The 133,243-nt window shown below is 39.3% G+C and overlaps 10 protein-coding genes across 16 annotated transcripts in view; 2 read left to right on the top strand and 8 right to left on the bottom strand.

Annotated features, from left to right (window-relative positions):
• The first annotated feature begins 468 nt into the window (after window positions 1–468).
• Window positions 469–4,440, top strand: banf1 (BAF nuclear assembly factor 1). Its single transcript, XM_051400029.1, has 3 exons — window positions 469–614; window positions 1,526–1,690; window positions 2,231–4,440. The coding sequence occupies exons 2-3, from the start codon at window positions 1,565–1,567 to the stop codon at window positions 2,375–2,377; spliced, it is 273 nt and encodes a 90-aa protein (XP_051255989.1). The 5' UTR covers window positions 469–614; window positions 1,526–1,564; the 3' UTR covers window positions 2,378–4,440.
• Window positions 4,441–4,513: 73 nt separating this feature from the next.
• gng3 (guanine nucleotide binding protein (G protein), gamma 3) lies at window positions 4,514–11,408 on the bottom strand. Of its 2 annotated transcripts, none has more exons than XM_051400031.1 (3): window positions 11,185–11,408; window positions 8,029–8,128; window positions 4,514–6,351 (listed from the first exon to the last, which is right to left on the bottom strand). In XM_051400031.1, the coding sequence occupies exons 2-3, from the start codon at window positions 8,125–8,127 to the stop codon at window positions 6,223–6,225; spliced, it is 228 nt and encodes a 75-aa protein (XP_051255991.1). In that variant the 5' UTR covers window position 8,128; window positions 11,185–11,408; the 3' UTR covers window positions 4,514–6,222. The 2 variants fall into 2 exon arrangements, with proteins under 2 accessions (XP_051255991.1, XP_051255990.1); XM_051400030.1 differs by lacking the exon at window positions 11,185–11,408 and adding an exon at window positions 8,965–9,170.
• A 3,112-nt stretch (window positions 11,409–14,520) lies between these two features.
• si:dkey-175m17.7 (uncharacterized) lies at window positions 14,521–38,105 on the bottom strand. Of its 5 annotated transcripts, none has more exons than XM_051399992.1 (6): window positions 37,775–38,105; window positions 29,420–29,536; window positions 27,885–27,986; window positions 22,969–25,076; window positions 22,107–22,409; window positions 14,521–20,831 (listed from the first exon to the last, which is right to left on the bottom strand). In XM_051399992.1, the coding sequence occupies exons 4-6, from the start codon at window positions 25,058–25,060 to the stop codon at window positions 20,566–20,568; spliced, it is 2,661 nt and encodes an 886-aa protein (XP_051255952.1). In that variant the 5' UTR covers window positions 25,061–25,076; window positions 27,885–27,986; window positions 29,420–29,536; window positions 37,775–38,105; the 3' UTR covers window positions 14,521–20,565. The 5 variants fall into 5 exon arrangements, with proteins under 5 accessions (XP_051255952.1, XP_051255953.1, XP_051255954.1 ...); XM_051399993.1 differs by lacking the exon at window positions 37,775–38,105 and adding an exon at window positions 37,510–37,655; XM_051399994.1 differs by lacking the exon at window positions 27,885–27,986.
• Window positions 38,106–44,398: 6,293 nt separating this feature from the next.
• slc8a4a (solute carrier family 8 member 4a) lies at window positions 44,399–65,747 on the bottom strand. 2 transcript variants are annotated; one of them, XM_051399990.1, is made up of 9 exons: window positions 65,424–65,747; window positions 64,345–64,420; window positions 60,463–61,881; window positions 59,796–60,313; window positions 52,429–52,535; window positions 51,352–51,470; window positions 49,122–49,221; window positions 47,920–48,192; window positions 44,399–46,297 (listed from the first exon to the last, which is right to left on the bottom strand). In XM_051399990.1, exons 3-9 carry the CDS (start codon window positions 61,804–61,806, stop codon window positions 45,918–45,920), a joined length of 2,841 nt encoding a protein of 946 aa, XP_051255950.1. In that variant the 5' UTR covers window positions 61,807–61,881; window positions 64,345–64,420; window positions 65,424–65,747; the 3' UTR covers window positions 44,399–45,917. The 2 variants fall into 2 exon arrangements, with proteins under 2 accessions (XP_051255950.1, XP_051255949.1); XM_051399989.1 differs by lacking the exon at window positions 65,424–65,747 and adding an exon at window positions 64,738–65,414.
• A 9,774-nt stretch (window positions 65,748–75,521) lies between these two features.
• Window positions 75,522–87,378, top strand: cnih2 (cornichon family AMPA receptor auxiliary protein 2). The gene is made up of 6 exons (XM_051400027.1): window positions 75,522–77,206; window positions 80,009–80,077; window positions 83,205–83,252; window positions 85,096–85,208; window positions 85,287–85,430; window positions 85,595–87,378. The coding sequence occupies exons 1-6, from the start codon at window positions 77,126–77,128 to the stop codon at window positions 85,620–85,622; spliced, it is 483 nt and encodes a 160-aa protein (XP_051255987.1). The 5' UTR covers window positions 75,522–77,125; the 3' UTR covers window positions 85,623–87,378.
• Window positions 87,379–93,517: 6,139 nt separating this feature from the next.
• On the bottom strand, window positions 93,518–102,833 carry tm7sf2 (transmembrane 7 superfamily member 2). Its single transcript, XM_051400015.1, has 11 exons — window positions 102,743–102,833; window positions 101,584–101,666; window positions 99,965–100,161; window positions 99,403–99,457; window positions 98,809–99,003; window positions 97,891–97,994; window positions 96,731–96,850; window positions 96,381–96,549; window positions 96,207–96,287; window positions 95,830–95,952; window positions 93,518–94,228 (listed from the first exon to the last, which is right to left on the bottom strand). The coding sequence occupies exons 2-11, from the start codon at window positions 101,654–101,656 to the stop codon at window positions 94,068–94,070; spliced, it is 1,278 nt and encodes a 425-aa protein (XP_051255975.1). The 5' UTR covers window positions 101,657–101,666; window positions 102,743–102,833; the 3' UTR covers window positions 93,518–94,067.
• Window positions 102,834–103,128: 295 nt separating this feature from the next.
• On the bottom strand, window positions 103,129–109,504 carry vps51 (VPS51 subunit of GARP complex). The gene is made up of 11 exons (XM_051399997.1): window positions 108,997–109,504; window positions 108,216–108,345; window positions 107,978–108,124; window positions 107,657–107,876; window positions 106,451–107,366; window positions 106,033–106,248; window positions 105,748–105,831; window positions 105,483–105,617; window positions 105,252–105,373; window positions 104,322–104,409; window positions 103,129–104,234 (listed from the first exon to the last, which is right to left on the bottom strand). The coding sequence occupies exons 1-11, from the start codon at window positions 109,186–109,188 to the stop codon at window positions 103,974–103,976; spliced, it is 2,511 nt and encodes an 836-aa protein (XP_051255957.1). The 5' UTR covers window positions 109,189–109,504; the 3' UTR covers window positions 103,129–103,973.
• Window positions 109,505–110,166: 662 nt separating this feature from the next.
• frmd8 (FERM domain containing 8) lies at window positions 110,167–120,514 on the bottom strand. Its single transcript, XM_051400008.1, has 11 exons — window positions 120,233–120,514; window positions 118,970–119,067; window positions 118,626–118,793; window positions 118,136–118,237; window positions 116,629–116,687; window positions 116,332–116,498; window positions 114,485–114,700; window positions 114,240–114,363; window positions 113,941–114,090; window positions 113,082–113,310; window positions 110,167–112,957 (listed from the first exon to the last, which is right to left on the bottom strand). Exons 2-11 carry the CDS (start codon window positions 119,058–119,060, stop codon window positions 112,845–112,847), a joined length of 1,419 nt encoding a protein of 472 aa, XP_051255968.1. The 5' UTR covers window positions 119,061–119,067; window positions 120,233–120,514; the 3' UTR covers window positions 110,167–112,844.
• Window positions 120,515–122,423: 1,909 nt separating this feature from the next.
• On the bottom strand, window positions 122,424–127,482 carry rom1a (retinal outer segment membrane protein 1a). The gene is made up of 5 exons (XM_051400016.1): window positions 127,343–127,482; window positions 126,836–127,071; window positions 124,263–124,693; window positions 123,928–124,174; window positions 122,424–123,316 (listed from the first exon to the last, which is right to left on the bottom strand). The coding sequence occupies exons 2-5, from the start codon at window positions 126,983–126,985 to the stop codon at window positions 123,107–123,109; spliced, it is 1,038 nt and encodes a 345-aa protein (XP_051255976.1). The 5' UTR covers window positions 126,986–127,071; window positions 127,343–127,482; the 3' UTR covers window positions 122,424–123,106.
• A 5,355-nt stretch (window positions 127,483–132,837) lies between these two features.
• Window positions 132,838–133,243, bottom strand: part of LOC127363496 (uncharacterized) — a 2,556-nt gene continuing 2,150 nt past the window's right edge. The window contains exons 2-3 of the mRNA XM_051400002.1: window positions 133,141–133,169; window positions 132,838–132,959 (exon numbers count right to left, since the gene is read on the bottom strand). Coding sequence (XP_051255962.1) covers window positions 132,937–132,959; window positions 133,141–133,169 — 52 coding nt within the window. The 3' untranslated portion in view covers window positions 132,838–132,936. The remainder of the gene's footprint in view (window positions 132,960–133,140; window positions 133,170–133,243) is intronic.

Raw genomic sequence — 133,243 nt, 5'->3', positions numbered from 1 at the left:
AACATTGTTTAAATCCATCCTACACGTCCAAGCAAAATCATATTTTCTGAAGTACATTGCTTTAATTATTGATACAAACTATGTATCACACATGTTGACTCATTTAACTTTAGAAGGCTTTGCACCAGGTTTGTTGTCATTTTCAACATAATTTTGAAATGTAATAATTTACATAATTGTATATTATTTGAACGCCACTGATCTACAAGAACATTGAATGGATCTGTGGCTAGGAAAAGTAAGTATTGTCCTAAAAATCTTTTCATCCAAGTTATTTTTAACAACCTAATATAACTTACTTTATTGTAAGTTACTTGTAGTGCAAGAAGCCTGGCATAGTGATGGATCAATGCTAGTCTACTTGCAGTATCAGAAGAAATCACGAGTTGCTGTCATGCTGAAAAGTTTTGAGTGTACAGAGCAAATCAGTGTTGTTTATCCTGTGAGTCAATAATCAGGGAACAGAACAGCCGTCACCCCGTGACGTAGCACGCAAGAGTCGAGCGCAGTGCATTGTGGTCGCCGGTGCTTGACTAGAAACCAAATACTAATCTATGAGAGAAACAGAAACCACACTGCTCTCCTGCTAACTACGGTGATATCCAGCCTCCACGGTAAGGTTACTGCTCAGACATAATACAATGTGGCAGCCATTCGTTAATATAAGCAGCAGAGGAGGATAACAAGCAGTGAAGTTAACCGTCATTAGCCAGCTGCCGTTGAAGCTAACCTACGTTAGCGTTAAGTTAATGTGAAGGCGCCCAAAGTGTGAGCCAATGCTAATCTAGCTTCACAGCGCTTCATCGATTCTAATACGGGGAAGATTACTTAAGCATCACGTTGCTAATGTTTTTTAAGAAAACGAAGACCCCCTGCTAACAAGCAGTGGCGACTCAGGAAAATAGCTAATGAACGGTAGCTCGTTGTGCTAAAGCTGTTAGCATTGAATGGATTGCGCGCGCAATTCAACACTGGAAGTTTACCGTATTGTTGTAGTTTATCAAAGAGTAAACACAGGCATTGGTTAGCTTATTGTTTGGTGTTTCTAGGCGTGGAGCTGTTTAAATAGTATGCAAACGTGAACAGTATTCAAATAATGACCCAGTTGTATTGACTCCTTTTGCATTGCCCGCTCGGTTTGCTTCCTTGTCGGAGCGACGAGCTTTTGATACCAATGAAAGTCTCAAAGTTACCAGTGTTTACGTTAGCTGCTGGTGTTAGCCTAACGCTCACGTTGTTTTCACACATTTGTACAAACTCTTTATTTCTCTCTTTGTGTCACTCTTTAATATTGTGAGTTTATGAGCTGGTTGAACTGTCTATCAAGGATATAATTCATCATATTGTATCGAATATAAGCAGTACAGCCTCTTAATTCAGTTATAGTAAGTTGAGCAATATATTGTTGATATAGGTTGATAACTTTTAGCATCAAAAAGAAACATAACACTGTTTTCCCCCTTAATAGCCACAGTAGCCTGAATTCCACTGTATTTCAATGTCCACTGTGATCTCTGTGTTTCAGCTCAGTAGTTGGTGATCTGTGACCCCCTACAAAGCAGCCATGTCGTCGACATCTCAGAAACATAAAGATTTCGTGGCCGAGCCCATGGGTGAGAAGTCTGTGATGGCTCTTGCTGGCATCGGAGAGGTCCTTGGCAAAAGACTGGAGGAGAAAGGTTTTGACAAGGTGATTTGATTTCTTCACCTTTTTAATGCAATATAAGCATCTTTACTTTGTAGCACACATAAAGTTCACTGTCTACAGAGGGCGCTCGTCCTCGCTGTGTTAGTGGTATTCTCAGGTGATTTTATCAGTGTCTCGAAGTCAGTAAATGATGACTGAACAATCTGAGCATAGTAGCATCAAAAATTCAATCGCTTTAGTTGGGTAATTATTCTGCCTTCAGTGTGCCACAATAACTGTTAGAATAACCAGTTGTTCATCATTCTTCTTAACCCATTAAAGCAATGGCGCCATCTTAGAGCCAACACAGAGGATGATAAAGCTACCTGTATGGATGTCATTTAACGTTAGGCATTTCTGATATTTCTGTGGGTAAAATGTCTTTCATAAGATTCTCATTGTACTGTAAGGTGTGGACCATTTTTCTTCCTCATACCAATCATCTATTCATGCAATTTGGCTACGTGGCAACCTGGCCGTTGTGATACTGGAACTTCTGTTTTAAGTTGACTTTCAGTTTTGTTTTCATCCCTCCTGTCACAGGCGTATGTTGTCCTCGGACAGTTCCTAGTGCTAAAGAAAGACGAGGAGCTCTTCCGGGACTGGCTCAAGGATACTTGTGGGGCAAATGTCAAACAACAAGGTGACTGCTATGGCTGTCTTAAAGAATGGTGTGACTCCTTCCTATAAAGCGTTGAGTCATTGTTTTCTACTTCTGAAGTCCAAACTGTACATTACCTCTTCTGAAATATTGATTCACTTAAGCTACACCATATATATATTTGAACTGACACTGTACACACTATTGAGGTTTATTGAAATCAACTTGTTTTTAAATTATACTTAAAGCTGTTAGTGTATCTCAGAAGTCCCTTGACCCCCAAATCAAATTCAAACATGCCCTTCTCATGGCATCGCAAAGAGTTGGATACTATTAATCGATTTGTCTTTAAATTGTGTTGGTGGGTCATCACAAAATGTGATCTGATGTGAATCTGCCTGTAATGTTTACTCGCTGTCAGTAGCCATTTTACAGCAGACATTTTGACTTGTCATAGTAGTAATGGGTGTAGTAATAACATCAATGGTGGCTTCTTTCCATTAGGGTTTATCAGTAAGTCATGTTACTGAGCCAGCATGCACATAAGCAGGGCTGTCACACTGGGACACTAAAATCGAATGTAGCCTTTATTAACGTTCGTACACCCTTTGTGTGACACGTCAGAATGTCTGCTGTGAGGACAGTTTATAGATGAGCTTCAGACTGAATGTCCAGTTTTTGGGAAAAAGTTGCTCATGTTTATGATACTGCAAAGGCTTTCTGTTCAAGGTTACATTTTATATTCAGGTTCATTCATTGTCTGCCATGTACTGAGATTTTACCTATTTGTTAAGCTAAACATGGCTAGCTTGTTCTATGTTTTTAAACCTTTTACCTTCAGAAAAACACCTAGATTTTGATTCAGCACATGTGTAATGTGATGATTACCCAGTACGATCCAGACAAATATTTCTATTCACCATCAACTCTTGGGCTTCTTTTCCCATTAGCCTGTTTTTTTAAAGCCACTGAAAGGTTAATGTAAGCTGTGTTTTTTAAACGCTGCATTATATCACAGTTGACTATCATGCACTGTCCACAAACAATGTTTCAATGATTTCCTCATAGGGTGGATTGTCTGAAGTGTCTTGTAGAGGATGTGACTGTTTCATGTGACACAAACCTAAACCTCAAAACTGATGTGACACTGGTCTTAGCAAAGATTATTTTTCTTATTCCAAAAACTTTTAACTTTTGATCTTGCAAATGGAAACATGGCCAGGCCCCCACATCTAGTCTGCTCAAAGCTTGTTTGAACCAGAAGATGGAAATGTCTGTAAATAAAGATGCCGATGCAACAAACTCAAACACTGTCAAAAACGTGTCAGTCTATTGCCAATGAGCTGGCTGCAGCCTTAACAATAAAGAATTAACTTACAGGTATGTGTCTATTAGCTCAACCAGAATATACTTCTAATTTTGTTAGCAATAAACAGAACATAATGCACCTACTTAAAGTGCTGGGGGTCGAGGCTAATGAGTTGCAGATGAATGCAACTTGTTGGTGTGCCTAAATGACTACCATGATGTTTTGTTTAAACAGTGTCAGAATCACATGGCAGCCATCTATATTAACCAATAACCACAATACAGTAAATCAATCAGCACCCTGTTTGTTCATTAACAGTTAGAGGCTTAAGTCACTGATATGCTGTACTCATACAATAGAATGTATTTGAATCTTCAGTAGAAGTTGACCTTGTTTAAGGGCGAGTAAAAACCCTTTGGATGCTTTTATACTCGCTCTTAAACAATGACCAGTAAATGGGAAAAGGTAAATCACTGATCCAGTGGCTTTAAGTAGAAATGGTCTACCACCTATAGTGTGTATTTTGCAACACCAACAAGCCTGATTTTAGGTCAGGTCTTCATATCTGAGCTTGATGTTGACTGTCTTTCTAAACATGAGATGCCTTAATGCATGTGAGTTTAAACATTTTATCCAGTCAGATCTTGAACTGTAAGATCTGCAGTAGTGCATGTCCGCGCTGTGTCACGTTATCTTCCACACATCACCAGCTGTTTGAAGATGTAACCGTTGTGTAGCAGCTTTTTGTTAAAGCACTGGCTGATGTGTTTGCATTTGACTGTGAAATCTCTTCAGTTTTTATATTGCTGTTACTATAAAAAAAAATAAAAGGCAAGTATCAGATTTGACATGTGTTCTTTTTACATGGCATTAAAGATTTCATTATTATCAAATACATATCACAAATGAGAGAAACTCTTTGATAACAGATTTTATTTCAATGTCTGATATTCCATGGTTACTTTTTTGCCAAAGCTTCAAATTCGACATTTGCAACATATTGAAAATACGTTGATTTAATTTTTGAAACCATCCAGAGCAGGGGGGTTCCCAAAGGTTTTATCACGCTGAAGTTGCCACAGAGCTCATCCATGTGATGGGATCATGTCTGAGAGCGGGTTTCTTTTGTTGTGCCTGTGATTTAACAGAATGAAACCACCACCTGTACTGTAGATGTAGAAATAACCATAGAGAGAGTGAAACCTTTTAATTAAAACAGGAACTCACAAGTCGTTCACATCAGTGGGCTTCAGAATAAGTAGAGACGGTGGGGCTGTTCTTAAATTTTCTGGAAAACCGTTGAAAGCATCCCTCTGCTCTGGCGAACCTCTCAGACCTGATTGGTTAAAATGACGATGTACACCTGTCTTTGAAAGTACATTAGAACTGCTCTATTTATTTTTTGCCTCAAAGAAATAGAAAATTGTTCATGTGACAGACTCAAATAGCTGATTTTACTTTAATGGCTTACATCATATATTGAATATCCATAACCCCTGGAATGTTTTCTCTTTTTTTGGGCCTGTGTGCTATTCAACTATAAAATCTTGGATTTGACAGTGATCAAATGCTCAGAATTGTTGCTTAAGTTTCACAGTAGCACCTATGCACACACACGCACACTTCCACATCCACACTACAGCAACGTTATAGAAATGAGCAAAATGCTAAAATCTTAATAAAACCTTGAAATAAATGTCTGATTATAATCCACTCATAAACAGATGTTGTCCTTGGTAGATACAAGTAACTGCCAAAACAGAAAACACCTAAGTGAACGAGGAGTACAAAATATATTGGCGATAAACGCGATAAAACACTCATATCTAAATGTTGATGGAGAAAAAACACAGTCTGTATGAGGACCTCCACCTCTAAGTAAAGCATTACTTTAATTAAAGTGTTATTACACCATCTACACGCAGTCACCAGATGGAAAAGCTGTCAGTCATGGGAAATGTCATACTTAATTACCTAACATAGGCTTGTCTCGTTCTCAGTTGCCAGATCTCAAACGTATGGACAATTTCTGTGTGGGGAACTGACAGCCCTGACCTAATCAGAGCAGCATCTGAGACATGTAGCACCACCGTAATCCCAATTTAGCCTCCAAACTAGAGATGCTGCAGAATCCATATGAATCTGATCCTGTGACTGGTGGAGCCTTTTAAGACACTTAATGCTCACAGTTTCCTTTTTTGGCAGTTACCTGTAATATATATATATATATATATATATATATATATATATATATATATATATGAGCATGAAATGTTTGACTTTTCAACCAGATGATAGCTGTTCTTTTAAATTTCTTTCCTTTCGACTTCTAGTCTTGTTTTTGTAGTGATGACTCTGACTCTTTATTGATTGAATGTTTAGCTTTTGTGTCAAATTCCCATGTTATTTTGGTTCTTCTCCTCTAACACTGAGAGAGAAGTTAGCAGTTAAAGAATTTAGTTCAAGACGCTTTGTAGTTGATTATGTACTGTACATCGGCAGCTTTTATGCAAGGTTACTATAGTACATTGATGTCTTATTTAGATTGGAAGTACATGTACACACTGTACATACATGTACACACTGTACAGTTGTACTTTTAATCACAACAATCCCTGATAGGTCTCAAAGCAGAGCGCAGAAGAACTTCTTCTCCCTGAAAGGGTTCTCTGAGGTGGGCACGGGGGTGATCAGGGGGTCGTCACAGGAGTGTGCGTCGCAGTACGCCATCAGGTCGGCCGCTGCCTTTGATACCTGCAGACGAGGAGGATCAGATTTAGGGCGGCTCGTGAACATGATTACATTAGAGCATAATGTTTTCATCCATTAGTCCATTACACATACAATCATTCTTCTGTGGTGCATTTAGAGAGATCTCCACTGGAAAAGGTTTGTGACCACAGTTTCTCTATTAATGGGGATAATCAGAGAGGAGATTTTTATGTATTGGAAACACTCATCTTGACTGTTTCTGTGTTGTGAAGTAGAATAGCATTGGCTGTTACATATTTTGTTAAGACGATGTTGTACGATGTTTTTTTATTTGTCCTGTTTTTTTTCTATTTTCTCAGGTGTGGGATGTAATGTAGGTAAAGTTGTTTATTTAACTGGACAGACACACTCTGTACTCTGTAGTAATGAGTGTTCGTGTATTCTTCCAGCTTTGGTAATGATGAGCAATAATTTCCGCTTTTGGTGCTCTGCTCATCTTTTGACACCGAATGGCTCAAGCAAATATGTTCAAATCCTTTTAGTGTCTGAGGTCCATGCATGTGGTTGTATACAGTGTGTAGTAGTGTGTAATACTATTTCATAATAATGACGATCTCCATTTACAGAACCATCACCAGATCATTTTACACAGTGTACTATCTTTCAGTGATGTAGCTCAAATCTGGTTAATGAAGACTCAACTATATCCATCACTCATAACCTAAAATTGAATTGTATCGAATGTTTCTCTACCAAACAGGACAAAAACTGAGAATTGTGAATGTGTATGGACATATAAAATGCAAATAGGTATACTATTATAAATAAAATAAAATAATGATAAATAAACAGAATAAGCAGATGAAACATTGATGATTTGGATGTTTGCAGTTACAGAGGTATCATGATACAGCAGTAATAGAACATGAGCACAAAAATAGACAATCAAACAATACAGAATCAATATCAGTAGAAAACTCAATCTGAGCTGTAAGATTGGGAATCAGTAGATAAATATTTGCATTTACTACAGTCTTTTAATGTGGATTTCAGTATGAAATGTGTGTATTTACATAAAAATATCTAATATTTAAATTGAATGCTCATTTGGTTTAAAATGATCTAAAGGTTTGCATTAAATAGTTTTTATTTCACTGATAGACTCACATTTGAAAGGCTGGTACTATAACCAAAGCAGAGTTTAGGACTAAAGAGAAGGACTCATCCCCAGCTTAAACTTTTTCTCACCTAGTTTTTCCTCAGTCATGCTTCGTGACAGCATCTGACAATGGTCACTCCAACATGATATTAGCGTTATATATACGTCTGCCCCCTACTTAATTTGTCCACTGGTTTTTCCAAGGTGCCTCTGCAAGGTGTTTTTGAAGCCATTAGGAACATGACAGAAGCCAATACCATTTGGAAGCTCTCCAACAGGAAGCATTGACTTAAAGTGCATTTGAGAAGGTCACCGGTGCTTTTTCTTCATCTGCAAACCAACGTCCTTTCAACTTGTGTACAGATTTGTAGAGGTTTAGTTTGTGCAGCAGTATTAATCATTTAATAGCAATATGGTAGTATTATGATCTGTGTGTATTTGACTTACTGTGTTGTTTTTCCCTATGATTTGCTACCATTTCCCCCTTTGTATCATATGTGTTTGAGCTTAGTACTCTATCATGATTCATATCTGAATCGGAGGCGTCCAGCTTGTCTTACCTTTATCCTGCAGAAACTAGCCTCTATCTTCAGTTGTTCCACCAGCTTCCTGGCTTGGCCGACACTCATGGTGCTGTTCACTGGGGTGTCTCCTTTCATCCTAGCCACAAACGGCAACATTTAAGCTTCATGGATTTGAATTGGATGGGAAAACATTCTGTACATTTCTAAATTTTTCAGTTGAATGTAGTTTTTCTCTAATCCTGCTTCCCGAGCAATGATTGATCCAGAAATATAATACTTAACTTATAATAAATAAGCATATGAATAATGTTGCAGTTTGTTTTGATTGAGATGGTTATCTCATTCACACAGCTGGGTTCGTTGATCGCACAATGAGCTATTTAATACGTCATTCTAGGTGTACAAAGAGTTTTGAGACAAATACATTATATAGCATTATTATGTAATATATAGTATGAGCTATAATCAAGTCAATCACAGTATTTTATTGCTTATTTATAGATTTTGGCTGCAAAGCAAGCATGAGACCAGTCAGTCTCCAGTAATGAAGTATACATATCAGTCAATATTGTGTCATAGAATTGACACAGCTGCTACATTATGTCACCTTACATGACAACACAAGCATATATATTTTATCAAACGCAAACGACACATGTAAACTGGGCCAAATGGTCAGATTTATTCACCATGGCCCAGAGATTCTCCCACTACGAGCATGAATAACCAGAGACGTTTCAAATGTAGAATGAACTAAGCACTGGAGCCATACAGACATTGATGACATGATGAATAAACATGCATATGACTGAAAGAAATGTGTCACAGATGGAAAAGGAATCAAAAATGATGGGTTGTCAACAGGAAAAAAAAAAAAAGGCAGAGCAGCAAAGGAGCGAATCTATTTGAATCATTCTGGACCTTTCCCCATTGTCTTTTCCCTTCTCCCTCCATCCACCCCTTTCTCCTTACCCGTATTATATTCCTCTTCAGGTGCAATCTTCCCCCCTCTCTCTTTTTCTGCCTCTCTGTGTCCCTCTGTAAGCTTATGTTTGGTGGTATCAGTGTAGCCGGACCCCACCCCTCACAGACAGCAGCCTGGATGGTACCCTGCTCTGTACAGTCCAGTGCACTGCAATTCTGCCACAATGAGCGCTAGATTTGTGGTGGATGGATAGGATCTCCCCCTCGGCAGTGAGTGGTACCTGCCAGATGGAGGGAGGGGGGGGGGAGCCGCTGCTGAAGGTTTCCTTATGAGGGTGGACCGTACCATATCTGTGCCTGGGAAACTGGGGCCAACTGGAATCTCTCATGTTTGAATTTCTGACATAGAACGGGATGGTGTGTGTGGTTTTTGGTTTTTAGTGCTAAAAGATTACATGCAGCTTGGGATGGGAACTCCAGAGGCCTGACTCATTACGTGTCTCTGAGCCTTTTGTGATGCCCACCCTCTCCTCTGTTGCTATGGGGACTGCTGCAGTCTGGTGTAGTGGTTTACATCACAGTTTAAGTTGTGAAATTTCTGCTAGTGTTTAAATGTGGTTGTAAATGTGGCTGTAGGTGAAAGGATTGTCTGACAAAATTATTATATTCCATTATTATGGGAGGGGAAAGCAGAGTGGATGTATGTTTGTCAGTAGCCGGGCTCTAATGACGCCCTCAGACCAAAGACCCTGTGGAGGAAAGAGCTCCACTAGCACGACGCCCACCACGGCTCTGTCCCCCTGGTAACGCAGTTTGAGTCAATAGTAATATTTATTTTATATAGTAATAAATATGAATTATGAATAATTTTACAAAAATGCACTGCAGTAAATAGGATGCTTCTACATCACGGAGATTCAGAGGATACTCGAGCAGACAGCTGAAGTCTCGAAAACTGCCCGACGCCATCTTTGCTAGGCTAGAGTTTCCTCGGCTTTAATGGCGCTGTGATTATGTCCATTACTTCTCTTTTCCAGCAGTGACACATCTTGTAGTTCTACTGTCTCTGGTTGCGAGGAGGTAGTTTCGCGTTCTTGCTAGTGTGTCCGTCGTGCTTGCCGTTGTAAATGCCTCACTAGCTCACTGGGGCAAGACCTACATACAGTACTAGACCTAATGGAGGAGAATGTTTGCATAAAGCCAGCCGAGGCTTTGTGATTTATGGTGAATTATTTTAAGAAACTTTTTACATTTTTATACAATTAAAGTGAGATTTCTTGTTCTCTTTTTTTCTCTTTGTGAATTTGAATCATCTTAGAGTCAAATAATAATATAGAAATGTACTAAAATTATCACAAGGTGTTTGGTAAGTCCAATTTAAGCTATACATGTGTGTGTGTTTATATATCTGATCTCAGCACAGCTTACTGGTTCTTACTGCCTCGGGATAAATAAAGTATCTGTCTATCTATCTTGCTATACCGTACAATATTGTTTATTAAAGTTTGATTGTATCTCATGTGAATTTCCCTAAAAGATGTATGCAAAAAAACCAAACATGTAATTTATTTGTGCACGTTAGAAAGAAATGTCTTCTGGGAAATTGCAATGTATTCATGCCAGTGTATGATGGTGTAAACATCAGAGAGCAACGAGCTACACACACACTCTGTCCATACTCTTTATTTTTCTCAGCATTTTGTTTTTCATTGTGTTGAAATGATTTCAGTTTTTTAAAAAAGCCTGTCAGGGATTGCAGATTGACTTCATGAGGACAGAGTGAGCAGCAGTGTATCTGGCTTTGTAAACTGTGGCTGCAGTTTAAGGACTCCATCTGCTGGATGATGCTGGCACGTTTGACTGCATCACTGATCTGCAAAGACCACAGTAACATCGAGTCTGCTGCTGATCAACCAGCCACGCCCAGCTTCATTTGAGCTAAATAATAAAATCAGATGATCCAAATACTAATAGTAATTAGGTTTATAGAAACAGTGATAAATAACAGTAGAATTTACATAAGATTTCAGGAAGGTAATCAAATATACAGCAAAACTCATGAGAATCAAGTGGACCTCACCCTTTTTCTGGAGAAAAGCTCAGTTGGTCGTTACAGAGGAAATGTCTCATTACTTTTAAATCTGGTGAAATGTCAATATTTGCAGTGTGGCAGCTTTTATCTTAATGAATATATCTTGTTGGTTAGACGAGATCAGCCGATTAACAGGTCGCAAAAAAGGACACTTTAAAAGGTAAAAAGTCACTTACCTTAGGCTGAAGTATCTCCAGCTGTAAAATAATATAGATATCCCACTTTAAATGCAATTTAAAATGTCAGGTCCTGTTTATAAAATAAGTAAGCCAGTATACACCAATGTCTGAAATAATGCAAGTATAATGAATAACATTATTAATGGCCGTGTTTAGTTGTGTGACCAAGAACAATGTTATTCATCGCTTCTGTGCTTGTCATCCTTCTATGATATGTCAAATGTCTGCTGATACAGGAAGTGAATGAGGGGCAGAATTAGCAAAAACACACAGGAAACAGAAATACCATGGCTAAAAACAACTTTCGGTTTGACACAGCTTTTTCATATAATGACGTCTCTGCTTCAGCATGTGTTGTTCATTGAGTAGATCTGGAGACTGCCAGGCCAGCTGACCTGCAGTCCACAGTGGGACATTGTAGCACTACGACTTTATTGTTAAGATGAGCAAACATATTTTTGATCCAATGCCTTAATGTCTGTGCAATCACATAGTATTAGGTGATCATGTTTTGTTTATATGTACTAAAAAAACTTTATTTTCACATGGCTGAGAACAGTCAAATAAGATCAGAAAACTTATCAATTTATTGAGTAAAACTTTATCTTAACTCCTTATTTGTTTTTTATTAATGTAACTCTTCACTCACTCAACTCCAGTATGTAAACATTTGATGAATGCTTAATAACACAATGCAACATTATAATCATATATAATCATTAAAAGCTTTCAACCACATCTCGTGTTCCTCCTCATGTTGAAAGTTTTGGAAAAATCAAGTAACTGGATGTTAAAAAATGAACTCTTTAAATTGGTTATTGATACATGAATTAAATGAAATCATTACAAAGGACTGTTATAGTTGAGTAGTACATACATTTATATTTTTATTTACTTTTACTTCTTAAGTTATAGTTATATGGTTATAAACCATGTGTCAGTGGTATTATGGTATAAATACTGTAGCTATATTGAAAGCAGATCACTAAATGCATTCTGTGTACGTATAATACACAATATACTGTATACCCCTGTATCTCAGTTTCTAAATGAGATGACAGGAAAAAAAAAAATAATGATTTCTCCCAGAAAAGTAAAAACTTAGAGTGGCTGTTATTTTGAAAAGCAGCTATGAACTGGTTCCACTGTTTAAACACACAACTTAATTCAGCAGAGATTTGGCAACATCACTTGTAATTTGAGGACCACTTTAAATCCTTGTGAACCAATTTTTTTTCTTGGCACAAACTCTGAAAAACAGTGACAGCAGGTACAAACCAGTACATGACTGCAAGGGCCGTGTCTAAAACGCTCACCAGATGGTCCTCGAGAGCTCCTGTTTCATCTCTGCAGGTTGCACTCTGTTGTAATTAATGTGGGTGCGTGCCATCCATGATAGTAACGTCACAGTTAAAGTGTGTATGAGAAAGCAACACACAAGTGAGATATGGAAACTTATTCCTCATATAGATACAAGAAAAGTAAACTTTAAATGGCTTTCCAAAATAAGAGTGCAGAATGTTTAATACATGAATCCAGCAATGTTTTGAGCAAAGAACATAGTTTGAATTTCAATTATTAACTGGCTTGTATGTTTAATTATCTATTATGCTATAAGTATGACAATTAATTAGCTCAGAATACATTTCTTTTCGCTTAATTAATAATCCTTAATTAAGCTGAACTTAATTACTGTCGTGGCACACTGGAGCCTTCAAGTCTGGAGACCTCAAAGCTGTGAAACAGCCGGAGTTTTCTCACTTGATTTCTCACTCGATTCTCGACTATAAGCGTCATACATTTGGATAAATTTGAGTACATTTAGTAAAAAAAGACAGCCAGAATGAGACCTTAAAGCTGTCTTCTACCTGTGTCAGATTATCATCGCCCTCTCAAACAAACTGCTGTTTCGTATAAAGCTTGTGTGACCCGGTCAATGCGTTGTTGACATTTTGATTTGAATCCATGCGTGCAGGTCTCTGCCTCGAGGTTGATGTCAATACATTTTGAAACAATGTTAGTAAATGATTTTCATTTCAACCCATTTGGGCCATTGATTCTATGATTGAACAGACACTGAAATGCTGGAAGTGTTTCAAGCTCCACGGTAACTTTGGTGTTGATATTGAAGAACAAAACTCGTGCTGTATTATCTGTTTGACTCTGAGCGGTGATGTCCGATGACTAGAAGGGCTGCATTGAAATCTTCTACACAGTCAAACATGGCCTACGCAGCTAGAACCACAGTGAAGCATCCACTGTAATAACCACTGGGTGATATGCTGCTGGCAATCATGCAGCAGTGGCTGATGAGCTATTGTGTAAAATGCCTGAAATTTGATGATGATTTGATTGTCCATTGGACTGCTGATGACAGTTTGTATTTTTTTTTTCATGAATTAAATCTTCTAGTGAATAAATAACTTAAACAAGAGCACCATATGCTGTACAACAGATATATAAGCTGTTATCAGCTGTCCATTATCTAGTCCATATATATATATATATATATATATATATATATATATATATATACATACAAACGCATCTTCACCATTTTGGTTTAGTGTGTTAGCATGCTAACATTTGCTTAATAACACCAAACACAGCTGAGTCTGATGGGAATGTCATTAGTTTAGCAAGTATTTGGCTATAAAACAGCATTGGTATGATTTTAGAATATAGTATTGGACAAATACAAATTCTGACCTGATGATGGTGCTAGATGGAAAGTGTAGCGACCATCATAGTGGTTTTAATTCATTCTGAGGGGATCATGAATGTCTGTACCATATTTCAATCATTCCAATAGTTTTTACTCAAAACCACAAATGTAAACTTCATGAAGGTGTTATAAGTGAAAATATATTTTAACAGTAAAATCTGAGGTTGGCACTCAAATCTTCAGAATAGAGATTGAAGAGTCATTGTGAGATACAATTCTGGTCCTCACAGTTGAATACAGTCAGTACAGTACTCATGCTTTTTATTTGCGGTAGTTATTGCCAGGCAGACAGTCAGTTTGTTTTAACCTCTCTCGCTGATCGATCCGCCCCCGGGTGCTTGATCACACAGCCGTGTATCCCAAACCAGCTCTTATGTAATGATGAGCAAAGCAGATCTGGGTGGGGTCATCATCTGAATCATCAATTGCAATTGGCCGTTTGTATCGACGGTAATATAACTGCTCAATACTTTCCAAATAGACACCCCTGACTTCATTCAGAGAGTGCTGGTGATCAGCAGAGTGAGCCTCGGCCTATCACACTGCATGGTTTTCACTGGATGTTTGTGTTCATTGAAGTTTTCAGCGCACTCACAGAGAAGACAAAATTATTATTTCTCAGGTTTTTTTTTTATTAAAAGAGCCAGTTCCAGTGTGTTTACTAGAAATTAACATGGAGAACAACTTCACAATCCAGCCATCAGGTTTTTGTACTGCACAATTTAGGATGCTATTAAGGTAACATTATAATATTCAGCTATAACCAACAAAAGAAAAGACAAGACGGCAATTAAATCCCTTGATGGGAAATCTTCAGTCGTGTCACCAACACAGGAACCAGATTAATCAGCTGCTAATTAAACAATCGAGAAATGGAAGAGAAAGTACATGTGTGAGCTGAGTTTGTTGCTCACACAGCGCAGCAGCTGTCCAGAGAAAACCTCCAATAAAGACCTTTTTTTTTATGCAGCTGGTGTGCCTATGTATTGCACAACTGTTCTGCCTGGATGGGAGTTTGACTTCATGCCAAGTATAGCCACATCTAAACCAATGATCAATTCCCACACACATCCCTTTTCTTGTCATCTGCATCCTTGTGACTCTATGGGGTAGATCCTGCTGCTGTCAAAACCTTTTGTACTGGTTACTTTCTAAACCTCTAAACTTCATTCCTCTCGGGGAAGCCATGGGTGCATGGTAGGCCTGTGTATATTTGAGATAATAATCTTCACACTGGCTGACTTGCTATCTACAGGTTCTCTGAAGCATATTTCAGTAGAATTCCACTTGACTTTTTTGCATATTATTTTGTGCTACAAGATGATTTATAGATGCATGTTTTTTTTTTTACTTTTAAGTCTGAGAGATTCTCAAAGTTCATAAGCCTCAAAGCTTATGTACGCTAAGAATATGTTTTATATAAGGAGGCAAATTAAATCAGGTCCAAACATATTCTAATTACAGTTTCTCATAAACTTTAATTTCAGGCATATTAGCTCAGAAGCAAACAAATAAAATACAAAAGGCTAATCCATCTTTCTCTAGCCTATGGATGTGTGTTTAAAACTCTGTATTACTGACATCGTTCAGTATTAATTTTGTCTACCAATTCTAATTTAAAAGTACTTGACATCACTACATATCCTGTAGATGCTATGAACTTAAACTGAATATTTTTGCCAGTTATTTTTTCTCATAGAGCTAAAACCAACAGAAATCTTGCAACTGAAACCCGTGCAGGTTCTGAATATGTGTTATAATGTGCAGATTTGTATCACAATAATCTTAATGTGCACAGTAAAATTTACTTGACACATTTCTCTGTAATGTTCATTTCTGAATGCTAATGTCAGCATGCTAACATGCTCACAATAATTATGCTAGCATGTTGATGTTTAGCAGGCTATATGTTTAACATCTTACTTTAGCGTATTAGCAGGCTAACATTTTCAAATTAGCACTAAACACAAAGTGCAGCTGAGGCTCGTAGGAATGTTATTTTACAGTTATAAACCAAAGTATTGGATAAACTGAGTTCTAGACATGTAGATGGTGCTAGAGAGGATTCAAGCTTTTACAAATCATCATCAGAGAACCATGAATGGTGTAAAAGGTTTCATGGCAATCCATCCAACAGCTGTTGAGGTATTTCAGTCAGGAGCAGCGTGGTGGACCAAGCTACCGGCCAACACTGCCATCCCTAGAGCCATGTGACTAATGTGGCTAAAAAATAGTTTGAATATTTTGAAATCTGTGTTCAATTCTGTTGCGGATGTGTTTGATTTCACTTAAATTGTGAATTAAAAGTTAAAGCAAATCTAGCCGCACATGTCCACACTGCAGCATACACACATGCACTTTGAGTATACATAGCAAAATGTGATACAAATATGAACCTTGTCAAAGTTTCAGTTACAGGATTAATGTTTTAACTCGACAGTTTTTAAGTGATTGTAATACAGAGTCTAGATTGGTCTCAAATATTCCTGTTTTCTTCGCATACTATAACTAAATACAATCATAACAATATGACCCAACCTAGACAAAATTTCTGACAATTAACTCTGTTGCAGAAAAAGCAACATCACAGTTTTATTGAACCACAGTGAACAATGAGATGGGCTTTTAAAAATATTTTACTGCTACATTTTACAGTCTCTTTTCTTTCTATCATGCTTTAAAGGAAGACCAACAGGAACAGATCCTACGGTTGTGCACACAGTCACTCTGAGATTAATACACTGCACCGAGGCAGCACAATGAAGCCTGGATTTAATTGGAACGATGTAAGCAGGGCCTCCATATTTAAGCCCACTTTGTACTGGTCACCTTTAGCGATATTCACCACTTTGCATCAGCTAAATGTGACGTACAAAAGAAAAGTCTTTGTGATATAGCAGCATTGTATTAGTCACAGTGCATGAAGGTAAAAACATTGTCTAAATACAAGGACCAGTTACTACAATATGAAAATATTACATTTGCTTAAGAGAAACAATCCATTATGAAAAGGAAGTGGGCGACAGAGGAGCATCACAGGTTAGATAACATGAGTTTTTGGGTCTCTGGAGGAAGCAGGACCGCAGGGTGAAACAACAAAGCGTTACTATGATAGTCATACCTGAAGAGTTCTTACCCCCGTTAGGAAGGAAGGAGGTGATCTGCTTTTTTCTTGAATCGTCTCATCATCGTCACTGCTATGAATCAATGTCTTTAAATTCAGTATTTGGTACAGGAAGTAACACATTGGTTTAAAATGAGGATTCAGTTCCCACAAATAAGCAATGCACGGATATACAATGTCCTTAAAAAGGTATCATACATACAGTAACAACTTTCCTCTTCTCAACAGAAGATTTCTACACACACTGACACTCACAGAGACACTGGCCCTTCAGTTTATACGAATTAAAGAGAAAATGTTCAGTTTCCTTCGACGTGTCTCTCGAGTACAAACGACTGAGGTCAGCATTGACTCAACTGCACAGCAAGTCAATACAGCGTGGAATTAAAGACATTTCTTCGACAGCCATTTTGCATATAAAGTCTGTATAAAAATCAAGGAGCAATAGCAAGAGGCCCTCTTCAAAGGTTGATCGATACTACGCCTACTGTGAGCTGAGCTGGAGAGACCGGAGGAGTGAACAGCATGTTTGGTTGAAGTCTCTCCAGCTGAAATAAAGGCGAGAGGTAAAAACAGGAATACGGTATGTTGACCCACGTTTACTGAGGTCTGATAACAGTGAAACTGTAATACTGCAACGCAAAGCACAGCTGAATCTCCTTATTGTCACTGCAGAGTTGGAAGATGTCGTTCTGCCAAAACGGCCTTTCATAAAAAACAAAGAGTCATGTAAAAAAACCTGTAAATACACAGTTACAGTATATGTGCATACCCAACATGATTGACAGAAGATTGACTGTAGAAAAATATATAGCCTATATCAAAGTCACTTAACCAGAAAATAAATCCAACAAACAGATTTCAGGATCATTTTACAAATTCATATTAATAATGACAACACTGGAGGACCAAATTACACAAGGCTAAACTGAAGGCATTTTGGTTGTAGGAACTTGTAACAGGGTGTTTTCTTAATCACAAGTTCAAATCTGGGAAGGGGGGCCACTGGAAATATGATAAGAATTAAAAAGAAATACAAACTAAGCTTCTACGTTTATATTCAGTCTCATATACTTCTGTGATTTGTTTGAGTTTTTATGGACACACAAGCTACTACTGTACTTTCCCTTTTTAATCTGGGTTGTCAAATGATCTTTAATCAATAAGAGAAGCATATCCCTGCACCATTAGAGTGCCCAGGCGTTCCTGTCAGACGAAAAGAACAGAACACAAATAAATAAAATAATAAGAGCACACATACCCCTTATCCCATGTTCCTACAGTGTCTCTCTTAAAATTTTATATTTGACAGTTTAACAATTAATGCTAGCAAAAAAATATATTTACATTTTTTTGCAAATGCTCAAGTCACAAATTACTGAATATATATTAACAGCATATTATCAAAAATTTGAACAGTATCAGTTTAAAAAATGTGCAAAATAATTCCCATTGTTAGCTAACAGACTTCTTCTGTTAAAGTGAATTTGATATTATATGGAGTTTTAACAGAAAGCTATGATACACTGCAGTTTGAACCACATTGTTTTACACTGTTTATAGCCCCAACGTTAAGAGATTGCTGCACAACGCAGAGGGCCATCTGCACTAACTTTATACATTATAACTCATTTATGAGCCACTAGCTGTTTTGTTAAAGTTTCTAGCCATTTTCATACCTTCGTAAGTTCAGTAATGTTTTTTGCTAACCCTTTACCATAATAGCCATGGTGCAGATTGAACCTACAACTGTGATTTTATGTGTACTGAACAGAACTCAGGTCTTAGCCTTAACAATACAGAGGAAGAGTTCACAGTGAATCAAGTGACCTTCTCTTATCAAACCAAACTCTTCATAATAAAAATAATGCATAGTCATGTGGGACACAGTTAAGAAGTTCAGAAAGGACAATAAGGCAAAAGAACAGTTAGGGAGTAACAACTAATCAGCTCACCTTCACACTCCTTCACAAAGGTATTAAAGTAACTAAATATCAAGTAGATTTGGCTTTAAGTGTGTTCATCACTTAGGTAAGATAGTGTAAGTGTTTTTCAAATTGGTACTTGGTTGTCAGTCCCTTTTTTGCTACTGTGGGAAATAACACTTGTAACCTAAATTTGAAATCAAGATTTACAAAAAAAAAGCATATAGTTTCACACTTTTTTCACCTTCACACGGAATAAGTTTGGCTCTATGTTTCCAAGCAGACAGGTAAGGCATGTTACCTCTTTACTGTTTCTGTGTCATCGCCAACAAATCAAACTTCCATGTGCTCTTTAAAGTTTAAGAAATATCTGTCTGCGCACCGTAACAGGACGGTTTCATGCTAAACACTGATTAAGAAAAAAAATTTACATCATAAAAAAATAATAAAAATAATGCATTTCTCTTATGAATTTAAAACAAAATAAATAGTGCACAGTTGGAGAAGGTCTGCTGTTTTAAAGCACATTATCACAGCAGGACAATGCCTGCAAATCCACAACTCCAGTCAAATGTACTGTAAATCATAGTGTGCATGAAAATAAAAAAAATCTCTGAAAGTACTGTTGAGTTGTGGTTTCAGTTCTGCTGTAAATGTGTTCATAATGAGCTTATTTCAGTGTACTAACCTGCATATTGAAATTTATTTTTTATTTATTGACACACATTAACACTGTGTTAATGACAGCTGTACTTGTATTATATTGTTATTCCAGAACTGTGAATGCCTCATCAGAAGACAGCATTATTTCAGACTTGCAATACTTTTCTAATATACAGGCTGCACCACTGAAATAAAACCATACTTACACATTTCCATGAGCTGTTTGCCCCTTTAGTGATAAGTTCAGGATAATGCTACTCAGTGCTGCCTGCTAGGCCCATGCCGCTCTATTGCACAGTTTCAAAATAGGTTTAAACCCATAGACATGATAATATTAACCAAAAACAGTGACTGTGGTCCGTGTGACAAATTCTCATCCTTGTGACAATTCAGTTGGTGATAACGAAAAACAAATGCGTGGGAAGTAAAGTGCATTGTAAAAATCTGTGTGTTGCTACATGTGGTGGAAACAGTGGTTTTGTAAATGAAGTAAGACATTACCAGAGAACTTTTTCCATGTTTGCATTCCCAGTCTGCATGCATTTATGATTAATGGCAACAGAGTCAGTGTAATTCTGTGTGTGGCTGTGAGTGTAAACGTCTGGGAAAAAAAGGGAAGAGGCATCAGAAAAAAAAAAAGAAACAAGATATCTGAGAGTGATGTTAGATCTATACAAAATATTGGCACATTATCTTATAAACAGCATACTGGATGATGATCATGTTGTCTAAGGGTTACTACTTAAACAAATGAAGCATCCAGTCTTTTGTCTCACAGTATTAAAAGTGCACTAATTGCCCAACACACCAACATTTTCCAGCTGTAATATTCCTCATCATGTCTCTCTTCTAAAATGTGCTGCACTCTTTCTTTGACACTCATTAATGCCACTTTAATCTCTCTGGTTTCTCTCTTCTTCACATGCGGTAAGCTGACTTTTTCACACCTGCGTCTCCACACCATTAAGTTTAGGCATCAGGATACGAGGAGTCACCCCAGAGTTGAGGTCCCTCTCGAACTCCAAAAGCTGACCCATGAAGTTTAGATTCGGGGACACCACTGGACGACGGCTCCGCACGTATTTGTAGGCATCTGTCATTGTCATGAGGGTGTGCTTCATAAGGTAGGCGATAACGATGGTTGCGGAACGGGACACACCTGCCTGGCAGTGTACCAACACTCCCTGTCCACTCTGATATGCCTCCTCTGTGGATGAGAAAAAACAGCTTAATGCTCCATGCTTGTGAGCTGTGAGTATCTGTGACTATAGAAAGTATCATCACTGTCATTAGAACTTACAACATATAGCTAGGCCTACGACATCATTACATCCTAAATAAACAATTAAGCCCATTTACAACAAAAATGTAGGATGTTAATATGCATGTTCTTATTTTTATTCAAGGCTCCATAAAACATCACTGGCTGTATATTAAACTACAAATTACATTATATACATTCACCAATAATCCTTCTCAACATTTAATTCCACATACCTCCTTTCTTGATAAATATGCTTTGTATGCCACGGCTTTGAAATGTACAGTTGAACACAGACCACTGAATTCAGTATGTTGACTTCCTATTGTTATTGTTATTCCTCCTTCATTCCTCATTAGACAAAACTCTTGAGAAAGAAATTACATTATAAATTGCTCAACAGCAAAAGTAATAATAGTAATAATAAAGTAAGTTACATTACTCTAGTTACTCAGCCCAGCTCTGTCAAAGTTACCTTTAATCAACTTCAACTTCAGCCTCCATACGATTATATTCTGTACTTAAAGGTCCAGAGTGTAACATTTAGGAGGCTCTACTGGCAGAAAGGGAATATAATATCTTAACTAGGTTTGTTAAAAATAACAATTGAAGTAAGAATCGTTCTGTTGTTGTAACCAACGACTGAGCCTTTTATATCTAGAGACGCCGCGGGTCGCGTAACATAGAGCCCGCCATGTGTTCTATGGTAGCCCAGAAGGGACAAACCATTTTTGTGCATACAGTTTATACTGACCATCAACAGTTAGCTTAGCCAGGACTGCACACAGCACTCGAGTCCCAACTCTGAATAAAACCTAGGTCGTTCCTGAATATGGGCTTACCACCCAAATGTAGGCAAACTACTGGTGGCAGGCTAGCAGCTCAAAAGACACAACAACTTTTCAGTTATCGTGGGACGCATTCCTCCTCCCCCCTGCACCACGCTAACATGTCCTGGACTACTCTCTCCACTCAACATTGATATCAACCCCTCATCTAACTCCTGGTAAGACAGCAAATAAGCCGACCCCCAAAATGATGGAGCTTTATTGGTATTAATTAGTAACAGATTTTCAAAGCAGTCTCCTTAATGTTATCTGTTACAAAGCAATGCATTACTGTCCAACACTGCTAATTATTACTTCCTTTCGAAGTGCTGATCTACAATATACCATATACACGTTCACAAATACAACAACATATCAGAGGTGGGAATCTCACCAATGAACTCAAAAACCTCCTCAAAGTATTGTCGAAGGTTTTGCTTGCTGTTATCAGTGGCTGGCAGCCTTTTGTAGCGCAGTCCAGAGTTGACGTGGTAGAGGGGCAGGTGTGTGGTCACGTTGACCACGTAGCCGATGTTGAGGCGCAGCAGCAGGTCCAGGTCTTGGGCGTCTCTCTCGTTCCCCAGAAACAGGAAGGGCAGGATGGGGCTGACCACGGCATTCTCCGCATCAGGAGTCATTGCACTTTCATCGGACAGAGAAGCTGGCAATGAGGAGGAGAGCGGCAGAGAAAGGTGCACTGGAGGAAGACAAGACAGAGAGAAAGTATGTAGAGACATCGTTTGTGGTGTGTGAAGACAGACATTTGCTGCCACAGAGCAAGAAATGACAAGAATACTTCTTTAAAACTAACAAAACTTGAATTAACTGAATCACCAAGGAAATCACTGATTCAAAAGTGGGCCATTATAGCCTGAAAGCTAATTAGCTAATTAATAAATTAGTTCTAGCCATTAGCATTTTTGATTTTTTTATAAGTTAAATGAAACAACTTGCTGAGTTCCAAAGAAGCTAGATGTTCCCAAATGTGGGTGCATCTGTTAAAACCTCAACAAAATTATTTAACACGTCAAGGGGAACAGACTGAGAATCACGACAGCGTATGCCCAACACAGACAGGCTGAGCTCACAGAAAGGAACACTTTGAAACTAACCAACAGGGATCTGTTGATGGACAAACTGCTAAATTACATTCAACGCAATATGACCCAGCTTTATGTCAGTGATTGTAGTGGAAAATTAGTTAGCTATTATACATATTTTACCACTTGCACGGGTGAATTGTAAGCTGTTCTTACTTCTGCTGTTCTCCTCATCTTGCTCTCTGTTAAGGGAATTTAGAGCCAGGTGAAGTGACTGAGCCGACGGCAGTGAATGTCCTCCCTCCCTTTCTCTCTGCCAGGGTCTGGGTTTGATGAGTGTGCTCGGGGCAGACGGTGGAGGCGAAAAGGACACAGGTGACGGTGGGGAGGCAGAGCGGGGAGAGGGGGAACATGGATATGCTGCATCTCCGTCTTGATCAGGACCATCGCCCATTCCCATATCTTCGGCTTTATTCAAGAGCCTCTTCAGCGAGTTCCGGCCTTCATCATACCCAGAGCCAGACCTGCAGCCCATAAAATCAAGGGCAGCCATTTTTCCTTGCTGAAGCCGCCGTCGGCCAGCATGATCTGTTAGCTGAGACTGTGTGTATTCCTGGAGGTTTTGACAGTCCAAAAGGACAAGGCCTGTTCCGTTACTGCCATTTTGGGCCTGGCTTGCACAGGTCTTCCCGACTCCTACTCCCATCCCGGCACAGTGATTCTTTTGGGCTTTAGAATGGGTCATCTTCTTGGCCAGTTCTTCAGGCCAGATCGTGCGCACACTGTAGTCATCATCATCGGCTTGGAACATACCCATCGGGTGAGCTGCTCCTATGCCTCTTCCAGGGGGTTTGCCTCGGCGAGGGTTGAATGTCACCACTATGGGGTCGCTACTGCAGTAGCTGCAGGTGGAGCTGCCTGTCTGAGAGGCTTTGGGGTTGCAGCCTGTGACGCAGCTCTGTATTGCCCGGAGAGGGGCCGAGGACGACAGCGGGGCACAGGGCAGGCATCCTCCTACAAGTTTTTTACGAAGGATAGCAGGACTCTCGAAGTTTCTGGCCTCACCAGAGCAGGAAGCACAGCGGAGAGGTTTGAACAGGGTGGCTCGGCAGTCAGACACAGTGCTATTAGAAGAGGAGGTGTTGGAGGTGGAGGTGGTGGACAAACACCCACCCAGATTTCTCAGGCCCATTTCTTTGCCTCCTCTCTTCACTGCTCCGACATTGTGAACACAGGAAAACGAGGTGGAAGAGCTTCCTCCACCTCCTTGGAAGCCAGCAGAGTGTCCCTTACACCCTCTGCATCTTACCAACCTCCAGCAGCCGCAACTGAATGGGTGGGTGCAGTCAATAGTACAGGTATGGTCAGGGCTGGGGAACCCTCCGGCGTGGGAGGAGCAGGGGGAGAGGGGCAGACCATGAAGAATGTGAGGGCGGTGATCCCTATTGCGGGACGGGTGTGGCTGGCTGAGTTGCTGAAAGGAAATGGGGACATGGGTGGGTTGGGAGGGAGGGGGTGAGGGATAGTTGGAGTTTAGGATGGCAGCATGAGGCACAGGGACGGAGTTGTGGTGGTAGGGCAGACTGTTACTATTATGGCTCTGATGGACAGTTCCCAGTTTGGAATTGTTTTTATAAGTTAGAGAAGGAAATTCATGGTCACTTCTGTTAAGAAAACTAGTGTTTTCCTTTTCACTCCTGAACTTATGCTGCTGCGTCTGAGCGGGGACGAATTGTAAGACGCCTCCGGGGGAAGATGACAGCTGACTATGGCGACTTCGCTGTGACTTGTGTTCGCCTCCACCTGGCCTCCCTGCAGTTCCAGTTTTTCTCTCACATTGTCCTTGATCCGACTGTGAAGAAGCACATTTCCCTTTGCCACCTTTTACACTTCCGCTGCGCCCTAACGAGTTGCTGAATCCTCCTGCCCGTCCTCCTTTGTCCACTGTCACCCTGATATCAATAGTATGTGTGTGGGAGGGAAGTCGTGGGCCAAGAGTTACAGTGCCATTGCTATGGCAGTGGCTAGGGATGTGTCCGACACCCGCTGGGATGACAGGCTGGTCGCACTTGAATTTCTGCACACGGGAGGATCTGCGCTTGCATTCCAGAGTCAGAGATTTACAGGAGGGTGAGTAGAAATGGGACTGAGAAGGGTGGAGATGAGGAGGGTGGGCGATTTGTCCATTAGAGGAGGCTGATATTTGAGAGGAATGCTGCGGGATGGTTTGTGGGGAAGTCTCACACAAGGCTACGTTTTTAGGGCGCTGAATGACCACTATGCGCTCATCAAGAGGGAGGGGAGGCATCTGGGTTTATGCAAAGCTGTTCAGTAAAGAGGGAGAGAGAAACAGAAAGAGCATAGTCAGAAAATTACTGTAATTTCACAAACACTAGAAATGTGGGGCACACGTTACATTTCATCAGTTTAGCTGGCACATGCTGACACAAAATTATAAACATTGCCTTGCAGCTATAACATATTTATATAAAACAGTTTGCACATAATTGTGAGCATAGTTGTTTTTTTCTATTGATACAGTATGTTATTATTATAAAAATATTATGTAATTACATTTAAAATCAGTTACTTGTGAAATGTAAAGTAAAACCCCAAATCCAGCACAAGAATGACAACACGTTGACAACAACAACAGATTTTTATGTTTTGCATATTTTTTTAAGTCATCTCTGAGGTGTCTTTTGCATACCAAAACATAAACAAAGTACAAAAACAACAACCAACAATGTTACATCTCAATTCTGACATGTCACACACATTTCCTTTCACATTTGCTGCAAATGAAAGGAGAAATAATACAAAGAGAATACCCACTGAGGTGCACCGCAGTCTGTGACCTGCTTATACCAGGGTCACTGTCTGGACATTTAATACTCATTTATATTTATAGGAATTTAACATTTAAACTGGTAAACAAGATAATATTGTTACCATTATGGTAAAATTCAAAATCAGAAGGTATGAGACTGTGTACCTGTATGCTGTTAGCAGCAAATTATCCCAGCTAATCCTGATGGCAGTGAGGCTTCTTAAAGGCTCAGTGATAAAAGCTTCATCAAATGAGCTGCAACAGCCTTCATCCCTCTGATGAGTCCTCATTATTAACAAATCAAGTCATGGCTGATGGTAAAAAAAAAAAAAGCTAACTATACTATAAAACATAGCTGGACAGTGCATTTTTTTTTACTGCTCTTGATGTAGAAGCACACTATATAGTGATGCTAAGGCTTGAAAAAAATAATAAACTGGCAATGGATGCTCATCTTTTTGTAACTACAAGCCCATGTATGTAAATGCTTTATTCTTTTTTATGCACTACTTAAAACTGACAAAAACTTTGCACTGATTTGTTGCAGAAAAACAACACAGTGACTCTCAAAATTAGATAATGGCTCAGTGGGATTCTTCACTTTAAAGACTGTTTTATGCTAGACAGCCATGTGATTATCCAAAATGAAGCACTTCCTGCTCCTAGCCATCTTGCCCGTTCATTCTGCCTCTGGAATAAACTAAATTAACCAAATCCTTTGGGACAATTAGAAATGAGCATTTGTCCAGGCCATGGCATAAACAGAAGGTCACCACATACACAACAAATACAATTCAGCTGGAGAGAAAGCTTTCTCACCATGACACAGCAAAAAGAGATTAACTGACTGTAGCTCATAAATATGCACTTTGTAATAAAATATATATATATAGAAGATTTTGTTCATATCATTAAATTGCCTTTATGATGAATGTTATTAATAACAGGTTGATACCGTTACTACGGGACTTTGGACTTAAAAGTTTTACATTCGTTTGGTACATTCATTATAAGGCTTCATCAAACTTTAAGATGAAAAATTGATTGTTGTTGAAGTTAAAATCCGCCCTCTGATACACACACTGTTAAATACAATCAATCTGAGATGTTCAGTGCACCCAGGAGTTGTTTGGTTGATGAAGTACTTTAATTTACTTTTTGCCACAGTAGCAGCATGGCTGCAGGGGTGGGTCAGTTGGGAGGATGTTAGCATGCTAATGTTAGCATTAAGCTCAAAGCACAGCTGAAGTACTGTTTGAAGGAGATCAAGAGATTTCCCATGCACTGGTTTATGAACAAATACCTGCAAAACTGACATTCCCATCCGCCTCAGCCGTACTTTGTGTTTAGTGAATGTTAGCATGCTAAGATGTTGAACATGAAGAACACAATACGTGCTTTACATCATCATCATTTCATTAATTGTGAGCATGTTAGCATGCTGATTTTAGCACTTAGTTCAAAGCACTGCTGTGCCTAAGTACAGCCTAATGGAGTTCATATTACTTGTTCACATTACTGAAACATAACAACATTTATTTTTCATTCACTCCTAGTGATATCTTGCCATGCAAGTAATTAATTTTTACAGGATTTTGAGAGATCCATTATTTCTGCCGTCAGCCAAAATAGAGGTGAATGTAATTTTGTTTGTGGTGCTCACAGCAATGCAAAAACGTCCTACAGCAACATCTCCAAAGACCTCACAGAGAATAATTTGTACTGGAACAATTTTTTAGTGAAGAAATAGTCCCAATGGAAACGGCTGACATCATATTCTCCATTGTCGCCACCTACGTTGCATCGGCATGGAGGCAGAAATTTCACAGATAGATATCTCAAAACCTGGGCCAGTAAAACATAATATATTTGCATGGCTAGATGTCACTAGGGTAAGTGATAAAAATGTGTTTTAAATAAACTCCACACTAGATGAGGTGAAGATGCACACATGACATTGTTCGATTTTGCCACCTAACAACAAACTAGCCTGTAATTGCAATGTTCATCAGATATCGTTGTTTTTAAACAGTGTTTTTTCAGGTGGATTTTCATTTTAACCATAAGCCCTTAAAGCCACATTTATCAAGAATCTCACAGGGAGTGGAACACTATAAAGTTTAAAGGGGGACTGGCAGGAACAGATACTGAGGACAACATTGGTTGACAGAAAGTGGGTAGAGAGGAAATACAGGGGGACAGATTATAACGTGACACTGTAAAGCACAGACCACAGGGGAGGAAGGAACACGTCAAAATAATCTGGGGATGCCTTCAGTCCCAGCACAACACAGATACCGACCCATAGAGAAAGCAAACCACGCTCCAGTGTCCCCATGCTTATATCCACGCACAGAGTCTGGTGATGGTATCCTCATCTTTTTTTTTCCTTTTTCAGCCTTGCCTGTGGTGGAGGGGGTGGGGGTTACATTGACCCAGTTTTATCACGGTGGAAGTCACTATCACTCTGATCACTTTTCTCTCACACACTGTAAACTGTAGGCTGGCTAGTGGCCTTTTCACTCACTCACAGTCATAGCTTCAGCAGACAGTAAGGGCCACAGAGAGAAGTGGAAAATACTAAAATAAAGAGCAGCAGTGAGACCTCTTGAAATTTCACTGACGTTGACATGATATTTCACAGCAAGAGTAAAATATAATGCACACCTCAGACTATAGTGAAGCATTATTCTGGAAACAGCGCCATTAGATTGTCTAGTTCTGGTGACAATAAAAATGGTATTTGTGGGCACATTGTCGGCATTGGGATTTAAATGGGAAAAAGTCATTTTTTTTTATGAAAAACTATTTTAAGAAATTAAAACTAAGACAGAAACTGTGTGGTGTTCATCTGTACTTTACTGCAAAAAGCCGAACTGCAATAATAAAAAAATTATATTGGGGTTTAATTAACTACATTTACTCAGGTACCATACATAAGTAAACGTAAATGAGGTAAAATTTTTCTGCTAATTTTTTCCATTAAATATATTTATAATGCACTTAATAATAAAGCAGTTACGTTAATGATAAAACCAATGGTTTCCAGCCTTTCTGGCTTGTGCCCCCTTACAATAATAACAGTGTCTGGTTGGGTTCACATGTCAAAATATAAATGCAACTATATACAGTCCACATCGGTGCATCAGTATTAACCATCTAATAATCTAATATATAATCTATATATAGTATAGTATAACAGTGTCAGTATTTTTTTCAGGTGATTATACACAAATGAAAACATACAATGAACATTATATTCCATTTTTGCCAAAAGAGGAAGGATTTTTTTGCAGGAATTTTACTTGTAAGTTGTAATTTTACATTATTGTTTTGATACTTTTATTTAAGTAAAGGGTTTGAGTACTTCCTCCACCACTGATCGTGTCAGTGTGGACTGGTATTAAACTTATGACAGAACCAGACAGATGCTGTTCAGTAATCAAATATCCTGTCATTTCTGTGCACTTGTTCTCAGGACCGGACAGACTGCTGCCAAAGGGCAGTTAGTGATGGGATTCACCTAAAAAACAGTTATATTGTGTGAGCACTACTGATTAGGAGGTTAATTGAAACTGTGTTTAATTAATTGTGTTTATGTGAAATCACTCCACTTGGTTGGTCCTAATTCCTCTGTCTTTCTAACACACTAATGGAGTCTGATAAAAGGATGAAAGCTGCGTGCTCTGCCAACATACAGTACATGCTGAGTGCTGTTGTGTGTGTTAGTCTTTCAAAAATGAGTCGCCTCAATCTGCTTCACTTGGACAGTTCCGACAGACAGTACAAAATGTACAAAGTGTGTAGATTTGTTTGAATGAGGAAACTGTTGCTTACATAATCAAAGAAACAGACTTGTTCTTTTCAGTTTGTGACAGTTTTTCATTATTGCCCCCTTGTTAATTGCTTCAATTGCCAGATCCCAGATCTGAAGTGGCAGCCAATCTGACAGCTCTGAAAAAAACACAACACAGAGCAGAGAGACAAAAAGAACATTGTTGACTAAGAAATAGTTAAGAAAGGAACTCTGCACGATTTGGTGGCAAAAACTGATGTCTTACCACAGCCATCATAAAATTAGACTATGGCCAGCTACAAACAAGCACAATAATAAACTCCTAAACCTATTTGTGTTGATGCTTAAATAGTAGCTCATCCCTTTGTAAGAATCACAGCTAAGTCCCAAGAGCATATCTCATATCACTACGTGAGATTGCATAATATATCTACAAGGCATGACTTCAGCTGACAGTAAAGTGTGAATAAGTTATGAGCCACTTTCAGAAGAACTTGAGGCAGAACAGCCACTGATACATCCTGTATGAAATTTTTGACAGTGTTAGCTACTTATGCTAGGATGAATAAACAAACGTCGCAGGGTGGATCAAGGAGCGGAGAGGCAAATATGCGCATGATTAGGTATGTATTAACATTTAAGGAATGTATGCAATGCAATCACGTCAGCTCCTTCAGAATTCGAACACATGAAAGTGTAACGAGTTTAAAGAAGAACTCAAACAGATTAAAAGAAATATATATACAGTATAGATATATAAAAAAGTGTGTCACTCAGTTCCTGTTAGTGAAAGCTGCATGAGCCTATGGGGGAGATCATGACGCCCTCCCTCGGCTCACTGCTACCCCACCAGCAGAATAAAGATAACAGTTTTACAGTCACAGGCATGAGCCAGAGAGAGGACAGCAGTGCACATACTAATGTCTTTCCAGATGATTTAACTCTTTCCAAAACACCTGAGCAAAACCTGCAGTACAATAAACAGTTACAATTTGCTTGCTTCGCACATTTGAACTGAGTAATATTTCACAAATTCAATCAAAGTTGGAATCATTTTATGTGCTGAGTACAATCAAACACAGCTTTTACTGATGTGCATGAAAGGAGGGGGGCGCACATAGGACAGGAGGAGAGTGCATGACTTCTAGCAGAGACTATAGAAAATATCACAGTTAAGGTTTAGGCACAGTGCGTCTCCAGCTGCAGAGTTGATGCAGCTAGTGCCTTAGGGGGACAAGCTGTTGAGGGGGCTGGTGTTTTGGGGAACAGATGGCTGTCTGGCTGTGCAAGATTGATGGCAATCTTTCCGTCCCTTTCTCTCTGCCCCGGCTCTCTGCAGCTCCTTCATCAAAAGGTACCTGACAGCCAAACACCCACGCAGCACAGTGGACAACACCAGAGCAAAAAGCAGGCAATAATGTGAGGATGTGCTGCTAAATTACTGGCTTGTAAAATTGCTTGAGAATCTCATCCTCTGCTGCATGAAAAATATTTTTTTCTATCACAGTAAAAAAAAAGGCTTTTCGAGATAGTGTATGGCAGGGAAATTAGTCATCTGAGTCACTTGTTACCAGAGGCTGATGAGCAGGCCGTTTCTGTCAAAGGACAATCCACATCTCCACATTTTCGCTCGTGTTTAGCTCTGAGTTGGCCCAAAATGACAGGAGGCGGTCCACTTCTCTCTTTATATGGTCATCCTCACACATAACCAAACTGACAGATGGACAGCAAGAGCTATGGGCACTGGGCACAAAGGAGAAAGGCACTAGGATGTTCACAATAATATACCTAACAGCACTGAGGGTCAAACAGTTGGTGTCACGGATCCTGCAGGAGGTTCGGGGTGGAGCTGCTCGTGTGACTGAACATCGATGAGCAGATTTTTACATTACTAGATGGGCTAAATGTGGAAGTCTCCTCTGGTTTGCTGTCATACCAACGACAAGACTCCAGGAAGTCACTGCTACTGGGCAGGAAAAAGTCAAGCTCAAAACCCCCCTAAAAGTGCAGCTTGCTGTTCTGGTTCTTGCCTGGAAACACATTTTTAATGAATGAGTTTTTTTTTTTACCTTTGGACAGAGGCATGCTAGCTGTTTCCTCCTGCTTCCACATAGATATATATACTGACTAGATGTCGCCTTGACTACTGCTGTTCATTGGAACGAATGCATCAATAGAGACGCCATCTTGCAGCGGGGATCCACCCCCCTTTAATGCATTAGCGTCAATCTAGGCAAAGATCTAACGAAAATAAAATCACCATAAATCGTCAAAATCTCGAACGATTTTTTTGTTTTTTGGTTTGTTCCAGCTGACAGACATGTATTTATGATCAAGTCCAGAGAAAATTTAAGCTTTTGCTATTAATATAATCTACTTCAAAATGTAATGCCTAGTACTAGTAGGCGTAGGTTTATTATTTTTCCACTTAATAGTATGTGTATTTGCTTTTACACCTGTATTGTACTCATATCTAATGACAATCACAAAAAAATCCGACCTAAAGGCTCCATAGCTCAATATTTCATGCAGTACCTTTTTGACGGTCGTGCTTTTATTTTGAAAACGTCACCGAACCAACCATAGATATACATACTGAAACATGAGACTGAAACAATATAATTTCATCACCAGAAATATACTTTCGTAACATTCAATATCATAAAACACATTATCACCTGTGAAATGTTATCCCTTGCTGTTTGTTTTTTTCATTTCTTTTGTTCGAACATCCATAAGCAGCACAAAAGTCCGGCATCTTTAGAGCTGATCTGAATGCGGGAAAACTAATTTTGCGCTTCAGATCCCTGCTCCAAGGTGGCAGCAGGTTTTGACGTATGCTTAGAAGCCCAAGGCGACATCTAGTCAGTATATATATCTATGATGCTTCCAGTTTTCATGCTAAGCTAAGCTAAGTGGCTACTGGCTGTAGCTTCATGCTTATCTGACCGGCATAAAAGTGGTATCGATATTCTTATATAACTAGTGGCTAATAAACATACTGTCCCAAAAACTGAACTATTCCTTTAAAATTTAAATAAGATTAAAAAACATTGACGAATTTTAACACTTGTTGTGTTGTGGACATTAATGCCTGCTGACCAAACTCTCCCTTTCTCTTTTAGCAAAAAAAGAACAACAGTAATAAGCAACAATGCAATAGGTTGGTAAAAAGCCTTTTGGGTGAAGACAGAGGGAGTCTTTTGTCCATCACTGTGAGGCTGGAAGCTTGGGATCACTCTGTGCCTTATATAGTCTTACTGATCGATTAATTCCACTTTCAGACCTGAGTGCAGTTTTGCAATCCAATGCACAAATACAATTCTAGACGGTTTCTACTCTGTCTCTGTTTATTGTGTGAAAGTGCTGCCTGCCTGCAAATAGCAGGCAAGATGAAAAATAACCTGTGTGAGCTGTCTTGAGTCAATTTTCAACTAAACCCGACCACTTGATTGACAAAAGGGAACTAAAAGGAAAATGAATGCTCCCTTTGTGTTTTCATATCTTCAGGGATGTACAGGGATCGTCCACTATCAGACTTCCAGATTTAGTGCCAAGATATAAGACAGAATTGAACATATTATTGTACATTATGATGGGAGAAAAAGAGCCTTTAGCTATAAGCAAATGTTGTTCTCAGAATGAAAAGGAAGCCTTTCCTTTGCCTGCACAGATGTTGATATCAGGGAAGCAGATAGTTCACAAATCAGCAGGGAAGCAGACGATTATCAAGCTTATCGGGGTTTAAACACTCAAGCATGATTTGGCATCCGATTGTACCAAGCCAGATATCAGAAAACAGACTCTCTGATGTATTACTAAACACCGAAAATACATTTGCCTGTTCACCAAAGCTCTGTGGGTGGCATTCAGTTTAGAATCAAATTGAGGTTAAAGTCTGCCTCTAAGAAATACAAATGCTCTGCACGGTATGTCAGTGTGCGTTGACACTGGTGTTACAGCAGCATGTAGAGTCTCCCCTTTAACACCCACCAAGGTGGAAGTGTTAATTGTGACTGCAGCAGCCTGAATGGCTTTCGAATTGTAGCTGGGGAAAGCCGCAGAGAGTGATTCGTCTACTGCCTATTGCATATATGATATGAATGATAATGACTACTAAAGCATGCTGTACAGATGGCTGCTGGCCAAATTGGGCGAAAATCACTTTTTCCAACAGCAAGAGTATAGTAGGCAGCACACACATGTCAGTGTGAGTCATTGTGTGATTAGCGTTATTTATATACAGATTCAATAATGAATCAGTTGTATTTACACTGTAGCTCTCAAATGATTGTGGTCACACAATGGAAGACCATTTAAACCCTCAGGTTATTTAAAATAGTACAAAAGATGCTGTATTATTAAGATCAGAAGCATGTACTTTATGTTTAAATATGAGGGGTTTTATAATAACTTAAAGGAACGTCTAAAAATAGATTAGAAATTATTTGAAGGTGGCCTCTCCTACAAATAAAGTCAAATCAATGTTAAATTACCCTACCGAGTGAAGTAGGACAACAGGAAATGAAGGACTAAGAGGCTAAATCTGGGTTGTAACAGAGAATGTGGACTTTATGACTCACGCTCTAATCGGGCTTACGTTACACATCTAATGATGTAACATTAACTTGGGACAAAGGAAAATGACTTCCCACTGTCTGTGATGACTTGGTTGTGACTCAGTGGGTTTTGTCAACAAAGCCATGATAATAGTACAATAATGACACACAAGGATGAGCCTTGTGTTGATTAGTAAGCATTATTAAATTTAATAAAATACTGTTTGATTCCAAATCATAACCCTGCATTCATCCTAAATGACATGGAAAGACACATTTTCATGTTTACTGCTAATCTGTGTTTGCTGCATTTGTTTTTCTGTGTAATCTGCTTTGTTTCACTGTCTCATCAGAGCTCACACCACTACAGGCTACTGAGGGGAAGTCAAAATAATTACATCACCTAATCTCCACAGTCAGCGGACAGAAAGTGATGGAAGCAACTGCACAAACTGGCCAATCAGAGGGCAGCGTGATGGGGAACATTCAGCCATTTATTCTTTCCCTCCACTATTCAGTCAAACTGATCTAACACTGTGTCAGATATCTGAATTATCATAGTCCCACACATCCAAGGTAGTAGTTGTTATTTTATAGGAGAAACATGGGACTGGTGGCACTTTGGCTGCAGGGCAATATTTTTTCTGGGTGGCCCAGAATTCCTGGCTATGCCCCAATTTACACATATTGAAAAATCAAATATTTTAATCAACAAGCAAACCAATGCTAATCAGTTAAAGCCCTTCTATTAATGATCATAAAAAGAGCTATGCCAGCACAATGCAATGGCACACTGCAAGGTTAAAAAATAACCTCCAATTTAATAAGATATCAAATAATGACTCTCCTGAAATAGAAAACTAATTATAGAAACTGAGAAAAGGAGCTTGGAGAAAGGTGTTTGGTTGGGATTTGAGCCCTCCGTCACTTAAAGATAAGAAGAACAGTAATATGCTTTGAATATATTTTAAACTCTTTGAAGAATTATATCTTTAAAAAGCACACTTTCAGGGTTAGCGATTGAAATTGTAATCAGCTGACACTGGAAATCAGACTACCACCAAAAAGTAGTCTGATGCTCCAGTCTACATGAGCTAATGTGAGCTGTAACTTTCTGACATACTGAATCTCCCAAACAAACAGAATATAGACAGGCGTGAAAAACAATCATCCTGATTAATTGGAGGAGGCACCAACTGAACACACCTGGTCTAATATTACACACTGGAAGCCTCTATGTTGTATCTGGCAGTATTTGATCGATGTTTGTTATTTTGATCCGAAGCGGGGTAGAAGTTACTGCTTGCTAAGACCTCAGATACACAGGACTTCCAATGAGTCCCCAAACCATTTTGTCTCCTGCAGAAAAATAACACCCAACAGTCTGACACTATTTTATTCGACAGGGGGTTGCTCAACTTGAAAAAAAAAATCAACAGCAACATCTGTTAGCTGCAGCGTGGAAACAACAGTCTGTTTGTATTCCCCCTGTGGAATTTATGCCAGACTATCTCCTTATCCTTGAAGAAAACCTCAAACAAGAAAGTGAAAGAGTGTGCATGGAAACAACAACACAAGATCCCCCGCAGGCTGTAGGCCTGCAGCATCAACATTTAGAATTCAGGACGCTTAATGAAACTATCATTATTAATGGTGGAGTGTCCAGTCTTGTCTGGAGCCACCGACTGCCAGAGCTCTGCTATGAAAGAAACCCTAACGATACATTTTATTATCTAGTTTCATACTTTAACATTGAATTTCATCTTGGGAGGCCTGTACATTACTACTCACTTAACACAGTGTATTGGCCTGTGTTAACCCTGTTTTCCTTTAACTAACCTTTGTGTCACAGACAAAAGAGAATTGTGGACCAACTTAAAACAAAAGTACATTAATTTTACATTACAATTTACATTTTTATATGACAGGCAACATTTTATTTAAATTCTTTTAATGGGTAAAAGTATGAGATAAAATTATATTAAATTAGTTATAAAGTGTCCTATATTCATATTCACATTCACACTGCATTAAATCACGTACCCCGTTTCAACTAAACATAGAGTGCTAGTTCTGGTGCTGATTCAGTGTTGGTTCAGTGTTGGTTCAGTGTTGGTTCAACCAGTAGAGCCATCGAGTCACGTCATTACGTCACTGTACACATCAACAGTGTTAGCTATTGTTACCAAGGTTGTGCTAGCTCTTAAGTACCGCAGCACTTCACTTCTCTTGTGAAGTCCACAGATAATTCATTCTATGTGCATTCAGACTCATAAGAGACTATCCCAGCATGCACTGGGTTAAAGGCAGGAAAACAGGATATGTCATCGCACAGCTAACACATAAACAAACATCTGTATGCTGTTTAGAGTCTCGCCACCTGACCTTTGGCTGAGAAGAAAAAAGCATTTTCAGATTTTATTTCATAAATATTTAGTAAATATTTTTAAGGGTTCATGGTCTTCCTGAGCAATCCCCTTGTTGTGTTTTTTAAATGTTATCTTTGCAGTCATGGAGAAAGTAAGATCTGAGAATACACTGAATCTTCCCTTAGACATTCAAAGTCAATTTAATTATTGTTCCACTGAAACATTACACCATCACCGGTAATGGCTGCCCATGATTTTATTTTATGTAGGGGAAGAATTGATTAAAGCACTGAGTCTCTCTACAGTCTCTATAGTTCAGACCAGGAAACCAAAATATGAACTAAAAGCAGTCTCAGTTGGATAGCCACTAGAGAACCTGTCATGTTACAGAGCCTCATTAGCATTGGAAATATAGCTTAATGCAGATTTAGGTTTTAAATTGCTTTGTATGTGTCCTTTCTGCAAATGCACTGCAGGGATTCGTCTGTGTGTCTTGCTGGTGAAGTTAGTGCCTCTACATGAACAACCTACCCCACTACCACCGTTAATGTTTAATCAAATAAATGAGTAAGCTTTAACCTTAAATACACAGATTGTTTTTATTTCCAAATGAAGCTCACAAATAGCTCTGATGACCATTCAGTATGTGTGTGTCTGCTTCCCTGTCTGCTTTTACTTACACTTCCTTTTGTTTCTGCTGGATTTGTGCACGACTGACACTGTTGACAGAGGCTAGACGCTTCACTGTGAAACATCTATTTAGAATATGCACAGTGTGCTCACATGCTGCACATCTCTCCTCGATCAGCTCTTTGTTGTATCTCCTCAGCAGCAGCCAACCAGATATTAATATGTTCATTCCTTCCTCTGCATTGTTGTTTAAAGGGCTGTTCTGCAGGCCAGCCATGGAAAATCTATTAGTTTCTGTTTACACAATCGCTAGATGGCGCACTGCCTAATTTCTCTGTATTTTTAATCGCATCTTCGTTGCACATTCTTTGAACCTTTACCATGATGAGAAGTGAAGCTGATGTGGGCGACAGGGCCCGAGCCAGCAGGCCTGCACCTTCACTCACTCACTCTGATCAAGTGTGGACGCGTACAATTAGTGTCCATTTTTTATTGTACACATGGCTGCAGTGATTTATCTCCATGAATAATACACACCGCCGCTTCTTATGCCAAACAATCAGAATTGCTTACCTCCTCTGGGCAGCTGTGGATAACACGAGGACGCGCTGCTTTATTATGTGCCATCAGTTTGACTGTAAATTCAAAATACACGGGAAGCATAAAGACATTCAGGAGGAGGTCGTTCTCTGCTGTAGCCTGACCTGACCAACACGTAGTGCTGTGACAGCCGCTGTACTAAAGCACAGTCTGCTGATGGGGGACACACAGCTAAGCGACAGGCCGAGCGGTCCGACCACCACAATAAGTAACGCTGCTAAAAACAAACATCACTTACATCAACAGTGGCGGTCCTGTGGTGTGTTCATCATTTATGTGCAGCGGGAGGAGAAATCCTCATGTCTGTGGTGGCCCGGGCAGCACGAGCCGATGCGTTGGTATGATCCAGATGTGTAACACCTTTCCTGCCTGCTCGTTTCTTCATGTATTTAAAAAAACAACAAAAAAACAACAACAACCAAGAAAATAAAAAAGAGAGCTGGTCTGACTGGAGGCTGGACAGTCGGAGTTTAAGATAAACAGATAAATAAATAAATGTCATCGGGAGTGCTTGGCTAACTCAGCTGGCGGCACGTCCACGCGTGTGTCACTCTGAGCCGCGATGCGTGTGTGAGGAGACACTGACGGGGAGGTGGGCTCTATTGTCTCCACTGTGGATGACATCATCCCAGACCAATGGCGAAACGCACGAGATGAAGGGGCTCAGGAGCGAGCACGCAGCACGTGCGGGCTGCTGGAGGAGGAAGAGGGGGGGGGCAGTGAAAAGCTCCTAAAGATCAGCTCACTATTAAGCGCCAGCTGTGGAGTGGAGTACATTTACTCGAGTATTGTACATGATATTGTTGTGATCTGAGGTACTTGAGTATTCCCAATACTATATATATATAATAATAATATGCTGCTTTATTAAAGGAAATGTTGTTTTTGTTATTCTCCATTTATTTAACAGCTATAGCTACCTGACAGTTGAGAAGATTTTATATATAAAACATATGAGCTCATAACATACAGTGTTAGTAATAGTTCACAGCTTCTCCGCTTAAAACCAGCTACAATAGTGAAATGCTATGCTTGCACAATTATGCATATAATAATAACATATTTATAATATACTGTATAGGCTTATAGCATAGACTATAATACTCACAGGGGCCATTTTTATGCATTATGAGTACTCTTACTGTTGATACTTTGAGTACATTTAGCTAATAATACTTCAGCTTTAACTTGTAAGGAAGTTTTTTATACTGCAGTATTGGTACTATCACTTAATTAAAGGATTACTATAATAATATATGTAACACATGACAGAAACATGAAAGAAATAATTCGTTTTTATTAAACTGTAGGTTTTTACATCAAAGCTGATGGATACTGTTTCTCAAGTTAACTTTTTATGTGAAAAAGAAACCATATTATCGTCACTGTCTTGTTCTTGTTCTTGTTGTTGTTGTTTACATTCCCCCAGACCCAAATTTAAAATATGCACTGCAGAATTATTTCCTTGTGACCTCACCTTGTATTGTATGATGGTAAATACAGTTCCTTGATTCATCTTTGGAAGAAGAAGTATTCCAATTCTATACTTAAGTAAAGATAGTAATACCACTGTTAGTATAATAATATTCAACAGTAAAAGTTAGACTTTTTCATTGCTGTGCTCTTTTTTAATGGATGCATTTTTGGTCCAGTATGTAGGATTTAGTGCTGTAGTTGCAGATTCCGAGCACGAAGGACAAAAAAAAAAAAAAATCCCATAACAATTCTTATTTTCTGGTGATTATACACGAATGAAAACATATCTATGATTATCATATTCCTTTCCTGCTGATAGATTCTTCTCAATGTTAATTCCATTTTCCTAAATGATAAAGATGATATACCTATAATGTGCCTATTATATTATTTTCCTGATAAAAAATGAAATACCTTCAAAACGTACATGTTTGATCCGTTTTGTCACACTTGCTCTGTCTTTAATTTGATTTTCCATTAAAAGTATTCTCAAATAGGCACACGCACACTGAAACCATTATTTGTATCAGTAAGTTATTTCTGGCTGTCTTAGAAGAATCCACTTTTCTCTCTTCATGAGGAGAGGAGATGATTGATAGGGATGTCTTTCTGACCAGGAAATGATCTTCTCATTGTGTGAGTAGAACGAAGTCACAGTTCCAGACTAATTTTAGCAGTTAAAGACATTTTAGCTGTCATGGCTGCTGAGAAAGGCAGCAGGCAGAGACATTCAGCCTGGGTATGTTTTTCACATAAATCATTTGTGCATTTATCTCTTATGGCCTTTTTTTTTGCTGCTTTTTGAGCCTCAGCTACAAAGCCTGTTGGCCTGCAGTCTTTACTCTGTCCCACTACCATCCCATTTCACCAAATAATTTTTCAGCCCCTATTTAAAAGCTCTATAAAAGAATCCTAGATGCTGTTTTAGTTCGACAAAGACATCACCGACTGTTGCCAAACAACAACTTGGCACAAACCGTATGCTAACCAGCCGGCCCTTTGATGGTCTTAAAGCCTTGGAAAAAAGCCCTGGCTGAGAGTCTTTCAAGTCGGCCCCCCATGCAAACCTCTGCATTGACATCTCTGATCACCCAAGCTTTCTCATGATTGGAGGAATTAAAAGTGAACAACGGTATGACATTACCCGCTCCCCCTTGTTATAGCTATGTTTGAGCTGTCCTTTGCTACTATAACCTCTGAAATGTGTCTCACATCAGCCTCCACACTGAGAATGTATTGCTACTGCTACAAATACTACTACTTCTTGACACATTGGTCCACTTGTCTCTGCCTGCCAACACTGGAGACACTTCACCCACCAGCTTCAATTCAGGCCCATTCACAGCTGTGACTGTAATGTGTAAAGAAAAGTCTCAGATTCCCGAATTAAAAGCATGGGCCAGACAGCAGTTCACATCCCAGTGAATGAGTTAGGAATAAGCTTGCACCTGCTGTATTTGGTAATGTAATGATGTGTAAATCTGCTAATATGAATTATCACATTTGACACCTGTGCTGTAAATTAGATAATGTGTGTGTATGTTTCACATTTCTTCACTGAAAACATCTGGAAACCTCTTAATGTGTCACAATTAAACACTGCAGCAATAATGACCGTGAGGAATGATTGTGTAATTATGATTACACAAAGAGCTTGTATCCTTAATATATGTAATCTTTATAACCCATTCTCCATTGCTGAAATAATTTAACATCCCCCCAAGAATTTTATCTCATCCTGATGTGTCTTGTAGAGCGGAGGTTTCATTATGAGTGGTTCATACTGGCAGAGTTCTCCTTCATCTCAGAGCAGAACACATGGAAGACAGTGTTGAATTTCAATGTCCTTCTCTAAGCCTCTTTATATTTGATTAGGAGGTTACCTCACGATCTCTGGCCAAAGTTCTGTTGATTCATCTGGTCCCAGGAGGTGTAAGTGACACCTCCCTAAGCCTGTTGAAGTAGCAAAACAGATCCAGTATTCATGCTTTTTGAGCATGATCTGCGCTGAATATTTAGCAAATATATGAAGGAAACAGTAAATGGAAAATATAAAATATGTGCTAGAGTTAGTCGGTAAGAGATAATATCCTCAGCAGAAAAAGGATTTCATTGTTCATTTGTTCAGCTGCTTACTACTGTTTCTTGACCACCTCCTTCGTGTGTTTGTCATTAGCACAAGGCCAGTGGGGATGATGAGTGTATTTGTAACTTGTGAAATCATGATGGTCTTTCTCTAACCAAAAAGGATCATTTTTCAGGGTGATGCACTTTTTTGCTTTCTTGCCGACAGTGAGATGAGAAGATTGATGGCCCGATAAGCTACTGCTTGCAGCTGGTTAACTAAACTTAGCACAAACACTTTTGCTGGCAGAGCATCCTTGATCATATCCCCACTACTGGTAGTAGCACTTGGTATCTATGTGGACGGGGAATCAACTCTTATTAATCATTTATCCATTTAAGTGCAGCAACCGGTATGAGTGCCTGCTTCTCTATATCATATCTATATCATGATATCAGCAAGTGTAATTTACACGAGGGAGCTTACAACAGTAACTTACCTGTAACTATTTTTTCCTAGTGTAATTATTTTGCTGCAGACTAGAGGCAATTAAGTGAATGTATTTTTGGATATTCAACTGGGGTATTCAGACTATTTACTATAACTGCATTTCAGCATGTTATCAGACTAACAGTTTGACTTTGAAAATGCAAAGCATTTAATTTTTTATTTTCAGTTCTTTATTTATTTACAGTTTTATTTTCACATACCCCCTACGTCAGTTTGTGTATCCCCAGAACACAATTTGGGAATAGTGGCACTAACCCAGCAAACAGCTCCCATTAAGCTAAACTAACAAGCTGCTTGCTGTAGCTTTATTGCACAGAGTGATATTGATCTTCTTACATAATCAACAATGCGAATAAGCATGTTTTCCGAAAATGAAAACGTTTTAGTTGCCCAATCTTAAAATTTGAAAATAAGTCCAATATTCACTCTCCTTTTAGTCCTCCTCTAACTCCTGAGGGAAATATCTGTCTCTTTAGCTGCTATATTTGCTAACTTTGTCTGTCATTTGCTGTTGGGTAGCTTACAGTGGGCTAATCAGAGCTTATTCACTGAAAACAGCTATACTGCTGGAAAAAAAAAAAAAAAAAAAACACTGATGAGAGTGATCTAAAACAGTAGAGCTAAAAGATGCTAAAAAAAAAAAGATCTGTAGAGCAGAGGGGAACTGCAGTCTGGAGATAATTGTCTGTGGTTTCACTACAAAGAGATGTACTTTAACCAAACTGGCCACCATCAGGAGTGGCAGGTCAGAACGCTGCATTTGTAGCTGACCTTGAAAAAGCAAAAATCAAAAATAGGACTAAGGATCAATTAAGTATCACATTTTTTTTTTTTTTACCAGTTTTTTATCGACCATTTTCTCTACCTGCTTATTTCTTCTCAGGGGTCTGGAGCATATCCCAGCATGCTCCTGGCAGCAAGTATGAAACCAATCCAGCCTCAGCATGTGGATGCATATTAAGTCCATGGCTCATTTCCCGTTTAATACAGCGAAATGGTAGAGCTGGGAAATATGGGTGACAAGTAATAATCCAATATTTCTAAGCCTTTATTGAAATAAATGGTTTTACAAAGAGATCTTTGTAAACAGAACAATAATTTAGACTAGCTGGCCTTTATCAAATACCATTAGATGTGAACAGGCCAGTACAAACACTCCTTTCACTTGAGATTATTAAGCACAGTGGGAAAAGATTATCATGAAAATCATCAAAATAATCTGGTTCTGGCTAAATGTCTGTACGGCACTGCAGTGCACTGTTGTGGACATGGTGCTGGTCTATGTTTTAGTTGTTTTGTGAGACTATTAGTTTCTGAAGACTGACGCAAAAGAAAGAAAATCTACTGGACAAAAAGTTGTGTTCTGAACAGTGTTCAGTCCTCAGACCTTCATCACATACAGCAGGAGTGACCCTTAATACAAACCCTGACAGAGCGTTCACAATGTGTGGGACTCTGTTCTTCTGTTGTCAAAGAATCCATGAAAGGAAAAAGCATGCTTGAGCAAAGCACAAAGCACAAGGTAATCTCACAGTCCAAAAAATTCACATGAGTTACAGTGTGCAAGAAATAATAACAATCCTCTGTCACAGCGGGGGTTCATTTCCCAGTTTGTGATTAGTACACCTTTATGCTTGCAATAAAAAAGGAACAATTACCAAGACACCGTATAAGCGACAGCAGGCAAAGTAATGAAGTTATTTTCATATATTAATCTTTCAAAATATCTTTCAAGTCTTTCAAATATATATATATATATATATATATTTTAAATTGTTAAGCATCAGCAATCATAAACATGATGAAACCTAAACCTATAATCACCTAACTAAAGGTCCTATAATAGTCCCTAAGGACTATTAATGATACTAATCTTATTATTTTAACGAGAAAAAAGAGGAAAGTCCAGGCTAAGTGAATATACATTTATGTGCCAGAACTTTTTTTTTCTTCTTTTTTCCAAGCCTCATTAATTATCTCACAACCACTATATTTATCTTGAGACCCTTTGGAGAACACCCAACCCCAAACTTAGGAACCACTAGACTAAACTACTGAACTGTATAAAGGATTTAAACTAATATACTGTATAATACATTCTTCTGCAGAGTTAAGCTGCTAGTGGCTCAGCTGCTTGTCAAATGGTCAAATATTTTCAGAAACCCCCTCAGCCCATTCCTTCCTGACCTTGGATTAGCACTTTTATTTAAAAATTAGTAGTAGGAGTATTTTTACATTAGTGTGCTGGCACTTTTACTTAAAGCCCCTACAAGGAACTGGCATTTTGTGCTGATTCTGGCAGCCCCTGTGGACAAAAGCCATCTCATTTCCTTGATTTTAAGGGAAACAGACCAAATCCAACACGGTGACAGGCATTAAGAATAACTACGAAAATAGCCAGTCTTCTCACTGATGGTCTTGTTTGTTTATGTAGGTCATACACAGGCATCAGTATTACATTGCTTCATAAGGACGTTTAAGTAAAGGATAAAGGAGAATAAAAGATTGGCTGCCGTTTGCAGAGTGGCATTATATTGTTAGAAAATCCTGTTTTGTCTTTTATTAATGCTTGTTTTAAGTGTTTGTTCATTTTTCCAGACAACCATCCAGCTCGTTTTGTAATACCTCATTATAAGAGTTCATATTCTGATAAATCTTGCATTTCAATAGGGTAACATTCACAAGTAGACGTGTAGAACGCATGTTTTGGTGATGTAGAAATAATTTTGAAAGACCTTCAAAAAGAACAGATTTCTGTGTGTATTCACTCTTCTTACCTCTTAAAATGTGTAATTAAGACAACAAGGCATCTTATGGCATCATAAATCAGCAACATTTATTTCCACTTTTTATACATTAAACGTGCATATCAATAAAACTAAAATTGATCATATAAATACCTCTACTGTAATACTGGTACAATAAATATGGCTCTACAGATTCTAGGTTAAATAAAAAAACAAACTTCAATATCAACTGCTGTGCGACACAAGGAGATACTCTCAGGAAATGCTGTACATGTCTTCTCTTTTAGCACATTTTTCATCCCTAAATGACGGACCTGTTTGGTGATTGTGCTATGATTAGGACCTCTTCCTACAGTCATCTTTGCTCTCTGCTGTGCTTTTTCTAAAAGTGGTGCTGTTGAAAAAGTATTCACAGTGTCAGCGTGACAGATAAGAAAACTGGTATCCTTCTTGTATCCGTACTCAGACTGCACCTTTTTTTGTCATAAACACCCGTAACATTTGTGGAGTCAATGACGAGATAGTGCCATGCCTTTCGCCAATTTGTGCTTAAGAGCAGTGTCACGCACACTCAGACACACACATACACACACAGCCACACACACACTCACATGAAAAAAATCATAAATGTGCTCAAAGAATTTATATATCTTACTACAATTTAAAGCGGGGGCACTCTGCTCAATGTCGATTATGTTGTAAAAAAAAAAAAAAAGAAAAGGCATTTTTAACCCTGGCTAAGTTGAACATGATACTGATTGAGAAAGCGACGTGGGAAAGGGGACCAGGCAGTGAAAAGATTATGATACAGCTGTGATTCACATGTACAGGAACACATCAACACGTCAACAGCCATGTCAAAATATTACATACAGTACTTTAAAATAGATTACCAAGAAACTCTTAATCTGATAACGTGCAAAAATAAACACAGCAACTCTTTCACAAAACTCCCACACACAATGTTAATCTTTTACATGATATATAATGAATAATTAATGTATAGATTGAGTAATAAATATCAACACACAGATATGTTTTACATCTCACTTCAGTCTCAGTAAGTTCTTTCCATTTATGTAAATGTAAAGTATAATGTCGTCCCATGCACCATGTATAATTTTCACCTTTTCAACACCTTTCAAAAATACAAGGAATCTTTTGACCGCTTGCTTTAATCTTGTGCTTTCTTAACACTGAATTACTCAAATAATTGTCCACACACAGAGAAAGGACAAGATGCCAGAAGTTTTACATGTCAAGTGACAGAAGGTTTGATGCGATTTATGCTGATAGCAATGATTAGATAAATGTCCAGTGGAAAATAATATTTCAAAAAAAGAACAAAAGTTAAGAACAGGTTAAATTTCAGTGGCTAAAGCAATACTTCACAGCATAGTGAGTGGTAGCAAAGTTCCCAAGTCCAAAGATTCAAAGTCAATCAGATATTGTGCGGTATCAATAATAACTAATGATACAAATAGTTATAAACCTTTGTGAAAATAGACAAAAACAGAGAGAAAACACATTCAGTAGACTGTAAAAACAAGGAGAGGAGCCGTGTCTGTGCATTTCCCTCAGTCTCAGAAGCCAGGCACGTGGCAGTACGCCTCCAGGGAGGACAACAGGATGTAGATGAACCAGAGGGAGAGGAACATAAAGAAGGTGATGAGCTTGGGTGTCCTTGGGCCCCCGAGCTCTCCGCCAGACACGCTGGGACGCCGGCGGTAGAGCAGCACCATCACACACACCAGCGCCATGATGGTGAAGAGGGTGACGGAAAAGGCCAAGGAGCCCGGGTCCACCTTGAACACCTTGCCTTTGGTGTGCCAGTAAACGGACGCGAGGGTCCACGCCACCCCGATGCCTAGGAACACATTCACTGCGTTGCTGCCCGTTACGTTGCCGATGGAGGCGTCAGCATATTGGTCCTGGATGGCAGCCACTTTACTCGCAAATGTATCTGTATGAGAAGAAGAGATATTAATTAAGCGAAAATAAATAAATTGGAAACAACAGAATTTGTGAAAATCAGCTACTGTTGGAAATCAGTGGTGTGCACAGGGGGAAAAATTCACTTAAGACCCTCCGTTAAACCCTACAACTACCAGGGACTATTTAATTGCAATATAAATAAATGCAATGGTGAGTAAGAATAATAATAATTTATCAGTGCTTTATAGATCAGACCATTTATAGACCATACATAAGAACATGTTTTAGGTTTCCAGGTTGTAAAAAATCCCTTTGGCTGCCGTCTTTTGGTGTCTTTTCTATTTACCAGCTTAAATGTTGGTAATCATTAGTTAATGCTCATCAGTGTATCATTCTCCAAAAACACATCAAGTTTGCAGTTATACATGTTATTAGTGACATATTGAAAGTACATTCCAATCAAGAAATAGTCCAACACATGTTAGTAAAATGGCTAATTGTAATGGTGACACACTGGCTTATGTACAGATTACAGTTGTTGGAAGGCAGATTTTATTACCTTTGGACAGAGTCAGGCTACCTGTTTCCCTGCTTCCTGTCTTTGTCCTAAACTGAGCTGAACAGTCTCCTGACTGTAGCTATATATTTACCATACAGACATGAGAGTGGTATCAATCTTCTCATTGAATGAGTTGTTCATGAATGGACTTTGGTCAGATTCTCTGCAAACCTTTGGAAGTTTCATCCTGAGTTATTAGAAAGTGTACAACACTTGTGTAGTAACACTTTATTTGGACAGCCCATCTACAGATAGTTTTTTTTATGTATTTTCCTGTAGATGTTGTACAGATTTATCTATAGAGTATATGTGTATACCCTAACCAAGATGCGCCTAAACCTAACCAAACCTTAACCACAGTGGACAAAGATTGTTGTATCTATAGGTGGACTATCCAAATAAAGTCTTACAGAAAGTGGTACTGCAATGTTCCCTATGGCCATGTACAACAACAACAACAACAACAACAACAACAACTTTTACACTTTAAAATGCGACAAAAATATTCTATATCCATATTCTTCAAAGCCTGTCCTGGCACTACACAGACTCTTTCTAAAGCACAGATATGCATTCGTAGATGAAAGTAAATCACAACAAATGTAGAAAGTAGATGATGTCTCTGAAACTCTCTACCCACCAAAATGAACTTATAACCCGGCAAACACAGTACCTGTGAATGCTGTAACTTCTTGATGATTACCCTCTCACTAATTCATGTAGGGAGATTTCCAGCACAACTGGTCTGCCAACTTGAAAGAGAGTGTGCGTGGGACTTACTGAGCTAAAACCTGTCAAAACCTAATTTTCATGTTCTCATTTGTGCCTCACTGTGGCAGTGTTTAGGACATAGTAAAATGGGAATACAATTAGGCAGCATAGAGAGACTAACAAGTGAAACACTGTTTTTCTTAGTTTACAGCTTGTTAATGTTCAAGGCCAGAGCCCTGGAGAGAGTTACTCTGACAGCCTAGGCAGAGACAGAGGTTACACAAGTCTCCCCAAGCAGCTGCTTGTACCGCACAGGCAAACCCCTGAGGAAACCCAGGACAAGTCTGCTGTTACAACTGACAGATACCACAGACGCCCACCTGGAACAGAGGTGCCGAGGGCCACGAACACCACAGCGGTGACAGAGTCTTTGAGACCAACGGTGCAGCCGAAATGGGAGGCCAAGTCCCCGGTCACAGCTGTCAGAACACCAATGAGGGAAATGGACACAAAGAAGCAGGCCCAGCCGTTCCAGTACTCAGTGGGCGGGACAAAAGCAAAGAGGACTTTCCAGAAAACTGTCAGGAAGTGCATGATGTAATCAAAGCAGGATGGCAAGCGCTCCTCCCCGCTCTCTTCCTCATCATCGTCACCTGGCAAAGATAGAATAGATACATGAAGGCCTGCAAAATACGTACCAAGACTGCCTTCTCTGTTGACAGATTATCTTAAGACCATATCACGCAGTTTAACATCATATCTCAGTTCAGAAATGCTTGTTTGAATGATATTAAATCATAAAAGTTAGTTCCAACTTCGTGCATTAATCAACCTTAGATAACCGCTCTGACAGCAGAATGCAGCCAAGACTATACTAAGCTCCACCACATTTAAGCCATCTGACGAATGTGTGGGAGCTAACCTTTTCAAATCTTTACATTATCTGCAAATAAAGCTATGACTCAGTGACTTAGACACATATACATGCTTTCTATTTATACGTACACACTCTGCATAAAAATCGGAGTGACCTCATCCAGAGAGAAAACATGAGAGAAAAGAGCGTATTAGCAAAATGACACATCTCTGGTGTCTAAGTCAGCTTTTAGCCCAAATGCTTTGTGCACTAGTGCAGATCTAAAAGGTTCACAAAGCCAAGTGAACGGCTTTTGAAAGGGCAAAATAAAAAGGGTTCACCATACCACATATGTCTAAATAAATTCTTCAGAGCTATTAATTGTCAAGGCAGAGCCGGCCAATTTAGTTTTTACAGTAAGCCATATGAAGAATTCACCACATCAAGCATTTTTAATAAACTGTCTAGATTCGAAGGAAGCAGCAAATAAGCACAGATATATAAAAACGGCCCATGTTTCTCTGAGCTCATTCATTCATTATTATCTGCCAATGTCAAACCAAAACTGGAACATTTGGGATTTTATTAAAGAAGTATCTAAAAAGAAAACACAGCACGACTGGTGAGAAGCAGCTGGTGGACCAGATCCGGCTGCAGGCTCAATCTTCCACAGGTCGGGTCACTGATAGATGAACAGATGAGACAAGTCAGGATGCCACGACTCACCTGCACTGACAGTGACAGCACTAACAAACTGCTCTCTCCAGCTGCTGCTCCCCACCACCAGAGCCAGGTTTGTCTTCTTGATCAGCTTGTCCACTGTGCTCTGCAGACAGACACAGAGACAAGAAAGCAGAAGAAAAAGGACAAGTTAGTGGGAGGCGTCTCTACAGGTATGAGAGTATCATTACAATCTTTACAATTAAGGTGTCACTCCACCTACTGTGGTGCACAGTGAGTCACCAAAACAGATGCAGGAGAGCACCAAACCTCACTATCCCGCAGGAAAGAAGGCACAGCGCCAGCATAAAGCAGTTTTACACCAGCACAGAAAGAAGAGCTGCAAGTATCAGCACATGAAACTGGAACCCAGAGTATCAGTGCAATATCATGTTACAGCTTAAAATGAGTCTCAAAAGGGCATATCGCTTTTCAAGAAGATTACTACATAAAACATACTCTGTCCGGAGTCATAGTGATGTCATCAGGGTTATCTCAGCTTAGACACTACATATTTTTAACCAGCAAAAATGGGGGTTACAAAAGTGGAGTGGAGTTTGAGAGACATGGACATTTGAGAGGCAGGGAGGGTTTAATGAATCCTCAGGTTGTATTATGGGAAATGAAGGTTCAAGCTTTTTTTGAGTTCAGGATATCTTGATCGATTTTGAACATTTCTTTTTTTTTATCTGTTTCTAGCAACACCCCCAAAACCCTCAGCTTTATGGCAGTACAATACCAAATCGACAGAGTACCGTTACAGTTAAATGTTACAATTTTCTCCATTTATTTAATTATTAATGCTGGATGAAATGATGAGTGAATGACTTTACTGGCAGAGTCATTAGTTACAGGCACATCACTAATAATTTATCACCAATTCCCTAGTTAGATTAAGTATTAATCTCCAACAGTCATACCCAGAATATTGTGACATAACTGATCTAAAATAGCAATGTTTTATTTTGTCTCCCTCCCCAGCCATATTAGAAAAAAAACATAATAAAGTGCCCTCTGTGGCTCCTTTAAAATGGAGAAAACACAAGGCAGTGCCTTGTACATGTTATTAAATTAGTTGGTCTCTACCTATCTCTGAATAGTTCATGTTTATGTATGATATGTACGGAATACATATTGCATTCACTTGAAATTTTATTTTTTGGTTTGTTTTTCGGAGTAATTATTTGTGTTTTTCTGACAATTTTTTTTCTGAGTTTAGAGAACATTTGAAACAATAGACGCATTCATTCCTTTATTGAGAGCTTGATTTAACGGAAACAAACATAACCGGCTTGTTTAGTTCAATCAAGTTATACTTTGATCTTGGTTTAAGACATTGGGAGATATGGTATTATCATTAGTTTGTCAACTCTACGCAGGCACCTGAGGACTTTGCGGTTGTTCAGAAGGAAAGCCCATTCAGATCTGCTAGACATAGCAATATATACATAGCAAAATTAACCCGGTATAGTAGATAGTTGAAGATGGAGCATATATGTGCGGGCAGGAGGCACCATAGGTCCACGGGAGTCACTTGCAGGTTGGAGGTTCTCACGGGAGTTCGAAGTATCTCGATAATTTAAGTAATGCAATACGCTTCCATAATTTCCACATTGAGATTCTAATAAAAGCATCTACTCTTTCTGCTTCGTCAAAAATTACAGAATCTCTGAATATGCAAATGTTGTTTATTTCTAAAGTTTTCCTGCTGGACACAAGATGTCTCCTACTTCACTGTAAAGTCCATTCTCAGTTGATGTGCACTGGTGGCTTCACACTATTTGTGATGTCACAAATCATACTCATATGCCCGCCCCTTAAAATCTTATTAATCTGCTGAAACTTTCAGCAGATTAGTGAAAACATCCTTCTAGTGTCAAACTCTGCACATATGTACATTATTCTGCACAGTGAAGCTCACACATCACATTGTAGGAACAACATATTTTTGAGTGGAGGGGGAGTTACACATTGAAACAAATTAACTGAAGGAAGTCAGGATGGACTTTTAAGTCAACAATGAGGATAATTACAGAATAATTCTTAAACGTCATGTTGTTTGCTCTCATAGTGTGTATAAAAAAGTTTAAAGATTTCCAGTCCAAAGAACTGCTGCAATGTGTATTCAGTAGGAAGTAAGCAGGTAAATCTCATAAGAACAAACAAAATATTATGCAAACATCAGTATGACAGGTGGGTGTGGCTCTGAGGTAAAGAGCTGCTTATTTTAAGTTACCTTGAATTCATAGGATTCCTCAATGACGACCTCCAGCTTAGTGTGCTCGCCCAGACAGGGGCAGCCCATCTTTGACACGTCCTCCGGTCCCACTGCTGTCTTGTTATCATTGGTGTCTCCTGTAGCAGGAGGATAAGGTTTTGTAACAAGTTAATTGTTACAAGATACTGTATTGATAATGAAACCCATGAGGATTTGCATGAGGATTGTCACAACTGACAATCAAAATGTGTTATGTCATCTGTAAATAAGGGACCCCGAGCAGCTCTGGTCCCTACACCGGCTCCCTTACAGTCAGGATGGCAGTAAAGATAGCAAAACTGGGGATTTATTCATGTTGTATCGTGTCTAACTTCAGTGGATCTTAACATATTGGGTATGGAATTAATCTGCAGATTCTGCAGTTAAAGTTAAGACCAAATATATTTTTCTATGGATGTCAGTTTGTGAGCCAAGGCCAAAATGTAGCCTGCAACAGACAAGGTAACCGAGGTTACCTAGTGGTATGCGAGGTTAGCCATTCTCACTCATAGTTGCCAAGTTGCAAATCCAGTCGCAGCAGCCCTGTGCCTGTCAGGTGCACATGGACTTTTTGCAGAAGTGTCACCGCTTCATACTGTATAGATTGGGTATTACTGAGCATTTACTAATTGGTATAAACAATAAAAAAAGTTCCCAGTGTGAATCAACTTATTTTCATTGTGAATTAGAAAATGGTCGGAGGGTCACCCAGCACAGGGCCTTAAATTGAGTATAGTGTAAGGTATGTGGACAAATTATAAATAGCCCCTGTCTCTTTTAGCTTTAACCTTGATCTAACTACTTTAGCCCAATATATTTTATTCATAAAGCCTGGCCATGCCAAATACACCAAATGGAATAAAGAGATCACACCTTAGACCTTAGAGCTGCCCCAGAGTTAAGACGAATTACTATCAATGGATATGAACAGCTCTAGCCCAAGAATTTAAATAAAATATAAAAGAGAGTGGATGCAATGGAAAATGTATTTTAAGCTATAAAATAATGAGGGAAATCACTCTGCTGCTGTATCATGCAGCTGCGTCCCAGGCTCACCGTGTCTCTGTCCCACCTCCAGCAGGATGGGCTCCTCCAACACAATCGTGAAAGTCTTGTTCTTCTCGTATTCCTCGTCATCGATGATCTTCACATTCAACAGCTTCCTAAAAGCAGAAGGGTCAAGGCACAAGGAGAGGAAGGAGGCAGATGGAGACGGATGAATTTGTTACTTAGTATTATTTAGGAAATAGCAGCAGCTGTCAATATGAGCTAGCCTGAAGTATGCATTTGTTACCTAAATTAAATCAAAAATAGGCAGCCAGTAAGTGCAGGTTCTATGCTTTTGTACACATTCGAATCAAAACAGCGTAGCCAAGAGGTAGACTGCCCACACAATGAATCATAAAACAGAGATGTTAGATAAGAAGATGGAAGCTCGAGATTTTTTACAAATTAGCAAATATATATATATATATATATATATATATATATATATATATATATATATATTATATATGTAATACCCCACAAGAGGGCGGACTCTATCTACACCATTAATTCCATTAGAGCACAAGAGAAATGTAGTGAAACAGCCCACACCCCTCCCACACACTTCAAGTTATAAGCCACGGGAAATTGAATTATTATCTTGTTCTCAGTGGAAATTAAGCACCACCTATCTAGGAATCCATGCAGGTTAAAGCAAATCTTAAGACTTATTTAGAAATACAGTCTGTAAAATTGAATGCTGCAAAAACACGTGCCGATGCGGTGTCAAACTGTGACCGACATATTTGCCTCAGCCCGCTTCATTCTCCTACACTGTCACAGTGAGTCTTCCTCTCCCTCTCTCTCCATCTCCCTAATGATATGTGGGTGGCTGTCTATTTCTGTCTACACTTATACACTCAGGATTCGACAACACGCAGGAAGAGCTTTTGCTCGCAGAAGAGAAGAAGTTTATTTTAAACATGAATGATACGTCATCAGCTGTCTAATGTCAGGGACAGTCATGCCAGTGGGTGCAAAGGGAATCGCAGTATAGCCTAGAGTCCTTACAATGGAAACAAAAGAGTTTATCTTTTAAACAGGGTGCTATTTCAAGCATGATATGTACAGGAACACAGTAAGTTTCCTTTAAGGCCTTAAAATAAAACGTGATGGTTCGGTTGCTATGGACCATATTCATGCAGCAGCCATTCTGGTATTACATCACACTTTGGGCAGATACTGCTTGCCCTGCTTTAGTGTAAGATGAACAGGATATAACTGCCAGGGATCAGACAAACATTTACATTTCGCAGACCTCTCATTAAAATGCAAGCCAGGAATCAAAAGCTGTCAAAGAACAACAGGGAAGTAGGTTCTCTTCGGCTGATTAGGTGGCAATTTAAATCTCAACCTCTGCCAGAGTTTAATGCTCATTTGCACTCATTTCAGACAAAAGGTGGGTGATAATAACATAAAAGGTGAACAAATCAAAACTGTCTACAGATTCCAAAATAGATGACTGAGATGAGACTAATTTTATGAATTAGTCATACAGTAAAATAGTGCTTTTTTCACCTGGTTGAATCCAAAGTATAACGTAATGAGTAACTGACAGGTAAAAAATTGTAGTTCAATGAAATAATATAAAGAATAAAAGTATGAATAAAAAACTCAGCATTACAGCCTCATGTTAACACGTGCTGCTAATAGAATGCATAGATTTAATAATCAATTCAATTTGGATTTTTGATAAATAATGAATCAATTCTGAATATGCCAGAACTCAACGATTTCCAATGAAACTCAATGAAGCTGATTGGCAATTGACAATCAACATATCAAACTAAAAAAGGTGATTTTAACCAGCGGTTGTAACACTACCTAATAGAGCTTGTTAAATTATGTGGCTCCCATGTTCAGGTTCAAAGATAAAATTGAGAGCAGAAAATGTATTTCCATGTGACCCCTCTGTTGTCTTGAGCCAATGGGCTAATAAAGTAAAAAAAAAACTGATTTTAAACAGAAATTTGCTTTCTTGCTGAGAGCTAGATAAGAACATTGATACCACTCTCATGTCTGTATGCTAGTGCCAACAGTTGGATAGCTTAGCTTAGCATAAAGGCTGGAAACAGCTAGCAAGGTTCTGTCCAAAGGTGAAACATCTCCCGACCAGTACCTCTAAAGCTCACTAATTTAAGACGTTAATCTAGTTTGTTTCATCACACAAACAGATTTTGGTTTTATGGAGTTTGTGCTCAAAGTATTTCTTAAACTCCTTGTTAAACCACAACTTGGTATCTCAGCAAATTAGCGTTTTTACAAAAATGTCTTTTGATCCTTTAAAAGTGGTGATAAATCCATGAGGTGCTGCTATGTATCATCCCCCTGCATGTGAGTTTGAAAGGGTCACTGTAAGGGTACAATAGCACCACCCGGAGCCGTGTATCTCTGCAGGTCGAAGCAAACTCTCATTACAACAGGCACAGTTAGATTCTATCCACACAGTAATGCTCTCACTTACTGAATATCACATTTCACTGTGCATCAGCCATCTCTGTCTGCCCGGCGGCTCCATTCCTGGGATAGTTTCTGAGAAGCCATAGTGGGTAACATACACTGCTATTTTATCTGTCACACACAAATGAAGTGATGGACTGGAGTGTATTGTCTGAGCTGTGAAGATTGATCCCTGTTCTACCTGAAACCACCATAATCTCTGCTGCATGTGTGGAATACACTGCGGACTGCAGGAAGTCTGGCTGGTTCTTTTTATAAGTTCTAATAAAAAAGGAGATGCGTCAGTGCTTTTTTTCCTCTTTTCACAGTTTTCTAGCAAAGCAAAAAGTGTCTGTTTCTTCTATAAATTAATTAACTGGATTTACTGGATTAACTTGGTTTAACCTAAATTAAGCCTAACTAAAGGGAAAACCAGATAGGACTCTAGGGTGGTGGTAGGACTGTCACCTCTCGAAAGAAGGACCAGGCAGCTGTGCAACCTTTTTATTTGGAGTTTCCCTCTCCTCCAGATTCTGCGTTGGTTTGATAAGGATGCTCCAGTTTCCTCCCACAGTCCAAAGGCAGTACGGTAAGTCATGAGGACTGGAGACTCCAAACTGCCTACAGGTATGAGTGTGAGTGATTTTATGCCTCTGTTCACCCTGGGAGAGTCTCTCAACTTTCTGCACTCTGCATGCTGGGATAGGCTCCAGCCCTCCTGAGAGCCTGACAGAAATGAAGCCAACAGGGAGAATGAGTGAATGCATACATGCATGACTGTATGTCAGATGCCCTCGACTGAACGGGGCACGGCCAATCAGTTACAGAACTATGGATCAAACCTGTGTGTCAGCATGTATCTGCCTAGCTGAAGTGTCCTTGAGCAAGATCTCCACCAGAGAGACTGCATTGTAGCTGAATGTGAACATGAAGCAGCTGCACCATGAAGATATATGTGTCTCATATCTACAGCAGTTTCAAAATGAACATTATATTATCTCCACTGTAATGTGTTCTTGGGTTATTATTATTATTATATTAGTACAGGATATTTATACAGAAGCAAAAGGTTTTTGACATTGCCAATGATATATGACCCTATCTCTGATAACTTGTACTTGAAATTATTGTATAACAGAGAATGGCAGCTTAATGATATGCACTAATCAGCACTAGAGGAGACAAGTGAGATGAGAAAAAGCTCTACATACAATATAACACAAGACTGGAGCTGCCAGCTATTTCAGAACTGCTTGTCGGATGGTTGAACTGCTTCGGAAAGCCCATCCTCCCCACACCTCGCTGACGTCGTAATGTCGTAATTTCTGCAACTTTCCAAATCTGACAATCTGGCATCCACAGAGGTGCAGTGGCAAGAGAGCCGAGGTCTGAACTTTTTTCTTAAAAGTGTGGTTAGCTATTCTGCCAATGACCATAACAAACATCATGATGTAGTGCGATCAACGACACAGCAAGTAAAATAATTATGTTAGCTAAGGGTTAGTAAACTGTGGATACGGTTGGTGCTGCGAAGCTAACATGCAGAAAGGATGAGACTCTCAACTCTCTGGCTACTATAGCAATACTATATACAACACAATGACAGCATATTTTGGCAAACTAGAGAGTAAGCTGAATTCAATGAAATTCAATTAAATTCAATTTTATTTGTACAGCACCAATTCATAAGTTATCTCAGGACACTTTTCAAATAGAGCAGGTTTAGACCGTACTCCTTTTACGGTAAAAGGAGAATTACGGTATTTACAGAGACCCAACAGCTGTCAGCATGTCGGAATGTCTGACACACACATCCCGGCTGGAATAACAAGTTAGTATTGTGTGGCTTGTGTGTACCTAATGTCATAGCATTTCACCAAGAACCATACATTTCAACCTCATGGTGGCGCTAGATGAAAAGACCAAAGACAATTTGTCCGAGGATTACTGAGATACTACCGACAGACGTACGTCTAGCGTGGCTAAAAAAGCGCAGCCTAATGATATATAGAATAACAATGAGATATGATGAATTACTGTGAGTATTAAATATGAGAATGAAGGTTTAACCAAAGGAAGCCTATCAGTACTGCTCAAATGGAGCAAAGCCTTTCTTCTACCTTGAAAGGTTTTCCATGTGTTAATGTTACCCAACCCTGACTGCGCTGCTCCGATTTTTCCGTGTTTTTCGGGAAGTTCAGGATGTTATTGATCCTGACTACATTAAGCGTGAGAAATAAAGAATATCAGGGTATTGATTTCCCTTTTCAGAAGTGATCTCCTCACATCTCTTTCATCTTAGCTTATGTAACTGCCCCCGTTATCCACCTCAGCTTCAACTAGTGTGTAGTGCCACACATTTCGAGGCGCTAAACAAAAACAGACACAAGAGGAATCTACAAGCATCAAACGGTCTGTGCAGATCTGCTTCTAATCCATAAACACAGAAATGTAAAACGGTTCTCTGTGTCAGCCTGTTTATGTTGGCTCAGAGGTCTATGTCTGTACATCATAATCTATTTACTGCAGTGCAGAATTTAGATGGTAAATTATTATTTAACTGCACGCCTGGTTTTTAAAATGCTCCTCCTGGCTCAATGTCAAAAGCTTACAAACTTGCCTTCCTCCTCTTTTGCTTTTCTGCATTCTCAACCATCGACCGGGACAGGCAGATGTACACAGACACAAAGCGGCACAAAGCAAGAGTCACTGTAACAAACACACACACACACAAAGAGCTGCCTGGAGGCCCGCTGCCGAGTGTCAGCTCTTTGTCCTGAACACCCAGGGAAACACTCGGGTAAGAAAAGCCAGCTTGGTTTGAAGGGTGAACTTTGGTAGCCTGCTGAGCAGTAAGGAGCACAGATATACATTTAACACAGAGCATGTGCGATCTCGTCTGCTCAGGAGCATGAATAGATACGCACCTACAAAAGCCGAAACGCTTCAAGATGACAACGCAAAGACTCACCTTCACCTCCATCTTTTAACAGGACTGACTGAACGCGCCAAATTAAACAACCTCATGAAAAATTCAGTCTGACTCCAGCATCTAGTGGCATAAAGTAGGACCAAACTGGGATGTTTTAGAAAGACTAAGACCCGTAGCAATCTGCTTCTATGGACTTTGGTTCTACACCAGCTTTGATATATATCTTTATGTGGCAAATAGAGATAAATGCTGAGCTTTTCCAATGATAAAATGTTGTGCTTTAACCTTCTGAGTACAGGTATCTTAGATTAAAAATGTTGCTGCTGTGACTTGACCCAACTGGACCTGCCAATTCTGACTTAAGATCTGAGCGAAGCCTTTTTACCTATGATCAGAGCGCTCCTGCGTTCCCCTTCAAGTCCTTGTTTGCTATTCAAAGGAGCACAGGAGCAGCTGAGTGCAGCTTAGGCATTTCCCGTTGCGTTTGGGTTTTCTTTTCATCGGTTTTCTGGTAGCAAACTGTCCTGCTCTGCTGGATCCTACTCTCCACAGTCCTTCCACTCCTGCTTGCACACTGACTGTCGATGGAAGCATGACTCCAGATAATGTAAAGTGTGCAGATGCTTGTGTCACTGTCAGCTTGCTACAGTCAGATAAACATGAGTCTTGGCTCAGTAGGTGAGGATTTTTATCTAATGCTCAGTCTCCATTTGAACACAGATGCTGCCAGCCTCTCTCACATTGTTATGCGCTACTGTCTCATTAACTGCAGCCTCTGTAGCTGTCTGCGCTACATTGAGAGAACTTGTGGGACTTCTGTTAACCCCTCTTCACTCTCTTTAATTGCTTTAGATGCTCAAGAAGCTCTCTTTAGTTTCCCTTTGGAGCAACATTTTGTTTGATGCGGGTTTGAAGTGGGTTCAGTGCACAGACACACACACAAACACCCTTAAAAGTACACACTGACAAACATGCAGGGAATTGTGCACACTGACAAACAAATATATTAAAATCTCACCTGCACTGCGAGGCACAAAAAGACAAATATGGAGATCTGTATTCTCTTTGACACCGTGTATTCACCTGCCTTTCCTCCCACTCAGCCGACCTACACAATACACCTACACACAAGCCCTGAAATCCTCCCCACACAGACAGATTCATCTGACACATTTTTTATTCCTTTGTTTTGTCCATTGGTTTGCTGTAAATCATGTTGTGATGAGCTTGAAATGGCTATGGGCATTTTCTTTTTTAAGCCGAAAAAAAAATAAAAACACTGCTGTGGATAATTGCCAAGCCCTTTGCCCGTCACATCATAAAACAAACCCTACAAGTGTACTCATCATTCAGCAAAACCTTCCACACAACATTCAAGAGAAAAGCTGGAAAAACATCACACTTTCAACGTTCTCTCTGTACCCTTCCTCTTCGCTCTATTTTATCTGCCTCTCTGCTGGTGCATCCATGGATCCTTTTGTTGAAATTATCACACAGGCACCTGTTTCAGTAGTAGCTCAGCAGCCCCCATCCCCTCCTTGCTGCTGTGCAAGTCACCTGTCTGATTTTCTTTCCTCTACTCTGTCGCTATCACACACTTCCCTTTGTTTTCTGCAGTGGAGTTTTCATTGCTCTGCATTACAATGAACTCCCATATAACCTCCACTGAAATCCCAAAGGGCTGCATGGTTATTCATTCAGAGAAAGCTGCTTCGATGCCTCTTTTTCTCCTTCTCCTTCTTTTACATCAGCCAGAATGTTTCATTATCAGCCTCACAATTATATCCCCTTATCCTCCCACGTCATCCTTCTGAAAGATCTAAACTTCTCATAGCGAACGTATTTATGACTCATAAAAACAGTCCTTTTATCCTTTACCAGAATAGATAACTTACAGTAATCTAGCAGGACTGTTTAACATACCAACATGTGGGCTGTGATGTTTGATCAAGTGATGAGAAGCATCAACAAGGCATCACATCAAGGAAGAAGAACTGTCACTCACATAGTCTCATCGTTCTGAAACTCCAGCTTGCCGGACACCTCATCATAGTCTTCCCCGGCCTTGGCGGTGCCTTCGACGGTGTGGTAGGGCACCGCCACCTTCCCCCTTGCCCCAGACGTCCGGTGAACCTTCACCTGCATGTTGCCGACGCTCTCGCTGACCCTCATGGAGTTATTCTCAAACGTAAAAATGCCAGCGTGGTCATCATCATATATGGTAACCGTGGCGGTGTGAGCGTTTCCCAGGGCTGCTTTTGGGGGAACGTGGGAGGGGATTCCCACCGTGCTGTTGCTGGAGGTGATAGAGCTCGGCTCCAGGACAGAGACCTCAGCTCGGTGCACGATGCGTGGATTACTTAGGCGCACGTAGAAGTGCTCGTCCTCTTCAAAAATGTCGTCATCAATAACGCCAACAGTGAACTCTTTTGTTGTCTCACCAGGCTTGAAGACCAACGTGCCCTCAGCAAACTCATAGTCTGAGCCAGCATTGGCAGTTGCGTCCTCTGTACGGTAATCCACCTGTGGGGCACAAGCAAAGAAAAAAACTTTATTAAACAGTCTAAAGTTAAAATAGTGGAGTTACAATAAAACACCTCAAGCATTTAAAGTCGATTTTAAATTGACCTTGAGCATTTACAATATTTCTATCTATATCTATTACTTCTTACCTTCACAGTGCAGCCACTTTCCCCTCCATGCCGGCTCACTGACAGCTTTAGTGAGCCACAGTTCTCAAAGCATTGGTAGTGAGAGGGGTCAAACTGCAGGTAGATGGTGTTGGGATCCTCCTCTTGCCCACTGGCCTCGTGACAGCTCACCACCTTCCTGGCCTGGTCAGCGGCGTGCTTTTTCAAGATGTTCCCAGCTCCGATCATCATACGTGTGGCTTGAATGCGATAGAAGGCCCGGCTCTTCTGCTGCTGGACCAACACTTGATAGTTGGCCATCTCAATCAGCTGCTCCATGTCCTTCTCCGGGTGCCTCTGTTTTAAGTCTTTCAGAGTGCGAGCCATATCCCGTCGGGCTTCTTCCTCCTGATCTTGCTCCACACTCATCCCTCCCCCTTCCTCCACCCCCTCCAGCATCCCATCCAGAGCCTCTTTGGGGTGAGTGTGGGAGTTCACACCCTGGCCGTCCATCTCCAGGTCCATTTTAGTGAACATGGCATCCCCCTCCGACTCGATGATAATGCCACGGGTTTTGTCAGCACGATAACGCTTATGGACGTACTTGTAGAAGAGCAGGCGCCGGTCTGCAATCCAGGCTTGCAGCACACAGAGAGGGAAGAAGAAGAAAGTGAGGACGGCCTCCCAAACCTCTACCTCCCCAGGGGAGAACACAGACAGGATGAGATACAGCCAGACGTAGGCAAATATGCTCCAGGCAGCAGTGACGAAAAACACCCGTAAGTGCTTTATCTTGCGGGTTTCATTTTCTGGCACCACGTAGACACAGATAGCGATGATAATGAACATGTTGAATGCAGCGCTTCCCACAATTGTGCTCGGACCCAAAGATCCAGCCTCAAAATCATGGCCGACCACTTCAATGACAGACAGCAGGATCTCTGGTGCAGACGAGCCCAGCGCCATCAGAGTCAGGTTGGATACGGTCTCGTTCCAGATGCGCACAGTAGTCGTTGTTGTCTCACCGTTGGGCTTCTTGATGGTGATCTCCTTTTCCTGAGAGGTGATGACCTCGATGGATGACATGAAGCGGTCTGCAATGATGGACATGCCCAGGAACATGTATATGAGGGCTGCAAAGTAAACTATGGCACGTGCCACTTTGTCACCCACCGCAGGGTTCTGGGGGTTCCACATGGGCAGCACCACGCCATCAGAACAGTTATCTTCACTGGAGCAGTTGCCTGGTGTGCTGCCAGCATCTTCATGGCTGGCGCTGCCCTGGGAGAAATGAGTGACTCCTGGGAGCAGAACCAGCAGAATAGAGATGAACATACATGGCCTGAAAGATGGAGTGAAATTCACGATACACTTGTGCAGAAACATGGCAGGATGATGAAGCTTGTACTCTTCGGGTGCTGAAGTTCGATCCACGTCACATGTGGAGGGCTATACAAACCTCTGAAAGACAAAAGAAAAATACATTTGTGTGGAGGATGAGATTGTCACATTCACTATGTAAGATGTTCGTCATTTAGAGTTCTATTATTGAAATAACTGCTTTAAGCAAAGGTTTAACATCACAAAAGTACTCACAGTCATATTCTTTTGTATGCAAATGATGTGGGATCCAACGGTTTGCTTGTTCTGAGTTTGGAAAGCCAGAAATATTGGCACCTACTAATCGTTGAGTCATTGGTATTGAACTACCCTGTCAAACTCCCCCACATATAATGTGGTCATTTTGTGCTAAGCAGCGGTAGAAATGTGACCCTCTGCACCTGTAGTATTGAGGGAAAAACTGACTCAGTCCACCATGTACTGTCAGGTTAGATGGAATTCCAAAAATAATCTTCACTGACAGTGAGTCAAGAGAAGAGCAGTTGTTCTTAGGCAGCCTACTGATAAAGATACTATAAGATTATTCAAAGGAGAAACAATCGTGGTCTCTCGTGGAAGTGTAACATGGCTCTCAACTGTACTCTGTAATATATTGTAAAAATGTAGTAAACACTGTTTGTCATGTTACATAAGCAATTTAAACTATGTCAGGGGACAATAATTTCACAGTGGTTTTCTTGGCAGCAGCGCAGCCATCAACAGCTTGAGTGAACAATTCAGAGAGTACAGCACCAATGCTGTCCAGAGGATTAACATCTGCATCAGTGTGAATGGAGAGAAAGAGAGGGAAAACACCAAGGAGGGTAATCTGGTGCTTCCTAATTAAAATTTTAAGACCATCTCCATCTCAAAAATAGGTTGCCTACCTGCAGCAGAACCAATTTGACAAAGGTTTATGTACAGCACATGCTCCCATTGACATGCAGCAGAGAAAAGCTGCAATCTTCACTCTGACCTGCATGTTTCCCATCAAGCCTACATTTCAGGGTGAATCAGCGCAGCACAGATGTACAAATTGACAACAAAGTTGTCATTTTTTTGGTTGCCTTATAAACAAATGACGAACAGACTTTATTTGTGCAGCGACCACAGCTTGATGCAACATCTCAACACCTGTCATCTGATCAGTCTGAGCGAAAACATCAGCAAGATCAGCACCATGGACAGCGATACAGGAAACATGTGACCCTCAGGCTGGATTTCTAAGGATGCTCCATCCATATTCAACAAAGACATTTCAGAAATTCCTGATACAGGGAATCTAAAGCTCTAAAGATCAATCACAAGTCCATAATATTAGAGCCAAGAGTACAAGACTCACGTAATTTGGAGAGAATGAAATATTCCACAGCCGTGTAAAGATATAATATAATATTGGTTTCATCTGGCCCACAACCATGCACAAATTTTGAGTGGGTGACGTTTCTATGGTAAAAGCAAGCTCTCCAACTGGTGGGAATGCAGGAATAAAACTGTTTTCTGACAATACTATAGAGACAAAAAGGGTCTATATATTTTCATTTGTTCTAATGGTCAATAAAGAAAAGCATCCGAACACTAAAATATGTGCCTTCTTCCACGCAAAAACAGTTAGCCCACAGGTTTCAGGGTGTGGATGCTTTTTTTCCTTGAGTTTAATAATCTATAGCTCCAGCACCTCAGTTAAGCCCTGATACTGGATAAACAATGTTCCTTTCTCTATTATTTCATCTGTTCCAGTGGTGCCAGACTCATTCCTCAGCAGGTAGAAACAAGCTAACAAGGTACAGAAACTATTAGAGGTACTCTGTTTCCCTGGAAAATACAGGATTTATAGTTATCACACAGGTTTTTCACATTACTTTGATAATACTTTGATAATTTGCAAATCTTGAATCTTACAAAAGACATTCAGTAAATTCTAAAGCTACAAACCCCCTGCTGGGAATCTAAAGTAGAATTATCTGCTCTGCTGATATTTTATATTGATTTCTTGATTAACAACCTTTATCAACTACTGGATAATTCACACATTTTCCAAATCTAAAAAAAACAAAAGCAAAACAACCTCTGATCCAAACAGAATCATGATGATTTAATCCTCAAACATGTTCCTGTTTGGTAAGCAGAGGTCTCAGGTTGGCAGTAAACACTTGTACATAATGAGTCACACTTTGATGCCAGCATTCGTTTTGTGAGAGAAGGTGTTTTTTTTCCCCAAATGGTGACAGTCTTAATTTATAATGAGGCTCCTCATAAATGTCATTTCTGCTATCTTGGGAATGGAAAGTCATACAAATAACAAACAAAAGGAAAATGAAGCAGAAACAATGTGTAAACAGAAACTGACTGCTGGCAGAAAAAGTGATTTCCTTGAGACCTTGCCTTGAACAAAAATCACAGTCAAGAAACAGAAATCTACAACATGTAATACTAGTTTGAACGCAGCTACGGGTTTTAGAGCCCCGCACAATGGAGAAAACCCATGATGTTCATGCATAAATATGCTTTATAATTTAGTATATATTTCCTAGAAACGCTCACCTGGGTGCCGTTGTCAGTGAGTCAGCTCAGTGTGGAAGTTGTGGCCTCAGGAGATGAAGTTATCTTTCATATCGCTCTGTAGAAAAACAGGTTATCTTAAATTAAGGAATTGTAAAGAGAGTTTTATAATCACCATGAAAACTATAGCCGGAGAGGATTTCACATTAGAGAGTTTTAAGAAGCTTATTAAAAGCCAGACATGTGTGCAAAACACAAATAAAACATCACAGTTGCAGACTATTCAAAACGTTAAGTTACAAATGGGTTCTGAGGCAACTAGATTATTGGACATTACAGATGCAGGAAAAAGCCGATTATCCCATCAGAAGGCTGTGCATGAGGGACAAATAGACGGGTCCATTTGGTGCGCACAACAGTCCCACAGATACTCACAGAAAGCCCTGAATCTCAGCTGGACCCTGGTCACAGCGTGGCTACCCTGCACCAGTTCAACAGAAGAAGACACCCCGTGTGCCATTCACACAGCAGGCTGGTGTAATGGTGTTGGCTTGTTGCGCTGGTGTCTTGGAAATGACGCGTAGCTTTCCACGGTGTTTCTTCGCTATGTTTTTTTTCTGACAGGTACCCTACCTCAGCAAACTTGACACTGTCGGATTAGTTCCTCTTATTAAATTCCTCTTGTTCCACCGCGGCAGCACCTTCCGCAAGGCTAAGTAATTTTTCAGAAACCACAATGCGTTTTCAGCTTTATCCTCTCCAGGCTACGTGCGATTGTTGATGCGTAAAATAATAAATTAAATTACTGACTCTGTCCTCATTCGTCCCGCTTCAATCAGTCAGAAATTCTTCCAAACTGTCAATGTATGAAAGGCTTTCAGATTGTTTTTTATCCGCAAAATTAACTGAGTGAAAAAAATTCCCTTGCTTTTCTGTCTGAGCTGGATAACGCAAGAACCAAACAGGACTGCACATGAGAGTAGGCGTGAATGAATGGTGAGGGATTGAGAGGACGCAAACCACACAGTACACGGATCAGGACAAGATGGATATCAAGCAGAGGGATGGTGGCAGACAAGAAAGAGGAGTGTGGTGTTATGCAAATGGAAGTCTTGTCTTACTCTTGCGGTGGGCAGCATTGGCTCAAGAAACGATGAGCGAGAAGGAAAAGCAGTAACACTGCAGAAACAGGGGAGGAGACGTTCAGAAACAGCGCTACACGCACGGCTGGTCCTCCTGACTGCGCATCAGGAGTCCAGGATGAATGATCATTCCACTCCTGAATTCTTATAATTTGCTAATTTTCGTTATCGGCCATCAGCATAGATACCTGCCGTAACCTGAAAGCTAAAGATCTGATATTCGTGTTAAGACTCAGAAAACCCAGATGTTGCAGCCTGCAGCTCAGTTGTGGGTTGGTGGTTTGAATTTTCTGGATGTTTATAGACAGAGAAGTAGTAGAGACACACATATACTGAAAAAAAAAAAAAAAAAGCTTTACAATGTGATCTATTATCGTGGAAAAACAAAATGATCTAAACTAGGCTAAAAGTCTATAGGCAGGCCCATCCATAATGCTCGTCCCTCACCAGCAAACAAGATTCCTGGACCGGTGAAAAATGGAGAGACAACTTTGCCATTCCGATCCTTACCACTAGTGTGGTGAAAGAAGATGTAAAGTTTGGCCTTAAGGTGGTGTGAGAGTAAACCAGTTTTAGGCATAAAAGTCTACTTCTCACTGCGCCAGTGAAAACAGTCGTGTAATATCTTCTGTAGCTCTGGAGTCATATAACCCTGATGATGTCATAGTGATGTCATCAGGGTTATCTTGACTTGACTTTGACTTGAGAAAAAATATTTGACATTAAACCTGCATTATAATCTGGAGGCATTTAACTGGTAAGGAAGGTCTAATGAAAGATGTGATTGAGTTGCATTATGGTAATTGTAGGATTCAGAGTTTCTAGATTTTGAGCCTTATTCTGGGCTAAAAGTCAAGAGATCTTGGCCTCTGCTGCACAGATGTTGACCAATCTTTTTAAAATCTGTCTCTTGTGACTCCCCCAACATAATGGAAGTGCAATATGAAACTGCTGCATTACACTAAAAAATAGCATCTATTCAATGTGCCAGACTTTGCTCAACCTTTGGTAATACTTTGGCTACTTAGACTTAGCAAATGGTAGGCAGCATGTTAGCATGCCTGTTTGCAATTATTCAGTGTAGGCTAAACATGCTGGCATACTAGAATTTGCATGCTCACATGCTCTGTGTACAATCACCTCGAAGTACATGTGATGACCAGAATGCAGTCTTTCAGCATCCGTTAATTGTTGACTCTGGAAGTGCTGAACCACTGATTGACAGAACAATCACCTTCCCTAGAGCCATACTGCTAGCAAAGCTAAAAATAAAGCTTTATTGGATGAAATTCATTTAGTTTTCATTGGTGGAAGATTGCCTGTAATAAGGAATGGAGGCTGTAGATTATGCACCTGAAGGGATGATTATGGCAAACCTTGGAGAGAAATAAAAGAGATTAGACTGAGATCTGGAGCAGAGAACGCACTGGGGGGAGGGGACACACCCCAAACATCATGAGGAGGAGCAGCACACTGCAATCTTCTGTTACTGTAAAGAAGACTCAGTTTAAAATCACAAGAAGAAACCTTTGGAAGACGCTTCAGTTGACATGGTCGCTCACAAATCTGTGTTCATCCCAACACATCTTGTGAAACAGATAACTCATAAGTCTCTCTTCATTTTGGGCACATATTTTCTGCGACACTGTTGTATTAAAGATAGAGAAAACCTCTCAACATAACTCAGCCTCATTAATGTAAAGTGATTGACCCTCCTATTTGTGTTGTAAATGCATGGATTGCAGCCAAAAGGTTAAATAACAAGAGACATTTAAAAAAATTTAATAAACACAGGGAGACATAGTCAAACACATTTAATTAGGTTAAATATGTGTATGACTATGAATACATAAACATGACCTTTTAATTGAAAACTAACATTAACCTACTGTTCAAACTACTCACCTGTAGTTTTTACACTGTAGCAGAATGTAACTTGAGTAATACTAAACAGTAGCTACTGATAGCTTATTCATTCATTGTAAATGGAAGCAGATAGTGATATAAAGACAGAAGGAGGTACTGATGATAGACCCATGATACTGATGGGTCCTTCCCCAGATGCACTCACATACACTATCATATTCTCCAATGTGTTCTTATTAGCAGATATGTCTGTCACAGGCCAGTCAGCTCTAATAATGTCACTACCCAGCTTTTATATTTTAGTCACTGTCAGCACCATGGACAGCGCCTCAGACCTTCTGAATAATAGCAGAAAAAAGAAGTAACATTGATTGGAAATGAGAATAAACATACCACATGTATAATAGACACTCAGAGGCCACTTTATTAGATACACCTGTACAGTGTATTGTATTGTATTGTATACAACATCCATCTTTACAAAGCTCATACATTGGTGACATTGCTGAATATTAGAAACACCTCTGAATATAATACAGTCCTGTACAACTGCATCACGAACTGTGAGCTCAATGCTAAACCAATTTTATTAATTCAGTGTTGAATTTAATCAACACTGCTATGACAGTGTCAACAAAATAAATGAGTAAATAAACTGAACATTATCTGCATCATAAACGTAGACTTTATGGCTGCTGTATTGTATTACATTATGTACAGGTGTACCTAATAAAGTGCCCACTGAATGTACTGAAATAAAAAGTTGGAGAGCAGAGCTTTATGGAAACTGTGAGTCAGTAGGAGGTTATAAAAGCTTCAACAAGCATCTCACAGTCTTCATCGTCAAATGGAACTAGCTCACATGTCATCATGTGACCACTTGTCACTCATAAGTAACTCCTATGCCATTATTAGTAAGAACAAGGTTTCTTGGTCATGTGGGAGATGTTTCATGTTTCGATGACCCCATGAACGTCCATTAACTGTTGGAATATGTGGACCCTAGTTTTCTGATGTAATATGAGAGAAATTCGTGTTGTTGCAGCAAGAAGCCTTTTGTGAGTTATGCTCTGTAATGCTGGTACTCGGTCTTCTGTGACTTCCACTCCAGCTGTGCCCCCTGGCCATGGACTCCAGCACTTTGATGCATTTTTTTGGGGTTGCATATCGCTTCCAAGTTATGAAACAATATTGTGAAAAATAATTGAGTTTGGTGTCTCTCACTGAGACAGTTTGGCCTTTTTACAAAACTTTGGTAAACAATAAACACGAAAAACCCTAAACCCTTATATATCTATATATAGATATATATATAGATATATATATATAGATATTTTTTTCTTGCTTTCATGTGTTTTCTCAAGTTACTCATTTTTTATTAAATATATCCTCTCAACTACTATTTGATGAGCAATCACTAATTTTTAAGAATCCATAGGCCAGACTTTGTGCAAGTGAGTCCTTGCATGCATGTATGTGGCTTTATGTCTTTAAATGTCTTTACTTGCACCCTTCAGTCAGCAAGACCTTTGAGGAAGTAGACAATGAAATGAGGACTATGAGAAGTTAAGAAATATAACTGCATGTAAAGATGGCAACAGGTGGCTGCCGGATAGAAGTGTGTCATTATAACCACTAGGAAAGAAAACCTTCAAATTCCTTTTAATATGTAATTTTATTTTTATTGTTTTTTAAAGAGGGACATGTACTGGACACACATTGCTAAGATTTACATGGTATCATAATTCATGCAGTCTCAGTACAGTTTGCTCTGTGATCATGTTTCATGTTTTTTGTTGTCAGTTTTTGAGTTATTACACAGCGTTTTTTTAATTGGCCAATGAACGAATTCTAAATTATGAGACAATAGTTTCACATAAAACAAATAAAAATCCTCAAGTCACCTTTGTTAACTTCAAATCAATTTGAAGCGATACCTCATGCCAACCTCAATGAACTTGAAAACGTCTTCCAGGATAATTTGGACTGTATTTAAAGGGCACAAAACATTTTATATCTGGTTAGAGGCTGAAAAGCAACCATACGGGATTTGTTTTAGTCGCTATGGTAACTGTTCAGTAACTGTTGTATCCATGGATGTTAAGGACGTCTTTATGGTTGCGGGCCTGCTGAGCCTTCTTTTGGCAGACACGTGTAAATGTATTTTTAGCTTGTAATAAATTAATTAAAAATGTGCCAATGTTGAGTGAACCGCTTCTTGCAATGATGCTTTACATCGTTCTGTGGTGGCCACTGTGAGTTGTGTGTAGTCTCTGCTGTCACCAGCATCAAGGTCAAGAAGAAGTCTATAAGGATACTTGTTTGTGTCCTATTTGTTCCTCTGACACAACAAACCAAAAGGGCATCATCTGCATACTTCACACGTGAGCTGTTAACTTTGTTGCTTCCACAGATGTTTGTACAGCATGAAGGGCAGTTATAAAATGCTTCACAGTTCTGTTGTATCACAGTGATAAAAGGGGCTTGTCAGGACATACTGTGTCTTGTTAGACAAGGAGCTCCAGGAGGTCCTCAACTGGCAGCATCCAACAGCTTCTTAACCACAATATTAAGCTGTTTGCTGTTGTAAACCTGACAGTGGGGAGCTGTGAGCTGAAATGTATGCTTTAGGTTTTAATGCCACACTGTGCCCTCTGGGAGCTCTTTTAGTTTACATTGTTGTTGTTTGTTTTATTTTTAATTGTTCAAGTGATCAATTAAGTTGTTAGAGGCCCAAAGGGCAGGAGGTCACGGTGCATTAAATTGACCCCATTTTGTTTTGTAGTGTATTGGTAGCATAGCTGATGACTTCAACACCCCTCTATACCCTTGGGATGGTCCTGACATCTAGTAATTGATGCAATATCCCACTAAACACTGCCATCAGCTGTTCAGCGCACTGAGCTGTGCCACGCATTAATTCCCACTGAGGCACTGTGATTGGGGTTAATGAGTCATCAGTCCAGCCTGCAATGATACTAGTCCTGCTGCAGATCTTCAAATCTAGGTTCAGATTAAATCACTTGACCTTTTTTTTTTATACATAAGAGTAGTTTGCTCACAGTTCCTCGTCTCAGTTATCAATGAGGATGTTTTCCTCCATCAAATGAGTTAGCATGAATGTCTCAAAGCCTACATGTTCAGAACATTCACTAAAACCATTGGAGGGATTTCAAATTCTGCTTTGAGAGTGAGTCATTTGAAAATCAATACTGCTGTTGGACGCCTAATATGACCATCTGTTGCTGCCTCTGCCTCTCATATGTTGCCATCTTGTGGACAATTTCAAATCTGTCCAACTTCATTTGCACAAATACACCAATTAAAATGTTCTTGGGATTCCACACACAGATTTGAGCGAGTTACAGTGTCAGTCCTCACTGCTGTAGAAGCTCTAACAGTCAACACAACAGATCTGATTGTTATCCTTGGAGACATCGCAGGATCTGATTTCAAAAATAATATTATTCTGCAGGAATGTATATGAGCTTTTTGACGTAAATGTGTGTGCAATGGCAATTTTTAAGAACCTATACAACCCTTTGACCTGGTCATTGTAAAACCATACGCAACTGTTAAAGAAGCTATTTTATGCATATAACCTTTAACCCTGTTTCTAACTACACTCTATGTCCAAGTAAACAGTGGGATGTTGAGACTTCACTAAGAAGCCAAGGACATGATCATCTGACCATGTCTGTTTACTGTCCCAGAACTCAGGAATGTGTAACTGTGTTAGAGTGATGCTCCAACAGGGATAAAACCATACTGCTTCTTCCAATTGAGGCTCTTTTGGACTTTCACATACGAGTGTGTGTGACGGTTGCGTTGAGACCCTTTGTGGATGACTTGAATAAAACCTTACAGAAAGACAAGATCATACTTTGTATGCTTTATTAAACAAATTGCCACCACATGTGTTAAACCAGCAGTTTTTCAGTGATAGAGCAGTAAACACAACAAACTAATGTCACACTCATAATAATAAAATAAATAATCTCACTTTCCCATGAACATTGTCATGATTTTGAGATCTGCCTGGTTTGCTTAAAGGCTGAAAAGCAGAGGCTCAGTGGTCATTGCATTTACATTATCATAAAGAGGGACAGTAACATTTTATTTAATAGATTTACTTATATATAAGTAAAATCATATTCATTCCTCTTCACTTAAGGTTACCAGCTGCTTTGAATAGAATAAAAAGAATAAAGAAATAGAAATAATAACATAATAAAGAGCCTATCACTGACATATGAAAAAAAATTAAATCCTCATTTGTACTTCTTCTTTAACATTTTTGATTGAACTATAAATAAACAAGCTAGTAATATGTTTAAACAGCCCACATTGCAACATATATGGTCAGCTGTGTTGCACATTAAACTGGAATCTGACTGAAGTATTTGGAGGTTTCACAGATAAGGTTTTATGCCTTGCTTTTGCTGTGTGACATAACAATTCATCAGGAGCTGCAGTCACTTATTATCACCACTAGTGGGAAGCCTAAAGCCGGCAATGAGACACCAGCAGGGTTCAGCAAGATGTTCAATTACTCTTTGGAAATAACAGCAGTTATTGCATGTAGTACATGATTTCCTGCATCGGTCCATCCATATAATCAGAAAAGAAAAAAGTTTCTCTTGATCAATGCACATTTTTCAGCTCAACTGCCTTCATTGGGGTTGTTTCCATTTTTTGGTCAGACCAAACAATGTACAGTTATACACAGTTTAAAATATCATCACTCACCATATTCCACTTTATCGCATATAGTGTATTATATTATTATTATATTTAATTGTATTGTATTTTATTCTTTTTCTACTCTTTGCACTACATTACCCTGCGCCGCTGTGCCAAATTTGAATTTCCCCTACAGGGGATCAATAAAGGAACATCTTGTTTTATGTGAAAGCCAATTTAATTTTAATTCAGTTGAATTTTATTTGTATAGCAAATCAAAATCACAACAGAAGCTTTCTCAGGACTTTTCAAATAGAGCAAGTCTAGACCGTACTCCTTATAAAATTAAACTTATTAACTTAATGTAGTTGATAATTTTCTGTGGCTAAGCATCAAGTAAGAGTAAGTTTTAATGAGAGCAAACGCGAGGATTTAAGGGTTCTCTCCGAGGGCCAGAGAACTAACCTTTTTGGACTTCCTCCGGTGGTTTCCAGACACACTCATGTGGTGTTTAGGACTTCTGAGCTACTGGCTCAAGATGGAGCCAACCCCTCATCAGGGCTGTCTGGCAGCCTTCAGCACCTGTGGCATCTAACTGCAGTTTATATAAATATATTAAAGAAACTGATAAGCATAAGCACAGTGCACGCTCAGGTTTCTCACTGTAACACAATGAAGAAATTACTTACTCCAACCAAATGGTGTGTTTCCCATTAATTATGCTATGGCACTGCCAGTTTAACAACCCAAACTGATTTAGGAATAATACAAGTAAAAAAGTAAGTTACATTAAAAATAACATCTTGACACAGTTTGACCAGACTGCAGGGAATCCCCAACCACTGACAACACAGAAAACCAAAATAGACCAGCGACCTCTGCTTAACCATTGGATGGCTAACACACTAACCCAGATTGCTGAGAACCACCCATTCACTGCTCTGTGCTGTAACCCAGATTGCATTCTTCACACCATACTTTCATGACAAGCCATCAGCCATATGTACTGCTATATACTAGCCTGATCATCATACTCAGCTGCCATTTTTTTTTCACTTGGAAATGTGGGCGGCATTTCAGGGGTCTGGAACCAGACTACACATATGCAGTCATGTAACTGTGGAGATCAGCAATGTATCCAGCAGCACACACACAGCAGAGCTTTCTGTCTTTGATTTCACTCAGTTTGTATTTTGTTCGTTCACTTTTACATAAATTGATTTCTGTTGATGCCCAAAATAATTACTGATAAATCCACTAATACACTAATGAAGTGTTAACTCTTCTAGGAGCTATATTTAACAATCCCTTAAATCAGATCTGACAGGATGAGTCCATTAAACAGTTATCATTAGATTACTAAACATTTAAAATAAATGTCTGAGGAAGTTGAAGAATCTGATTTCTTTGTTCTTAGTCAAATCAACTCCCTAATAAATAACATGATACAATATATTATGTAAATCTTTGAAAATGTATTAAGTTCTTTTTCCCAACTTTGAGGGTCCTACTGTCACTCTGTAAATGTAAAAAAAGAAAAACCAATAAACAAACAAACAAAAAACATTCACAAGTTTGTCCCGAAAAATCCAAATTATTTCTTAAAGCAGCTATCATCAATATTCTTATATTAACAATGGATCATGTGACTGCTTCTATGTGAGAGGTGTCACTTGACAGTTCCCCTCAGCTAAAAGCATCTTTCAGCTCATTGTTTTGGTTTTCCAATCCAATCAAACTATTTTATACATCAGCATAATTTTGTGGCTGCAGAAACTTCAACTTCTTAGGAGTTGGTGGAGAGCAAAACAGACAGAATATTGGACATATCAGGTGGACAGAAACATGAGTCCAAATTTATGGTGTTGTTCCACATCTGTTGGATGTGTGCATAGGCAACTGTTTGCACTGCCCCCAAGTGGCCAAGAAAATCAGTTATTGCAAGTTTAAACCAGAAGTTACTGCTCTATGCTAATCAATGATTGAAGATTTGCTACGGTGTGGTCAATCTGAGTTATGACAGTGTGAATGAATTTAACAATTTACCACTCAAAAGGGTATCCAAGAGCCCGTAGCTGGATGTCTAACACATTGTTATACTGTACCAGCTGACAGCATTTAGAGATGGTCTGTTTCCTGTCTCCCACAAAACACTGAAATACTTCTTACCATCTGGATCAATTTAGTAATTGATTTCCAACTGGGATAGGCCTTCCCCTACCACAGGGGGTATTTCTGCAGTTGGGGTCTTACATGGAAAACTTAATTAGCTCTACTTAGCATAACTACAAAAAATAGAAATAGTGATTTGATTTAAATAAACAGCCAAATAAGATCAGATTAGGGTGATGCTGCTCTTTAGTAAACACAGACTACACTAGTGAGCTACACATTTTGAGTGTGTGTTAGCAAAGGAACAGAAAAGATGAAATAGCTAGTTAAAAGTAGCTTTTATGTTTTTTTATTTTATTTCTTTCAGCTTGCTCCCCATAGGGTCGCCACAGTGCATCTGATGATCCGCATATTTCATTTGGCATCGGCTCCCTACAGCAGATACCTTTCCTGACGTATCCCTCAGTCCAGGCTTGAGACCAGCAGTGGCTGGGAGGCAAAATGAGGTTCAGTGTCATGTAAGTCGTGTCAAATAAAGTGACAGTTAAGTAAAGTCAGTATTGGATAAACATATGAAATAGATAAAAGTAATTAATAAATAGTTTAAATAGTTCGCTGAAAGTCATGCGTAAATGGTTGAAATGTCCAATGAAATGCTCTGCCACTCCAAGTGTAATAAAAACATATTCAATAACAATTTTCACCTTTATATAACAAATAGTGTTAAATAACCACTACTTTACTTTAGCTCGTCTAATAGGACTGTCAGATTAAAAGGCTGAGACCACTGCATTTCATCATCAGATCCCCCCTGTACTTACATTTCTGTTTAACAGCAGAGAAGTATGATGAGAAAGTGGTACTTTCACAAATGGATGTTGGATTGTGTGATGCCATTGATCCTTACAGACTCTGGCATTTGTCAAAGAAATAGTATACATATCAACACGGAGAATCAATGATAATAATACGGAATGCTGAATAATACACTGAGATGGAAAAAAAAACAAAAAACAGAATGAACAAAGAGTGAAATGGATCTATTTAGTAGATGTTGAGTGAAGAGCTAATAGAGCAGGGAACTGAAAGAAATGACAGGTGATTGAGAGCAACACCCTCTAAGAATCAGATTTACATTTCATGAAATGATGGATGACTGAAGGCTTTGGTGAGAGGGAATAAGGGATTGAGGGAGAGAAATGAAAAAAGAGAAAAGAGAGAGAGATGCAGACAAAAGGAAAAACATTTGCAGCCTGCCCTGCCCCCTCATCACTCTCTGGGGAACAAGAGATTATGGAAATGTATAAATGCAAGAGAGAAGGAGACTGACAGACAAGGAGGAGGAGAGAGAGAGGAGGGAGAGAGGAAGAGAGAGAGAGCAAATAAGAGAGGGAGGGAGACAGAGCGATGCTATTGGTTGACCGTTATAACATCAAGCGTGATAGAAATATTTCTCTCGCAGTCTAAGAAATACAGGAAGAGACAGACAGAGACAGTAGACTCAGGAAACACATTCAGGTCTGTTTTAAAAATTTCTGGAAGAGAAAAAAAGAGAGGAGACTTTAGACAGAAAGAAAGGCAAATAAGGAAGGGGAGACAATAGAAAGGTGGACTAATTAACTTAAGACTTCTGAGAGCTTTGGAGATTTTTGCAACTGGAGTGATTTCAAAATCAGAGTAAATGCGACTCAACATGTAGATGTTCTGCAGGTTTCTGGTTAAAATTTCCCCCTTTTTTACCCCCCAGAGTTGAATAATTTACCCTGCACGCAAGCAAAGACAAATCTAAATGTTTTTTTGAGAAATCTGAGGGATGCGTCTGAGGGAAAGATGCAGAGCAGAGAATTCTGACATGGTGCCGACCCAAATTGACAGAGACGAGGACAGAGTGGACTGTTCAGTGGCAGACACGTCTCCAACCAGACACAGGTATTCTCTACTCGATATTAAGATCAGTCAAGATATGGATCCATGCTAACTAAAACTATCAATAATATTGTGCTCTGATCTTGTATTTGTAAGTCCTCTTGGAATGCGTGATATTGCCATTGTGATGTTAAATAGTTGTTTCGTTTGAAACCAATATTTCTTGCCTCACTGATTTGAAATTGTATTATATTATTGCAAAATCAACCAGTAATTGGCTTTGTCAGAATATAACTGTAAAATGTGCAAAGCAATACCTTGTATCTTCAGCACATGATCAGATTTATGTGGAGGCAAATCATTTTTCAAAGATTTAGTAATAAAATAAGTAATGTACCAAGAGACTCTCTCTGTAAATAATAACTTGCAGCTGATTTGCAAACTATAGTTGTTTGCAAACTATAGTTGTTTACAAACGTGTTTTAATATGATTTAAGAAACATGCGTCATTAATGAGGTTCTGGATTGAGAGCAACAGATTAACTGAAAGCCATACGACAAACTACTGAACTATCACAAGCCATAACCATCTCAGATAATAACTCTCAGTTTTTAAAGCGCGGTGCTGTGCTTAGTATCGACGAGAATCCTGTGCCTCTGTTGTCAGCGTGTCAGTGAAACACTTTGTGGTGTGCGTTAGTGTGAGGGGGAAAAAAAATGTGTAGGCTTTGTCAAAAGAGAAACTACATGGAGGAGGAGGAGGAGGAGACAGACATTTTGCCTGTCAGAGACTGAAAAGAGGAGCATCAGGCCAACAACAGACAACTGTGGCTGTGAACAGACATATAAGTGCTTCCTAAATCAAAGCCAGACAGGGGTCGTCCTGCTGTGAGACACACAAGAAGAGATAAAGACAGAGCATGAACGGTAGCAGTAAAGCCACTGCTCAAGATGATTATTGATTGTTACTAAAACTGAGTGCTTTACCTACCTGGACGACACAGACTCAGCTCGCGTCGGAGGGGAAAACAGACAGTAACCTCCAGCAAAGGGAGGAGGGAGAGTGGGCAATAGCCAATAGAGAGAAAGAGACAGGGGGTAAACTCCCTTTCTCTCTCTCGACCCATCTCGTCATCAGGCTGGCTGGCACAGCCATGGCGTTCACCTTTGCGGCCTTCTGCTACATGCTCACCTTGGTGCTGTGCGCTGCTCTCATCTTCTTTGTCATATGGCAGGTGAGTGGCACTGTGCACACTGGAACCACTGCACACACACACTGAATCCAAAATGGGCACATGTAGGGCCTGCAAATGTCCACGCTCTGTCCCACGCAGGCAGACAAACACATCCACCTACACACAGTTGTACACTGTCAGGAACACAGCATACACACACCTCACTCAGGTCCTCTAGAGGTAATGACATGCAGAATATGTCAAAGAAAACCTCAGTGCAATTCTACTTCTGTGTGACTGACATTTTGAATTGCCCCTTAAAAGCCACCAAATGACACTTTATAACACATAATTACTTGGATACAGATTCACTTTTGACAATCCTTTTCATTTTTGAGTTGCAGGTGATGCTTGAGCCTGAAAAACAGAGAATGTTACGTCTACATTTGTGTGTTTTTTTCTTTTCCATTTCCATACAGCGACTGTAAGTGACCCTCTTACATGCTGCTTTATCAGTAGTATAATTAACTGGGGCTCCTCTGACCCTTACACATTCAACAAATAGACAAATTCCAGCTGCCTCCATCCCTCCACATTAAAGTTCCTCAACAACAAACAGTTCCCCAAACAAGGTATTCAGGCTTCAGCAAACTGCACAAAATGAGTACAGGGAGGCAGCAAAACACAGTGATCATAAATACCACTGCCAGACTGTGAATCTGTCTGCCTGCGGCATTTTGAGTGGAATTTGCACAGATACCACAGGACACCGGTGCACTCGGCTTGCTGGTAACACAAGTGCCGACTGAACAAACACTTTGCTTTGATCCCTCACCTTTAACATTCGGTCCACGGAGGCAGGAATAATGTGAAATACAAAACATATCATTATGAATATAAGACTTGAAATGACTAACGTACCAATTGACTAAGTGGGTGAGACTACATATGAGTCAGTCAGTGTGTCTGTGTGAGAGAGAGACGAAGAGAAGCGTGTGTCTGGCTCAGCACTCAACCATGTGATTGAAACGCTTATCAAACCGATTTTGCTCACCCCTTCCCCCAGTCTGCCACCACCCACGGGTACAGCACCCCAATTCTATGTGGCTCTCAACCAATCAGAACAATTGTTCACTGCTATAGTAACCATGGAGCCCGCTGAGGGGCTCACCATGTCGCCATGGAAACTGCATCTGTTTACAACAGAGCTGAATGTGAAAGAAGACGAGGGAGAGCCGTATAGACTTGTACAGGGGAATGACCACCAGGACTGTTAATATTTCAAGCAGATTAAGGTGTTCTGTTTTCATATTATCAGCCACTGTAGATGCGAGTCAGACGCTCATTTATCTGAAAATAATGTCTTTTTTTTTTTATCAACGGACTGTCAAAGTGAAGCTTCACTGTTTAAAAGCTGAACTGATGATAAGCACAGCAGGTGGCCTTTACACTGAGAATTATTAGTATCTTTATAGAGCTATTAATCAGGGAGCTAGTGAGAGGAATTATCACTCTTACATGCCTCACAGGGAGCAGTTAGAGAGCTATCAGCGCAGTGACAGTGACATTGTTTTCTCCACAATGTCCTCGGTTTAATATATTTTGATGTTTTACTAAAAAGGCCAAAGAAAACAAATTAGGCAAGGTTTTATATAGAGCTCCAGGATACCGTAATCCTCTTATATACAAACTCAACAAAGCATACATTTGAAGTTGTACATGTTATTAAAGATAGACACATAACTTTTGATGTGCGCTAGGTGTTTTAATCCTGCCAGATTATAAATAAATAAAAGTTCATTTGCAAAAACAAATAAACACAATTCCTAAAATGAATAAACCAACACCAGCTTGATTGATATTCCCTTCAGTGCACAATTTAATCTTTTTTTTTGTTTCTCCAATATATAATTTTATCAAAATAGCCCAACACTGAGGGCACCAAAAACAAAAACAATGTTTATGAAAATAGTTAACCCTTCTTGCCAATTGTAACTAAAAATTAGTTCCTTTGACATCTGTCTGTGTCTCCATGGATATTCTGTAGTCTCTAATGTGAACTTCATCATCAGGCTCAATAAAAAGAGATTGATATACAATTTGAGAGGAGAGGAAAAACAGAAAATGGTCAAATCCACTGTGTGACAACCAGGGGAGAATTTAAATCTCATCAGATAAGAAGCTACATAATGACACATGGTATAAACACAATGGAAGCTCATATACAGTGTAAAAGGAAAGGGCAAGGCTGTAAGTAATTATACAGCCCCGCATCCACCATTTAATCACCATGTGTGTTCAGGCAAAGTGAACAATATGGCTGCAGCTGTACGAGATGCAGTGAGCGTGCAGTACAGTAACTTATCCATGCCAGTCCCCAGTGCTGTACGACAGGCTTGTGACAATTTCTTAAGAGTGAAGCCTTGAAAAGATACTAGGGGTGTAAGAAAATACTGAAATATGTTGTATGGTTATAATTTGTTATTATTGATATTGACCCTTAAAAACACTGTATTGATTTTTGTAGTTAAACGCCCAACCACTTGATAGCAGTGCTGTAAACATAAACTGAGGGCTATGATGTTGGATGTTACAGAGACTGTGATAAATACAAACGCAGATCCCACTGTTTTGCTTGCATAAAAACATTTTTTAACTCAGATTTTATGCATAGGGTGGTGTGTTCTTGTGTTCAAACTGACTATTTATTTCTCAATATATACCCTTGCTTACAGTATGACAATATATCGTCAGATTCTTGCCACCTTACCTTTATTTTATACAATGGTCCCAGTGAGTGCATTCATTGATTTTCTTAATATAACTAAATGAAAACAAAATTACATGTCTGTTATTTTTCAGATCATTGCATTTGATGAGCTCCGCACAGACTTCAAAAACCCCATTGATCAGAGCAATCCCACCAGAGCGGTAAGAACCCTGCTGTTTCACTTCTTTCAAGAATGATCAAACCCTCGTGTGTACATAGAAATTCCTTCTTTTTAGTTCCAAGAGGAACCCTCAATGATCTACACATAAAAACTGAGAGCAAATTGACGGTTTCTCTCGACAAATGTTGCACATGACCATAAATCTCAGTATCAGTCAATATTACAAATTTCCAAGTTTCATCGAGTTCATAAACTGATTTTTATAAATAATGGTGTCTCATGAGATACCCACAGCACACAGTAATGTAATGCCTGCAATCAAACTGGAAGAGCAAGCATCATTTCATGTAAATTAAGGTTTTGTAATTTTGGAACAAAATCTTTCAAATGTTTATTAATTTATAAACATCAAATATTTGTACTATTTTGAAAACAATTCCAACTAATCCAAGCCTCCAGGTGATTGCAACAGTGACAGGGCAAGTTTGCCTGCTCATTGAACACTCATTTGTATGCAGATTGAAGCAATCAACCTTCTACATAGACGGTTGGCTTGTTGGCTTAATCAATTAAAAAGATTGATGCAAATGAAGCTGCTGTTTATACAATGACATACTGAGCTGCCGCCACAGTAAAAGTGCAGATGTAAGGTTCCACCTAACTGTAACACCAACAAACTTATTCACAACTGAAAATCCAAATTCTTTCTTAATCTTTTGCAACAACACAAAATAGCATCATGAGTCAATACTGAATAAATGCCATTATTCTTTTAGCGAGTTAACAGCAGCTGTGAATGTCTTTTTCACAAGTTAGCTAATGTTCTAGCAATCATGTGAACCTGCATCTGAACTGCAAAGTGATGAGGAGTGGGAGAGGAAACTGTGAAAGCCGACTGTGGGAGTGTGGGGGCACGCCAGATATGGACACAATAACTGCAACACCTGTAAAATGTAACGCAACCGAATACAGTCGTGAATGTTCAGTTCAAAGTGGATGTGTTATTTTCCTCCTCAGACAAAGATGGAGGGCTCGTTTCTCTCAACAAATATTGAACATGACACACTTCAGAGCAGCAGGATTTGTATGTGGGCTGCTGTATTGGATTGAATTACACTGTACAGGTGTTTTTTCAATCAATAACAAACAACCTAAACGTGTCATCTTGACTGATGTCAACATGTCAGGTGTGTTGAGAAAGAACATGATCAGCCAGGATGTGATGCTGCCAGTCTCTCCCAAAATCAATAAACTGCACAAACAGAAGAAGACACACATGGCAAACACCTGGGAAAATAAACAGCAATTATTTCTGATGTTAGCAGAGACCAGCACGTGATCACTCAACTGCCATTGTCTACAAAAGCAGTAAATATTTGTTAGTGAGGGAAAAATTACAAAAGAACACAATAAAAGAGACTGAACATGTGTCTCCAGATCAGGTTCATGTGTATCGCAGTTGCAGTCTAAAAGGGGCACACATTGATTGGCTGGTTCACAAAAAGTGGCTGAAATGAGGAATTATTTCCTCTTGAAATGCCTTAAAAGGTGAATCACCTATGCTCTTGACATTTCATTCTGAATTATATGCCTGTTTTTTTTTATTCTTACCGCCTACTTGGCCATAATCACTTCATTAGATTTCTGACTAAACTACATACTTGACAACACTCTTTACCTTGCCTCTTTTGTGTGTTCTGTATATTGTGATTAATGTGCTGGTTATGTTTCCTTGGTTGGAACTATTAAATATTCAGAATGAACTGGATGACCTGACACTAATTAGGGCACCTCGGGGAAGCTCCAGGCTGTAAAATCCAAACAGAGTTATTGCAGGACAACAGTTTCTAAGTGCAGTTACAAACCATACAATGTGCAGTAGCTTAGCTGGCAGGTCCACCACTGTGCTCCTTACACTTTAAAGCTTGGTGTCGTGAAAGGATGTGGTGCACAAAGCAAGCGAAAAGCAGAGAATTACATTGAGCAATACCAACAACTGCAAATAAACAGTGAGGCTGGACAGCCAGACTCTGGTTTGGAGGCTGAATGCTGTAGATTCAGGGAAAAATCCACTTTCAGGTTCATGGGTTTAGGGGAGTTACAATTTATGTCCACAGATTGACAAAAGGTGCAGCCTGTGGCTCCGGCTGAAGGGAACAGACATCACAAGTGCCTTAATACTGGGAGCCATAATCCTCTAACTAAGACATTTGCCTCAGTATGTAACAGTATGAGTATGAGAGTCCAGTTGAGGCTTCATTAAATACAGAGGAAACAAACACCAGTATGGTTTACACATGCTAATATGAAGCAATCAGGAAATATGTAGCATTTCATGCTGCTTATCTACTTGATGTTTCACTAAATAAATGAAGGAAAACAAATTTACAATCCATCTGTTAATTGCCTGACTCTTGGTACTTTTTATGTACCTGCTCTCAGCCCTTTGATGGAAACTGATTAATCTAGGCGGATGTACTGCAGCAGAACATCTCATTTGGTAGCTAATCAATGGACACCCTAATAAAACATCACCATAAGCAACCACTAGCTGCTGACTGTTAGATGCAGTAGAAGATGGATGGTTTTCATTCCTAAAAGCGATCATTGAGCTCTCTCTCATGGCACACAGGAGACTGAAAGAGCCATGGTTAATGAGGAAAAGTGCCAAAGGTGTGCACCAGTCATCGCTGTCCTTATTGCTACAAATGTGGCTGCTGTGTTTTTGTACTGATGAACAGTTTCTATCAGTTTCACTTTCTCAACAACCCACCATTTATTTTTAATGCTTGGTTGCCTGAGAGAAATATATAATGGACGACAGCTTAAGAGTTTGAGATAGAAAAGGTAGCTGGTTACTCAGCCAATTTTTATTCATTAATTCATATTGGTTGTTAAGTCTTTTTTCAGGTCGAGCTGTGTGGTATGTAGGACGGAGAGAGCAGGAATCTCCATATATTTGAAAGTCATCAGGTCTAGTTTTTACATTTTATTGATGTGTCACTGAAAGGAGCCAGAAGCTGAAATCCCTTAAAGCTGAATTCTCTGAAACTTAAAAATCAAGTATTATCTCTTTTATAATCTACTTCATGGGTAGACACAGTCAGTAAAAAGTGTGAAGAAATGTGCAGACTGTTAATGAGACTTTCTTTATTTGTACTCTGCAGAGGGAAAGGATTCTTAACATTGAAAGAATCTGCAACCTGCTTCGCAAAGTGAGTAATAGTTATCTTTTACCTGCTGCTGGTGGGTGACTTAAACAGAGGGGCTTCAGACAAACATGACCATAACGCACACTGATTCATTTCACATGCAGCAACTCCTCACAACCCATCACCACTGCTCTGGACAGAGCACACTTTTATGTGTGTTGTGATGTTTTTTTCTACATGTTAAGGCTTTCAGAAAGAGAACTCAGTGTCCTTGAAATGTGACATGCTGTGGAGGCCATTTTGAACGTGTGTGTTGGAAAAGGCTCAACAGCGTTATGTACAACAGTGGCTTTTGCTTAGCTATGTAATTATATCAGGAAATACATATGATACATAAATAGCCTTAATTCATCAGTCAAGGTAGCATGCTAATTGCACTATTAGCGTCCATGTATTTATGCAGACAGTACAGTACAGTATTATCTTACAAGGTTAGCTCTGAGATTATAATTTGAGCCAGAATGTGTTTTACATCTGGACAAATTATTTTGTGACATAATGATCATTGGTCAGCAAAAAATATCTGTCATGGGAAGAAATTCTATTAGCTGCAAAGGAAGAAATTGGTTATTGGAGGATTACCAGTATGAAGCTACTGGTATTCATTTTAACAGTGCACTGCAAGGAACTTAATTGCCACTGATATATACCCACCCCATCACTAAAAAGAAATTAGATGATCCATATTCGTTTAATATCTGCCTAAGTGCAAATATAATTGCAATTACCTTTAACTGTTGCAGAGGGAAACAACATGCAGAGGCACATGTTTCATCGTCAGCATTGACTTAAATAGCAAAAACCAAAATGCAGAGGATGATGCATTAAAAACATATCTATTCCCTCATCAATTTTCAAATAGAAAGGTGATCAATCTAGCCTGGTAATCAGACTAAATTGTCATATTGTTTTCACTTGATTATTCAGTCTGACAGTCTGTACACCAACCCAGCCCAGAGGTTATTTTGTTTTATCTGTCCCATCAACAATGTTGTCAGTCGAAAGAGAAACTGTAGCGACTGCTTGGAGGAGTTAAAGGTTGCCTTGTTGAAAAGAAAAAGCTGTTTCTAAAGCTGTTAATTCTTGCAAACATGTTTTGCATTAACAGTGGATATGTGAAAGGATTCCCTCGTACTTATGAACCTACTGAGAGTTACCACCCTACTCTGCAATTCCTCTTACAGACTTTCAGCTCATTGTTTTGGTTTTTCCTTCCTGCAACATTACTGTTTTGTTTCAGTCTCCTCTCGTAGCATTGCTTTGGGCCTCAGCAGGCAGCTGTTTGAATAGAAAACGACTGACTGTACACTGTACGCTTCACCACCAAACGGCAAACAGGCACTTAGCGACTAGCTTGTGAACATAGTGCAGCATTTAGCAGCTAAAGAGATATTTCTCACAGGAGTTGGTTTGCAGCTGGATGTGCAAATATGCAACTGTTTGTTAACGAGTTTGCCATATCAACTCTGAAAGGTGATAATATGACAGCGTTGTGTTCACACAGCTTGTTGATTAAGAGGTCTGGAAGCGAGCTAGCGATCTGAGCAACCTGAAGCATCTGTGTCAAACATCCACTCCTATTAACATCTAAAACCCAATCTACATGTGTTTAAAACTATATTTGCACTCGTAGCGGCAGCGAGCCATGAGTAACATTAACACCTTCTGTGTGAAAGCGTTTGCCTCACAGTGTAATTTTGGTTTTCATAGATCGTAGTTATAGCACAACATGCAATGGGTGTTTCAGTGGTTTCCAAGACGCTGTTGCAGTGTGATCACTGAATCATTTCAGTTTCTAAGTAACATGCAGACCTATACCCTGACTCCCTGTGTCTGTTCTGGTTAGTTGGTGGTACCAGAGTATTCCATCCACGGGCTCTTCTGCCTGATGTTCATGTGTGCCGGAGAGTGGGTCACACTTGGCCTAAATATCCCGCTGCTCTTCTACCATCTGTGGAGGTACGGTCCCATAACAGATGTCTCATAAGCTTCTGTTGGTCCGATGTGAGAGTGAGCCAAACCTCTCTGCTTTTTCAGGTTTTTTCATCGGCCAGCTGATGGGTCAGAGGTCATGTATGATCCCGTCAGTGTGATGAATGCCGACATTCTCAATTATTGCCAGAAGGAGTCCTGGTGTAAGCTGGGCTTTTATCTGCTCTCATTCTTCTACTATCTCTACAGGTAAGTGTAAACTGACACTCTTTTCAATGCACTGTTGCTTGGTTAGGTGTGAGTGATGCCTTTTTCGAGTTGTTGTGATTTTGTATGAACTTTTAAAGATAAAAAAAAAAGCAGCACAGTTACTGTCTTCTCCCTATTTTTTCACGGCCTATTTCCTGCTGAAGTATGGTCTACGCCTTGGTGAGCTTCTAACAGACAGGAGATCTGGAGGAATAAAAGGAAGGAACAGTAAGAAAGACACAGAAGAACAAATGGAGACATCAGCTCTTCCTCTCTCCATGTATCCTTCCCATCACTGGCTTGGGTTTTCAACAGTCTAACCTTGGACAAAACAAAAAGACCAATCTGAGTGATAATGTGAATGTAAAGGTGTTGCCTCCGCTCCATTATATCGCTTTATCCCAGATACTGCTGTTGGACAGCTGGACACATTTTGTGAAGGATTGAAATTAAACATAAAGAGGATGCAGCAGGTGTTTGTGTTGCCTTTGACCCATTATAGGATATATTTCTGAAGGGCTGGAGTTTTCCCATGCTGCTCTTAACTGATCCAGTCACTCAACTCACTGTGAATCCCCCAAACACTTAGGGGCTGGAAAACAGGATAATACGTCTGTATTCTTTGACTTTGAAAATGTACTAAAAGCAGGATTGTTTTGGTATCATTCCATGTATTTAAGATGATAAACACCTCTAATATCAAGCCACTGCTCTGATTGTGTTACAGGCACATAAAACTGTAAGAAACAGGTTCAGTTGTACAGGAGAACTTTAAAGCACTGTAAGAAATGCGGATGGTCCTGGCAGGGAAATACCAGATTGGTGTGTGCACAGACACTTTTAACCAGGATGGAGATAAAGCATAGCAACATCTCCTTGATGCCAGCCTCTGACAAAAGTCAAACGTCACGCTATAACAAGGAATTAATCATAAGTTCGACTTCAAGGGTCAGTGCTTGTAATGTGCATTCAAAATAAGTATGTCCATAGCTGTAAGGACCTCTTTTATGCTACATGCTAGGTTCATGCTTTCCAAAGAGCTTAATGCTCAGACATATAATGCCAAAAGTTTATATCTGAAAAACATTGTGCCAAATTAAGAAGTCAATTAGGACACGTGAAAAGAAAAACTATTAGGCTAAGTGTTTACAGTGTCTTCATCTACATGCTAAGGCACTGTAAGGCCTTGTCTTTATTTTCACTCCTGTTTGATTTTGGCACAATGTTTTTTTTACTTGAAAAAATAGAAAAAAAACGCAGTTCTGTCGTACTTTTTAGTGTGCAGGGAGAGCCTTATTCCTATTTCCAGTGAAGTTTACTCTTACTCATCTTCATCTATACTATAGTCATTTTAGCACAGCAACTTTTCTCTGATTCGAGGTAGAATATAGAAATATCATGTACAAAAAGCAATTAAAAACAGCAAACTAGCAATGTAATATGACTCATGACATACCGATGTAGTGTTATTCAGTGTATGTAATAACAGTGAGTGGGACACAAGTGGCAGATGAGACAATGACTCTTTGACAGTGTCAGTTATTTCAGAAATGTAAAGACAGTGAAGTCATCTCAATATGTCTACATCATACAGTTTCAGAAGGGACAGACGTAAAACGTTAATGTTGCTGATGACCAAGATTTGTAAAAGACTTGTAAACAGCAAAGCCTTTCCTCAGCTGGTGCTGCCTTTGCTATCATGTGTTTATTAGTTTGATCTGTTTGTAGATAAGTGATGGTTCAAATGTGTCATCTTAACATCAGTAGAAAACAGAATCTCTGGAGCCTGAGAACAAACTGTGTTGTTCGTCATACGCCGGCTCCACATGTGGTAAATGGTTGTGATGACCCGTCTGGTATATAAACTGTGGGACTCACTTAGGGAAAAAAAAAACGTCTTGAATATGACAGCCTATTAAAGTAGTTTCTGATTATGTCAAAAGAAAAACACACTTAAACACGAGCTCACATGAAGATCCAACTGTAGTTGCATCACTAATCCTTTATTATCACCGATATTCAGGATCTTCTTTTTCATTTTTAAGCAGGCGAAATAAACTCTGGAAACTTAAATACTGCAAAATAATTTATCTGTACATTTAGGTTTAACTACATTTCAATTGGAAGCATATAACTATGATAACAATGTGAATTAAATAGCAATATCATAGGATAAGGCTGGCATGGTTCTATATTTTAGTAATGAAAAGACTTCCTCGGCTGTGGCTCTCAGCATCATTTGACACCGATTTTTAAAAACGGGTCACAAATAGATTGTGTAATTTTTAAAAAGGCAAAATAATTTTAAAAAGTTTCTTGGGAACTATTTTCAGCAGTGGATTAATACACATCTGCCACATTGGTGAGTTTTTACAGCATCAGGAGTCAGGATGGTGTGTGTGGGATTGATTTAAAATAAACTACAGTGCCCATGTTGATCATAATAAATGAACACCCAGAGTTACAGTGTGGCTCAGTGATGTGTTTTTAATAATTGAATATATAGCTTTATGACACAGAGGAATCCACCAAATTGAGCTTTTGCTACAAAAGTTGGTCTGTTCATAGGGTTTGATAATATAAAATATAACATAGAAAAACACCAGTCTTATCCTTACAAAGAAGAGTTTCATTTCCAATCCAAAACTGTTTTAAAAAGTGATACATGCATCACTTTCATTTAAAATGTCACACAATAGCTTCACTGCAGAAGACTATCAGGTTTAAAAAACGCTTTGTCCTGACTGCTGCTACGGTAGTCGACCTGTAACAATGTGTAATGTGTACATTTTTGACCGTTACCGATATGAAATGCCACAAGCTCTGTGGTAGAGCTTCACCACACACGCACACCTCTTGTGTCAATCATAGTCCTTTTCATGTCACTTTGGTACTAATGAGGGGGTTAGAAGGAGCAGCTCAAAGTGCATGTGTGATTTGAATTTCAACCAAATGGCAACACTTGACTACTCGGCTGAAGCAACTTTAATAGTCTGTCAGTGTTCCTGAAGACACACAGTAGACAGTACGTGTTGTGCGAAATTATGTTCCCATTAAAATAATCACAGGACAATGAGACCTCAAAACTCTGCCAACAATGTGAGCGTGTTGAGTCTGGACAATCACTATTAAAGCACAGAAACACAAGGCAAGGAGGAGAAATACAGCTCGGTTGAATGTCATTATGTAGTTGCTCTAAACAAAGCATTTTAGAAAATTGTATTTAAGTATATCTATTTGTATCTGTCTTTTATACATTTATCATCAATGTACGCTACAGTAAATTTGGTGGATTACTTTATATTTATTAGGTTACACTATGATGTACAGTTAATAAACAGCGATTCCCATGCCATATTCTAATAAAACAGTAATGCCAAAAATGGTCCAAGTTTCTTTTTTCCTGTGTGCTGAGGGTCAGTATTTTCCCCATCTGTTAGGAGTTATGCAGACGTGATGACACTAGACATGTACTAGAAGAGAAAAATATAACTGTGAGGATGATGAGGAGAATTTATAAGCGAGGATACTGAGTGCTGCATTAGACGGAGCACAGAAGACGAACTGCCACATCGAGAGCAGTCGAAAAAAAACAGCTGCATTTAGAAGTGGTTACACAGACATTCGCACAGCCTCTTAAAAAGCACAGAAATAACTGAATTCACTGAAATGCCTCACTGATGTGAAAAGAGCTTCTACTGGAGTGGCAGCAGAGAGTGGATGATAACCTTTAATTAATGTCTATACCTCCAGAATACTAATTACAGAGCACTGGATGCATAACAAAACTAAGTTGTTCATCTCCACAGCAAGAGATCACTGAAGAAAATGTCACTGCAGCTGTAATACATTCATCATTTTTGGGCATTTTCTATGCTCAGCAACAGTTTTTCTTTCGTCTGATTGCAAAAGGAGAAAAGAAATTGCAGAAAATGCTGAGTGTGTCTCGGAGTCGGCTCAGGGACTCATTTGTAGGCTCTGTAAGGTTTGCCAGGTTATCACTTGTCTAAATAATGATTCAGACAGAAAACAGAGCAACAACGAACCTTCAAGCTGGCGTTTTCCCTCTGTTTGAAAAGGACATATCATTCCCCCGCTGTCACCATGGAAACTAAATTGTATTAGAGATTCCTGTTGACTCACTCTGAGGCTCTCACTCAAAACACAGAAAGATCCAATTCAAGTTGGTTCACATGCCCGGCAGCACTGATTCTCTACACAATACATTCTTTTAAAATTTAGATTATATCAATAACAGTTTCATGTATGTAGTCATGACAACCAGAACCCCAATGCCTCTGTGCATGACACCTGCTTATCCCAGAATACTGACACACATACACACAGCAACATGCAGGCACACGCACATACACATTTGCTCGCTCACTCACAACACATACATCTGTTTCTCATTTGGTCTCATCCCACGGTTCACACCGTTTCACACTCATCATCCCAGGCTCTTCCTTTTTCAGCACCCTCCACCAAGATAATTGTCTCAACTCCTTTCCCCTCTCTCCTACGTCTGTGCTCTCAGAGAGCTGTTGCCATGGAAACTGGCTACAACTGATGGGCCTGAAACGTCAGGATTGGCATACACAATAGGCAAGTACATGCACACTCAGATGTACAAGCACAGACACACACACACACACACACACACACACACACACACACACACACACACACACACACACACACACACACACACACACATACAGTTCGCTCATTCATTATTATGCAAGGCACTCTGGGATGTTGCACATTATTATGGCTGTATAGACATGCATATACAAGAAAACCAGCAGAACATCGTCTATGAGGGTCATGCACTTGATAAGTAAACATGTAATTGAAGCTTCATGTTAAGCTTCATTGGCAGAAAGCCCCACAGTGACAATTACTGGGAGACTAGACAGAGAAGAGAAAACATAACTCGAAAGTTAATTATTTGATTAAAAAGGAAAAAGGAGAAGAGGAAGAAATAAAATAGGCTAGTTGTGTGGCCTGTAGGAATTTTGTTTAATCATTTTATGGACTTTGCAATTTTCATTTAATGGCTAAGGCAAAAAAAAAAAACTGAAAATCACCACCTTACTCACTAATCAACTCTGGTCATTAAATTAATTTAGTTTGATCGTTTTAAAATTGCCAATGCAAAATGCAAATCTTGTGTTTGCTTTCTTTCATCCTAAGAATGAAGCTGGAACAGATGTGCTGTCTAAACAGTGGCTGTTTGTGTCCAAGAATGTGTCAAACCTGTTCACACTTGTGTTTTATTTGGGCCAAGGATCGTCTGTCCAGACAGAGACTTGAGCGTCACTCACTCTGTCAGCTGCTGTCTCTTTTATAAAAATATCCCCATTGCTTTTATCTGTAACTAAATACTGAGTTCATTTTCAACTAATGGCCTTGTTTATAACAAACCATGACGTTTCATTTGTCAATTATGTGCCAATTACTCTCTAAAACAAATTAGACAATGTGACCTTCAGAATGTGCTTTTGGTAAAAAATGAAAATCACATCAGTGCTGTTATTTATAAGCTGTGAATCTGTGATGGAATATAAAAACAACAACAACATTGGTGTGTAGCCATGCTGGTGGTTTTGATCACTTAAGAATATATGGGACAGGTATACAGACGTGCAGGTTGTTGATATAAGGTGTGTAATGGTCTTTTTAATCAGGCAGGTCTGCTCACAACTTTAAGATACATTTTTTAAGATCAAATCACAGAATATGTTTTATGAATGAGGCCCTGAGGCTTTAATATCTTCAGTTTCTGCTGTGCTCCTTTTGCTCTTAGTAATGATTATGACTGTCTAATTTTACCCCCGACGACAGAATACTGAAATATTGATTGTAATGGAGGTTAAATACTTGAAACATCGTTAGAACTTTCTGTGAGGAGGAAGAGAAACAGCAACTTTTCATCTTTGCTGCATGGTCAGAGAATTTGAGTTTGTGATTTTAGTTATCCAAATTTGTCATTATCTTCACTAAAGATGGATGAGGAGCTTCAGCACTGTGTGTTTGTATGAGTGGTGGAAGAAGTGTTTAGATCTTTTCATTAAGTCAAAATACCAATACAACAATGGAAAAGTACTCATTTACAAGTAAAAGTAATGCATTCAAAACCCAGTTGATTATGGTGGCCCCTGTGGACAAAAGCAGCAGTGTTTCTGCTGCCTCGCTTCATTGATTTCAAGGTGAATCTGACCCGGTGGCAGGCATTAAGATTGCCTATAGAAACAGCCAATCTCATCACTGATGGTCTTGTTTGTTTATGTAAGTCTTATAGAGGGATCAGTATTAAATTGAGCCTTTGCGAACCAGTTAAAAACCCCATGTGGTACGTTTATATGGTTAAATATTACATTCTCAGATTGTTATTACTGATGCATGAATATCAGCGGTTTGCTGTTGTATCTGGTCGAGCTGGAGTTAATTTTTTAGTTTAGTGCAGTGGGTCCAAATCCTAATCTTTGATTTGGTTGTGACATATTGGATAATTTCACCTTTTCAAACAATTATGTAAACAAATTAAGTTAACTAACAAGTTTAGAGGGAGAAATCCTTCTTTTACTGCTAACTAACAGTTAATTCAGTTATTTGTGACAAAGAAGAAGCTCTGACTCTTTTTTTAATAATTTGTCACAAGTGAAAAAGAAATCACCAGTTTAATCTTTACAAATGCATTGTATTTCATGAGGTTATCGTGTGTTTTAAATTCTTAATCTGAAAAGTAAGGATACTTCTGTCTAAATTGTAGTGGAGCAGAAGTATGTAAGTTGTATTTTCATATAATGATGTGAAAATACAAGCACCTTAAAACTGTACTGTATAAACAAAATTCTGATTCTGATTTTGATTCTGATTAAATGTATTTTGCTACTTTCCACCACGGGTCTGTTTCCATTATTAAATTAAATATTAGAGTGGTCTGTCATCATGTCTATGGTCATATAGAAACACATTCAAAGTAAAAGTTAGTATAAAACAAGTCTACATTTAAATGTCTAATCTCAAATGAGAATAACAATATCACATTTTATCATGCACTTTCAGTAACAGAATTGGGAACTGGTGGACCAATAAAATGAACAGAATCAGAGACAAAATAAACATACATTAATAACACATACAGAAAACCTAAAAAGCTTACAGTACATTTTAACTCAGCATAAATCCAGCCATTATATAGACAACTAATTAGCACTTAGCATACTAAAAACAACACAAAATAGCTTGAGTGCTGTGTGGGCGAGGCCAGAGGCCAACTGTGCTGTAAATGGGCTTAAAAGGTGAGAAATGAAGATGTGCATCAGCAGAGTGATCCGTCATCTGTAAACCCCCATGTGAGAGAAATATATGAAGTGTAAATGTAGGGTGATTTCTAATTGAAAAGGGCAAATTTGATGCACAGAATTTATAGAAAACTGCTGCCTGTTAATAGAATAGGGGTCCAAATCTGCTTGGAAAAATGGCAACAAACTATTTGTTAACAATAAACCAACTGTCACCTCCACTGTGAATCAACTTTCTCTGAACAAAGCTTCGAGAAGGAACACCGCTTTCATGCTGATGAGGTCATTTTTCAGGAGCCTTTGAATTTTTTGAAGCTTCTGAATTGAACCCATATACCTTTTGTTCCTTCTGAGTAATTTAGAGCAGAGGATATTCAAAGCTTGACGGACGTTAAAGAAGCCCAGAGGCTTGGTGAACGTCTGCTATTAAGGTCTGTACGCTGCAACGAAAATCCATTTAAACAGGATGATGATAACAGGTTGGAAAAGGTTATTAAAAACTGACACAGCTATTAGCTACCATCTTTACAGGCTTCAGAAGATGGCAGCTACTAGCTATTAGCTGTTCTAGTCTTTTAGCTGTCTCCAACATAGAGTGTAGGAATAATTATAGGTTTATATATTTTTATAGTTTTATATTATTATAGGTATAATTTTATACATATTAATGCAAACTAATGGCATTAGAGCTTCACCATATTAACATATTAAATTGTTTTCCACAATGCCAAGAAGAGATTTAAATAACTGTTTGTGCAATCAAGATGCATGATCAAGTGATGTTTGCTGTTTTTTATTTGTTTATTTCAAATGTATTTCACAGATGACAACACATTTAAAAAAAGAAGACATTGTAAAAAAGCAAATATGGCTGAGAGCCAGTATTTTCATTAAAAAAGGCACCGGTGTTTATATGGAAATGCATTTTTTCAGGCAAAATATTTTCTCATTAAAATGTTTTTGTTTAGAAAATCCAACGCTGTTAACAGTGTTGACCTCCAATGCTGGGATGCTGGAAATACATAACAAGAGATGTGTGTAATGCACACTGACTTTACCTACTGTGCATCTAATTCCTCTGAGGTTTTAAAGTCAAAATGCAATCAATTAGAAATGTCGATCCATCGAACATCGTTCTGTAACTGAACCTTACGAATCAAGGCTGATTAAACGTGTGAGCTTCCTGCAGATTCCAAGTAGCAGCAACCGGTATTACCTCTGTGTAATGTACATTTTAAAGTTATCGCTAAGTCTGCGTGGACTTGAAGGGTCACAAGGAATATTATGTTTTGAGTTTTGGTCCCGTTCCGCCCATCTGCTTTCCCCTTCAGTATATATACGGGAAGATCCTGTAGGGGACACGTCGACAGTAGGTGTCCCACGCTACTCCATATTTGGCCCTACATTGTCTCTCATCACGGTCCTCCCGGTGAATCAGCAAGACGGTGAAATATATGACATAGAAGTAAGGCAGAAGATGTGAGAATCCTAAAGAAAATAGAAGCATACACAGACTGTAAGCATAGAAAACTAGTATAATATGTCAAAGAAAACTATATTTTTAATCAATTGATGAAATTCTGAATTTCCAATGATCATCAAAACAGAGAAAATTTTACACCTTTTACTGCTGACCTTAATGTTCACGATGTGAATGACATGAAACAAGCATTAATCAGGTGTCCATCCTCCTCTTTTCTTTTCATTATGTATTATACAAAAGCCCTGCAGTGAATACCAGTTTGATTAAGCTTATAATCTTCCCAGTGCTGATTCATCTCAATGGTAATTCTTTGAGACCGCAATCTGTAGTGTTTCTGAGCATACACCTTTTTGTCTTTCAGTCAAATGTTTCCTCAGTAAAGGTCCGGATGTGACCACGGTTCCTCAGCATAATTTAGCAGTTTGTGATTTCGGCAGCTGCAGTTAAGGCAGAAACTACAGTACAGCTCAATTACAAAGGCAGCTACACAAGTTGAGTCATAAAAAGTTTGAATACCAATGAGCAGAATGTGTCAGCTGTAAAAAAAATAAAAAAATAAAAAAAGAGAAAGAAAAAAAAGTCTGACAGTCACCATTTTGGGAAGTGAGTTTCAAGGGAACATAAGGCAGCTTACAGAGGAACAAAGAGAACAGACTGTTGCTGCCTTTATTGCTTCTGCATCCACCAACACTGTATAATTATCTCTCCTATAAGGATAGGAGGAAAATCTGAAAAAACCCAAAGGGCTATGGCTGGGTATCAAACCTCAATTCATTTTTGTTACTAACCAAAATGTCTCAATAGCAGAGTACCTGAAACTTTAAGTTTTAACATTGTTTGCCTTATTTTGGTCAGGTAGTTCCTGATTTAAAGCAGCTATAAAATCAATATTTTATGGCAACAATGGCTCCCACTGTATTTGAAAAGGCTCGTTCATAGGGACTCCCAGGAACCAACAGATCATAATGACATGATTATTTCCCTCAGAAGTTTCTGGAGACCAAAAACTGAGCTAAAAGGAGAATGAATATTTGACAATCAGGTGATCACAATATGATTAATATTATTGTTGTTGCTTATCTACTCAATGTGAAAAATATGCGACTTCTTCTGCCTATCAATGTGATACGTGGCTAAAAAAAAATCAATAATTACAAGTTTAAATAAAAGTTTTAGACTATTTAATTTATTATTTAATCAATGACTGTATGTGTAATGACTTGTTGAACTTGTGCTCTTTTTGTTAAATAAAAAAGGGTTCTGTAGAAAAAGAATATGCTTTTGCATCAGAACAAGTGCTGATTAATAAAGACATGCAGGCACATTAATCTGGCATTAGGAGAGCTGTAGCTGTAGTCCAGTTGGACGACAGGTACAAGTCAGAATTAAGTGATGATATGAGTCAGATAAAAATTTACAATACTGCTTTTGAAATGTGATTGAGCCTATGTAATTAAAAGCACCAACGCATCTGTTTATTCTAATGACAAATATGGATTGATATGATTAATACTCAGCCTGCTGACATTAATCTATGACTCCCACATTTCCCAATGAACACTATGCGAAAAAAACAAGCCTTGCGTTGGCTTTTATGCTGTCTCACCACATGGCAGGGACCACGCCAGGGCCATGAGGAGGTCACCGAGGTAATTGGGATGACGAACGAGACCCCACCAGCCGGACACCAGCAGCCGCTTCCCTGTTGCTGTGGCGATGGTCTCCAGTCCTGCAAGGAGTTGTTAAAAACGTAGATATTTCTGGGTAAAATCTGAAAGTCACTTCAGAGATCAACTCCCCGTCACCCACTTCATTCTGACACAAAGCCTCCTCACATATATATATATATATAGCAAGAGTTGAGATACATTATTAGAAATAAGATGTGGAAGAGTATAAGTGAGAGTATCTGTCTTGATTCAGAGAATACAATTAAAATTACTATTACTATTATACTTATTACTATTATTAAAATATACTAACTTGCAACACTTGGATGTGAAGGGTCTCGTCTGAACTGGTTCTTCTGTGAGTTGGATTTTCTGAAAATATAATATCCAATACCTGATGGAAAGCAGAAAAATATTAAGAGTGCCACCTTTAACCATGAGACACAACGTATCACAGTCTAATGAATAAGAGCTGGCAATTGATTACCATTCAGCGCAATTATAACTGCAGCTCCAAGGGCACTGAGGGCCTGTGGGTGCATAACCAGGAAGGATGCCTGCAGGCTGTATGTGAAGGGAACCCAGGCCAGGTCCCCAAAGACCAGCATAAAGCCAAAACCATCATGAACAATGTCCATGGTTGTCAGAACGGCTTCCTGTCGTAACACAGCAGTGCATGAGATTACATGAAAAAATGTATCCTAATAGTTCAGGGAACAAAGAGGTCAGGCTGAACATCTTTGATGTGCGCCAATTTTTAAATGAGAATTTATGTACGACATTTGGATCCACAGTACTTAGCATAATCTTCATCTCTGACTCCACTGCCCCCCTCACCTCATTCCACAGAGCATCTGCCACATACAGCAGCTGGAAACTGTTGACCAGCATCATGGCGAGTGAGGGGGAACCTCGAAGCTCGACCTCCTTCATCAGCATGCCAAGGTTTACAACCACCTGAGAGCAGAACAGGTGACGTGAATACTGATTCACAGCACTTGTTAGGCTGCTTTTCATCAACACAGTAATGGTAGAAGAATTCATTATCTAATTTATAGGACAAAAAGTCATTGCGAGGTGAAGAATCAAACACCCAAAGTGGCCACTGAGTGTATGTTACCATTAAATAAAACACTGAAATAAAAACTGTATTAACTTTACCAGGTAATAGTTTTGGTAAAGATTACCTTCTAGGGTATCCATGACTTGTCAGTTGGACAGTTTGTGGTTGCTAGGGGGCTTTAGAAGTGAATAGCTCATATATAATGTAATAATAATAAATAATAAACCACTCTATTAGCCTTTAAAATCTGTATTATTTGGTCAATAATCAGCAATTGTAAGATGTTGAAAGGTAAAAGTAAACAGTTTTAACATTCAACAGGAAGCAAAAATATCCCACACACTGTCTGTAGCCAGTTGGTGGGAGCTTTTTCTGTCCTCTCCTACGCACCTGGCTTTAAAACATTCAGATGTGCAAAGGTTTTACAGTTTATACTGTAAATACAGAAAAAAATGTAAATAAAGGACTCATTATATCAACATTTTCCAGTATGACTCCATCATTTTACTGTCTCTATGCTGTCTTTTGTGACTAGTGAAGACAGAGAACCTTGTTGTAGTTATTATCTCTGGAAATTTTGTCTTATTGGATCTGAAGATGCAGATAATGATGCACATCCCTGTCTCACTGGGTCAGGTCATCAGGGGGAGAAAAAAGTTTCTATCTCTGACTGTGTCAAAGTAAGACTGCAAATTATTATGGAAGATCAGGGGAGAGCAACGTCGCCACCTGTTGGTCTAACAGAGCTCACCATCAGTGTTAATTACTATTCACAAGGCACATTTCAAATTAAAATCTATAGTTTTACCTCATTATTTACTCATCCTGTGTTAACCTGTCAACTGAGAAAATGACCGGCTACAGTATACATGAACAAAAATCCAAAGATTGGTTTAGAAGTGACTCAATGGTTCACTACTGCAGGTTAACTCACCCAGCCAATCAGACCTGGTCTGAGCTCACAGAAATATTTAAGGTCAAAGTTTCCAATCCGGGGGTTTAGCTCCCGTCCGATGAAGAAGTCATACAGAGGATTTCCTGGACAAGACAGATGGATGAATGCATGAAAAAAGGAGGATTTCACATATACAGATATGACTGTGCTTTCAGTGTCTGCAGGTATATGCTGTAAATAAAAAGTGAAAAGGGAATTAATATCATGTTTACAGGTTATTTTTAGTCCAAAGTTTTTTTCACAGCAGACATCAACATGTCACAATAGGAAAGCAGAGCTGTAATCAACAACATTAATTGATGGCTGCATTCCATTTAGATGGAATTCAGAGGTCCGGGCTTTTTTGTCCTACTGGGATACCTAAAAAGAACCATGCCATTATTAAGAGAATTAGTTCGACCTGTGCTTTTCCTGCAATAACAAGTGAGACATTCCATCTGCCTGTCTTTGTTTCATTTATCAGTTAATCATAGACGCATGTGCCTGTTTTAAATGTTAATTAATTTCATGCCAACTGAATCACCAAGAAGGGTTCTTTTTTATGTTTGATTTCATAGCATGGCACTGGAAACATGTTATTCTTTTCACAAACTGGGATGAACGTAATCATCAGCGAGTAGGAGCTGAATCACAATACTGGATGCTCTCAGGTTTCTGCCTTCAGAGGCAGCAGAGCACAGCGTAGCCGGTGTAGCAGGGTCAGCTTACTTGAAACAGTGTTCCTGATGCCCGCAGGCTCCTGGAGAGCTCAGCTGTTAGATAATTACCCATAGGGATACCAAAATCCTCCACCAAACAATAAAACAGGCCTACAAATGCACAGTACAGCACCAGTTACTGTGTTCAAACAGTGTTTTAGGGTGGATTCTTCCTTTAATCATGACCCTTTGCTCTCACCTGTGTTGCCCCCCAAAGCAAGAGCATGAGAAGGAGCCCAGAAGGAGCGGATGTAGAGGTAGACGGAGAAAAGGAATGACGCTGCTATTGCACACACTGCCAGAGGAACCAGCAGCTCAAACAGATACCCCAGAGGAGCCTCGAGCCCCACTAACAACATCAGCAACACACCACTGATGCACAGGCCATGAAAACCTGAGGGAGAGAAACAAACTAAACTAAATGTTGTAGCCTGGGGGACAGAGATAAGCAGACTGACACAGGCGAGTATAAAAAGTTGGAAGAGGTGGATTTTCAGATTGCGTAACTTAAATAAACTTTACCTCAAGGTCAGAAGTGTAGAGATTAAACTAAAAATAACATGTTGTCACAGCAGGTGAAGCATTACAAATGTGAACAAGTGTGTAAAACTCAGGAATAGCTGTGAAATATTAGAGCTATTATAATATCACTTTAAAGTAATACATCATTGTCGACAATAATGATCCAGAACAATATATTCCATTACCCACAGTACAAAAAAAGGCAGGACTTTGACTAAAAAACTGTTAACAAATTCATATTAAATCCTAAAAATAAATAACCCAACAATACCATTTATGGGATACTTGAGACGTGTTCCATCCCTCAGCACTAATCCTTCAGACACCTGAAGGGAAATACATTCATTTTGAATCCGAACACATTAAACATAGGCGATCTTATTCATATATTAATAATTGGAACAGGGTCATAGGTTCAGCCAAAGCATATATCAATTTTCTGTACGGTTATTAATAAAGTCTCATCTTATATCTTATATTTGGGTGGAAAGTCAACTAATCAAACTTGTGCAATTCATGTACAGCTCTGTGTTTATGTGCATGTAATAAACTGTCATGTTGGGTTATGTGGCTTAAATGAATCAGTATCACTATATCAGTAAGAATATTCCCATATATGTATATATGATGGTATGACAAATGCAAAATCACAAATAAAATGATTAATTAATCTTATAATTTACTCTAATACAGAAGAAACGATTCAATGGTTGGTCGTAGTCACCATATGCCCTAAAAGAATCTTCCAGAGGAGCATCTTGTCGGTGTGTTTGTCACCACAGTTGGTTTTAATGTGAGTTTAACCTTTGACCAGGCTGATGAACGTGTCATACCTTTCCTAATGGCATCACATAAAGGAGGGCATGCAGAGCAATCCAGCCCAGCAGCAGCACGAGGGCCAGAGGGTCCCACAGCTGGTCTGCGGAGGGGAGGGAGGGGGGCCACTGGAGCACACTGGCCTCAGGGGATCGACTCACACAGATCAGGAACAGCACCGTCAACGGAAGGAAGATGGGAATGCATATGGCACCTGAGAGACGGTTACAGATAAATGTGAGACGACAGACTGGGTGTGTTCAGACAACCTGGCTGACAGGACTGAGAAGCAGCAACGCAGGGAAAGCTGAATAATAGAGCACATTTTTACCAATGAGACTATCTAATGTGGCAGATTAATATTGCAAATGTATGTTAACTGTGAATAATCAAGCATGTTAAATAACTGTACTGTAGCAAAACAATTAGATTAGCTGTCAGTATGGGTTCAACAAAGCTTCTGGTTCACTTCAGTACTGTCAGATATGTGGTCTGCTGAGAGCTGAGCCGTCATGTTCAAAACATGATTTTACTTTAAAAACAACTGGAGGGCAAATTGGATGCGATGCTCAATTTAAGGAACACAGCAGGAGATATTCCCCTCTCTCTCTCTCTCTCTCTCTCTCTCTCTCTCACTCTCACTCTCACTCTCACACACACACACACACACACACACACACACACACACACACACACACACACACACACAGTCGCACAGAAGCTAAGATGTATTTGTCCTCTCATTTCATGTCGTATCTACATTGACTACAATGACAAATCTTACTTGGGTGGTTGTGATGACTCTCAATTTGAGCTTTTTTAATCAGTCCTGTCCTTTACTGCAGCTTGTTTTCTCATCTTATTATTGTGCCAGCAGTTTTAGGATCTACCAAAGAAATAACAAATATCTGTGTCTATTAATCACAGATGGTAAATTAGTAGTAATGCTCTCTGTATGCTCTGTGTGTTAATGTTACTGCCTTTAATTTCTTACTCTCATAAAACCTGCTTTTGTTCACTCAGAAATACAGGCAGCTCTTGTGTTTCATGTTTCACTTGAGGTTCACCTTCAGTGTGCAGTACTTTGTACAGGAAAGTAGTTTTTACCTGTAACAGTGTGATGAAAATGTAATTCAGCATCCACAATGTGCAAACAGAGGAAGTGTGAAGTGACATGTGACAAGAGTGCATGGACAAAATAAAAAGTAGTGTTTCATTTGAAATGTAGTAGTAATATTTGTGATACAATGTGGAGTTCATGGTTGTGTAAAGGCCAACTCGACCAGTGGGGAGGATTTAGTGGCATCTAGCGGTGAGATTGTTTGTAGCCAACTGAAAGCCATTGACTCAATCAAGCAAGAAGGAGAAACAACGGTGGTTGTGAAGCTCTCAAAAATTGCGAAAGGTTCTATCTAGAGCCAGTGTCTGGTTTGTCTGTTCTGGGCTACTGTAGAAATATGGGGATTCAATATGGTGCCCTCAGTAGAAGAGGACCCGCGCCCTCATTCTAAGGTAAGGTAGATATTCAGGTGATTATACACTAATGAAAACATACTTATGAATATCAGATTTCCTTTTTGCCAACACATCCTCCTATATGTTACACACTGGACCGGTCTGGTCTGCTGTGACTCACCCAGGGTTCCTCCAAATTCCCTCTCTGTGTCATGTGAGGATTTGTGTTTGAGTGCTTGACTGTTCGGCCTCATTGTTGGTCTCCTGTGAAAATATTATATTTCAGTCTAAATAAAAACATTTAAGGAACAAATAAAAAGCAGAAATTAGACGGCAGTAGAGTTAAGTCACAGTCACAGAGCCTTCTGATGATGTTGAATTCATATTTGTAACAAAGGGCACAAACATTGTCTAGAATTAAGATGATCTGACAATTACAATAATCCTAAATATAATCTGCAGTTAAATGTATTGCAGTTAATCTCAGAAACGTATCTATATTAACACTCAGTGTTGCTCTAAACAGGCCACAGGTTTCAGTGTAAGCCTCATTACAAAGGAACATAAATCATTGTTATTAGCAGCAGTGCAAAGTAACTGAGTACATTTACTCAAGTTCTGTACTACTTAACTATGAGGTACTTGTACTTTACTTTCACATTTCCAATTTTACTCCACTACATTTATCTAACGGCTTTAGTTACCAGTGACTCTTTTTTCCCCTTGCAATTAATATGAGCGACTCCTGGAGTGAGACAGACACCCAGCAGGTTAGTAGCTTCACTCAACCAGATACATTAAAAGGCTGCCTGGCTATGACACAATAGTAATAATCCGTGATTGAGTATGTTTAACACCTTGAAAAGGGCCATTCTGCCACTTTTGATATATTTACTGGTAACACTTGTACATACAGTTGATCACAAATGGACCACAAAGGGACAAATAAAACTAGGAATCTGACATTTTGGAATTAAGTTGAAGAGGATCATTGATGAGGTGTTTCATTGTCAACAAAAAGCACATTAAGGTATTTCTTGAGCATTCTGTTAAAGCACTTAAATTGGCTGTTATTTTGTATACAGGTGTTGTATTATTACGACTCCTGTCATAAATAAGTTGAGGTCAAACTGCTGATAGTTCCTGTGTGTCCGCATAGAGACATTTCTGTTATGAAACCTGAGCCGAAAGGCTAATGTCTGTCCCTTTACCTGCAGTACTAACGCTAACATGGACCTGAGCGAGACAGAAACAAAGGCTCAGTACAAAGAAACACAGTGTACTGTAGGTAGAGAACACACAACGCTTTGTCTTGTAACACAGTAAATACAGAGTCTTACCGGTGTAAAGCACGGAGGTGTAGACGGGACTGTAATTATATTTTAATGCATCCATCCAGCAGCGTGCAGATGGAAACGCCCCCGAAGTACGTTTACAGGACGAAGCAGTCTTTCAGCCAATCAGATCCCTCCAAGGTCATCAGAAGAGGGTGGAGAGAAGAGGGCTCAGCCAATCAAATGCGCTCATCGGGTGGCGACAGTCAAATGCATACTACAATGAGGAACGGCTGGCAGGCGTTGTGAAATACACCTGAGTTTCATTAATATCTCGTTAGATTGTTCAGTTAAACGAATTATAAAACTGCAAAAATATATTATGACTATAATATGTTTTAAAATGTGACCATGATGCTGGTTTTGTAAAAGAAGAACACACATTTTGAATCTCTCATTCATACAATTTTATTGTAGACATACACATTTTAACCATTCCTATAACATACTGTTTATCTGTGGAAGACATGCACAGAAAACAGAGAATCAGCTAACCTGAAGGGAAGAGAAATCTGCTGTAGTCACTTTAGTGTTAGACATGGATTACATAATCATATTACATTCAGACTGCAAATTATTCAGCAAAAGACCCCTAAAAACATTTATTATTACATGAGATTTCCACAGGACACAACTTTTCTCTTAAGTCATTCAGATTGTGTATTCACTTTAAACACTTTTCCTTCAAGGGGAACGTGCTAAAAGAAGTTTAGCTTGTATCATGGATAATTTACTTTTTTTCTGTCTTTGCAGATAGAGGAGATGAGTGGGGTTTCTTTTCTCAGATTTTAATATTAAACCCAAGAACTAGAGGCTCATGTGCACTTTGTGCCTGGAACGAATGCAGATATGCCCCAAATTCACTGTCAGTCAGTGACTTAACCCTCTTGACAACATAACAGCCAAGGGTTGTTTGGTTCTCTTAAGTGTTGGAAGATTTATCCATATCTTTACAGTAATACAAGCACCCTATCTATACCTCTAACAAAAGAAAGTAGAGTTAACACAGAGAGTTTTATCATTTATTTCATTGAGGATTGCAATTACTGGGCTTTATCTGACTTGTAATATAATGTCTGAGATTAGATTTTTACAGTTTAATTTAAATCTGGATCAATAAATTTAACATTTAACAGTGATTATGTAAAAGAAAAAATTTAGATGCATGATTCTAGTGTACATTGTTTTGTGATATGGTGTGTGGAGTGCACTAGCTGCCTGTGCTGCACTTTGAGCTTCAACCTCGTTCACAGATGACTTCAATCACACTCTGTTCCATTGGCGCAGGATCCAGGCAGCGGTGGGCGGAGCTCCCCACTATCTCATCCAGCATGAAGTGCACAAGATTTTCATCGGAGACAAACCGCCATAGGTACATCTGCAGATAGTGGCAGTCAACCTGGATCTGCTGCAGCCCATACCGACCAAAGGTGCGCAGGCGGACACACTCCAGGAATGTCTTTAAACTGATTTTAATTATTCCTGTCATCACAGAGACCTGGGACAGTGGAGGGGTGTGTGAGTGTGTGTGAGATATGTTTTTTACTGAAGACTACACCACAGCATAACAAAGACCTGCACTCACCTTGTTGAACTCCACTGAGCTGAAGATGTCGATCCTCTCCGAAAACAGTTTGTGTATGTTGCTCAGTAGATTAGTATCCATGGGAGCACTGCAAGCAGACAAAAGACAATGCACTTAAGTAAATCTACAATTAAAACAATTACCTTAGTCTTGTAATTAAAGTCAACAATTGCCACCCACTGCAACACAAGTGAAGGAGGTAATACAAATTAGCTGCATGCATCTGTTGTATGCCTGTCACACATAATATCTTACCAAGCCACTCATACATAGGCCGTACGTCTAATCATACTTATTACTTTACTCTGATACTGAATGCCTTCTAGGACAGACAGTCTGAAAATGTGCACACTTATCCCTGTGTTTAAACAATACTGTGTCCCCCACACTCTCTGTGACGGCTGGCTTTTCACTCCTCCCTCCATTGGGGCCATTCAAGAAAAACTATAAACACCCTTTATTTCGTGGTCGTCCACACTGTATGAACCAGCGAGAATAACCCGGTCCTAACATTTCATGTGGGCATTTGCAAGTCAAAACATGCCACCATCACTACAGAAAAAAGTTTGGACTGCGAGAGACACATTGAAAACTTTGGAATTAAAAAACAAATGGTTGAGCTTCTACCTGTTTGTGGGTTTATGCTCAGTTTACTAATGTTGAGAGTTAAAAGAGAATATGTTTACACATTAAAAATCACTCATAATTCTCCCTTTGTAGAACAATTAAGGGTGACAGTGTGTAGTGATGGATCTCGACTTTAGATTTAGGAAGGAGCTCTTATGACATAACATAGATTTACATATTTTCTATCCTAAATTACGGAATTTACTACACCAAATTAGGTCCAAGAATTAATTCTATCCCTGACAGAGTAAATGTATGAGAAGCTGTCATTAAACCAAAGACTGAACGTTGCAGCTGATTTACCTTGGAGTGTAGCTGGCAGCATAGCGGGCCTGCTGCCTCGAGCTGCTGTAGACAGAGAAAGTCCTTTTGCTGGAGTCACTGCTGTGTGCTTTCCTCACACCTTCTTCGTACAAAAGACCAACCTACAGTAGAGAACAGAGGTTCATAAGGCAGCCTGCTCACAAATGCTGATGACAGCATAATGGGTGGCCTTGAGGACATAATGCAGATGTCGTGATTATGCAAACTGACCTGCACATCAATGGAGGTGGTGTCCTCTACCACTCTCTTCATCACAGCACGGACATTTCGTGGCTCGATGGTGTTCACCCAGTCTCGTGTTTCCACGCTCTTTCTTAACATTTGGGAGATAATCAGGCCCTGAACCTGCAAAAACAAACAACAAAATATGAATAAATACATACTTGTGATTAAATAGTAATTTGTAGAAGTTTCTTCCTGCATTGTTGTCCCAGTAAGAAAAGTAACTCAGTGAATGTTGTAGGTGAAAACCTACCTTTACATAATGGTTCAGTAGTTTCTGTGCTGCCTCCCTGGCTTCTGCACATAAAGTTGTGACGGGTGTTACGGGACTGTGGTGCTAAGAGAGTACAAAAAGAAGAAGACATATATTTAGCTTTTGGTAGTGAAATTTGTTTGTTGTTTGTTATTTAAAAACACAACCAATTAGTCATATTTTTCAGGACTGATGCAATAAAATGCAACTTTCAAGAGCATTTTTTACAGTGTAATATAGCCTTTTGTGTGTGCAGTATTATAATTAATCATGATATTATATTACCTGCACAAGAAACTGTTCATCTGTGAGAGTGAGTATGTAGGAGATAGTGGATGTTTCATAGTCCAAGCAGAGGCGGGACAGCAGCAGCAGAAGAGCCGGAGGAGTCGAACCTCCCTTGTCTCCTGCACTCTCACAAAACTGGCGTGAAGACTGGCACACAAACTTAATAAAGCTCACCACCAGGCTCTCACGCACACCCTGGCTGCAGAATTCACCCTACGAGGAGAAGACAGACACAGACAGCTGTCACTCTCACAGTGCAGAAACAAAACAGAAAGTCTACACAAGATACTAAAAAATTTTATATAAAGTCATTATTGAATATCTTCCTTTGTGTTCAGCAGGGCTATTAGCTAATCGTTGATATGGGATAGTTTGGAAAAGGATTTTTTGGCACATAAACAGAGAAACTATTCACCTTGAAGTACGGCTTGTTGGAGAATGTAATGTCCTTAGCTGTAAAGAGATGCACTGATGCAAGCACTGACTTAATCTGATTGAGAATCGAGGCTGATAGGGAGGAGAGCAGCTCTGGCAGGCTGTTTGGAGCATCTCTGCCTGAGGCCGGCCCCCCTAGGTGGGCCCCGCCTCCAGCCACTGAAGCACTGGCCACAGAGAGCCGAGGCGTCGCCAGGGCCTGCCTCACGTCCGTCAAGCTGTCCATGTAGAAGCTCTGCAGGGCAGAGAGGTACTGCTTGACTCGCTCTGTTGCTGCCCGGATCACAATTTCAGTCCCCTGGTTTGGCACAGCAGAGCCTGGAAGCAGTTTGGTCACAGCCTGAAGTCTGCGGTGGAAGCGGTCGAGTGCGCGGACTAAGAGGGAGTTATCTGCAACCCCTTTCTCCTCCTGTATCCTCCGCTCCACAAGCGAGAAATACCGAGCAGCCAGATCATCCACAAAGGCATTCAACTTCCCATTTGCCATCTGAGGAATATTTTTGGATGCCAACTCGCCTTTCTGAGCATGGTTGATAAATAGTTCTTGATAGGATGTAATTACTAAACATAAGCTGCTGACAAATTCATTGCAGCCTCTGTCAATGAATTCCAGGATGTCAGTGTTTGAGGTGGGAGAAGGTATAGTGCTCGTTTTAGGAGAGTTATAAGTCGGAGATCCAGCGGCTGCAGTAGATGACAACCTGTGTCCAGAAGCATCTTTCATGGCTGAGGCAGACGGGTAGGGTCTTATCTCTGCTTCCAGACCCTGAAGGTCTGACTCAAGTCGAGATTGTGCATGGCTCAGGAATTTGTCACAGAGCTCCTCTGCTGGCTCATCCAACTGTAGCAGCAGCTCCACACACTCTGATAAATCTTTGGCGCTTGACCCACCATCCCTTTAGGACAAAACAAGTAGAAATAGATTATCTACAGGGAATGTAAAAATCAGACCCAAATAAATCTCTCTTCAAACACTTTTTGAAATTCAAACTGCAAAAAGGATTTTGTACAGGCAAGCAAAGCATTTAATAATGACAACTGCATTACAGAAAATGTTGATGTACTTTTTAGTTGAGCTGCATGATATCATGCATATATCTGCAATATACAGTAACAAATAAATGTTCAAATAAATTGCAATATTAGTTTGCGTCTCTAATCTGAACATATATTGACAGATTCCCACCTGAACTTCTGTCGAAGCTCCTGTGCCAGCTTGTCCATGATGGCGTGACAGTCATCCTGAATTCCCTTGAAGGAGGGCAGGTGGCTGTATTGCTGTAGCACACAGCGGGCACGGCGGTGGGATCTCACTGCCTGAGCATAGGCCTGCAGCTCCAGACACTTATTTAATCTGGCAGGCAGTTCAAACAGAAACTGCAGCTTCCTTAGCAGAGTGTGAACCCCTAAAAATTTAACATAGCAAGACAAAAATGTCAAAAATAATCACCATCACAAAGTCCCCCACAACTGACTCAACAAAACAAACTGCCAGTTTCAGTCTCACCTGAGAGTTTAGTAATCTGTGCGTGCTGGTCTTGAAGAGTGCCACTGATACGAGCACTGAACTCAGTGATTGCCGCCATGTTAGCAGACAAACAATCCATTTCATCCTCCATTTTTTTGAAGTCGTTCTTCATCTTTCTTATGGTGTCTGGAAAAAAACAAGGAAAGATGAGCTACTACTATCCAGATACACAACACATTTCAACTGTAACTCAACAGCGAGTGAGACATTGCCTCACCTGTTGCAGATATAAACTTGTTGTAGTTTTCATACACCAGTGTTTGCATGTCACTGTCCAATGAGCGGATCTGCTTGACCATGCAGGTCTCCTGGTCCATCAACTCCGCAAGAGAGCACTCCCTTCTGAGCTGTGTTTGGACACAAAACACATAATGGTCACAGTCTAAAAACAGTACATATAAAGTACAAATGACACAGTATTGAGTGCGTCTTGGCTATTCTCAGAACCTTTTTAACCAAAGCAGTGTTAAATTATTATCCACTGCCAGTAAATGTGTGTATATTCAATCACCGTCATTCCCCGACCATATGTGTGGAGATTTTAAGTTACTGTATATTTACTGGTAACTTGTTACATAATAATTTGTGGTATAATATTCTTAAAAATTGCATTCCACCAGTTTGGTAATGAAAACTAAATTCTAGTCCCAGTAAGTTTAGTGGTTCTTTAACCTTTATTCTAAGGTGATGCATCCCAGACACTCAAATTTTCTTTAAGTATAATCATTATTTCCCCAACTACATTATAGGAAATGGCACTCTGGCTCAATGGGATTCTTCGAGATAAATTAGTTTATTAACATTATAATCTCCCTAATATAACAACAGCATATAGACCTATACATACTGTCAATGATACAGACAAGTACTGAGCCTGTAGTTCAGCAGCTCCAGGTAACACTGACACAGACAGCAGCGGTAACAGCATACAGTGCAGAGGCCATTATGTGAGTTGTATCACTGTGGAAACTGTTCACATGACAGCAGTGGTCTCTAACCTTGTTGAGGAAGAGCTCCGGGTCGAAATGCGGCCCGTTGATGTCGCAGGGATCCAGGGACTCCGGCTGCTCCTCGGCCTTTCCTTCCTCATTCAGCCCGTAGTAGAGCTTCAACATGCCGTGCACCCTATGCCTCCTGCCGGGGCCGGAGTCCTCCGACACCGCCTCCGAGCCTACCGCCTCACCGTCCATACTGCAGTACAGCGGCCAGCGGGGAAACAAATACAATGACGATAAACAAAGATGACGAGTGTCCAGCTGGCAGGAGAAAACTGACAACCACTGCCTGAAAACCTTAACGTCTTGCTCCAAAGTTACTGATATTCCTGTAGCTTAGTGGTCTGTTCTTAATAAGAAAGCCTTTTAAATAAAAATAATGAATAAGAAGATGTCATATTTCTCCAAAAACACAAGCAGCTAGCTTGAAAACGTTGCAGTTTCCGGGTTTGCAGCCTATCCGGTGCTGCTACGTCGTCAAAGAGCGTGTGTAGTCAAGAGAGACTGCGAGGAATGATGTAGTTCTGGTCTCACAGCCCGGAAGTGCACTACTGCGCAAGTCATACTATACTACACTTCAGATATACCGAATAGGTGTATGAATTATGTATATTGATGATTTTTTTAGATTGTCAAAATTGATACTAATCCAATGAAATGAACAAGGGGATGGGCTGCAAACAAACAAAAACAAAACTAAAGGGGCTTCATCTTTTGAGAACACTCTTCATTTTATTGGTCAAAGATTCAAAATCTGACAAATGATATTGAATCATGAACAATACTGTAACAGTGGACTGATATCCCATTCATTTAGTTATTAGTAATTATTCATACTAAATGAGTTCATTTAAAACCATTTCCACAGAAGTAATAACAAAACAACTGTATAAATATGCATTAACAGTGTTAGATCACTCACCTCACTACATCTGCACATTATATTACCAATAATAAAATCTAACAATGCTTTTTCAACTGTCATTAGACTTACCAAGTTGAAATGTTACAGGAGGTAAATCTACAGTATCTGAACAGTACACATGGCAAAATAAAGGGCAGCAGGACAAACAGGTTGGTTAAAGGGTAGAATGGGTCAAAATATATAGAGACAATAAACATGGCCAAATAACCTATTGCCTTAATAAAATCACACACAAGGTAACTGTTAGCACTAGTGAAAAAAAGTATGGCTTTAATATGCTTAGGCTGTAGGTAGTTGTAAACACACTTTATAACATATTTTCAGAGAAATGGGCCCACTTTGCATGTGTTTATTTAAAAAAAAAAAAAAAAGCATATTAGACATGTTTTAATGAAGGCAAAAGGAACCACAATACACTGTTCAACAGCATCCCAGTGTAGTTATGCAGTATATCAATATACTCACATCAGCTAGGAAATGTGAAATGCATGGTCTATTTGAAAATATGAGAAATATATTACAAAACAATTCAGTTTTTTTAAACCATAGCAATAACAAAAAAGAGGTCTGGTTTCCAATCACCAGAACAGTCATTCAGATGCCAACTCAGTACAAACAAAAAGGCACTTAATGCTTCTGCAAAGTGATTGCTCGAGAAGATAATGCTTAAAATGACCTATTTCTTCACTTCATTCTTGTGTACAAACACTGACAAGTATATGAAAATGAAAGTAAAAATATTCTCTCATAAAAGCTAACAAACAATACAAAACAGCTGCAGATTTATAAACAGTGTATTAGTATTAATAGTGCAGTATCACATGATGTGTAGTCTGTCGGAATGCCTATTCTACAATGTGACATGCATAGTGTGAGTAAGCAACAATATATTGGACTGCTGCAGTGAGGTTACAGACTGTAGCTGACATACGTCAAAGCATAGAAAAGTAGAAACATTCTACAGTTTGCATGCTCAGGAGAATCAGGAAGAATACATAATGTCACCACATCTTACATCCAGACATAATGGAGTGGAAGGCAGTATTATATGATAGATGTACACCTTCTTTCAGGGCCATTAGGGAGGTGAGCTTGTCTGTTAAATGTACAGCAAAGACAGAAATGGCCTATGTCAGCATTAGGGCGAAGTTCAAAGAGAAAGCTGGAGGACACTGAAATCTGTCTCTGGAGGGTTAAGGTAGCACACTGTGTTGCAGCATGTTAGATAGGCTTGCTTTGGTGTACATACTGAGATTTGAACAACACAGTCAAAAGTTCTTGGTCAGTTGGTCTGTGCCACACACACACACACACACACACACACACACACACACACACACACACACACACACACACACACACACACACACACACACACACACACACACACACACACACACACACACACACACACACACACACACACACACACACACACACACACACACACACACACACACACACACAGTCACTGCCCAGTGAAAACCACGTATCTCAGATAAACTGAAGCATTTAATGTTCCTTTATGGGAAATAATTTTTTTTTTATATTTTTTAAAACAAAATAACCCATGAAAAACCCACATAGGAGTGTGTAAAAATGCAGTGTCACAAAGCTGAAAACTGGCGTCGACATAGTGTTCCCCGTCTTCTTTCAGATAATGTCAATTGTGATTGTGTTTGCAATGAAAACAATCATTTCAAATGTCCAACCGAAATTTAGACATGAAGGCTGCAGTCTGAATTTGCCAGACTAGTTTTTGAGTCCGTAGGTTAAAAGTAGTGCTGAACAGAATTATTTTTAGTCTCTCTCATGTCAGAAGTTGCACAAGTGCGCTATTGCACCAGTTTTACTTTGCTGATCAGGCAAGTAATAGTTAAGACCTTGTACTGTGACAATTTAGACATTAAAAGTTGAGTATGAAATTCTAACTGGTATGGTACATTAACTGGAATTAATAGAGCTTTTATTAAATTCATTTTTACTAACTTACAGTTTGGGTGGTTTTTGACTTTCATTGGTGCAAATCAATTCATGCTCCCCACTGAGGACTCCCTACTGTGAATTTGTCATTTTACATTCAGGCCATTTCGCTTTTACTAAAAAAAAAAAAGTGGGATGTTCCACCTGCGCTTCCACGATAACCAGCTGCAGATATTAAATCATGTCAAACTATTAAAATCATTTACTTACAAGAGACGTCCACAGCACAGACCATGTGCTCCCATACGGACTCTTTCTGATCAATAACGGCAACCACTCAACGCTTCTACCACTACTTTTCTAAAGTGTCTTCACCCTTTCATGAGAACAAGGCACTGGCAGTTTGAAAAAGCAGAATAGTGGGAACACGCCCTCAGATCGTCCCCTGAAAGTGTTTGTCATGCTGACTGTAAAGAGTTTGTTCTAACTCTTGCAGCTTTGAGGAGGAGTTACAAAATGTTTAATGTTGTATGGGGATATATTGAGGTGTTCTCGATGTTCAAAACCCCAATATGAGTTCAAGAGGTAATGCAGTGGTTATAGTCGTATGAGGTTTAACATTTTTGAATAATATACAACAGCTCAAGAGCGCTGCAGAAAGGTCATGAGATATCATACAGTCATCGAATGGAGTCGTTGCCTGAGGATTTCTCTAAGGCTCGTCTCAGACTTATGAAGCAATAGCCATCTAATGAATAGACTCTTCACTTTAACCTCGGATGCTTCGCTGTTAATAGATCTGTTCATTTTTCACATTACTGTACTCTCTTAATATACACAACTTCAAAAGATAAATATTGTCACTCACACTTAGATCCCTCACTTGGTCCTTTGCTTGTTCATATATTATCAGTAAAATGTCTCGAGCTTGTATCAAGTCTTTCAATCTCAGTGTAAAATGTTCAGGTTTGGTCTTTCAGAGGCATAGGGTGGAGCTGATACATTAACCCTGCTCCAGACTCTCTGTCACTTGCACAGCAGAGTACGTGGGTGCAGACGCCTGCCGGGTAAAAAAGGATGCGGCCCTTTTCGGCTTCAAGCGTTTGATTTCTTTTCCTGAAAGACAACAACACGGACAAATATGGAACAATTACTCCAACTGAAGGTACTACAGGGAGATTGTCTACATCTAGAGAGATTGTAGTGTAAGTAGGCTAGAACAACTAACTGTAATCCTCACCATTGTCCACGTAGCTGATAGTGTTAAGTGAATGGACCCGGCTGCACACAACACTGTTTTGCCTATGTAGCATCCCACGCCGTCCTCCACGTCCGTTCTTGTTGCTGCCTTCTTGCCCGGCAGGCTGCTGAGGCAGATTCACCTCACCGTCCATTTCGGCTGCAGCTCCTCCCTCGGACGCAGACTTCAGCTCCACACAGAACTCGATAAAGCCGCTCATTAGCTCTGCCTGATTGACAGAAAAATAAAAATACAAATGATTAAGTCTGAAGTATACATAATAAACAGCTGTACTTTATGATGGTCCATTAGCCTTGGATTAGGGCCTGGTGCGATTATGTGGCACTGCCTCTATGTTACATAATAATATCTCTTCACCATCTGGTAGCTGACACAATCCTTTTCAACCCAACAATCACTGAGCAAGGAGAGCACCAAAAAATATTTAAAATCTATTAGGTTTCAACACTAATATCAAGTGTTATGCTCCTTTGAGAACAAATAGGCACAGCAGCTGCACCTGATTCTGAAGCCTTCAAAAACACCAGATGCACTGTGCTCTCTAGAGATGGCTGCAAGTCCTCATTTGAAGCGAGACACACATAGCAAGACTACATCTGTCACCTTCTCCAGTGGCAAGACGTCCTCAAATTGATGTTCAAACTACAGCAGAGATCAACCACGACAGGTGTGACCCAAAAACAGCCAAAAAACACTCAACAGTTCAGAGGCAGTCTAAAGCCACAGCATACCTGATGGTTGATGGCACTCAACCATACAGACACTAATGTATGTGCAGGTGTTAAACATAAGCCTATCAGGTGATTTCGAGGATTTCATTTCACAAACATGGTCTTACTTGTTTTGAGTAGATCTTTAGCAACTTGTTGACAGGAGTGCCGTCTTCCTCTCCATCGAACTCCAGCCACAGAATGTGCGAGTCCCCCTCCTCCTCAGGGTAGCTGTGGTCCCAGGAAAGCTCATTGAAACGCAGGCCAAGTAGCACATGCTGCAAGAAAATGTGTTTGACAAGAGAAATCAGGGTAGTTTTCATGAAGAGGAATGAAAACTGCTCTCAGCATTTCTGCATAATTATCCACGTATGCACGCGCGCGCACACACACACAGTGAGAAAGGTGGAATTGTGTCGTTACAGACCTTCTCTTTGACATCCATCACATAAACCCCCTCCAGGCAGATCCCAACGCTGACAGCTTTGCGTTTTCCCCTTTGAAGAATCCCTTGCGCTGGTTTGTCAATCTCCCCCAGGAAGAAAGCACACCTGTTTGTGTAGTTAAAGTAAAATAAAACATAATAAATATGAAGTGATTTGAGGTATGTAAATTACTTGAGGTAAACTCAACTTTTGTGGAGTAAAAACGGCTCATTACACAAATTCTTACCCATAATAAGGCAGATTGTGACATGTATTGAGGTACTGGTGTAGGAGCTGTGTGGGCTCAGGAGACTTTCCAGCAGATGTGCTGATCTTTCTGTACGCCTCCAACAGTTTCTGCTCCAGCCCTGCCTGACGGCTCGACTTCCCTCTCAGAGTGGAGAACAAACCTCCACTCCCCATGGCAGCATGCGCAGGCAGAAAAGAAGATAGCTTCTTCTCTCTGTAAAAAGCAGATCAGACAAGTCTTTATTGCATTTAGTGCATCTTATCTGTGTTCTAGGCTCAATTCACAATTCTTTTGTTACCATTTACTGTGTAATCTCATATTGTCTGTTGCTTTGGTCGTTCTGTCTTTATGACTACTGTACTGTGGAACTGGTTTCCATTGCAATACTTTTTTCCTTAAATATTCTGTTTTCTTCACTCAGTGAAGATTTTTTACTATTTGTTTCTCTCCTTGCTCATCCCATTTAAATGGAGTTTCAACCTTCTTTCCTCAATTATTACTCATGATACAAAAAAATCTTGTTAAGTCGTACAGCTTTTGTTCCTCAGTGTCATACGTCACCAGATGATCACATACAGATCCTCTGAAAATAACCTTTTGGTCCTAAATATAAACTGCAACCAGTAATGATAATAAAAAGCACAATTGCTTCAGTGGTAATCAAGATTAGCCAGCTATATATATTCAATAGTTGTGTTTTTCTCCTCTTCAATGGAGAAAAGAGAGAGAGTTGACTTCTTCCTGTGTTGGGAAAGCTAACATTATGCCAAGTGATTTATGAACTTTAGGAATTAAGTCCTAATGTTCATTTTGATGGAGCACAGACCTTGAATTGTCTATTTTGTTTTAACAATTATTAACCACCAAATAAAATAAGATACTGTGACACAGTTTTAGATGCCACAGACGCAAACATTTCTAAAATACAGTACACAAGGAAACATGAGACTTCCTCATAAATACATAAATATCAATTCAGAAGTGCGTTACAACTAACTGCAGGCACCCTGTAACATGCATACTACTACGGACTACTACATTCCTTTAGTATTGCAATAATAAAATGGTCTTTAATTACAATCAAGTCTCAAAAGCCTTTACAAAGAAAAAATGACAGAGTCTCGCATGATCGTCCCACTCCAATCAAAAATGTCATTTTGTGCATTCTTTTACTGGGCACTTACAAAGCAACAAGCAACTGGAAAGTACTGCTGTGGCACAATGTGAGTGTTATTAACATATGAAAAAATCAAAGTCCCATCTAACAAAAGAAGCACTGTTGACCTTTTTCACAATGCCTGTGGATTTTCATCCCATTACAACACATTGTCACTGATTGTGCCAAAGTACTTAAAGCTACTCCATCTCCCAGCTGCCCTTTACAACATGTGGGTTGAGGGACATGAGTTTGGTTGTGCTTATTTTTGTGTCGTTTCTGTCTAGTGCATTAGGCTGAAGCGAGGCGTCTTTCACCATGTGACAAAATAAAGAGCAGGGGCACAAATTTTTTAAAATGGCAAACTAAAACCAAGTCAACTGTGAAATGTTCATTTAAGCAAGTGCTGGAGCTAAAGAACAGAAAGTCACGTGGAATTATGTGTTATCTGAAAAAAAAATGTTGACTATCTTACCAGAAAATGGCACACAATTAAAAATGTCTGTATGAAAACCAGGGTGGTCTAACACTCAGAGAGAAAGCGAGTACGCCCATTTCCTATAATATATGACACTATTCCTATAAGAGAAGGGTCAACATTGCGATCATCAATACAAAAATAGAAAAGCCCTTAAAACCCAAATCCAGAATCTGATCAAACATTTTTTAACCAACCTTCAGAACTTACCTTATAATAGCAGTAAACTGTTCACCGTCAAGACCAGTTCCCTCATCAAGAGCAAAAGACAAGGCGCCGAGTCCCATCCAGTGTTCGGGGTCGCAGGGGTATCGACCTGTGAGGATGTTGCTCCTGGCCTCCTCATACAGAAGCCTCAGCACGGCCTCATCACCGATCTGCCCAGGAGTGAGACAATGACGATGACTATTTCATACAAGCAAAAATCCTAATTGGTTTACAACATGTTGGGACTTCAAGAACCCAGCAATGGATAACAATGTCTTCATAAATCAGAGTTCACAGTACCTGCAGCTCTTTAGATTTAGGATAAAACACATTCCGACGGAACTGGAGATATGGTTCATCTGAGGAAAAAGCAGAGAATAACGATGCATTAGGGTCAGGCGACCATCCATATTCTCAGTGTGTCAATCGTCACTGGGTAAGATTCCACCCCACCGCCCAGGGTGGAGGAGTGAGGGTATAGAAACAAACACTGTGGTAGACGTATAGGTATCTAACACTCAAACCCCCTCCAACCCACTGTGCTCCAACACATCGTCTGGAATGTGGGGGGAAGCCAATCTACTCCAAAAAAACATAAAGGCATTTGATGTTTTGGTTTTATTAGTGGTAAGTTGTATTTTCTTATTTTTGGTAATGCACTTTGCAGCAGTGTCACCAGTTCTTCTACAAGGACCCGCGACACCACAAACAAACAAGTGTGTGTGGGCTGTTCGTACTTTGACTGTCAAAGTAATGACAAATAACACCAGACTTTGAGTCAGTGCCTGACACCTCATCTTACAGCTTATTAAAAAAGTCCATCATGGGGAACAATTTTGACAGAGCAACAACCAACAGTTGACCAATATTTCTACATACTTGGTCCAAAGCTGAACTTCAGGATGCATTTTTACACTGTGGATTTTGTCCCCCATCAGTTACATTGTGTTACTACTACTACTACTACTACTACTACGCCAACTCCCTCCTTTTCCTTTAATTTATTCCAAACAAACCTGACAGCACTTTTAACTTTATTTACCCCCAGTAAGCTACTAAGCAACAACAAGTTATAAGTAAACTATAAATCCTCAGGGAACAGCTGCAGAGAACTGGCTGTGCTTGGCATACAGACGAATATTGTGTTGAGACACCGGCTTGAGGCGGAACATTAGAGAATGCATTTACTGTACTTACACTGTGATAACGGACTGCAATAACTAGAGATGTTCCGATACCACTTTTTCTTTCCTGATACCTGAACTTTGCACATCAATCAACATATATTTCAATATATTTTTGAACCAAAGCTGGCATATAGTATTTTATGTGTTTTAATAAATACAGTTCTTCATGGTGCAGACTGAAGAGGATGTAGCCTTTTTTGTTGTTCTTTTTGGTTGGTGGTTTTAAATTGAGGGCGTGGTCAGGGGACTGTAGTCATAGAACCGTACTTTATCTTATTATATAACAATTCTTACAGATAATCTACTGTTCAGCTGTGGAAACGACATACAGTTTATAAACTTATTTCATTTTTATTCTGACTCTGGATTTATGGTACACAAGCAATGATCTTTTCCTTTCATTGCTTTGCCCTGCAATCACTGCGCTCCCAGCCCAGAGTGCTCTTGAAGAGAAATCTTGCTTTATAAACCAAGTCCTCTAATCCTTAACTTGATTAAATAAACCCGGTTTCTTGTTTAGACAACTTCCCAAAAAAAAACATTGCTTATTCCGGACTCCAAACAAACTTGTGGTTTACTTAGACCATGTAAACACACTGACATACAGTTCAAACTCTCACCTTGGGAAATGTCTTCCTCTGAGGCTTCAGTGAAGCGATACAGCAGGTCCTGCCACTGCCGGCACAGTTTGTATGGTTGATGCCTTGCCTTTAACTGCAAATCTGAGGAGCAATGAGGAGGCAGATGTAACACAGTGAGATGTGTCTGTATTCCTGCTCTCATTCTTGTGCCATTTGTTATTGTGATACTGGAGCTGCTTACACTGAAGTGAGGTCCTAAAGAGTAATATGGCCATAAATTAAACAAACTGTACAGAACTTGTTTGTACCATTTTATTCCCAATTCAAGCAGTACTGTACTGTGTAAAGGCTATATGATTTAGGCTTGTCTGGGCACTATCCTGCCTAACATCCTACCAAAAATATAACACATTATACATCCAATATTTTATAAGCAGACAATGATATATTTTGAAGAAAGAAGCATCCATATACAGATAAGCATTTTCATATCATAGCTCTCACAGATGAGTCAGGAAAAAGTTCTTACCGAGCAGTGGAGAACAAAGCCAGAAGGCAAAAGCATCCTGTGCAGACTCAGGAATATGGAGAGCCTCGCGAACACTGCGGCCCAACTCCTGCACATTGACACTGCCAAGGCCTTCTACTGTTAGGTGTACTGCGCTCTCACCAAACAGGTATATAAGCACATCTTGAGCTGTGTGAAGATATACAAATAATCAAAATGAAGCAAATAAAATGACAAGGATAAGTAAGCCAAAGAGTTCCACTTTTAAATGTAAAGTTAAATTGCTACAAATAAAAATAAAGCACATTAAAAAACACAAGGGAGCGATTTTATCCTTTATGAGTTATATATTTGCGGCACTGTACCACGGGAAAGTGTTGCAGAGGAAGCAACACTTCCTCTTTGCGAGTGATCATCTGATGAATCTAGAGGAAAACTGCAGTCATCTCCTTCCATCTCTAATCTGAAACAACCAAACACAAAATCAGTCACAATGCACACACAGCAACGTAACATGAACATACAACACACTTTAGAAAAGTCTGTATGCCTGGACTGGAAATGTAGTCCAGAGCAGTATTAATGTGTCAATATCAAGCATTAAAGCTGATATATATTTAGAGTAGATGAACAAATGCCAACATGGGTAGCACATCTGCAGCTCCCTGCTATCTAGCCCTGCAGTTGAGAATTACACACACTTACCTGTCTGATGTGGGATTTAGGATATGGAGGGACCCCTTTGATCTACATGAGTGACAGGATGGGACACCTACCAAAGTGTGGTATTTTGTCAACATGGAACTTCCTGATTTTTTCTATGCACAGCTGGCTAACAGAAGTGGTGTATGTGGCTCTCATACTAACATTAGTCTCACATGCCTTGAAATAAACATCTAGTTACTGCTTCAGAGACGACTGGAGGGATATTAGCAATATTAGTGGGTGGGTCTTACTCACTGACAGGGGCCACCTCATCCACATCCTTTAGTCATGTTTCAATAAACAAGCAGCTAATCAAGCTAATTTAGCTCATGTCTCGATATGCACCAGCGCCACCATGTGGTATTGGACTGGAAAAGACCCAACACAATCAGAACATCGACCTCACCCTGTTTAACTTGAATTACTGTTTGGCCCCAACATGTCACTGTTATTCAGCCCCGGTTATAATGTCTTCAATAAGGCCTCTTACATTGGTACAACAGCCCAAATACAGGAGGACGTAAATACAGAGACATAACTGATATACCCCGAGGCCTGTGGGACAAGGGTTAGCCAGCTAGCCAAGTTGAAGTGGATTGTACTATAACGTTACATCCCCAAACAAACCCAAAACAATGGCTGAAATATTCCAGGGAACAATTCAACGACACATTTCATTAGGCTAGCTGATAATACAAGGGGAAGCGACTGTGTTAGCTGTTGACCTATTGGAGATTGTCTCTAAATATTAGTGAGATACTTTGAGATATAAAGTTATAACAATACACGTCAAGTCATCAGTTGACAACGATTTGGTCACTTCACGCTAAGTGGTTAGTTAGCTTAGCTTCCTATTGGTGCCCTACAGTCTGACATACTGTTGGTAACAAGTGAAGGAACAAATGTCTCTGTTGTCCACCTACCCGCCAGTTCTGGTCAATTTTCCTCCGCTTGCTGCTAATGCTCTAGCTGGGATTGTGTAAATACGGCAGCTAAACACATTAGCTAGTCAACGATTCGCTGTTATTCCCCTGGCTACGGCTAGCCACTTGTCAACTAGCTTTCCGGGCAGCTGCAACAGTGTGATCGGCGAATGATTCGCTTATTCTGAACCACTCTCTATTGGGTGTGTCGGTCCCTCTGGAGGGTTTCAAACACCACTTTAAATGAGGTAGTCGTGAATAGAGTAGCTATAAAAAACAGCTTAGAGCTAATTCTGTGTTTTCTGTTCACGTGAAAGAACACTGACTGACAGACTCTGTGTGTTTTCAACACTTTACACGGGACAGGTTCAAAAAGGTCGGATCCTGAGAATGACTCTAAAAATGAGTTGAATACCGGAGAGCGGGTCGTCGACACACCACATGACCAGGACGTCGCCGCATCTGTAACTCCTCAGGCAGCAGATTAAATGTATTAAATGTAGTTTGCAGCCAATGTTCAAACATGTTTTTAAATAGAATTTGACTATCAGATTGTCATTGAACTGTGGAATAACAAAATGTTCCCCATTAAACATGTACTGCACTGTAAAACTGTAATACACATTAGTCCAGTGATTCCTCTTTCTTTCCTCCCCTTTTCTATCATTGAGAAAACTGGTGAGTGGTATATTTTGTGTAGTTTATGTAAAACAACTGATTTGGATTAATTTTGGGCAGATTATTTCCTGTGAATATTAAGCAGAGATTACTTTCTCTGATATATTTTGGATCATGTTATACAATTGTCTGTCTGTAATACTTATATATATACAAATTTGTATTTATATAAATATATAATATTCCTATAATTTTTAACAATCATACATATAACAATTAACAGGCTTATTTTTTGACAGACTGGTTGTTTTCTAAAGCAGGACAAGGCCGTTCATCAGAAGACTCACTTAGAATATTAACTGTGTTCATCTTAAATAATAATCTAAACTTTAAAAATAACATTTTCATTTACTTTTCTTCACAGAAACAAACCAAATTCTGAGATATAGGCCAACTGTTTGTTATGTTCTGTTATGTCCTCCAGGGGGATAAACATATCATATAACTCTTATGCAATCAATTACAGCAACAAGCAAAGTGTGTTGTAAGTTACAGCCTCACCATGAATCAAAACTGTACAATATACTTCACAAAAGTTATATTTATTGCACGGCTCTGACTTACAGTAGGTTTGATATTGGTCAATTTGTGTATAGTGATTGACAGGTTTATAACCTGCCACCATATGCAAATATTATCTAGCCTAATGAATAAAACTCATTTGGTGTTACAAACAAAAGTAATAAATGACTCACACTGAACAATATACAATGTAAAACCAAATTATGTAAATATTGGACATCTAGTGGTGAGCATAAACAATTGACCTTCAGGAAAAGACAAGATAATGCATCAATAACAGCATATAGTGACAGAGAATAAAGATATTAGCCCATTTTCATTATCACAATTGCATTACAGATTGGAGATTTTGCATTAAGAATACATTGGGAGCCTCTGAGATCTTTACTGGTGATTCTAGACCCAAATATGTTAAATTCAACACTACAGAATTTTGAGTTTGTCTGTTTTTATAGGTAGAAGGGGCCCAAGAAAATTATTCAAGACACAGTAAATGATTTTAAAATGACCTTCTATAAAGCTATTCACATGGCATGATAAGAGAGTGTGGAATAATTCTCTTTCATATTCTTGGGGCTTGGTTAAAAACATTTACACTGTATCCGTAATTGAAAAGTTATATCTCAATGCTATTATTTTGTTGATATTTAGATTTTTATAAGCAAACAAGGCCTCTGCATAGTTCAGTGTGCATCTTTACATCCACCTGACGCAGGTGTTTAACTGCAAGGGCAGCAGGCTGAGTATTAACAAATGGGATTAAAAGCTTTCACAAATGTGTCAGAACAGAGGACACACTTGATGGCTTTCACTGCATTACTGACATCGATTAATCAGACTTAATAATCCTATTGCTTTCACTGACAGGGAGAAGAGATGCAGGGAGAAATTAGCAAGTTGGAGCCCCTGTTAGGAGGGTGATACCTGATGTGTGAAGTAATGTTTGTATGTACTGTAATTGCATTAGAAAAGAAGCAATAAGTGACACCACTCCAATTAGTAAATTCAAACTTTAATAGGTCGTTATATTATGTCATAGTCCTGTTGCGCAGCAGAGCATGCCTCGTGTCTCTCTACAGTCAGCTTTACATCCTTGTTTTTGTAAGACCAAAAGTAATTTTTGTACTCTCCTTCGTGAATTACTGTTTACTCAGTGACCGATGGTGATTTTTTTTTTTTAATTGCTTTTGATTAAGACTCGTGAGAATGCAATTACCAATGCACTTTCAAAAGCAATGAAGTGATTTTGTGTATTTGTGGTAACGTAAACAAATACAACAATGAATGGTTAATGATTCATGTTAATAACAGGGAAAAAATATAAAAAATAAAGAATGTGTTCAGTGATTTTATACATATTGTTCATTTTAGGTTTTGACAAATATCTCAAAAACAGTAGTAATCATGGGTTTACAATATTACAGTATCTTTTCGGATACATATTTTCATATGGTATGAGGTTAACAGAGGTGGAATCAGTTCAGTATATTGAATTTGAATGGGAAAGTACAGTAATATAGTGTGATGGTCATCTGACAATAAAAAACACTATCCCTAAATCTGTGAAATTCATAGAAATGTGTAATTAACACTCTGTTTTCAAATTTAAATAATCATTTATTAGTTGCCCTCTGTGTGTAAAAATTATTTACATGTGTGTACATCATTTGTAGTTTAGGCGGTAGCTGGGGCAGGAGCTGGGGTGCCCTCTTCCACCTGGTTTGTAAGCAGGAGGAAATTCAGCACGGGGTTGAGGTACTCCATGATGGTCTCTTTCACCCCTTTCTCCAGCAAGTACCCTTCTGTCTCAATCTCTGTGTTTTCATTCCCTTCCAGTGCCTCCATGGAGGTCTGCAGGAACCGCAGGCTCACCAGCACAGAGCCCTGGGAGGGAGGAAGGTGGAGAAATGGGGGAGCGAGTTAGATGTAGAACAGATTCTATTAGAGAGCAACATCAAGGATCCATAGACTACCATACTGTGATTGAAGGAAAATTGTGCACATCGGACACAACAAATGAATGACGAATCAATTGATGTTCACTCTCAATTAAGTCAGGATTCTTATTAATGAAATCTTTGAATTGTTCAACTCCTTGTGTACGCTTGCTTTATATACAGAATGGTGGGATATCGCAGCACAGTTTTCATGTGCTTGTAAAGCCATGACACAATGTTAAATGTAGTGTAGTTATAAAACCGCTCTAATTCTTCTCATAGCATAGCTATAAGTGGGGCTGTGTAATGGCAAGAATTTGGCAATACGATAAGTATCATGATACGGGGGTTACAATTACAATATTGTGTGATATATTGCGATACTGTAAGCAAGGCGATAGATTGCAATCTTTTTCTAAATCGAATTTTATGAATACATATATAAAGAACACACAACCATATGCATCTGAGTTAAACTACATTTTCCAACAAGCAGGGAGAATTGATCACAAAAAAAAATATCACGACACTCAAGTCGATATTTTCTTACACCCCTACCTGTAAGAGGAAGACTGACAGTACTCCAGCACCAATGGTGTTCATCAGGCCCATGTAGTAGTTGACCAGGGCCTCTCTGCAGCCTCGGAGGTAGATGTTGAGCTCCTCAGTCTGGTAGTCATAGTTATAGTGAGCCGAGTTGTTGGTGAGCTGATACTGGATGCATGGCCGTGGAGAGCTGGGGTTGCAGCAACTGAATGGGACTCCATCAACCAAGTAACGGCCATCCACGTTGCTCTTGATGCGACTAATGAAAGAAGGAGAAGATATGTTTCGCACTAATAACATGTTTCTTTATAACTGTTCATCTGCACTGTAATCATGTGTCAACTTACTCTTTAACCTCCTTAGAGCTGAAATCAAGGTAGCGGTTGCTGATCCACTGGACCTCAAACCAGTCCGTGAAGTCAGTGTTTCCACAGCACTGAAACTCCATCTGCATGCGATCGATGTTCTGTTTCTGGAAGCAGCGGCCTGGGGTGTCTGTGTCCTTGTAGAAGCGGATGCCGTTTCTCAGGCCAACCTTCAGAGAAGACTCCAGACTGCCCTTCATTGCATAGCTCATGATGACAGCTAGCAGCATGAGGACGGTGAAGAAACAAGAGACGGCAAAATAGGGCTTCAAGAAGTTCTTCCAGCGAGGAAATTTCCCAGCATCCAAAGCATCCTGACAGATCTTTGAAGCAAAGTAGTTGATACCCAAGGAGGCCAGACCAACAATCATGAGGGTATTGGGCACGATATGTATGTCTGAGTTATCCATGACCTGTAAGTAAGTCACACAAACCAATCATTAAACAGCTGTTATTTGCTGGTAATGAGTAAAATATCCAGACCTGGCTGCAATTATAGATATATTGTGCCTCATTTTATAAACATATCAAACTTCAGCCTGACTTTAAAATCTTGAATTTAAATTTCACTGGGTTTGTAAATGTGCATTTAATGTGTCTTAAACACACGTATGAATATATCATCTCCTGTGCGTGTGAATTAATGTGAGGGTGGGATCATGAGGATAGAAGTAGATCCTGAGAGTCTGTCACATGATCTTTTTTTCATGTTTTTTGTCTTCCTTGTTTTGGAATATTTAGCTTTTTATATATGCATCTGTTATCTTCTATCGTTATTAGATGTACATGTTACTTTGTTTGCTATCGTTTGTGTGATTTTTCTTAAGGAATCAAACTATTAAAAGCATGATTAAAAATGTTCTCTGGGTTTGAACAATGTTTGACCTCCCGATGTGTGTGCTGATGAACTCTTGAAGATTCAAAAGATTCAAGAGTTCAACCTTTATTTATAAAGGGGAGTTCTCCTAAATGCACGTATAATGATTTTAATCATCAGCATTACAGTCAGTGAGCTTCTTATCAGAGTCTACTGAGCAGCTCACTTCAAGCCGTTGAGGCTCAGCTGTGTTGCTCAAGGGCACCTACAGTGACTGCAGTTGCTGAAGAAGGGTAGGGCACATGTCATCCACACGCGCAGTCCAGATTTCACCCACATAATTAAAAAAATAAATTTAGACAAACAAGTAAATAAACCTAAAGATATGAAAACCCAGTTATGACAGGCCTCCTGTTAATGTAGAATTGCTCAGTGAGATTATACAATATGAGACTCTATATTGTGTGCAAAAGAAAACTAGCATATTCCACTGGTTTCTGCAGAGGGCCTTCGCACAAGCCAGAAATCTCACGCAAAGAGACATCTGGTTGATTTAAGCAAAGGGGAAATTCAATGGTTGAACAAGTGTGCATGGGAGGACAGTATTGCACAGAATCCGGTGGACATTTATGCATGCTTTACATTCAATTACATTGATTACATTGATTTTCCTTCAGTGCAAAAATAATGGCATAAAAAATCAATGTGAAATACATAGTGACGTGGCATGCTAACCTTTGTAAACCTCATAGATTCTGTAATGTATTTATTAACTAATTCTGTGTCTTTCATTAATTTTTTTTATTTTCCTATTCATATTATGTATGTATCTATTTATACTTTTATACCGCCATGCAAACAGGCTGAAAATGGGCCTTTTTTTGTCACAAAATTCTTGTAATTTAAAATAGATATTAAGATACTTTTAAAAATACTATAAATAGTGTAAATAACATTGTAGTAGCTGTTATGTAGTTGTGCTAATAAATTAATTATGAATCCATTTAAATGTGTACATTCAAATAAGCTGTAAACTATGTAGGTTTGTTTATAATGCAAAGTTGTGATGACAGTCCTCAGAAGTAGGGATTAGGGTGATTAAGACAGACAGAGCCTGGTTTATTAAATGACGAGTCAGGATCCAAAGTGGGTCACAGGTGTATCAACCTCTTGTTGGTCTCCAATTAACAAAGACATTTCTTTGACGGTATCAGATTTAATTTCCTTACAGGTACTTTATCCCATTTTTAAATTTTCTTCTGAAAATATGCACACACTTTAAAAGTAAGAAAAAGTAAGTAAGTGTTCTTGATGTTATTCGTGTAAATCAGTGCATTAGTGTGAAATCAACTGTATCACCTTACAACGTCCACATATTTTCCAACAATATCCCTCAGTGTAAATATTTACTGTGTGTGTGTGTGTGTGTGTGTGTGTGTGTGTGTGTGTGTGTGTGTGTATCTGTCTCTGTCACAAATATAATCAGACCAAAGGCAACAAGGCGTATTGATTTTCTTCCCACTATAAACTCAGTTGAACAGTGTATAGATACACTGAGAAACATCATTATATGTCACTTCCATTTGCAATTTAACTATAGTAATTACACTGTTGATTACTGTAAATTGTTTTTTTAAAAAACAGTCAAAAACAACAAAGTTTTGTAATAATTAAGTTGTTTTTATCTGAATACATACTTTATCTCATGAAGTCTTAACATGTAAAACTTGAAAAGTACCTCTGCCCTCCTGCGGAGCTCTGTCTTTAGGATGCACCCCAGACTGAAGGTCATAGCTCCGGCCACTGTGGCACTCCAGGAGAGGAGCCACAGTCCTTGGGCCAGCTTCACCCTTTTCTCAAAGGGGAACTTCATCTTCATCACCACCATGATTGCAAACGAGGGAACCAGGAGTCTTACCGGGGGAATAGGGGAAGGAGAACGACGAGGCAACGAGGGACGATGCTGTGATTTGTCTGCGAGGAAGAAGAAGAGGGGAGAGGCATGACTCTGAAGGCTTAGAGATAAAGATGGCCAAACTGAAATTCAACACTGAATCTGAAAAATAAACCAGTGGCAACAGAGCAAGCACAATTATAAACACACTGATAATAGCTCTGTTAGAACAAACTTTTATCTGACAATAAAAAGTCAGAATGCGCAAAATCCTTAATCCTAGAATAAAGTTGTAGAGCTCCACATCTCAAGAGGTGCATCTCCAGTTGAACAGATGACGTCAAAGCTCACCTTATTTGTCTCCCCAAAAAGTTCTGAAAAAAAGTCCAGATATCTCCACCGACCACTATGTGCCGTCCAGTGTGCCACACAGTGGATTTGGCACACTGGATTTGGCAAACCTGGATGCTGGGAGCGTCTTACCTCTAATGCCTACCTATCCTATTAAACTGGTCTGTGAATCCAGGCCATTGTCTGCTCAGCACCCATCACTCATACAGCGGGACATGCATGACAAAACAAATTGGACCTGACAGGCAGATGGATATTATTATAAGGCATTAACTGCGTAACACTTATCCTCATGCATAACTACAAATGCACACATGAACTGGAACACAACTGAGATCTGAAGGAAATCTGAAATGAGATACAGTATTTATTCAGATAACAACAAGATTTCAATAAACATTATTTATTTTCCTTTTCTGGTTCTTATAATGATGAGTAAAGGAAGACTTCAAAGTAAAAGAAAAAAAACAATGTCTATGGTGAGCGAAATAAATCCACATTGATGAAATTTATTTATATTTTATAACTATGAAGAGTACAGAGGGATTAATCTAACTTTTTCTTTGGTGCCAATATGCTGATCATGAGGTTGAGCTGTGTGCGAATGGGTTTTCAGTTTCAGTCAGAATCTAGACAGCAAGAAGAGCCTTTTTCTGACACCCTCAAACTGGTACTACCTCACCTTTTTATACAAACCCCAACCGGGTAGGAGCCATCATTTCATATTCTTCCTGTTTATTCAGGTCAGGGTCACAACAGGGCAGCTTCCTTTAGCCTCCAAAGCACTCTGATGCCAGCTGGGTGATGTAGTCCATGACCTGCATCTGAAGTAAGCACCAAACATACACAGCAAGCATTCTGTTGTAATATTTAGTTCGTACAAGTCTACAGCCATGCTAGTGGCTCTGTGAGCTTGTACTTAGACACAACAGTGCTTTGAGCTAAATGCTGACTTTATAAATGCTAACACGTCCATGATGACAGTCCTAACATGCTGATGTATAATTAGAAGGTATAATCACCACCACCTTAGTTTAGCATGTGTGCATGCTAACATTAGTTAGCACTTAACACAAAGTACAGCTGGGGGTGATGGAAATGTCATATGATTTTGTGGGTGTTTGGTCATAAAGTAAGTTATGGGATCACAAATCATCCTGAGTGGAACATGAATGTCTGTATCATTGACAGTATATGTATAGGCCTATAACATTTCATGGGAATCCAATAGTTGTTTAGACGTTTCAATCTTAACCACAAACATCAACCTCACAGTGGCACTACAGGTAAAGTCAGGGTCTTCCCAGTAACATTAGGATGCATCCACCATGAATGTCTGTACAGGAATTCATGGCATTCAATTTTCCAATAGTTAATATTTCAATCTTGACCAAAGATGGCCCAGACTGATTGACTGACTGTGAGACTGACAGAGCCATCCATAGAGCCATACAGCACTAATGTGGCTATAAAATACTTTGAGTGATGTATTAATTGTCACAGGGGCATGGTTTTTGTTTTGAATAATGATTGCTCAGTGCATTATGAATTGTTGTATTTTAATGTTGTAATGTTGTAATTCCATTGCTATGTTCCTGTCCATTGTGCAGTTCCATAAAGCACATGCATAAAAGAGTAGCCAACTCCTTGTCAACATAGGATCAACACCTTGAATAACTGTGAAACAGCAAAGAGTCTGAGCACTGCTCTGAAACCTGGATAAAATCCAGGCCTGACATACAGAGCTACAATCTCAATGACCTCCTTAAAGGAGATGGGCTTAGACTTTCCAGACTCAGTTCAGTCAGCCTGCTAAACAAGTTGCATGTCTAGTCACGTCAACTATATTTATATAGCCTGTCATAAAAAAAAACACCTGGTAAATTTAGTTCAGCAGTATCTCCTCCTCTTTCTAACAATGTCCCTATTCAGTTTGTCTGTCATTCAGCTGAACTTTACAGATGTTACTAAACTTAAAGCAACTCCTCCTTTGAAATATCTTTCTATATATTTATTAATTTTCAAGGAAAGTGGATCAGATATAAAACCAATGTAGACAGTTGAAATTATGACCAATTGTAGTTTATTAGATTAGAGTTAACATGGATAAGATTTACACAAGCTTGAATAATGTGTTCAGTTACAAGCATTTATTTTGTCAGGGTCAACATTGTAACCAGCGGAAAAAGATGTTTTACACAAAGATAGAATAATACTTTAGCATATACACATAGGCCAAATTAAAGCTATTTCATTACTGTATTTATAAGCACACATTAAGTTATGTAATACACTAAGTCTACTAAGACTACTTAACAGGGAAACACTGAGGGTTTTAGATTGTGCTTAACACTTGAAATATATAGCATTAAACAATGCATTCAATAACTTATAATTGTGGCTACTTAGTACCTACACCAGAAGTACACCTAATAAAGATACATAATGTTTCATGCAATAAAGCAAACAGATGGACAGAATTACTACTTTTTCCACTCTGCTGAGATGAAAGAACAGGAAAGCAAATGCCTATATCTGCAATTATACAGCAAAAATATACATTTACATTTCGCCATTACATAAGATGTAGAGGAAGTAGTCAGAAACAGTATAAAGTATATATAACATAAAACAAACATTAAAACAAATACATATATCATTCATCTGCCTTTCATTCCACTTGGCAAATGGTTGTATTGATCTCATTATTTAAAGGTTTAGTTAAAACAGCGAATGTGTGTTGACTGTATGTAATACAATTATTCATGAGAGTAGATTTTTATTGAAAAACAATTGAGGGAGCCCTGTGTGCTGTCTGAGCAGTGTTAGATAGAGACAGGCTATCAAAGTAAATCCTGTATGTCTTACAGTTTGAATTCAAAGGTTACGCCTCCTCAAGTCACATGTTAATTAGAAGGGCTGAACCATTGAATTTCCGAGTTAATTAAGATTAAAGTAAATTATGATTTCAGACACAGTGCACTCACAGCTGTGTGCGCTCCCCTTTCAACACCTCGTCTGGAATCCCTCCTGTCCAGCCATGCACCTCAGCCCTGCCCTGACCTTTTCCTTCACCAGGCTGCGGTTCACAAATGAAGTGGTTGAGCATCCTCTCGGCTGACTGCAGGCTGGCCAGGCTGCTATCTGCCTCTGACATTCGGCTTTCTATTGGCCTCCCAATAGCTGCATCCCTGTCATTGCTCGCTCTCCAGTGATGAATGATCTCATTATCTAAATCCTCAATGGCCTCGTCCCCTCGGTGGTGGAGGTCCATCATGGCCTCCGTGCCTCTTAGCTCTTTCTGCATGTGATGGCGTGCCAGAGGGATTTCCTCCAGGCTAGCGGACCGGATCAGGATGGCAGAGCCAACAGTTGGACTTTTGGTGATCCTGTAAGTGCCCTCACCTGTCATACCATCAGACATATTCTCATTGTGGAGGGTGAACTGGAGATGAGGTATCTGCAGTGGGCATGGAGAGTGTCGTCTGACAATTTCCTCACCCCCTGACTCGCTGTCTTTGTCCATGTCGCCTTCCTGGTGTCGCCATGCGTGTCCTCTGTTTAATCCTGTCAGTATAAATCGTGGGGTCTCTTCTCCCACCTCTGACCAGTCAGATTCCTCCTCCTCTGGAACTGAACCTAGACACTGCTCCTGCCCGCCAGCTTTGGCCTTTCCATAGTCATGGCTGTCCATGAACTGAGCCGGAGGGGGAGCGATGGGGAGAACCACCTGATTAATGGCATCATCTGACTGAAAATGTTGGTCGGTTTTATGTAGCAGTGATGTTACCTACAGTAAGTAGAAGTTACAAATTGATCAATTCATTGATTAAATTATGCAAAGTCAAGTAGGTGCACTACACAGTCTCACAGAGGCTTTTGTATGGCATTTGTATTTCTTGGTCTGTCTATTCTTGCTCATAGTGGCAAACAGAAATAAGAAATACCAGAATATTTTTCAGTCATGGTGGCAGTGCCCTTTTCCAGCCTTCCTCCCCTGCCTCTGAACATGTTTGTGAAGCCACTGTCTGCCTGGAATTTAAAATGGAGGTAAAGATCTTACATTGAATGTTTCCACACTGTTGGCAAATTTTGCATCGGCAAGCTTCTCCGTCAGTGTTGAAATACGCCAGTTCAGCCTCTCACGTTCTCCTTCCATACTCTGAGCCTGACACAGAAACAAAAAGCACAGTTAACACAGATAAACCCTCAGTGAGTGGGAGACTGGTGTCAAGATCCCTCCCAAGAGTTTGACTGCTGAGTCAATCTTAATAATTTAGTAGAAAAAGGCTCCTACATGTCTCAAAAAACCTTTTTCTATTTTCATGTTTCTAATACTTTAGGCTCAAGCACAAGAAACATACACGATCAAACTCACCACTGAATGAAGCTTTTGTTCAAGAAGACTGTTAGTCTGTTGTGTGGAGGAGCAGTTTCCATGTAGTCTGAAGTTAAGCACAAACAGAGAGAAAGAGAAAAGTTACTCAACAATAGTACATATGTTGCAGTACCCATGAAATATCCCATATTGTATGAGATTAAAAGTCCAGTGTGTAACATTTAGGAGAATCTATTGGCAGAAATTGAATATAATATTCATAGGTATGTTTTCGATAGTGTATAATCACCTGAAAATAGGAATTGTTGTGTTTTTGTTACCAGAATAAGTTGTTTATATCTACAGAGGGAGTGGGTCATTTTCTATGGAAGGCACCATATTGAACCATCATGTTTCTACAGTAGCCCATAAAGGACAATCCAAACACTGGCTCTGGATAGGGCTGTAGTTTCTCCCACATGCTTGGAACTGGGTAAGACGAGGAGTTTGCAATCGGCAACTATGCCACTAGATGCCACTAAATGCTACATTCTGGACCTTTAAGTACTATAACTATGCATCATTTGCAACTTAGTTCTAGGTTTTAGGTCATCTTCGGTCTAAAACTTGAGATCAAAGGTTATTTTTTAAATACAGCAGATCAGGACCAGCAGATTGAGCCTTGTTCATATTGATTAGACTGATTTACAATTTCAGATCTTTGAAAAAGTATATATTGATTAAATAGTTAAATACATTAAGGTACAACAACAATACATCACAGAAAGTTGCAGTGCATTTCATTCAATTGCTTGACTAACTGCACGTTAAAAAAGAACATTGAATGAGCCCAGCTTTATGTATACAACAAGTTAACTGATTGAGGAATAAATAAATTCTGCAGTCTATTAATTAATAACATGTGGAATCTTAAACTGCCTTATAAAGAGCACTAGTTAATATTCACCTCATAAAACATGAAAAGGAATTTGATATAATCTTTCATTACAATCAAGTGTTTGGCTCACAACTTTTGAGCGTATTCATTGCAATAGCATAGTCTGGAAAAATAGCATTTTGTCTATTTACGCTGTGTATTATGAGGAGTGACTGGAGGAGTTTTCGAACGTTCTTTACCTCTTAAATCTCTCTGTGAGGTTACTCAGCTCCATACGTGTCTTCTGAAGTTCTGCCTCCAAAAGCTTTTGGCTGCTCATGAACTCCTCTCCTAAACACTCCATCCTCACTGCTGTCTTCAGCAAAGTTTGATGCAGTCCTACATTCTGCTCCTGTAGTACCCTATCAGGATGGATAGAAAATAATTTAACAACACATTACTCTCAATACTGTAAAATTACAAAGGTCAGTGTTTTCTATGATATTCATATCCCAAATAATTTGATTGTGCAACCAATTAACTAATGAACAATATCACAATCATGGTTGTGACTATGACTTTTACCAGTTTACAAACACTCACATGATTCTACCCAGCTTGTGCGGCTTTTCCTGTATTAAAGAAAACAAAATTATTTTTAACATGACAAATGACATTCAGAAATACTATTGATAATGCCCAAAGA

The sequence above is a fragment of the Dicentrarchus labrax genome, unplaced genomic scaffold, assembly GCF_905237075.1.
Source record: "Dicentrarchus labrax unplaced genomic scaffold, dlabrax2021, whole genome shotgun sequence".
Taxonomy (NCBI): Eukaryota; Metazoa; Chordata; class Actinopteri; family Moronidae; genus Dicentrarchus; species Dicentrarchus labrax.
The sequence above is the reverse complement of the archived record's forward strand: the minus strand, read 5'-3'. Positions and strand labels throughout refer to the sequence as shown.

What these genes read in the sequence shown, in the direction of transcription:
- banf1 (XM_051400029.1), top strand. Translation starts at nt 1,565, where the DNA reads ATGTCGTCGACATCTCAGAAACATAAAGATTTCGTGGCCGAGCCCATG. An exon ending in AGGAGAAAGGTTTTGACAAG is followed by an intron (nt 1,691 to 2,230) that starts GTGATTTGATTT and finishes CTCCTGTCACAG; the next exon opens with GCGTATGTTGTCCTCGGACA.
- gng3 (XM_051400031.1), bottom strand. Translation starts at nt 8,127, where the DNA reads ATGAAAGGAGACACCCCAGTGAACAGCACCATGAGTGTCGGCCAAGCC. An exon ending in CTAGTTTCTGCAGGATAAAG is followed by an intron (nt 6,352 to 8,028) that starts GTAAGACAAGCT and finishes CCTCGTCTGCAG; the next exon opens with GTATCAAAGGCAGCGGCCGA.
- si:dkey-175m17.7 (XM_051399992.1), bottom strand. Translation starts at nt 25,060, where the DNA reads ATGCCTCCCCTCCCTCTTGATGAGCGCATAGTGGTCATTCAGCGCCCT. An exon ending in AGATGAGGAGAACAGCAGAA is followed by an intron (nt 22,410 to 22,968) that starts GTAAGAACAGCT and finishes GTCTTCCTCCAG; the next exon opens with TGCACCTTTCTCTGCCGCTC. An exon ending in GGAGGTTTTTGAGTTCATTG is followed by an intron (nt 20,832 to 22,106) that starts GTGAGATTCCCA and finishes TCTCATCCACAG; the next exon opens with AGGAGGCATATCAGAGTGGA.
- slc8a4a (XM_051399990.1), bottom strand. Translation starts at nt 61,806, where the DNA reads ATGTTTCTGCACAAGTGTATCGTGAATTTCACTCCATCTTTCAGGCCA. An exon ending in TTTCAGAACGATGAGACTAT is followed by an intron (nt 52,536 to 59,795) that starts GTGAGTGACAGT and finishes TTCTGCTTTTAG; the next exon opens with GAAGCTGTTGAATGTGAAGA. An exon ending in AGGAATCCTATGAATTCAAG is followed by an intron (nt 49,222 to 51,351) that starts GTAACTTAAAAT and finishes GTCTGTCTGCAG; the next exon opens with AGCACAGTGGACAAGCTGAT.
- cnih2 (XM_051400027.1), top strand. Translation starts at nt 77,126, where the DNA reads ATGGCGTTCACCTTTGCGGCCTTCTGCTACATGCTCACCTTGGTGCTG. An exon ending in TCTTCTTTGTCATATGGCAG is followed by an intron (nt 77,207 to 80,008) that starts GTGAGTGGCACT and finishes GTTATTTTTCAG; the next exon opens with ATCATTGCATTTGATGAGCT. An exon ending in TTCTTCTACTATCTCTACAG is followed by an intron (nt 85,431 to 85,594) that starts GTAAGTGTAAAC and finishes TTCCTGCTGAAG; the next exon opens with TATGGTCTACGCCTTGGTGA.
- tm7sf2 (XM_051400015.1), bottom strand. Translation starts at nt 101,656, where the DNA reads ATGAGGCCGAACAGTCAAGCACTCAAACACAAATCCTCACATGACACA. An exon ending in TGCTTTGGGGGGCAACACAG is followed by an intron (nt 97,995 to 98,808) that starts GTGAGAGCAAAG and finishes TGTCTTGTCCAG; the next exon opens with GAAATCCTCTGTATGACTTC. An exon ending in GGCGTGGTCCCTGCCATGTG is followed by an intron (nt 94,229 to 95,829) that starts GTGAGACAGCAT and finishes TATTTTCTTTAG; the next exon opens with GATTCTCACATCTTCTGCCT.
- vps51 (XM_051399997.1), bottom strand. Translation starts at nt 109,188, where the DNA reads ATGGACGGTGAGGCGGTAGGCTCGGAGGCGGTGTCGGAGGACTCCGGC. An exon ending in CAAGTTTATATCTGCAACAG is followed by an intron (nt 108,125 to 108,215) that starts GTGAGGCAATGT and finishes GTTTTTTTCCAG; the next exon opens with ACACCATAAGAAAGATGAAG. An exon ending in ATGAACAGTTTCTTGTGCAG is followed by an intron (nt 105,832 to 106,032) that starts GTAATATAATAT and finishes GTACTCTCTTAG; the next exon opens with CACCACAGTCCCGTAACACC.
- frmd8 (XM_051400008.1), bottom strand. Translation starts at nt 119,060, where the DNA reads ATGGAAGGAGATGACTGCAGTTTTCCTCTAGATTCATCAGATGATCAC. An exon ending in AGAGGAAGACATTTCCCAAG is followed by an intron (nt 116,688 to 118,135) that starts GTGAGAGTTTGA and finishes CTTTTTCCTCAG; the next exon opens with ATGAACCATATCTCCAGTTC. An exon ending in TATCAGCTACGTGGACAATG is followed by an intron (nt 112,958 to 113,081) that starts GTGAGGATTACA and finishes GTTGTCTTTCAG; the next exon opens with GAAAAGAAATCAAACGCTTG.
- rom1a (XM_051400016.1), bottom strand. Translation starts at nt 126,985, where the DNA reads ATGGTGGTGATGAAGATGAAGTTCCCCTTTGAGAAAAGGGTGAAGCTG. An exon ending in AGCTCCGCAGGAGGGCAGAG is followed by an intron (nt 124,694 to 126,835) that starts GTACTTTTCAAG and finishes ACTTACTTACAG; the next exon opens with GTCATGGATAACTCAGACAT. An exon ending in TGTCAGTCTTCCTCTTACAG is followed by an intron (nt 123,317 to 123,927) that starts GTAGGGGTGTAA and finishes CCTCCCTCCCAG; the next exon opens with GGCTCTGTGCTGGTGAGCCT.